This window comes from Halichoerus grypus, chromosome 15 (genome assembly GCF_964656455.1).
Source record: "Halichoerus grypus chromosome 15, mHalGry1.hap1.1, whole genome shotgun sequence".
NCBI classification, from domain to species: domain Eukaryota; kingdom Metazoa; phylum Chordata; class Mammalia; order Carnivora; family Phocidae; genus Halichoerus; species Halichoerus grypus.
Window position 1 is genome coordinate 58,229,616 of NC_135726.1, and position 134,246 is coordinate 58,363,861.

At 55.4% G+C, this 134,246-nt stretch overlaps 11 protein-coding genes and 2 long non-coding RNA genes across 32 annotated transcripts in view; 8 read left to right on the forward strand and 5 right to left on the reverse strand.

The window, feature by feature from the left end:
* Positions 1 to 9,911: 9,911 nt before the first annotated feature.
* On the reverse strand, positions 9,912 to 13,102 carry ZNF579 (zinc finger protein 579). The gene is made up of 2 exons (XM_036096818.2): positions 13,014 to 13,102; positions 9,912 to 12,009 (listed from the first exon to the last, which is right to left on the reverse strand). The coding sequence occupies exon 2, from the start codon at positions 12,005 to 12,007 to the stop codon at positions 10,322 to 10,324; it is 1,686 nt and encodes a 561-aa protein (XP_035952711.1). The 5' UTR covers positions 12,008 to 12,009; positions 13,014 to 13,102; the 3' UTR covers positions 9,912 to 10,321.
* Positions 13,103 to 19,522: 6,420 nt separating this feature from the next.
* FIZ1 (FLT3 interacting zinc finger 1) lies at positions 19,523 to 24,615 on the reverse strand. 3 transcript variants are annotated; one of them, XM_078063639.1, is made up of 3 exons: positions 24,508 to 24,615; positions 22,753 to 23,104; positions 19,523 to 21,751 (listed from the first exon to the last, which is right to left on the reverse strand). In XM_078063639.1, the coding sequence occupies exons 2-3, from the start codon at positions 23,062 to 23,064 to the stop codon at positions 20,552 to 20,554; spliced, it is 1,512 nt and encodes a 503-aa protein (XP_077919765.1). In that variant the 5' UTR covers positions 23,065 to 23,104; positions 24,508 to 24,615; the 3' UTR covers positions 19,523 to 20,551. The 3 variants fall into 3 exon arrangements, with proteins under 3 accessions (XP_077919765.1, XP_035952712.2, XP_077919764.1); XM_036096819.2 differs by having other exon boundaries at positions 23,680 to 24,615; XM_078063638.1 differs by having other exon boundaries at positions 22,753 to 24,615.
* A 419-nt stretch (positions 24,616 to 25,034) lies between these two features.
* On the forward strand, positions 25,035 to 28,095 carry ZNF524 (zinc finger protein 524). Of its 2 annotated transcripts, none has more exons than XM_078063789.1 (2): positions 25,035 to 25,051; positions 27,034 to 28,095. In XM_078063789.1, the coding sequence occupies exon 2, from the start codon at positions 27,073 to 27,075 to the stop codon at positions 27,862 to 27,864; it is 792 nt and encodes a 263-aa protein (XP_077919915.1). In that variant the 5' UTR covers positions 25,035 to 25,051; positions 27,034 to 27,072; the 3' UTR covers positions 27,865 to 28,095. The 2 variants fall into 2 exon arrangements, with proteins under 2 accessions (XP_077919915.1, XP_035952729.1); XM_036096836.2 differs by lacking the exon at positions 25,035 to 25,051 and adding an exon at positions 25,088 to 25,398.
* Positions 28,096 to 29,318: 1,223 nt separating this feature from the next.
* Positions 29,319 to 39,148, forward strand: ZNF865 (zinc finger protein 865). 2 transcript variants are annotated; one of them, XM_078063096.1, is made up of 2 exons: positions 29,319 to 29,464; positions 35,481 to 39,148. In XM_078063096.1, the coding sequence occupies exon 2, from the start codon at positions 35,508 to 35,510 to the stop codon at positions 38,685 to 38,687; it is 3,180 nt and encodes a 1,059-aa protein (XP_077919222.1). In that variant the 5' UTR covers positions 29,319 to 29,464; positions 35,481 to 35,507; the 3' UTR covers positions 38,688 to 39,148. The 2 variants fall into 2 exon arrangements, with proteins under 2 accessions (XP_077919222.1, XP_077919223.1); XM_078063097.1 differs by lacking the exon at positions 29,319 to 29,464 and adding an exon at positions 29,484 to 34,890.
* A 3,076-nt stretch (positions 39,149 to 42,224) lies between these two features.
* On the reverse strand, positions 42,225 to 44,693 carry ZNF784 (zinc finger protein 784). Its single transcript, XM_036096835.2, has 2 exons — positions 44,372 to 44,693; positions 42,225 to 43,148 (listed from the first exon to the last, which is right to left on the reverse strand). The coding sequence occupies exons 1-2, from the start codon at positions 44,447 to 44,449 to the stop codon at positions 42,282 to 42,284; spliced, it is 945 nt and encodes a 314-aa protein (XP_035952728.2). The 5' UTR covers positions 44,450 to 44,693; the 3' UTR covers positions 42,225 to 42,281.
* A 4,918-nt stretch (positions 44,694 to 49,611) lies between these two features.
* ZNF581 (zinc finger protein 581) lies at positions 49,612 to 66,450 on the forward strand. 5 transcript variants are annotated; one of them, XR_004918727.2, is made up of 3 exons: positions 49,612 to 49,751; positions 50,360 to 51,149; positions 54,123 to 55,063. XR_004918727.2 is itself a non-coding variant. In XM_036096862.2 (2 exons), exons 1-2 carry the CDS (start codon positions 51,070 to 51,072, stop codon positions 65,203 to 65,205), a joined length of 663 nt encoding a protein of 220 aa, XP_035952755.1. In that variant the 5' UTR covers positions 51,025 to 51,069; the 3' UTR covers positions 65,206 to 66,450. The 5 variants fall into 5 exon arrangements, 3 of the variants coding, with proteins under 3 accessions (XP_035952755.1, XP_035952756.1, XP_035952758.1); XR_004918725.2 differs by lacking the exon at positions 54,123 to 55,063 and adding an exon at positions 51,622 to 52,624; XM_036096862.2 differs by lacking the exons at positions 49,612 to 49,751; positions 54,123 to 55,063 and adding an exon at positions 64,623 to 66,450 and having other exon boundaries at positions 51,025 to 51,149.
* On the forward strand, positions 55,868 to 63,586 carry ZNF580 (zinc finger protein 580). 4 transcript variants are annotated; one of them, XM_078062674.1, is made up of 2 exons: positions 55,868 to 55,887; positions 62,670 to 63,586. In XM_078062674.1, the coding sequence occupies exon 2, from the start codon at positions 62,682 to 62,684 to the stop codon at positions 63,198 to 63,200; it is 519 nt and encodes a 172-aa protein (XP_077918800.1). In that variant the 5' UTR covers positions 55,868 to 55,887; positions 62,670 to 62,681; the 3' UTR covers positions 63,201 to 63,586. The 4 variants fall into 4 exon arrangements, with proteins under 4 accessions (XP_077918800.1, XP_035952770.1, XP_035952768.1 ...); XM_036096877.2 differs by lacking the exon at positions 55,868 to 55,887 and adding an exon at positions 61,449 to 61,640; XM_036096875.2 differs by lacking the exon at positions 55,868 to 55,887 and adding an exon at positions 61,773 to 61,898.
* On the reverse strand, positions 58,694 to 61,464 carry LOC118538711 (uncharacterized). The gene is made up of 2 exons (XR_013444147.1): positions 61,333 to 61,464; positions 58,694 to 60,432 (listed from the first exon to the last, which is right to left on the reverse strand). It is a non-coding gene; the product is annotated as an uncharacterized LOC118538711 (long non-coding RNA).
* Positions 66,451 to 66,601: 151 nt separating the features above from the next.
* CCDC106 (coiled-coil domain containing 106) lies at positions 66,602 to 71,265 on the forward strand. Of its 4 annotated transcripts, XM_078062673.1 has the most exons (7): positions 66,602 to 66,716; positions 67,094 to 67,439; positions 68,056 to 68,131; positions 68,279 to 68,386; positions 68,481 to 68,657; positions 69,758 to 69,970; positions 70,406 to 71,265. In XM_078062673.1, the coding sequence occupies exons 3-7, from the start codon at positions 68,101 to 68,103 to the stop codon at positions 70,720 to 70,722; spliced, it is 846 nt and encodes a 281-aa protein (XP_077918799.1). In that variant the 5' UTR covers positions 66,602 to 66,716; positions 67,094 to 67,439; positions 68,056 to 68,100; the 3' UTR covers positions 70,723 to 71,265. The 4 variants fall into 4 exon arrangements, with proteins under 4 accessions (XP_077918799.1, XP_035952719.1, XP_035952721.1 ...); XM_036096826.2 differs by having other exon boundaries at positions 66,602 to 67,443; XM_036096828.2 differs by lacking the exon at positions 68,279 to 68,386 and having other exon boundaries at positions 66,602 to 67,443.
* LOC118538672 (uncharacterized) lies at positions 71,227 to 72,717 on the reverse strand. The gene is made up of 2 exons (XR_013444146.1): positions 72,092 to 72,717; positions 71,227 to 71,360 (listed from the first exon to the last, which is right to left on the reverse strand). It is a non-coding gene; the product is annotated as an uncharacterized LOC118538672 (long non-coding RNA).
* Positions 72,718 to 72,736: 19 nt separating this feature from the next.
* U2AF2 (U2 small nuclear RNA auxiliary factor 2) lies at positions 72,737 to 90,001 on the forward strand. 3 transcript variants are annotated; one of them, XM_036096821.2, is made up of 12 exons: positions 72,738 to 72,923; positions 76,311 to 76,446; positions 77,172 to 77,216; positions 77,514 to 77,617; positions 77,946 to 78,097; positions 79,386 to 79,502; positions 79,646 to 79,784; positions 85,013 to 85,092; positions 85,175 to 85,297; positions 85,576 to 85,674; positions 85,889 to 86,137; positions 89,246 to 90,001. In XM_036096821.2, the coding sequence occupies exons 1-12, from the start codon at positions 72,875 to 72,877 to the stop codon at positions 89,378 to 89,380; spliced, it is 1,428 nt and encodes a 475-aa protein (XP_035952714.1). In that variant the 5' UTR covers positions 72,738 to 72,874; the 3' UTR covers positions 89,381 to 90,001. The 3 variants fall into 3 exon arrangements, with proteins under 3 accessions (XP_077918798.1, XP_035952714.1, XP_035952715.1); XM_036096822.2 differs by having other exon boundaries at positions 72,740 to 72,923; positions 85,576 to 85,662; XM_078062672.1 differs by lacking the exon at positions 85,576 to 85,674 and having other exon boundaries at positions 72,737 to 72,923.
* Positions 90,002 to 90,483: 482 nt separating this feature from the next.
* On the forward strand, positions 90,484 to 104,890 carry EPN1 (epsin 1). Of its 4 annotated transcripts, none has more exons than XM_036096814.2 (11): positions 90,486 to 90,757; positions 93,514 to 93,840; positions 97,727 to 97,976; positions 98,980 to 99,104; positions 99,455 to 99,529; positions 100,109 to 100,192; positions 101,551 to 101,836; positions 102,475 to 102,585; positions 102,737 to 102,820; positions 103,923 to 104,180; positions 104,280 to 104,890. In XM_036096814.2, exons 2-11 carry the CDS (start codon positions 93,613 to 93,615, stop codon positions 104,486 to 104,488), a joined length of 1,710 nt encoding a protein of 569 aa, XP_035952707.2. In that variant the 5' UTR covers positions 90,486 to 90,757; positions 93,514 to 93,612; the 3' UTR covers positions 104,489 to 104,890. The 4 variants fall into 4 exon arrangements, with proteins under 4 accessions (XP_077918797.1, XP_035952707.2, XP_035952709.2 ...); XM_036096815.2 differs by lacking the exon at positions 90,486 to 90,757 and adding an exon at positions 92,785 to 93,027; XM_078062671.1 differs by lacking the exon at positions 93,514 to 93,840 and having other exon boundaries at positions 90,484 to 90,757.
* A 20,768-nt stretch (positions 104,891 to 125,658) lies between these two features.
* NLRP9 (NLR family pyrin domain containing 9) overlaps positions 125,659 to 134,246 on the forward strand; it is a 20,895-nt gene continuing 12,307 nt past the window's right edge. Inside the window, 6 exon segments of the mRNA XM_078062646.1 lie at positions 125,659 to 125,938; positions 127,366 to 127,548; positions 127,551 to 128,324; positions 128,327 to 128,387; positions 128,389 to 128,919; positions 130,209 to 130,364. Coding sequence (XP_077918772.1) covers positions 125,659 to 125,938; positions 127,366 to 127,548; positions 127,551 to 128,324; positions 128,327 to 128,387; positions 128,389 to 128,919; positions 130,209 to 130,364 — 1,985 coding nt within the window.

Here is a 134,246-nt window from a genome sequence, read left to right on the forward strand (position 1 = left end):
TGGACCAAACGTTTCGTTTGGTTTTCTTCTTGTTTTTATTTCCTCTGTGGCCAATGCGCCCCTTGTTGCCTGCATCTAGGGCAGGCTGCTTCCCTGTCGCCCCAACAGCACACCACCGAGGGCAGATTCCACTGGGCGGGCAGAAGTTAGGAAGTGGTTGAGCACGTGGAGAAAGAGGGCCCTGGGGTTTTGCTGGGGGGCGTGTAAGCTGGTGCAGCCTCTCGGTGAGCAAGGTGGGAGACCTGAGTGAAAGCGGGACCCCCATGTCTGAGGATTCCTCTTCTGGGTGTATTTGCCCCTGAGAGATTTTCCACAGAAGGCAATCTGGATGTGCTGACTACCTTGCCCTTGTCCCTCTGTCTGCTCTCTGTCTAGGTGACCCCTTCCGACTGCATCACCTGGGCTGCATCTGGCTTCTGTTTGGGTTCGGCCAATGGGAAGCATCAGCAGGTGATCGGAAGGCGGGAGCAGTGACAGTGACCCTGACCAACTCATTTCACCTTTCTAAGTAAGCCTCAGTTTCCCCTTCTGTAAAGTGGCGGTGGGGTAGATTATAACCTCATTTATTTGTTGGACAGTTATTTGCTGTGAATCCAGTGTGTGTCAGGCAGGGTGCTGGGCGCTGGAGACACAGGGACGAGCCACACAGGCACCTTTCTGTTCTAGTGAGGGGTGGTCAGAGGCCAATTTGTAAACCAAACACATTAGCAAATGAGAAGAAAACAGGGAGGATGGTGGCTTTATCCTCACCCGAAAGATGAGTAAAGAGGCTCTGAGAAGTAATTCATCAGATGATTTAGCAAAAACAGTCTTTTTAAGCATCTACACTGTGCCAGGCGATACTCGAGGCTCTAGGAACCCAGGACACCCAGCCAAGATTTGCACCCCGGCAGACCGCACGTGTGGATAGGGATGGCGCTGTGGGTTAAATTGTGCCCCCCGCCAAAAAAGATATGCCGAACCCCCAGTACCTCAGGATGTGACCTTTTTGGAAACAGTGTCACTGCAGATGAAATTAATTAAGAGGAGGTCGTATTGGAGGAAGGTGGGTTCCTACACGATTCTCCCACAGGAAAGGGTGGAAAGATGGCCAGGGGAGGCCACCGGTGCGTGAAGATGGAGGTGGAGAAGGAAGTGAGGCGTCTACAAGGCAAAGATGGCGGACAAACCCTCAGAAGCTAGGCAGAGGCAAGGAGGGCTTCCCCTGGGGGTTTCAGAGAGAGCATGGCCCTGAGATCTTCCACTTCTAACTTCCAGAACTGTGAGATGATACTGTTGTTTGAAGCCCCCTGGCTTGTGATACTTTGTTACAGCAACCCCAGCAAACTAATACAGTGGATGGACATATTGGAAGCAATCAAAGAAACCAACTTACTTTTGACAGCCAGCACCATGAAGGAAACAAAACAGATTACAGATTGCAGGTGTTTTCTGTGGGGTGTAACAAATGATACAAACGCAGCAGCTTAGAAGAGCACCCCCTTATTAGCTCACAGTTTCTGTGAGTCAGAAGCCTACGTGTGAATGTTGGGGTTCTCTGCTTCCGGAAGACTGAGAGATTCCCATTTCCTTGCTGCTTGTTGGGCAGAATCCACTCTGTTTTCAGAGGCTGCCTGCATCCCCTGGGGCGGGGTCCTCTCCTCCTTCAAAGCTAGGAATGGAGAATCTCCCTCTTGTGGAATCCCCCTCAAGCTCCAGAAAGAGCCCTGTCCCTTTTAGGGGGGTCACCTGATTAGGCAAGGCCCACCAAAGATCCCCTCCCTAGCTTAAATCAACTGATTTGGAATCTTTTAAAAAAAATTGTATTGCAGTATAATTGACATAAAATATTATATTCGTCTCAGGTGCACAACGTAGTGATTTGACAATTGTATACCTTTCACAACGCTCACCACAAGAAGTGTAGTCACCCCCTGCCACCATACAAGACTATTACGATATTATTGAGTATCATTCCCCATGCTGTACTTTTTCATCTCTCTGACTTTCTTTTTTTTTTTTTAAAGATTTTATTTATTTATTTGAGAGAGAGAATGAGAGACAGAGAGCACGAGAGGGAAGAGGGTTAGAGGGAGAAGCAGACCCCCCGCTGAGCAGGGACCACCCCCCCCCGATGCGGGACTTGATCCCGTGACTCCAGGATCATGACCTGAGCCGAAGGCAGTCGCTTAACCAACTGAGCCACCCAGGCGCCCTCTCTGACTTTCTTTTTTAAAGATTTATTTATTTGAGAGAGAGAAGAGGGACCACATGTGCACATAAACAGGGGGAGGAGCAAAAGGGGGAGGCAGAGAGAATCTTAAGCAGACTCTGTGGTGAGTGCTCGATCCCACGACCCTGCATGACCTGAGCCGAAATCAAGAGTTGGCCACTTAACAGACTGAGCCACCCAGGCGCCCCTCATCTCTTTTTTCTTATAGCTGGAAGTTTGTTCTCTGTCTTTATGAGTCTGTTTCTGTTTTGTTTGTTTTGTTTTTTACATTCTGCATATGAGTGAAATCGTATGGTATTTATCCTTCTCTGTCTGACTCATTTCACTTAGCATGATGCCCTCTCGCTCCATCCCTGTTGTCTGACTTGGAATCCTAGTGCCGTGTGCATTTGGAATCCTAGTGCCGTGTGCAAAGTCCTTCCACAGCGGCTCCTAGATTGGCCCTGGGAGGAGGTGCATGGGCACCAGGGCAGCAGGAATCTTGGGATCCAGCTGAGAATTCTGCCTACAACAAAGGATTAATAGAGGCGGGGTGAGATAGAGAGGGCCTCGTAGAGGAGGCTTGAAGGGGCAGACAGGGGAGTCATTCCAGGCAGAGGAATTGCCCATCCAAGGCTGAGAGGAGGAAGCCCGGTGGGTGCTGGGAACCTGCAGCTAATGCGTGTGGCCTGCAGGTCCCCGAACATGGGCATGATGGTGAAGAGTAGCTACAGTTATTATCCTGATATTAGAAGCTTGGAGGTGGCCAGTCTGGAAGGACTCTCCTTCTCTCTCTCTGGCCCCCTTCTCCCAGTGACCTTGGGTGGGTCACTTCCCTCTCCGAGGCTCCATACCCGGTGCCAGCAATGCCCCCCCGACCTTGAGACAAAGAGCCGATTAGGGAGGAGGGCAGAATGTTCCGCGGTGGGAAAGGAGGGTGGCTGGGGCTCGAGCAGCTGGGTGAGTGGCAGCAAATATTTATGCAGCGCAGGTCTGTGCCAGGCACAGTGCCGTGTGTGGTGAGATAAGAGGCCAAGGAGGCGGCGGGGCTTGGCCTCTGAGGCTGAATTCCAAACCGCCCCCCAGGAGGCTGGGAGTAGGCCGTGCCCGGAGGGAGGCGTAGCTCCACCTGGTCATCGCTGGATGTCCCTTGGAGCCTCAGAGCCCCTCTGGAAAGGGAGGGTGTCCCAGCTCCTGATTCACACGCTCAGTTCCCTAGCTCATCTGGATCAAGTCTCAAATTATTCCTTCCCAGAAGCCCTCCGGGACCACGTAACTGAAGTCACAGCACCCGCCAGAAGCCCCTGCTTCTCCGTTAGCATTATTCTCTCTCTTTTTTTTTTTTTTTTAAAGATTTTATTTATTCATTTGAGACACAGAGATACAGAGAGAGAGAGCATGAGCAGGGAGAGAGGCAGAGGGAGAAGGAGAAGCAGGCTCCCCGCTGAGCCAGGAGCCCAATGTGGGGCTCGATCCCAGGACCCTGGAATCATGACCCGAGCCGAAGGCAGACGCTTAACCATCTGAGCCACCCAGGCGCCCCAGCATTATTCTCTCTTGATGGCACCTGGCTTTAAAACAGGTGGGCTTTGGGGCGCCTGGGTGGCTCAGTTGGTTAAGCTACTGCCTTCAGCTCAGGTCATGATCCTGGAGTCCCAGGATCGAGTCCCACATCGGGCTCCCTGCTCAGTGGGGAGTCTGCCTCTCCCTCTGACTCTTCCCCCTCTCATGCTCTCTCTCTCTCAAATAAATAAATAAAATCTTTTAAAAAAATAAAACAGGTGGGCTTCAATGAAATAAATAATGTTGTAGGGGACTATAATAGGCATTTACATGAGATAAATACCATCCTATGGGACTATCACCCTAAGTACAAAAGAAACATAGTTGAGTCCGTATAGATACAAATAAATGATTGCATAAATGAATAAACAGGGGGAAGGAGAGGGGACAGAAGAATCTTCAAAATTGTATCTGGATGCTTCTCCTGCCCCTCCATGCGGGCTGCACTCAGTGACTTGGGCACAGAGCGGAAAGGGGGAGGGGTCACTGTCTGCCAGGTGATGGAGGGCAGCGTCCTCAGTGGTAAGTCATGTGGATACGTGTGGGCCCCCACCCGCACCCCGAGGATGTGCTGAAAAAGGCACTTCACTGGCTTTGGGCTTTCTCCCCAGGACTCCTCAAAACTGTCAAGGTCATCAAAAACCAAGGCAAGTTTGAGAAATGATCACAAATCAGAGGAGATTGAGGAGGCAGGACACAGGCCATGTGGTATCCTGGGTAGGATCCTGGAATGGAAAAGGGGCATCAGGGGAAAATGAGCTAAATCTGAGTAGTGCAGAGCGTTTGGTTGATAGCATTCTATGGTGTTGGTTCCTTGGTTTTGACAGATGTGCCCCGGTCATATGATAACAGGAGGGAAACCTGCCTCAGGGATGCACGGGAAGTCTCTACAATTGCTGCAACTTCTCCATAAACCTAAAACTATTCTAAAAATAAAAGGCTAAAAGGTTATTTAAAAAGCAAACCATGTGGGCTTAAGAGGACTTTTGCCCCACTCCCCACCAACTGATTCTCCAAACAGAAGCCAGAGGGCATCTGTTAAACCAGGAGAGGGGTCTGTGCTATTCAGGAGTATGTGTTTCTCAAAAGTATCAATTGATAACATGTAGACTGTATGCATTTCACTGTATTTAAATGTTACCAAGGACAAGAAGCTTAAATAAATATTTGATATCTTGTTATGATATGCATGCTGAAGTGTTTAGGGGTGATGTGACCTAATAGTTGCAAATTGTTTTGAAATGAATTTCTTTAAAGATATACGGGAACTGTCTGCAATTTCCACTCAATTTTTCTGTGAATGTAAAACTGCTCAAAAAAGGGAAGTTGATTAATTTTTTATTTTTTATTTTATTTTATTTTTTTTAAAGATTTTATTTATTTATTTGACAGAGAGAGAGATACAGCGAGAGAGGGAACACAAACAGGGGGAGTGGGAGAGGGAGAAGCAGTCTTCCCGCGGAGCAGGGAGCCCGATGCAGGGCTCGATCCCAGGACCTGGAATCATGATCTGAGCTGAAGGCAGACGCTTAACGACTGAGCCACCCAGGCGCCCCTGATTAATTTTTTTAAAGATGAGTGGTGGATAGGCTGATGGATGGGTAAATGAAAAGATAGATGGATAGACAGGTTCATTATGAACAAATAGAGCAAAATGCTCACTGTAGACTCTAAGGGTTGAGGATACCCATTTAGTGTCGAATTCTTTCCATTTGCTATGTGTTTTAAAATTTTCAAATGTTGGGGCACCTGGCTGGCTCAGTCAGTGGAACATGCCACTCTTGATCTTGGGGTCCTGAGTTTGAGCCCCATGTTGGGTGTAGAGTTTACTTAAAAAAATTTTTTTTCAGGGTGCCTGGGTGGCTCAGTCAGTTAAGCGCCGGCCTTCAGCTCAGGTCAGGATCCCGGGGTCCTGGGATGGAGCACCCCCTTGGGCTTCCTGCTCAGCGGGGAGTCTGCTCCTCCTCTCCCTCTGCCCCTCCCCCTGCTTGTGCTCTCTCTCTCTCCCTCTCTCTCTCTCAAATAAATAAATCAAATCTTTAAAAAGAAGTTTTTTTTCAAATGTTAAAAGGAAAAAGGGAAGTGACATTGTGGCAGAGACTCTCTTCTCATCGCATATGGAGTGGAAATCAGAGTCCTTTCGAGTCCCTATGGGATCTGGACTCCCGAGTTCTCCCTAATCCCCTCCACCTCGCTCCCTCCTTGTCTCTCTCTCCTTCCAGTCCCAGTGGCCTCTGTGCTTCCCGAACACACCAGTCACATTCCCACCTAGAGCCTTTGCATCAGCTGTGCCCTCCCCGGGACACGTCCCCGTGCATGCATCCCCCTCCTAAGATGTTTTCTATATAGGTTACCTGCTTACTATGGTTTCCTGTCGGCCTCCTGCCAGTAGAATAGAAACCCTCTGCGGGCAGGGATTTGTGTCCATTTCATTAACCAGAGGGTGAACGGCGCCTCCGACAGTGCCCAGCACATAGTGAGGCTCAGTAAATACTTGTGGAATCAGTGTTCTGAGTTTGTCTATCTGTGTCTCCTGCCAAAGTGTAACCTGGTCTATTTGCCCTCTGATGTTTTTCCCACATCCAGAATAGTGCTTTGCACATAGCCAACAGCTCGGTAGTTTTAGGATGAAGGAAGGAAGGAAGGAAGGAAGGAAGGAAGGAAGGAAGGAAGGAAGGAAGGAAGGAAGGGAGGAATAATAGGGTAAGAATGAATCTTTGCATGAGGCTTAAGAGCACAGGCTTTAGAACCACAATGCCCTCAGACATATCCAGATCTGCTACTTACCAGCCAGGAGATCTTGGGCTTCCTTCTCCTGAAAATGGAGCCCCCATGGGGAGCCCTCACCCTCACATATCCCTGATGGGACTGTAAATGGTACAGCCACTTTGGGAAACAGTCTGGCAGTTTCTTAAAAAGTGTATCATGAGCTTCTCACAGAGCCTAACAATTCTGCTCCCGAGAATCTGCCCAAGAGAATAAAATCTGTGTCCGCAAGCATGTTCGCAGCAGCACTATTTACAACAGCCGAAGAGCGGACCCAGCCCAGAGGTCCACCAACAGATGAGTGGGTAAACGGAACGCAGTCTATCCATACAATGGAATGTTACTCAGCCATAAAAAGGGATGAAGTGCTCATAAAACTTACAACGTGGATGAGCCTTAAAGACAGCGTGTGGAGTGAAAGAAGCCAGACACGGAAGGTGACATATTGTATGATGCATTTATAGGAACTGTCCAGAAGAGGCAAATCTGTCGAGACAGAAAATACATCAGTGGTTGCCTGGAGCTGGGGGTGCGGATGGGAAGTGACTATTCGTGGGCACAAGAGATCTTTGGGGTGGACGTGTCCTAACTGAGTGCCTTTAAAATGAGTAAATTCTATGGTATGCAAATGATATCTCAAGCTGTTTAAGAGAAACAAACGCAGCCCGGGATAGCATCTATCAATTGATCTTGTTGGGAAGAGTAGGTGAGCTAATCCACACAATCCCTTTAGAAGGAGCTGTAGGCTAAGTACTCAAGAAATGTGTTTTGTGGGGCACCTGGGTGGCTCAGATGGTTGGGCGTCTGCCTTTGGCTCAGGTCATGATCTCCAGGTCCTCCAGGTCCTGGGATCTAGCCCCGCCTTGGGCTCCCTGCTCAGCGGAGAGTTTGCTTCTCCCTCTCCCTCTGCCTCTTCTCCTCCTCATGTTCTCTCTCTCTCTCTCTCCGCCCCCCCACCCCGTATCTGTCTGTCTCAAATGAATAAATAAAAATCTTTTAAAAATGTATTTTGTATGATTATGAACATGTGGTTGAGGTCATATATGTAAAATGCTCAGCACAGGGCAAGACAAGCTACAAGGTCTGATTCATGAACACCAGCAGCACTTCTTCACAATAATAGCGACCCTTTGGGTGTTTTATCATGTTTTGTGTCTGTCCCACATGTCTAGGGCTCAGTCTTCTCGTCTGCAAAACGGGAGAACTGGGCTCTATCCTTAGAGACCTTTTCTCACCCTAAGTTCTGTGTTTTGTTCTAGGAATGTTTCTCTCCGGATGCAGTGGATCCTCCAGGCAGAGTAAGCCTGCGGGGAAGGGGGCAGGTGGTGGGCAAAGCCCAGGAGGGGTGGGGCATGATGCCTTGGGGCTTGGAGACCAGGATGCAGGCAAAGAGGGGGCTAATCCTAAGCATTAGACTGGCCTGGCTAAGGGTGCGCAGGCTATGGAGTTTGTCCAGCCTGGGCTCAAATTCCACATCGCCAATTCCTAGCTATGAGATTCTGGACAAGGGACCCCCTCTCTGAGTGCTGTCTTGCCCTTAGAAAGTGATGAGGATGTTTCCTAATCCCCAGTGGGGTGGTGAGGGTTCCCTGAGATCAGTTTTACACCAGCCTGGGGAAATAATCATAACAAAGCAACAACAGCAATGACTCCCTCACCGGCGCCAACCCCTGTTTTCAGCCCTCCCCGCAAAGCACCTCATTGAATACAAAGAGCTCAATTCATGGTAGTGATTTCCAAAGTAGGACAAATGACTTAACTTTAATCCTGTTTGCTCCTTCTGTAAATTGGGCTATATAATCCCCTCCCTCAATGAGTTGAATCAATGAGATTGAGCTGAAAAGGTGTCTGGCCACGGTAGGTGCTCGCTAAATGGTGGCCCATGTTTGGATATGGTAATAGGGAGCCACTGAAGCTTCCTGAGGAGGGAGGTAGCTTTGACGTCATGAAAGCACACCCCAGCTCCCCACATCTGAGGCTGTTACGGGACCTAGTTTGTGGAAGAACCGGTCTCATTTGGAAACCCTAATTTATTTGTGCCAGTATTTGATTACTGTCCACGTCCTCTGCTGGTCTGTAAGCTCCATGAGGGCTGGTGCCCAGGTGGTCTCACTCATCACTGCCTCCCCTACATCCAGCCCTGGGTGATACAGCGATAATCAAACGGGCTAACATGGATTGAATGCCTACTACGTGCCAGGCACAGTGCCAAGGGCTCAGCCAAGGCAGGGAGGATTCTGCAAAGCTCTGGGTAGTCAGTCATCTCCCTTCCTAGACCCTCAGTCTCCATGTTCCCGGCTTGCCTCCCTCCATCCCTGCCCCTGCCTGGTGTTTTCATCACAATAGGGAGCAATCCTCCTTCCCAAAGCCTCTGTTTGTTGCCCTGGAAAACTGGGATGACCTCACCCCTCTTTTCCTGGCCTTATACGCATGAAGATACCTAAGTGGTCAATGTCATCATTATTTGCATAGGAAAGAGAGAGCCATTGAAGGCGCTGGGGGAAGGCAGGAGGTCAATAGAAGGAAAGAGAAGGGGTTTAAGGAAGATGGCTTGAACACATCTTTCCCTCTCCACTCCTTAAGACCCAAATAGATGGGTGAGGAAAAAACCATTAGAAGGTTTGCAGAAAATGACACTTTCCCTCACCCCCAATTTCTTGTGGTTTCTCAAACATGCAGCACCAAACTACCTCACGGCCTTTGTCCCTGCTCTTCCCTCCACCCAGCTCTTCATTCAGGTCAAAGGTCACCAGAGGGCCCTCCTTCCCAGCCATGCAGTGTTCTCAGTAGCCCTTATTAATACCTGGTGCTCTGTTGCAGATCGGTTTATTATCTAGGGCAGCCCTGTCCAAGAGAACTTCTTGCGGTGATGGAATGTTCTAGATCTGTGCCGTCCAACAGGGTAGCCACCAGCCACATGGAGCTATTGAACCTTGAAACCGTGTGACTGAGGAACTGAACCTTTTTAATTATTTTATTTTAAATCGATTTACTCATCCTAAATCTAAATGGAAGCAGCCATGTGCGGCTAGCAGCTAAACTGTATTGGGCAGTGCGGATCTAGAATTCTAGCTCCTCATGGCTTTCTCATCTCCAGCATCCCCAGGGCCCAGCACTGTGCCTGGCAAATGTTTGCTGAAAGAATGCATGCAGAGATTGCACAGGGGGGCCATGGGGCTCCCCAAAGATGCCTGGGCAGATGGTAACCAGTGTTGCCACACTCCCGATTCTTCTCTCGAGTTTCTTGCTGGCTGAGCACCTCCCTGCCGTTCCCTGATGTGGGAATCTGGATCCTTCCTGCTTGGAATGCAAGCTCAGAGCCTGTTGGATGAACCCCGCCTCACCCTAGACCCCCTCTGGCAGCCCCCACAGACAGCCTCACTCTCTCCTGTTTCACGAACTCACATTTATTCACAGACAGACAAAAGGACAGGGATGGACCTTTGCTCACTGGGGACCCCAAGGGTCTGGCAGTTCCAAAGAGGTGATGGTGTCCAGTGTGTATAATGGGAGACAGCCAGGCAGGGGATCCCCCCCAGTCTCCATCTCTCTGGCCAATATATTCCGCCTCCTTTTCCAAGGCGTCCTGCCTTCAGAGGCCTACTGGGGCAAGCAGTTCCTAGCCAGTCAGGGGTCCTGGGGGTGGGCGACGGGGAGGGAGGGGCGGTCCAGGGCCCCGCCTCCTTAGTGTTGAGGGCTGGAAGGGGAAGGGTGGGTAGACAGGAGGCCCTCTCCTTCGACTTCCCTCCTCCATATTGCAAACCGGGGGCCAAATGGAGGGGCCAAGAGTGGGTGTGAAGGTCAGGAGGCCAGGCCTCCCAATCCGCGCAGGTGGGCCTTGCTGTCAATCTCTTCTTCCTCCATCTCGAAGGCTGAATGGTCTTGGCTGTCGAAACAGGAGGCGCTGAGGAAGACAGGGGGAGCCGGTGGCGGCGACTGGGGTGGGGTCCCCGGGGAGGGTGGCTCTTCCTTGATGTGTGCAATGGGCAGCGGGAGCCCTTCCTCCTCCTGCCCAGCTGGCGGGGGCGGCGGGGGCGGCGGGGGCGACGGCGGGGCCTGGGCCTGGAGCGCCTGCAACGCGGCTGCCCTCTCCAGCTCAGCTCGGTGGCAGCGCTGGTGACGCAGGAGGCTGTAGGCGCGCGAGAAGCGGCGCGGGCAGCGCGGACACGGGTGCGGGGCCGGGCCCCCTGCGTGCACCTGCGCGTGGCGGGCCAGGTCGGCCAGCCGCTTGAACTCCCTCTGGCAGCGCACGCACTGGAAGGGGCGCGCCCCTGAGTGGGTCACCCCGTGCTGCCGCAGGTGCGCGCGGCGCCGGAAACCTTTGCCGCACTCGGGGCACCAGAAGCGGGGCTCCCCCGCGGGGGGCCGGGCCGGGGTGGCGTCCCCTCCGTTCTGCCCGCCTTCTCCCCCCTCGGAGGCGCTCCCGCACTCTGCCCCCTCGCCGCCCTCGGGCCCCTTCCCTGAGTTCCGTCCACCCGAGGCCTTGTCGTCCTTCCTGCCCGCCGGGGGCAGCGGGGCCAGGAGGCTGAGCGCGCCGTGCACGCGCCGGTGCTGACGGAGGTAGGAGGCGAGGCGGAAGGCCAGGCCGCAGTCCGGGCACACGAAGGGGCGGTCGGTGGAGTGGACCAGCCGGTGGCGGGACAGCGACCAGGGCCTGGCGAAGGCCTTGAGGCAGATGGAGCACTGGTGGCGCTTGGGCCGGGGCGGGGGGCCCCCTTCACCCTCCTGTTCTCCCTCGGGGCGCAGACAGGGGTGCGCTTTGAGCTCGCCCTTGGTGGCGAAGGCTTCGCGACAGCGGAGGCACAGGAGCGTCCAGTCGGCCTGGAGCAGGACCTGCTTCTCCTCCTGCCGTCCGGCCGCCCGCGCCAACTCCGCCCTCAGCTCCGCCGCCCCCGCCTCGGCCTCCTCCTCCTCCGACTCCCGGGGTTCGGCGCTCGGGGGGGCCGCCAGCGCGGCCGGCTCCGCCGCCGGCCACGTCTCGGGCCACGCGGCCTCCTCCTCAGCGGCCCCAGCTGCGGCGGTGGTGGGCTGCTCCGCACCGGCGTCCTGGGAGCCCCAGCTGGACTCGGCTGCCTCCTTGGCCGCCCTCTCGATGGCCAGCTCGACCTCGCCGCCTGCGTGCTCCTGGGCCAGGTGGCGCCGGAGCTGGGCGGGCTCCGGGAAGGTGCGGGGGCAGGCCGCGCAGCGCAGTGGGGGTTGGGGCCCGTGGCCTCGCAGGTGGCGGGAGAGGTGGGCGGGCCGGCGGAAGGCCTTGGGGCACAGGGGGCAGGCGTGGGGTCGGAGGCCTGAGTGGCTCAGCCGGTGCCGGGACAGGTAGTAGGGGAAGCGGAAGAGGCGGCCACAGGTCGGGCAGGGCAGGGGCGCCCGAGGGGCTCCAGCGCCCCCCCTGCCACGGCCCCGGCCCCTACCACGGCCTCGGCCACGGCCCCGGCCCCGGCCACGGTGAGGTGGGCTGCCCTGGGCGGGTGGAGGGGGCTGCGGATCCATGCCTGTAAGGAGAAAGGGGAGACAAGGAGACATTGGGGGGGGCGCATGGGGTGGGTCAGATAAAGGGAGATGTGTGGAGTGAGGCAGAGAAGCAGAGACACAGAGAGATGGAGATTCAGTGATGGTCAGATGTTTAGCCAGGCAAAGGAGAGAGCCAGCAAGACAGAAAGACAGAGCAGAGACCCGGGGACAGACAGAGAGCAGGAGAAGCGGTAAAGACAGGATGGTGGGAGCCAGCAGGAGAGAGAGATGGGGACTCCCAGCAGAGACAGAGATGGAGAGAAAACAAAGAGATTTCGGGAGAGATGGTGCAAACACAGAGATCAGAAGAGCCACAGCAGGATGGAGGTAGGGAGAGACAGAGAGACAGAGAGAGGGGACAAGCCAGAGATACAGACAGAAGAGGAGACAGGGAGTCAGCCTAACTGCTTTTTCTCCAGGGGGCCCGCTGGAGCATGTTGGGAGGGGCTGGGATCCAGCCTGTGGTGCCCGAGTGGAGCGGGTACAATTCAACATTGGGAGGCCCCGGAAATGCAGTGTGGGTGCCCAGACCAGGGTCTGGGAGAGGCCAGGGGTAGGAGGGCTCAGATTCTTGGGCAGGGGGGGAGGCTGGGGCCCTGGACTCCTGGGACCGAGAGAGGTGGGAGCTGGGGTTTGGAACCCCAGGTTTGGGAGGTGACTCGGATCCACTCCTGTAAGTGGGGGGTATGGATTCCTGGGTCCTAGTGGCAGGGAGGATTGGGGGAGGGGGGGCTGGGGGCTCAGCTGCCCGAATTCTCCAGGGAGGAGGCGGCTGAGGGCCCAGCCCCTGGACGCCTGCCCCCCACCAAGGCTGCTGGGGTCCGGAGCCCTAGGTCCCCACGGGGGTCTGAGCTCCCCACCAGGCCCAGCTTGCGGTTTTCCCACAGGCGTGATCAGCAGAATTGGGGCCGCGGGTCGTGGCCTTGCCGATTTCCGAGCCCGGGCCCTGGGGCTCGGCCCTGATCGCTGGGCGCCTGGTTCTTACCTCCGCCTCCTTCGCTCCTTTCTTCCTTCCCCGCGGCCGGCCAAACGCGGACGGTGGTGGCGGGGAGGGAGGGAGGGCCTGAGCGTGGTGGGGGGTGGAGGAGGCTGGGCTCAGTGTCACCGCCTAAGCCTTCCCCCCGGAAACCCAGCCTCTCTACCGAGCCCAAAAGAGGAAAGACTGGCTGCAAGGCCGGAAGCGGGAGGACGAGGGGACCCAGAGGGGCGGGGAGGGCGGGCGGCTTGGATTCCTGGGTCCTGCACGGGGAGGGGGCTGGGGGCCTGGGAGGCTGGACGCAGCTCCCCTCCCCACCTCAGCAGACACACATATTCATTCATTCCTTCAACAAATACACATTTATCAGGTCCTGTCTGTGCCAGGCACTGTGTTGGGCGAGGGGATGCCGGGGAGGGAGGTGAATGAGGCAGTGGCAGAGGCCCCAAGGAAAGTAGGGGCGCTCTGGACTAGAACCCCACTCCAGCCTTCACTTGGCTGTCTGAGCAAGCGACTGTCCCTTCTCCTAGCCTCAGTGCCCCCCCCCTTATAACAAGCCCTGCGTATATGCATTCGCTCTTAAGAGAACAACATGTACTAAGCACCTACTGTGCTCCTGAGTCCTGCATATATTTTGCTATATATATATTCACTGGATCCTAAGCTACCGATATTTACTGAGCACCTACTGTGGGCTACCTCTGTCCTTGGTGCTGGAGCTACCATTGGCCCCTGTCTGCAGGAAGCTCACCGTCAGATGGAGGGGGCAGTCAGACACAGATCCAATCGCCTTCCTGGAAAATGTGCTCTAACGCAGGAAAGAGGATTTGGTGGGAAGACAGAGAACAGAGAAGGCACTGAGCTGATCTCCCACTGGGGTGAGAGCAATCCTCAAGGTCTTCCAGGAGGCAACAGTGTTTCAGCTGAAACCTGCAGGATGAAAGCCAAGGGTTAGAGATGAGAAGGATGAGTCAAGGGAAATGAGAGAGAAATGCACCTCAACACATCTCAAATGCCCCATGCTGAGCAGGAAAGACTTGTTGCAGAGGTATGCCTGCAGCCTGTCGCTGTTTAAGGTGAAGTACACGCTGAACGTTGTCCACAAGAGTGTGGGAAACAGGACCTTTTTGTACATGGCTGGGGCAAGTGAAATTTGGAACAGGCTTAACACGTGAGCAATTCCAGGAACTAATCTGTCAGATCTGTTCAGAAACATGCAAAACGACATCTGTACCAGGTGAATCAGTGCAGTATCGCACACCACTGAAGAAGACTGGAAATGAGCTAAATGCCCATCCGTAGGGGATTCGAGTGGCGTCATGATTGACCTGCCCAGTGGATGCTATGTATCAAAAAAAAAAAAAAAAAAAAGATGAAGAAATTTGCTGTGTAAAAATATGGAAACACTCCAAGTGATAATGTGAAGTGAAGGGGGGCAGGCAGAAAGGAAGGTGGAAAACAGCCTGGCACCTGTTCTATCTGTGCTTATCAGTGGGTTGTGTCTGGAAGAAGAGGAAACTAGCAACATTGTCTAACTCCCAGAACTGAAACTTACTGCACTCTATCCTTTTGTACTTCTTGAATTTGAAGCCATGTGAATGTGTTCCATACTCAAAAAAGTAAAGGAACAAGAAATAAAATCGGGGGTGGGGTAATAAAAATAAATAAAACGAAAATAATAGCTTAGTCTTGTAAGTGCTTTACAAATGCAAACCCATTTGTTTCTCCTTACCTTATGGAGTGGGTCACATTATTCTCCCATTTTAAAGAGCAGTAAAGTGAGGTACTAAAACATTTCAAAGCTAGTGAGTCTCAGTGAGTCTTTGCATTTCACAAAGAGATGGGAGAAAAGACAGAGGTGAAGAGCATGACTTTTAAAAGCGCCTGGTCAATAGTACGACTTTGAGTGAAAGTCTAAAAATATCCATGGAAACAATAAGCACCAAATTCGTGGTAGGAGTTACCTTGTAGCAGGGAGAAGCAATCAGATCCCGGAGGGGCCTATGGAGAGTGAGGTATACCTCTAACGTTTCAAATATGATAGACAGTATATGGGGGTGTGTGTGGCCATCCCACTATCTAGTTTCAGAACTTTTTCATCTCCCCCAACAGAAATCTAGATCCATTAAACTGTCACTCTGCATTTCCTTCTCCTCCCAGCCCCTGGCAACCAATAACCAGCTTTGTCTCTATGGCTTTGCTTACTGCAGGCATTTCATATCAGTTGAGTCATACAATACGTAATCTTTTATGACCAGCTTCTTTCACTTAGCATGTTTTCGAGATTCATCTATGTTGTGGAATGTGTCAGTACATTATTCCTTTTACTGGTTGAATAATATTCCACCATATAGGTATACTGCATTTTGTCCATTCATCTGTTCATGGATATTTGGGTTGTTGCTACCTTTTGGCTATTGGGAATAGTACTGTTATGAACGTTCGCGTATAAGTTTTTGTTTGCACGGTTGTTTTCAATTCTTCTGAGTCTATACCTGGCCGGGGCGGGTGGGGGGGTGTTATTATCTATATTTTAAAGGCTTAACATTTTTTTCCAAAAAAGGAAGAAAGGAAGGAAGGAAGGAAGGAAGGAAGGAAGGAAGAAAGATTCAGGAATGGAAGAGGGAGGAGCATATTGCGGGGTGGGGAGGGAGATCTTGTCTTGGGGGAGACTCCAGGCCTTGGATTGGGACATCAAAGGCAGCAGTGTGGTGGAGAGAGGCCGGGAGCTGCACGAGCCACTGTGTCCGGCCTCTTAGTCCAGGCTGAATGCTGGACACATTCCTAGGGCACTGAGAAGCCATTGAAAAGGTTTTAAGCAGGAAAGTCACACGATCCGATTAATGTTTTAGAGAAATTCCTGTGGGACCCGCGTGGAGGCCCGGCCGAATGCAGGGGAGACCAAGGCTGGGAGCAGGGAGGAGGCGGGGCGCGGGCCCAGGTGAGAGAGGGGGCCTAGGCACTGCCGGCCCCGGCGGGGCAGCAGGTTCCCGGGCAGGGGGCGGGCCCTAGCCTGATTGGCTCAGGACTGCACTCACGGGTGCCAGTCCCCCTGCAACTGCCTCCTCATTGGTTCTCCTGCCTCCAGCGCCCCTACCGCGCGGCCAGAAATCACATCCTGTCAACGTCCCGTGGCTTCCCTGCCCTCCTCCCGTGTTCCTCACCCCCTGCCTGGAAGTCTCGACAGGTCTGGCCCCTGGAGCCTCCCTCAGCTGTTTGCCACCTCTCTCCTGCTTCACTCCGCGCCAGCTACACCACCTTCTTTGCTCTTTGTGGACTCAGGGCCTTTGAACGTGCTGTTCCCCCTGCCTGGAATGCCCTCCCCTGGATTTCCAAAGAGTGTCCCTTACTCCCCCTCATTTCTTCCAGACGTCCTCAGAGACACCTCTCCTGTCCACCCTAGCTAAAACAGCCCTCCCGTCACCTTGTAGTCCTCACTGTGCCTTAATTTTCAAACTGTCCTTATCGCAAACAAGCAGTAGGCTACTCGTGGATTATCCACTGATCGCCTATCTCCCCTCCCCTCGAATATAAACTCGCTGAGGGCAGGGGTCGGCTTTGCCCGTTTGCTTAACCGCTCACCCGTCAGCGCCCAGCGGCGCCCAGAAAAGTGGATGAGGAGTGAGTGAGGAGGAGTGAGGCTGGGGCTTCAGGAGAGGGTGACTGCCCCGAAGGGAGAAGACAGGTGGTGGGACATGCGGAGCTCAGCTGAGCGGGCAGGTGGCTGGCTCGACTGGTCAGCTGGAGAGTCAGCTCCTGCAGCGGACACGTGAGCGTCGTCAGCTTCAGCCCCGTAACGGGCGCTCGGGAGAGGCTGAGATCGCCCCCGGAGTATAATCCTTCCCACCCCTTCTGAGCCTCAATTAGCACATCTATAAGATGGGGCCACAGTGAGACTGAGTTACGTACGAGGTCCAGCCTTGCGCCAGGCCCTTGGGAGGCCCGCAGGAAATGGGTGAGTCCCTGTCGCTATTGTCTCAGAAGAGAAAAGATTGGGTTGGAGGTGAGGTGGGCGGAGCCTCAGCCTCCAGAGGTCCCTATTCATTAATCCCTAGCCTGCGGCCATCTCCATGACAACCCTGGCTCGCGTCCAGACCCTCAGTGCTCCAGCAGAGCAGGTCTCGAAGTGGATGGGTCTTGTCCCTGGGGCGGTGCCTGAATCTAAGGGGGCGGGTCTTGTTTCTCCAAGACGGTTTTTTTTTTTTTTTTTTTTTTTTTTTGGTTTTTGGTTTTTGGTTTTTGCCCCAGGGGATGAGTCTTGTTCCTGGTTCCTGGGTGGGAGAGCGGAGAGGAAGTATCTCTAAGGTTGAGCGTCCCCAGGAGCTGACCTGGAGCCTTCAGATGGGCAACTGTGGATCTCCAGGCAAAAATGTCTTCTTGTTTTCTGTCCCCCCAAATATGTCTCCCTCCTCTAAATTTTTTTCCTTGTGAAATATAAGACGCATAGACTAAAAGGGCACGATACCGATGCACAGTTAACAAATAATTATCAATAGATCACCAGATTAAGAAATGGGATGTTAGCAGCCGCCCCAGAGTCCATAGGTTTGGCAAGTCCCATTCCAAGCTTAACACATCCAACCCCACTGTTGTGAGTTTTATGGGAGAAGGTTTTCTTGCTTTTCCAGATGGTTCACTACCCACAATACATCCTAAACGATATTATAGTTTAGTTTTGCTTGCTTTTGAACGTTAAGTAAATGGAATCATACTCTATGTATTTGACTTCGTGTGTTGGGCTTCTTTGTAACTTTTCATTCATGTAATTGTGTGTATCTGCACTCCGGTATTTCACTGCTGTATAGTATCCCATAGCATAATATACCACCGTTTATTTATCCGCTGCATTGTTGACGGATGTCTTAGTCTGTTCCAGCTGCTGTAACAAAATACCACAGACTGGGTGGCTTATAAACAACAGAAATTTATTGCTCACAGTTCTCTGGAGGCCGGAAGTCCAAGATCAAGGCACCAGCATGCTTGTCTTCTTGGGGAGGCCCTCTTTTGGGTTTATGGCCAGTGCTTCTTGCTGTGTCCTCGCAGGGTAGGAAGGGCTGGGGATCTCTCTGGAGCCTTTTAAATGAGGGCACTGGTCCCTTGCATGAAGACTCCACCCTCATGACTTAAGCACCTCCTAAAAGCTCCATCTCCACATACCGTCACATTGGGCTTTAGGATTTCAACACAGAGATTTCGATGGGAGCACAAGCATTCAGACCATAGCAATGACGTATCAGTTGTTCTAGCAGTGGGATCACTGTATCACAGGATACACACATCTTCAGCCTTATTAGTGCACGCCAATCTCCCAGGCATCTTAAATTTAAGAAGTTCAAAATGGAATTCTTGGTCCCTCTAAGCCCATACCCAAACTCGTTCTTCCCCTTTTCTGGCCTTAACACAAACTGCCACCACCCAACCAGTCCCTCCTGATTCCTCCCTTTCAGTTACACACACACACACACACACACACACACTCACATTCCACCTACAGAATTCATCTCGAATCCACCCGTTTTTCTCCACCATTCTGGTCTAGGCCCCTACGCATCTCTCGTGCTGGACTGCAGTTCCTTCTCCACTCAGCAGTCAGAGGGAACTTTGTGAAGTGCAAGAGTGGCCACATCCCTCCACGTTAAAATCTTGGCGTGCAATTACCTGGAGAGCACAAACGCCTGTCTTGGCCCACCAGGCTCTGTGGGACCTGACCCCTCAACCTCCCTTCATCCCTCTCTCCTCCGTGCCCACCCGGCTCGCTGGTCTCTCGTCACCCTTCGGGTTTCAGATCGAATGCCGCCTCTGTAGAGACGTCCACGGGACACCTGCACTGAGATGGCATTGTCACGGGGTCACTCACGTTCTTAACACCTTTCCTCCCCTCCTTCAGCATGCTCAGAACCACCTGAAATTACTTCCATTTCTTTACTTTCGTCCACCCCACTGCTCAAACACTAAAAGATAAGCCCCACGAGGAGTTCTTTTTTTCTTCACTGTTGGATCCCCAGAGAGGCTTACAATGCCTGGCACAGAGCAGCACTCAGGACAGGAATGTAATCTAGTGCCTAGGAGAAAAGAGGAATGGTTGACTCCTTCCCTGATGGGTGAATCCTATCCTTGGCGTTGGATACAGTGTCTAATGTATGTATCTGGTCACCTGGAGGCAGAGTCTAAGATACAGGGTCTCTTCTTAGGGGTAGAACTTTTCTTTAAGGAGACAGTTTGGTTTGTAGGGGGCATGTCTTGTGGGATTGATGGTGTATAAAGGGCGTGTCTGGTTCTATGGGGCACATACAGTCCATTGGAGGTGGATCTTGCGTTTAAGGGACAGGGTTCCACTGAGATGAAACTTAAACCATTTTTTATTTTAATGGTCGTGTACTATCTAAGGGACTCAACATTTGCCAGGAGGGAGGAAAGATTTGCCAGGCGGGAGCTTCTATTTAGGGAGCTCATCCTAAATCAGGGAGGGAGAAATACCCTACCTCTCTGGAACCAAGGATCAGAAAATGAGACAGCAGTGACTGACAGGACGAGGTTTATTGGGGTCCTGGAGACATTAGGGAGTGGGATGAGGGGCAAGGTCGAGGCTCACAGGGGGGAAGCCCCTAGCCAAACCCCCTTCCCCTTGGGGTTGAGAGGAACACAGAGACAGACAAACCAACAGAGATGGAAAGACAGGTGCTACAGCAGAGTGGGAGGAAAACCCCAATGTCCACCACCTCCCACTCAGATGAGTTCACAGGATGGGGAATGATGTGGACTGGCCCACACTCTAGAGGAAGGGAGGAGTGTCTGCTGTATTCGCCTAAGGAGGGTGGGCACAGGCCACAATCTGGACCAGCCCATTCCAGTGGACAGGGGTGTGTATCTGATTCAGTTCATTCTACTGGGCAGGAGGGATTTCAAACCAGCCTATTCTAGTGTTTGGGATGGGAAAGATCATTAGGATGGATCCATTCTGCAGTAGGGGAGGGAGACCTAATTGGGGAGGGGGGTTGAGGGCAGAGGGCATCTACCCTGGTCCTCTTTCAGCATAAGGAATGAAATGGGGTCGGGGTGGGGGGGAAGGCAGATTCCGGCTATATCCATTTTCGGGGGGGCACCAGTGACTGGTGGGTAGCATTCGGGTGGATCCAGGGAAACTCGGGGACATGGTCCCCCACATTCTCCAGATCAAGGTCGTTGGGAATGATGGCTCTTGGGGAGAGGGGCAGTCTTCCTTTGGGGGAAGGACGCCCATCTTTTATTACTAGGGTCTTCAAGATGAGAAGTACTTGTAGAGACCCATTTCTCATTGCTAGGTCCCCACAGCTTGGGGAGGCTTGTTGATTTGGGGGTGCTCAGGAATCTCTTCCTAGATCCTGGACCCCGGAGCTGAGGAGTCCCTCCATTTACTTGCTGCCCCCAGCTCAGGGGCCTGTGTGGGTGTCTGGTGGCCCGCTATCTGCAGCCGGGGTCCCCTGACGGCAGGACCCGGGGATCTGGCCCCCGGCCCTGAGTGCAGCCCCTGGGGAGGGGCGGCGGGGCGCAGGCGCAGCCTGGCGGCGTCAGTCCATGCCCCGGTGCAGCTTCAGGTGCCGCGAGAGGTTGCTGAGCGTGATGAAGCCCTTGCCACAGATGTGGCAGGGGAAGGGCCTCTCGGTGCCATGCAGCAGCCGGTGGCGCTTGAGGTAGCACTCGTGGCGGAAGAACTTGCCGCACTCGAGGCACGGGAACGGCTTCTCGCCCGTGTGCACCAGCACGTGGCGCTCCAGGTCACGCGGCGAGCGGAACAGCTTCTCGCACTCGGAGCAGCCGAAGATCTTCTTGCCCCGGCCGGAGCCGGACGCGGCCTCGCCGGACGCGGGCTCCCCCTCCGGGGCCACGGGGGCCGTCTCCGCTCCGCCGCCCTCGCCGTGGCTGGCCCGCCGGTGCTCCTCCAGGGCCGCCAGCGCCGCGTACAGGGCCCCGCAGTGGCCGCAGCCGTACGTGGCGGGGCCCGAGTGGGCCTCCAGGTGGCTGGCCAGCGCCGCGGCCGACGCGAAGAAGGTCCCGCAGTCGCACTGGTACAGGGTGTCTTCCGACGCCTCGGCCGCGGCCGCCGGCGCGGGGGCCTCCCCGCCGCCTTCGGGGAGCAGCCCCGCCAGCTCGGGCACGCTGCCCCCAGCGTGGCCCAGGAGCAGCCCGCCGTCCCAGGCCGCTTGGGCGTTGCCCGCCTCTGCAGCGCCGCCGCCGTCGCTGGCCGCCTCGGGCCCAGCGCCGGCCCCCGGGGCCCAGGCCTGCACCGGGGGCGCGCCCGGGCCCTGCAGGTCGTGCGTCAGCTTGTGCCGCTCCAGCAGCGCGGGGGCGTTGAAGTCGCGCTCGCAGCGCGGGCACTTGAAGGGCTTCACATCTGTGTGCGCCGCCCAGTGGGCCGCCAGCTCGCGGCCGTGGTCAAAGCGCCGCGCGCACGCTCCGCACGCGAAGGGGGGCAGCGAGGCGGCGGCGGCGGCGGCCGCCTCTGCCAGCCCCCAGCTGCCTGGGCCTGCCCCGGCCCCCTCTGGGCCCTCTCCGCCACCGGCCCCCGCCCCCCCGCACACCGAGCAGGGCCCCACATTGCAGCAGACGGAGCAGGGTGCGCTCAGGGCCGGCAGGCCTGGGCCGGGTTGCAGCGGGGACGGGAGCACCCCACGGTGCTGGCGCTTGAGGTGGCGGCCCAGGCTGGAGCGCGAGGAGAAGCGGAGCTCACAGACCAGGCAGCAGTAGGGCTTCTCACCAGTGTGGACGACCTGGGAGGGAGGGAGGGAGGGAGGGAGGGAGAGCGTAGCATCAGGGCTGAGGGTCTAGCGCGCAGGTCAGTTTCCTGGACTCCCAGAAGGGTGCGGCCCAAGCTCCCTGCAGCTTCTACAAAGCCCCATCTAGCTTCAACCCTCTCACTTGACTTCTCTAATTTGGGTCATGTTGGCATTCTTTCAGTCCCTTCATTTTCAGGACCTTTGCACGTGCTGTTCCTTAAAGCTGGAAGACTCTTCCTCCCATTCTTCCAGACTAACTCTTAACTCATTTCAACAAGCCCACCTAGGAGATTGGGACTCCCTGGGAGAGTGGCCAAGTACTAGGGCTCTGAGCACTAACAAAACTGGGTTCAAATCCCAGCTCTGCTTTCCACTCTCAGTGACAAACGGACAAGTAAACATCATCTCTGGGACTCTGCTTTTCTCCTCTGTACATAAGCACAATAAGACATGCCACTTCACAGGGTTCTTGTAATGATAGGATAAAATCATCACTAAAGGACAACTCAATTACTAGAAATTAGGATTATTGTTGACAAACTTTCCAATGTCCTACTGATGTCCTTTACGGCAGCAGATGTTGGGGAAAGGTGAAGAGGAGCTTTTATAATCCCCAGGGGTGGGAGGTGGCTTTTCAAGGTACATGTCCAAACTTCTAGAGCAAAAACTGTCCAACAGAACTTTCTGCAATGATGGAAATGTTCTCTATCTGCCACTGACCAGTGTGGCAGCCACCAGCGACATGTGGCTCTTGGGCACTTGAAATGTGGCCAGTGTACCGTGCAAGACTGTGCCTTACAGATATTGGCCTTTGTCTGGGAGTAGCAGAGACAGATTTTGAGCGACGAGTCCTTTCGACTGGTAGTGCCTGCCTGGAGAACTGTAAGGCTAAATGAGAAAACACAGTGCTCTCTGCTGCCCAGCGTGAAGCCCTGTGGCTCCAAGGGTGTGTCCAGCCCAGAGAGGCCAGTCTGGGTCCAGCCTGCGGAACTCACCTGGTGGTGCAGCAGGCCGGTGGAGTCTCGGAACCCTTTAGGGCAGGCAGAGCAGCGGTAGGGCCGCTCGCCGGTGTGTGAACGCAGGTGGTTGGCCAGGTTGAAGCTGTGTTTGAAGCCCTTGCCACAGCGTGGACACGCGTGGGGTTTGAGTGCAGTGTGCCGGGCGAAGTGGCGCCGAAGGTCCGAGCGGTAGCGGAAGCTCTTGCCGCATTCACTGCAGTGAAATGGGACCCGGGGAGCAGCAGCGGGAGGTGCTGGGGCCGGGGCCGGGGCAGGGACCGGGGACACTGGCAGCGGGGCATCATCCATGATGGCGTGGTGCGAGGGCAGTAGCAAATGGAGGCTCTCTCTGGAGCAGGGAGGAGACATGGGAGGGCAGGTGGAGTCAGCTTCCCATGAGCCCTCTCCATCAGGCTCCCTGGACTCACACACCTACCATCTGTTCCCTGGAAGCCCTTCCCTCTTCCCTCCAAGCCACACCCACCGTTCTGTAAGCCCCTCCCACTCTCCTACAAACCCTTCTCCCACTCATCTGCCGATCTTCCTAATCAGTGCCAGGTCACTTCAACCCTACTGGACGGTTTTTAAGCCTCTCCCCTTCTTTTACAATGGACTCCCCACTCCTCTCTAAACCCCGCCCACCCTCAATCAAGTCCGACCTAGTCCTCCCAAAGTCCCCACACTGTTCCCGAAGCGTCTTGTATTCCTTGACAAGACCCTTCTGAAAGGCCCTCCCACTCTTCTTCAAGAGTGAAAATCATCTTCAGATAAAGATTCACATTCCTAGGGAATGAGAGGACAAAGATTTGGGGCCAAGTGCACTTGAGTCAACCTTCCAGGGCGACCAGAACCAGTCCCGGAACCTCCAGTGAAACCAACTGAAACTCTGTCCATCTGCAAAATAGGGAGAAGGGGAGTACCTACCTCATGGAGTGGAGGTGAGGATTAGGCAAAACTGGGGCAATGTGCACTGCGCGCTTCCTTAGGCAGGGCACAGCAAGGGCTCAACAGGTAAGCTGTTCTGACTACTACTATCCGCTAGGCTCCTCTGAGTTCCCTAAGTCCCACCATCTCTTCTCCGCTAAGGTCTGCCTCCAAAACACCACTCAGTTTTTCCTTGAAACCTAGCCTGGAAGGAAGCCCGGTCCTTTGCAAGACCCTCCCCTCAACCTCTCGTTCTCAGCCTTCCTCTGGGAGCCCCTCCCTACCTCTGTTAAGTAGCTGCACTTACGTTATGAAGACTTACTATTTCCACTAAGACTAGCCAAGTTGCACACCTCAATCCCATCACCTCACCGTGCCTACTCCTAGACCAGCTACTCCTCTTCTACTCCAAGCTGCGCCCACCTTCGCCCTGAGCCCCATTTCCCCACTCAGCCCCAGGTAAGTCCCTTCCATCCTTCAAGTCCAGGCCATTTCCATTCTAAGCCACGCCCACACGGGAAGCTCCTCCCTGCGATTGCTCCGCCTCTGCCACCACGAAGCCCCGCCTCCTTCCCACCCAGTCGCCTGCAGGGCTGCCCCCCCCACCTCCCCAGTCGGCTCTGGGACCGAGGCCCCGAGTACCGGCCTTTTGTGCCCCTCCCCCCTGTCCCTAAAAGGTGCGGCCCGGGGCGCCCGGGGCAGGAGCAGGTCAGGCGGGACCCGCAGCCGGGCGAGTCCACCTCGCTCTTTCGGAGCGGGGGTTCTGGAGCCCTGGGGCGGCCCCAGGAAGCCGGGAAAGTCAGTCGGCTTTTCTCTTTAATTACTTACACCTCCCTCTGGGCGCCGACATTTTGGGCAGCGGGGGCAGCGTCACTTCCACCCGGGGGCCCCTCGACTTCCGCCTCGGCTCCCTTCTCCCCCACACTCCTCCTTTCTCCCGCCCCCTTGGCTTCCCCCTCCTCACCGCCCGCCCTTCTCCCTGTTTCCCGTCCCATCCCCTAGCACTGGAGGTTGGAGAAGCCAGGATGGCGCCATCTTTGATGAGGGCAGGCTAGGGGCGGGGCCTAGGGTGACTCCCGGCGCCATACAGACTAAGGGCAACAAGCTCCCCGCGCGGCCTCTTTCCCCTCCGTGCCTGCCCTGACGGGTGTTAACATAAATCAGGGCAGATTTGATTCCCGTTTCGCAGCCTCAGGCTCCTTCTGGTAGAGGTGCACCAGGATAAAAGAAAATTTGAAGTTCGGCCACTGTGGTAGAGCTAGGAGGAAAGAGCATGTTCCATCTTGTCAGCCCTCCAGGGCGCTTTGAAGCCTATCGGGCGCCATGTTAATTACGGGAACAAGCGGCCATTTTCCCGCTCCTCATCCTTGCGGTACCTGTCTTTGATTGGGTCACCCTACTGGGTGCTTTGTGGGAGGAAAGACATTTCTACGTGGTTGGGAATGTATTGGTGGGGTTATTTCCCGTTCGGGGCCAGTAAGGGCGACGGGCGCGCAGGCGCCTGTTCTCTGCGAGTACGTGACCGGTCCTTAGGACCCAGCGCGTCCTCTTTGTTCCCGGCGGGCACGGGCCCGACGGAGAAGGGGGGGGCGGGAGGGGGCGGGGCCGTCCCCGCGCGCGCCGCCGAGGGGCAGGGCCCCCGGCCCCCGCCCCTTCCCACGCGCCGGCCCGTCGCCCCCGCGCGCGCACACTCGCGAGCCCAGGCGACATGCAAATGAGGTACCCGAGAGGCGGGGGTCCGGGCGGGGAGAGGGGAGCGGAGGGAGGGGAGGCCCGGGGCCGCGCGCTCCTGGAGCGCGCCCCCACACCTGCTTCTGCGCCCGCGCCCGCCGCAGCGCGCGCGCCGACCTCGCGCCCCGCGGAGTCGGCCCGGGCGCGCGCGCGCAGACCCCCTTCCTGGCGGCCCTCGCCGTCTGCGGCCCGCGCGCCGCTCATTGGCCGCCGCCCCCGCAGGGCCCGCCCCGCGCGCTTGGGCCGGCGGGCGCGCGCCTGCACGGGGGTGGCAGAGGGGCAAGGGGGAGGGCACCGTTCCAGAGCCCCGGGTTCTAGTCCAGGCCTTCCCACCGGAGCGAACCTTGTGATCGTGGAAAAGCGGTGGCCCCTCTCTGGCCTTCAGCCTATATGCCTGTTCCAGGGGGGTTCAGTGGCACCTGCAGCCCCAGCTATTAACTGAACATCTCCTTTCCTCCCTCTCCCCTTCATGACACTTTAGTCTCGTGGTCGCAGGCTCTGGTGATAGAGCTGGTGGTTCTGCTGGTGGTGGTGGTGGTGGTGATGATGGTAGTTTATCGAGTGCTTACAGTTGCCAACCGACAACACTGCTATATCCATTTTACAGAAGTGGAAACTGGCCCAGAGAAGCAAAGTCACTTGTTAATTAGCGGCAGAGCTGGAGTCTAACCCAGGTGTAAGGGGCTCCATAATGTCCCCTTGTCTCCTTGGGTCCATGTCTTCTCACTCCCTGGACCGTTGGTGTCCTTGAGGTCTGGTTCGAGTCTTGGTCCTGCAACTTACTGGCAGAGAGGGCTTGGGCAACTGACTTGGCTTTCCCGTGCCTCCGTTTCCCCAGTTGCAAAGTGGGGGTGATGTACCATTATTCAGAGGGTTGGTGTGAAGCTTAGCCACTCACCAGGATAACATGGGCTGCTATCTCCTAGGCATTTCTGTGCACTGAGCACTTTATGTGTATTATCCTCATGACATGTCTGAGTGAATAGGTGGGACTATTCATCCTATTTTGCAAAAGGCTTAACTGAGGCTCAGAGAAGTGAGCACTTTGCTCCAGACCACACAGAGAGTGAGCGACAGGCCCCGGAACTGAACCCAGAACTCTGACTTGGGAGCCCAGACTCTTAACAGTTCTGGCACATTTCTTCATCCATGACTCGGAGCCAAACATCACCTGGGACCGGTCCCTTTCTTCTTCTAGTCCTGAACTCCCACTCCTCCCACTCTGCCAATCAGAAGCGGCACAAAACATTTCTGGGCCTCCATGGCTCGGGTTTGATGGGCTCTTTATTTTGAGGATCAAAATACTGGCCCAGACCCTTAGTTGGACTCTATCCTATCCTCCCATGAAGATTTTTCTTCATTTTGGTTCAAGTTGACCCTGAACTTCTAGGAGAGGGGTTAGGGAGGCTTAGGGGACACCTGTGTGGCTCAGGGCAGTGTCTGTTTACCAACTGGTACAGAATTGCCTTGCTGTCTTACCCACCAGCGTGGCTATAACTGTCCAGTGAATGTCCGGCCGTGCCCAGGTGAAGAGACTCAGACCCAGGGATGGGCGAGGTGTTGGGGGACAAGGGATGCTCCAGACCCTCCCTGCACTGACGGCTGCCCCCTCTCTCCTCTTAGCCCGGCTCCAGTGCCCAGACCCAAGCCCCCCACTGCTCAATGGACACCCCCAGCCCAGACCCGTTGCCTTCGCCTTTGCCCGGGGAGGAAGAGAAACCTCTGGCCTTATCTCCTTCTGTACCCCGGGGCCGCCGAGGCCGGCGTCCCGGGGGGGCCACCTCCTCGAATCGGACGCTCAAGGCCACCCTCCCTCGCAAGCGGGGCCGCCCCCCCAAGTCAGGGCAGGAGCCCCCGCTGGCACAAGGGGTGACAGCCCCTGTGGGCAGCGGCGGTGGCAGCGACCTCCTGCTGATCGATGATCAGGGTGTGCCATATACGGTCTCTGAGGGGTCAGCGGCAGGTTTGCCTGAGGGCTCTGGCCCTAAGAAGGCCCCGCACTTCTGCCCGGTGTGCCTGCGGGCCTTCCCCTACCTCTCCGACCTGGAACGCCACAGCATCTCGCACTCAGAGCTGAAGCCGCATGAGTGCAAGGATTGCGGCAAGACGTTCAAGCGGTCCAGCCACCTGCGGCGGCACTGCAACATCCATGCCGGCCTTCGGCCCTTCCGCTGCCCACTGTGCCCTCGCCGCTTCCGCGAGGCGGGCGAGCTGGCCCACCACCACCGTGTCCACTCCGGGGAGCGCCCTTACCAGTGCCCTGTCTGCCGGCTGCGCTTCACGGAGGCCAACACGCTCCGGCGCCATGCCAAACGCAAGCACCCCGAGGCCATGGGGGTACCCCTGTGTTCCCCGGACCCAGGGCCTGAACCACCGTGGGACGACGAGGGCATTCCGGCTACGGCGGGGGCCCAGGAGGAGGTGGAGGAGCCGGAGGGGAAAGAGCGGGCTTGACCCACACCCTGGGCCAGCGCTCCCCGGGTCAGGTGTAGAGCTGGGAATTCAGCTGGTGCTGAGCCTGGGCAGGAAAGCGGGGACACCCTTATACCTGGTGGTCTTCCCGTTGTGGGAGGGGGTCGAGGGTGAGGGCCTAAATTCCTGGGTCCTGCTGCCTTCTGCCACCCTCCCCCGGACTGACAGGCCCCTGGGGGCAGGGGCCTTGGAAATAAATCTCTGCCTCCTGGCTTCTGTGTGTATTCAGTGACGGTACCAGGGCTGGCCCTTCCTTCAAATGTTCTCCCGTCCCTATGCCACCCTGATGGGCGTGCATGGAATTTGGGAGAACCCCATGTCATGTGCCTTGTTATAACGCTTGGCGCTGAAGGCTGGCTTGGAGGAAGGCTTTGCCCCTTCTCTCATCCCCAGCCAGACCTCAAAGGACTCCCTGTAAATATCCGCTCTGAGTAAAACATTGACCCTCTGTGCAAACGTGACTTTAGGTCCCCATCCCCCGTTCCAGCCAGATTCTTGGAAATTCTGCACCCACTACTTTGCCCCATCTCTTTGTCCTGACACTGTGAGGAAATACTGAGTTGAGGGTGGTGAGCAGAACCCAGAACTTTGGTAAGGCTTAGGTAGGTAAGAGGTGTGGCCAGGAGGGGGCGTGGCCAAGGAAGCAGGGGGCGGGGTCGGGACTGGGGTGAGGCTGTATGTGAGGATTATAGGCGGGGCTTAGGGGAAGGGGCTGAGAACAAGGGTGGGGCTTGAATTGGTTGGGTTGGCAGGCAGAAGGTGGGAGCGGTTTAGAAGGAATGAGTAGGGTTCATCTGAGAGGAGAGGTTTCAAGGGTGAACTGCAGGAGAGCAAAGTGTTAGGACAGGCGGGAGCTAAGAGGTGGGCATGACTGTTATTCAGGCCAAAGGGAGCGAAGGGGGTACCTAAGAAGGGAGTAAGGAAAGGAAACCCCCGAGACCGAGGGGCTCAGTAACGCAGGGGGCTTGGTGCAGCCTAAAGACCTCTGAGAGGCCCGGTGGAGAAGAAAGAGCTGCGGCTGTGGGCGGGGCTGAGGAGGGAGAGGTGGAGTTCTTGGGGACTCGGAGGTCGGGAAGAACAGGAGAAACATCTTGGGTGCTGGGGCGAGGAGGATGGATTTTTTTTGAGACAATGGGCGGGGCTTAAGCAATTAAGCCAGAAAATGGGCGTGATTCCGAGCGGGGCCGGGGCTTAAATGCAAGATTTACGCGAGGGGCGTGTTTTAACCGGATGTCCGGAGCGTGTGGGCGGTGCCCTAGGAGGCGGGCGCTCAGGGCGCAGGCGCACGTTGCTCGGCTCGGCTACCGGAAGCGGCCTAGGCTTCCCCGTCCGCGTCTCCGAGCCAGTGCGCAGGCGCAGTTCCTCTTCCCGGTCGCCGCCACCGCCCCCTCTTTCCGCTCCTCCACGCCGGCGCCTCGGAGACGGGCGCGACTTCCGTTTCCGGGCGGGCGGGCAGGCGGGCGGCGCGGGGCTGCCGGGGAGGGGGAGGGGGCGGCACTTCCGGTCGGGCCCTCGGGTCTCCCCGGAGCGGCGGCGCCTCCTCCGCCTCCTCGGCCTCCTCCCGGCGGAGACCCCTGCGCCGGTGAGTGACGGGGCGCGTGGCCCGGGGGCCCGGGGGCAACGGGGGCGGGGGGTCCCGCCCTGGCCCGCTCTGGTCCCCACAACGTCCCCGTCAGTGTCTCTCCCGCCGGGCCCTCGCCGGGGGTCCCCAGTCACTGCTCGCTCATGAGACCTCTCCGGACATCTGCCCCATTAACGCCCCCGTGCAGGACGGCTGCCAGAGCGCCCTCGTTAGTGGCGATCCGTTAAACTGCTGCCAGGGCCCCCCACTAATGCTTTCTCGGAGGATCGCTTGTGCATAATCCCCCGTCATTGCTTCCTCCAGGACAGCCCCCGAGATGCCACCAGCATTGCCCTCCCTCATGGAGGGCAGCTGCCCGCGAGCCCTCCATTAGTCCTGCCTGGAGGCTGCCTCCAGAGTGTCGCCTTAGTGCTGTGCTGCAGGACTGCCCCTCTTATCTCTGTGCACACACAGCAGCCCCCAGACGTCCTACACGCCCCGCCCGCCTCCTCCTGGTGTAAAAATACTTCTGTGCTGGTCCGCAGCCCAGAATGCCTTTTTGTCCTTCTGCACCCCCCCCACCCGCCGTGGTTCTCGGGAATACCCCTTTCCACCGCCCCTCGACCCCCCTATAGAACAGCTCCCTCTAGAGTTCTGCTCTCACACCCACATCCTCTCCCCCTTCAGGTAGAAATCGCTGCCTGTTTAGCTCCAGGCTCCAATGAAATACTTGTGCCCCGCCTCCCTCCCCTCCCCCACCGGGAGCAGCCCCTGTCTTCAGTCCTTCCGCAGAACAGTGCCCCACCGTGAGGCTGTCCCTCAGGCTGCACCTCTTTCCCTGGCCCTAAGCCCTCTCCGCCTGCCACCTCTCACCCAGCTCCATTTCATCTTCCTGCACACCCCAGAGGAGACCCCCAGCCTCACTATGGCCTGACCTCTTCTCTTCCCTAGGCATGCATGCATGCCTTCATTCATTCATTCATTCAGTGTTCTAAGTACAGGGCATACACAGGTGAAGGAGAGAGATACACCCAGTCTTTCATTTTGTGGGTTTTACAGTCTAGTTGAGGAGAGAGTTCAAAAACAAGTGACTAGGAGAAATGCTGCTTTCTGGGTTCTCCCAGAGCCTGATGGGCTGCTTCAGAGATGAATCCTGAATTAGCAGAGGTAACTTAGCCATGTAAAGATATGGGTGGACTGTTTCAGGCAGAGAGAATAGCAAGTGCAAAGGCCCTGAGGTGGCCATGATCATGGTGAGTGGACGAGCACCAGGGGAGGCCAGTGAGGTTGGGGCAGAGAAATTGAAGAGAAGAAAAAGGGGACAGAGAATTTGATCTCATAGGGCCTCGGGGGTAAGGGTGTTGTGATCAAATATCTGGCCTTTGTCAGCTCTACCAAGCCCAAAATGTTCTTCATTTGTTCATTCATTCATTTGTTCAACAAGTGTTTGATGAGGACCTGTTGCACGCTAGGGATGCAGTAGAGAACAGAATAGACAAAACCCCCTGCCCTCGTGGAGTGCCTATGCTAGTTCATGGGACAATTAAAAAACAAAATACCCTGTGTGAAGAAAATACAGCAGGATCAGGGTATAGTTACAAGGGAGAAGGCAAGAAGGCCTCCTTCAAAAGATTCCCAGTGTCATCGTGTTGCTCCAAAACACCACACACCGAAAAGTTACAGCTGTGTGCGAACCTCATCCCTCCTGGACAACCGTGGCCACGCGGGGGCTGCTCTTACTAGCTCCCCCCAAGAGTGAAGTGGTTAAGAGGGTGAGTCCTGCATTCCTCCAGTGTTCACATCTCTGAACAGACCACTCCCTCTTTTCCTAGCCCCATTCATTCACTGATTTCACATATATTTTCAGAGACAGGCACTGTTCTGGGTTCTGGGATAGAACAGTGAACAGAACAGATAAAAACCCTTGCCTGTATGGAACCTCCCTTCTTGAGGGGGAGGCCGGCAACAAGACAAGCAGAATATGTGGTTTATTAGGTGATGCTGACAGGGAAGGACAGAAATGAAGCAGGCTGGGAAGAGCAGGAATGTTGGTCTGGATGATGGGTTACAGTGGTCATAGAGAGCGTCGCCGAGGAGAGAGCGTTTGAGCAGAGACATGAAGGAGGTGAGGGGGAGAGAGAAGTGTATAGATAACAATCAGAGCATTCCAGGCAGAAGCAATAGCCCATGCAAGGGCCCTGGGGCAGGAATGTTGGCACATTGGAGGAGCAGCCCGGTGGCCGTGGAGGCTGTGCAGGTCATCATAAAGACTTTGACTTTAAGTGAGATGGGTGTCACTGCAGGGTTTGAGCAGAGGAGGGACATGGTTTGGCCTTAGTCGTCCTGTCTATTAAATGAGAATAATAGCAGTGCTTATCTTATGAACCTGTTACGAAGTTTGATTGAGACAAGCCACATGAGGCACTTAGTAACTGTGCTTATTAGTGTTCAGTAAATGCTGGTGGCTAGCTCTAGGGCCAGGTGGCACGGAAGCGGGGTGAAGTATATTTCTAGTATAAGGCGGAGTGGGGCCTTCCTTATTTTGGAGAGCGAATATTGAAGGACAGCATGCCGTCGTGAGTAACGCACTGTGGAGCCCCACTGCCCTCCTTCAATTCCTTGCTCCACTACAGCCTGTTACTGGTGTGACCCCGGGAGATTAGTTGATCTCTCTAGCCCTCAGTCTCTTCGTCTGTAAAACAGAGTTAATAACGGTAACCATCCTCTTGAGTTAACAGGAAGACTTGTTGAGTCAACACACGTAAAGGGTTTAGAAGAGCACTTGGCCTGAAGAAAGCACTTCATGTTACGTGTTACTCTGTGTCACTGTTACAGTTATTAACAGACTAGACTTTCATCACAAGTCAACTCTGGTGCAACAGAATGGCCCACCTGTCCTGGTATCGGAGAGACCTGGAATCCAATACCTGCTTTCCCCTTTACTGGTTACGTGACCTTGGGGAAATGACCCCCCCCTCAGTTTCCCCAGTTATGAAGCGGGACCAATAGCAGTGCAGGACCACTGTGAGGCATCGGGGTGATGCCACAGCTCAGACCAGTTGAACAATAAACATGGCTGTTAGGATTATGACTCCTGCCCTGGGGAGGGCCTCCCCCCATCATGCCACTGTCCACACGAAACCCTCCCATGACATGTCTGTCCTTAGAAAGACACTAATTTAAGGCTTGGAAAGAGGAAAGGCCTCCTGTTTCCTTGTGGAAATGCTGTGAGCCTGATCAGTTCTGCCCCCCAGTACTACTCCCTGCTCCTCAGGGCAGCAGCTCTTCAGCATTCTCCTACTCGCCCTTGGGTCAGTCGCTCCTTGTAACATCACTGCCCTTCAAATTCCCTTTTCTGGGGACCCCCTCCCCCATGTCAATTCCATCTCTGCTAAATGTCCCCCTCCCTCCCTCAGGGAGTTCTGGATAGCTCAGTCTCATCCCTTTGCTCATTCAACAAATATTTATCAGTGTAGGCTATCAGTTTACCTCTGAGCCCTACTTTAGCTGCATCTTCACTAAGTTTCGGTAGGTTGTGATTTCACTTTTATTCATCTGGGGTTCCTTGAGATTTCTTCATGGACCCACTGGCGATTTCAGAGTGTGTGTTTAATTCCCACATACCAGCAAATCCTTACCAAGCAACCACACTGTCCTGGGTGCTGTGCTCGGTGCTGGGGGGGCCGCAGCGGCAAACAAGACAGGCCAAATCCCCATCCTCTTAGGTAAACACATGGTGAAGGAAATACATGCAGCAAATCATGGCAGTGACTGAAAATGGTGAAAAATGCAGCAAGACGAGGGGTTAGGGAGGACAGGGTGGGCATGACATCTGAGCAGAGACCCGAAGCAGGCACAGGACGGAGGCTTGACGTCGGAGAACATTCTCACCACATCACTGCTGCACCGTTCGAGACGGTGACCCCCTTCCCCTCCCACCCAGCCCCTGGCATGACCCCCCATAACCTAGAGAACACCCCCAAATAAGGCTCCTGCCCCCACAGTTCCACCCCACCTTTGTCCACCTTAGAGAGCAACCTGGTAAAACAACCCTGTGCGGGGAGGGGTGGGCTGAGCCGCAGGCTTGCTCTGTGACCTTGGGCAAGTCACTTGACTTCTCTGTGCTTTTGTTTTGTCAAATGGGGATAATAGTAGTTCCTATGTCATAGTCTCATAGATTTGTGGGGATTGAGTTAACGTATGTAATGGGCTTGGAACACATCAGGCCTGTAGGAAATGCCCAGGCAAATTGTTGTTATTAATATGTACTCTGACAGAGGTGAGCCGGGGCGGTGGCTTCTTCCCTAAGACACTCGCCTCCCAGCCCCCTCCATTCTACCATGTGCTTCTTTCTGCCCACCCGGCCCACTCTAGCCTGGTCTTCCAGATTTAGGTGTCACCCACAGGCTTCCACTACCACTCCAGCCATGCCTTTGTTCCTTCTGGAGATCAGATGAACTAGAGGGGGTGTGAAGGGCATGGGATGTTGAATCTCATCCAAGGACACCCAGAGCTAGAGACTAAAAATAGCGGCCTCTTGGCGAGGGGAGTGGAGGGGACACCTTTCACCTGTGGGGGGGAGAGAGCCAGCTGGATGGATGGGGGCTGATGGGCCCTGGCCTTGGTAGTCACCACTGACCCCTTCTGTGGGCTGGGCATAGAGCCAGACCCCCAGGGGCCAGGGATTATGGCCAAGAAGCATGCCACACCTCGGGGGCTCTTCTCTCTACTGGCTCTGCACCGACTTGGTGGGGGCATTTCCACAGCCCCCTGGGTGGTTCAGGTTCAAAAATTAATTGTAGGAGCTGAGCTTCAGGTGGGAGTAGGGGGTCCAGACATGGACAGCTGCCATCTGGAATGAAAAGTACTGTAAAGGAGGGGTGCCCAGAGGATGACTGCCATGGCAGGGGTGAGGACAGGAACTGCAGTCCCTGGGCAGCTGCTCGCTGGTCGGGCTCCTCCCAGGTGTGTGATGACCTGAAGGTACGGATGGTTCTGGGGACTGAAAGCTCTGCCAGTAAGTATTTCCTTACGTCCTAGGTGAGCTCCCTTGAGTCCCCTGCAGCCTAGGGGCCGCCCCCTTTTAGAAATGGAGAAAGTGTGGATCGGGAAGGAGATGGGACTTGAACCCAGGTCTGCCCAGGTGCAGGGCGCACACATATTTTCTACTGTGTCAGGCTGCCTTCCCTCTCAGTGCCTGTCCTTCTGCCGTAACTTGTTTCTTCCAGGCAAACACATTCTGTTTCCCACCTTGTAGTAAAAGAACACCTCCCCCCAACACTGATTTCATTCCCATTGTCTTGGTTTGTCCTGACTCTTTGTCGCCACCAGCGAGAGCGGTATCCATAGAATACCTTCCACTTTACCAGTGCATGCGAAGTGCCCGAAGCATCCGCCCGGAGGCCTTACGTGCTGTGCTTATTGGATCCTCACATCAGCCTTGGGAAGTAGGGATGTGCTTTGTCACCTCTTATTTGTAGATGAGGAAAGCCAAGCACAGAGAGGTTCGGGCACTTGCCTGGGGTCACACAGCTAAAATGTGGTGGGGCTCAGAGTCTATCTGGCATTCTGGCTCTAGAGTCCACCCTCTTTTATTATCATTTTACAGAGGCAAAACCTGAAGGGATTGAGAACAGGGCTCGTGTGTGTGTGTTTTGGAGAGGAGGGTAGGGCGCAGTGCCGATGCCCAAGAGTTTGCCAGGGGACTGTGACCAGAGGCCAGGATGCTGGGAGAATGAGATTGGGGGTGGGGAACCGAGGGTCTGCAGGCAGCACTGGGGAAGGGGTCTGGGGGATGGGTAGAGAGGATGTGTGAAGACCCCAGAAACAATGGGGAAAATGGAAGGGATGGGAGAGGAGGAGCAAAGAAGGTGGCCGGCGGCAGAGAAGTCTGCCTATGGGGTGGAGGGACAGGGCAGGAGAGGAGCAAGGCTGGAAGATGGAGTGTGGCCCCGGCACTTGGACACGTCCTCCAACGCGCACAGCTCCCGAGCCGGCGCCTGGTCCTCTTTGCTCAGCCCCATCCTCTTCTCCGCAGGGTCTCCCGTCGCCCACCCCGCCCGAGATGGAGGCAAACGCAGCAGGCAGCGCGGCCGGGGGTGGTGGGGGCAGCGGCATAGGGGGCGAGGACGGGGTTCACTTCCAGAGCTACCCCTTCGACTTTCTGGAGTTCCTCAACCACCAGCGCTTTGAGCCCATGGAACTCTATGGGGAGCACGCCAAGGCGGTGGCCGCGCTGCCCTGCGCCCCCGGGCCGCCGCCCCAGCCCCCACCCCAGCCTCCTCCGCCCCAGTACGACTACCCGCCCCAGTCCACCTTCAAACCCAAGGCGGAGGCGCCGTCCTCGTCGTCGTCCTCGTCGTCGTCCTCGTCGTCGTCCTCTTCATCCTCTTCCTCCCAGGCCAAGAAGCCCGACCCGCCCCTGCCGCCCGCCTTCGGCCCCCCCCCACCCCCCCTATTTGATGCGGCCTTCCCCGCCCCGCAGTGGGGCATCGTCGACCTCTCTGGACACCAGCACCTTTTTGGGAACCTGAAACGCGGAGGGCCCGCATCCGGGCCGGGGGTGACGCCGGGGCTGGCGTCCCCCACTGGGACCCCGGGGCCGCTTCCCGCCCCCTCCCAGACCCCGCCCGGACCTGCCGCGGGGGCAGCCTGCGACCCAAGCAAGGACGACAAGGGCTACTTCCGCAGGCTGAAGTACCTGATGGAGCGGCGCTTCCCCTGCGGCGTGTGCCAGAAGTCCTTCAAGCAGTCCTCGCACCTGGTCCAGCACATGCTGGTGCACTCGGGGGAGCGGCCGTACGAGTGTGGCGTCTGCGGCCGCACCTACAACCACGTGTCCAGCCTCATCCGCCACCGCCGCTGCCACAAGGACGTGCCGCCCGCCGCCGGGGGCCCGCCGCAGCCAGGGGCGCCGCTCCCGCCGCTGGGCCTGCCCGCGCCCGCGGCCGGCGCGCCCCCCGCCGCTGCCCCCACCCCCGTGTCCTCCGGCCCCCCCGCCCCGCCCTCCGCTGCCGCCGGAGCTGCCACCGTGGCCGCCACGGCCGCGGAAGGCAGCGGTGCCCCCGCCGGGGTGGGCGTCCCCCCTCCCGCGGCGGGGGGCGGCGAGGGCCCGTTTGCCTGCCCGCTCTGCTGGAAGGTCTTCAAGAAGCCCAGCCACCTGCACCAGCACCAGATCATCCACACCGGCGAGAAGCCCTTCTCCTGCTCCGTGTGCGGCAAGAGCTTCAACCGCAGGGAGAGCCTCAAGCGGCACGTGAAGACGCACTCGGCGGACCTCCTGCGCCTGCCGTGCGGCGTCTGCGGGAAGGCCTTCCGCGACGCCGCCTACCTGCTCAAGCACCAGGCGGCGCACGCGGGCGCGGGCGCGGCGGGGCCCCGGCCGGTGTACCCCTGCGACCTGTGTGGCAAGTCCTACTCTGCACCCCAGAGCCTGCTCCGGCACAAGGCCGCGCACGCCCCACCCGCCGCCCCCGACGCGCCCAAGGACGTGGGGGCCTCGGTCCCGCAGCCCCCGCCCGCCTTCCCTGCGGGCCCCTACCTCCTGCCCCCCGACCCTCCGGCCACAGAGAGCGAGAAGGCCGCGGCGGCCGCGGCGGCAGTGGTCTACGGCGCCGTGCCCGTCCCGCTGCTGGGGGCCCACCCGCTGCTGCTTGGCGGGGCCGGGACCAGCGGGGCCGGGGGCTCCAGCGCCAGCGTCCCCGGAAAGACATTCTGCTGTGGCATCTGCGGGCGGGGCTTCGGGCGGCGCGAGACTCTGAAGCGCCACGAGCGCATCCACACCGGCGAGAAGCCGCACCAGTGTCCCGTGTGCGGGAAGCGCTTCCGGGAGTCCTTCCACCTGAGCAAGCACCACGTGGTGCACACCCGCGAGCGGCCCTACAAGTGTGAGCTCTGCGGCAAAGTCTTTGGCTACCCGCAGAGCCTCACCCGCCACCGCCAGGTGCACCGGCTCCAGCTGCCCTGCGCCCTGGCCGGGGCTGCCGGCCTCCCGGCCACCCAGGGCGCGCCAGGGGCCTGTGGGCCGGGCGCCTCGGCCACTTCTGCGGGGGCCGCGGATGCACTGAGCTACGCCTGCTCGGACTGCGGCGAGCACTTCCCCGATCTCTTCCACGTGATGAGCCACAAGGAGGCTCACATGGCGGAGAAGCCCTACGGCTGTGATGCGTGCGGCAAGACCTTCGGCTTCATCGAGAATCTCATGTGGCACAAGCTAGTCCACCAGGCGGCCCCTGAGCGCCTGCTCCCGCCCGCACCCGGCGGCCCCCAGACCCAGGATGGCTCCAGCAGCGCCGACGCGGCCAGTGTGCTGGACAACGGGTTGGCGGGAGAGGTGGGGGCGGCTGTGGCAGCCCTGGCAGGGGTGTCCGGGGGTGATGACGCCAGCGGGGCGGCGGTGGCTGGGGGCGGTGGGGGTGCCAGTTCAGGTCCGGAGCGTTTCAGCTGTGCCACGTGTGGCCAGAGCTTCAAGCATTTCCTGGGCCTGGTGACTCACAAGTATGTGCACCTGGTGCGGCGGACCCTCGGCTGTGGCCTCTGTGGCCAGAGCTTCGCTGGTGCCTACGACCTGCTCCTGCACCGCCGCAGCCACCGGCAGAAACGGGGCTTCCGCTGCCCGGTGTGCGGCAAGCGCTTCTGGGAGGCGGCCCTGCTGATGCGCCACCAGCGCTGCCACACCGAGCAGCGGCCCTACCGGTGCGGCGTGTGCGGTCGAGGCTTCCTGCGCTCCTGGTACCTGCGGCAGCACCGCGTGGTGCACACCGGCGAGCGCGCCTTCAAGTGCGGCGTGTGCGCCAAGCGCTTCGCGCAGTCCTCCAGCCTGGCGGAGCACCGGCGGCTGCACGCCGTGGCCCGGCCCCAGCGCTGCGGCGCCTGCGGCAAGACCTTCCGCTACCGCTCCAACCTGCTGGAGCACCAGCGGCTGCACCTGGGGGAGCGCGCCTACCGCTGCGAGCACTGCGGCAAGGGCTTCTTCTACCTGAGCTCCGTGCTGCGCCACCAGCGCGCCCACGAGCCGCCGCGGCCCGAGCTCCGCTGCCCGGCCTGCCTCAAGGCCTTCAAGGACCCCGGCTACTTCCGTAAGCACCTGGCGGCCCACCAGGGCGGCCGGCCCTTCCGCTGCTCCTCCTGCGGCGAGGGCTTCGCCAACACCTATGGCCTCAAGAAACACCGCCTGGCTCATAAAGCCGAGGGTCTCGGGGGTCCTGGGCCGGGGGCGGGCACCTTGGCGGGAAAGGACGCCTGACCAGGAGGGGCAGCCCCGTGCGCACTCACCCGTCCCCAGTTGCTGATCAGACTCTTACCCCTCCTCGCTGTTGCCCCAGCCATCCTTCAGGACTCCAGACAGACTAGTCTCCTTTAAGGCCCATGCCCTACAGACTCAAGACTGGATCACTCCCATCCCGGACCTCTCTGGTCCTCCTCTCATCCTGCCAGCCACTGAACTTGATCCTCCGTCCAGCCCCGTTTTGTAACCTTCATCAGCGCCCCCCCACCCCCGCAGCATTCTGTCCCCCAATAAGCTTTTGTGGAGGATGTGGGTCTGAACTGCCCCTCCCCATTCCTTTGGGACCTGGCTGGAAAGTGGAGTATAAGCGGAGTTGGGAGGGCACAAGGGGACTGGGTGCTCTTTTGGATTGTGGGGTGGGGGCGGGGTGGCAGACGCGGCTTGTACAGAGCAGAGAATAATAAATCTTACCACAGGGCCGCTGGAGTCCTTTCTTGCATCCCAGGGAGAGGGGATTAAGTGCTGACAAAGAGAAAGTTGAGAACTTTTGTTTCCCAGGGATTTGGATTCCCCAGCACCCTCTGCCTCGTTCTCATGTTTTCTGCTTTGCCTCATTCAGCTGGTAATTGCTGAGGATTTACCATATCCAAGTTGTAGTCTGCACCTTGAGCAAAGGGAGATGAACAAGACAGGTAAGTTTCTGTTCTCGGAAACTGACAGTGTACCCGGACTCCTTCCCCTTCAAAGATGTTTTCGGCATTTGTTTGCTTGGCCAGCATTTCCTGAAGCCCCTTGTCTGCCGGGTCCTTCACTGGACACTGTGGAAACACGAATTGGACATGCTCCTTGCCCTCGAGTAAGGTGGAAGAGATCCCCTGTTAAGCCATTGCCGTGTCCCAGCGTTGTACGGACCCATGTTTCTTACAGCCTCACCCATCATGCCTGTCCCTCCAGGATAATTTGGAGGAGCTTCAAAAGCCCTTCCAACAGCCCTCATTTCCATTGTTGCAACAGCGAGCCATGTGCCCTTCCAACGTACGTTCGGTTCTCCCATCTGTCAGAAGAGGAGGCTGAGGTCCTGGGAGAAGAAAGAAGCTCCAAGGACACCTAGCAAGTCCATGGTAGAACTGGGACTGCAGGCCCAGGGTGCCTCAATACCGAAACCTGAAGACCAAGCTGGTTCAGGGACACTGCTTGGGCAGGTCCAGTTGGACCCACACGAGGGCAGCAACCTAGTGTGGCCAACGTATGCCCGTGCTGAAGATCCAGCATGAGACGCACCCGGCGCCAGTGCCCCGGGGGCACCACCATGAAAGTACGTGGAATGATCACTGGGGGCTGAGAGCATGGAGGAGTCACCTTATCAGACTGGGGGCTGGTCAAGCTTCCTGGAGGAGAAAGTGATGCCCGAACAATAACAAAAGCCACAGAGGCTTGCCAGGTAATGAGCGCAAAGAATTCTAGGTGGAGGGTTTAGTGTGTCTAACCAGACCCAGCTATTCCAGAGAATCTTAAAAGATGAGTATGGCGGGAGAGGTTGGGGTATGGGAGGCTGCATCCTGAAGGGCTTTGGATTCCAAATAGTGAAGCTTAGATGATGTGGTGGGCTAGAGGCTGGAAGCTGGCAGCTGCTGGACACAAGCCGCTGACACCCTTTGTTTAGCTCATGCATTAAAAAAAATAATAAAGTTTGACTTAGTTGCCAACATTTGAAAATCAGAAGATTTTGCACAATGAACTAATGCAACTTCTGAAAAATTTGCAAGATTTAGCAACCCAGCCTGCCCTCTCCCAGAGCTGGGTAACCACCGCCCTCTTCAAACAGAGCACACACTCTCCGATCTGCCACCAACTCCTGCCCTGCCTCGAAGCTCAGCACTGAGCACAAGTGTCAGTTGCCATGTGTCACTGGTGCTGGTGCTTTCCCCTTGCATCCAGCCACCTCCCTCATTTATTTACACAGCCACCCCGCTCCTATAGGCGTTTATGCTTGTGATCCTTTCTCAAAGCCACAAGGAGCAGTGGGTCCATGAGGCTGTAGTATGGAGACGAGACGGTGCTGCTGGGTAGGTATCCAAATGTGGGGCCGCTGTTGGCTTGGCCCACAAGAGTAGTGATGATGAAAAGTGTTCAGATTTCAAAGATATTTAGCTGGCTCAACAGCAGGAAAGGGATGAGGACAGGGATTAGATGAGTGCACGAGGGGTGAAGGCTTCAGGAACCCACCCAGCTTCTAGCTTGGGTGCTGAGCCAGTGATAGGAAACAGGCATTTCTTTGGAGGAAACGGAATGAGTTCTGCTGGTGTTCTGACCTAAGGGATATCTCGTGGGAGGTGTTGGGTGAACAGGAAGGTGTGCAAGTCTAGGGCTCTCCCTCCTTGATAGGCATACTGATCACAGGAGTCCCTTCCTTTTGCCAAACTTCCCTGACATCCACTGCCACAGCTGAAACACGTATCACTGAATAGAGATCTAAAAATGAGGAAACGGTTTTGGAGAGAGATATGCTGCAATTCACTGCTCATGGCAAGACCACTGTGTGGGCCCTCTGCCCCCACCCCCAAACACAAGACTGACATAGATAAACCCTTCAGAAAGTCCTTTAATAGGAGAACTGGAGGTTCCCCCCTCCAGCTCCCCGGTCCTCCTCACGCCCCCACCATAGTGACTCAGTTCTTCCCACACCCACTGTACACAGGCCAGCCCACCATGCTGCCATCTCCCAGCCCTTCCTTGGGGTAGCCTTGGGTCAGGCATTAAGCTGTTTGCTTCAAATTGGGCGTGGAGGAAATCAGAGAAACCTGAGACTACTTTGTAGCCCTGGGGGCCATGGGCTCTGAACCTAAAGCCTTATGAGAGGGATATTAGGTGGCTGTTTGCTGTCCGGATTTTTTTGTTGCTTCGGAGTCGGTGGGTTAAGGAGGGGACCACCATGGGAGCGGGAGCAGCTCTTGGAGTCAAGATCTTTATGGCCAGGCTTACATCCTTGAAGCTTGAGAGCTCTTGGCTAGGACGTGGGGACCCTCTGGCTTCAAGGTGATGGGATCCCAGAGTCTCTTTATGGAGGACCTGGTGGGCGTCTTCTGCCTGAGGGTGGGTAGGCATCCCAGGTTCAGTGCAATCCAGTGAGGTAGGAAAAGATTCCATCCTGGCCCACCCTAGGCCCCAAGATAGTCCACGGTTCTGCACATGAAGGGCTAGCCCAGAGACACCAGGGCAGACCCTGGTTCTGCCCCTTCCATTCAACCCTGGCTCCCCCTATGTAGTGCCCAGGCTCTGCTGGGACAAACTGTGTCTCGCACGAGGACAACCCAACGAGCAGGCAGATTGGGCAGTGAAATCCAGCCCATGTTCCTCACATTTAACCGAGCATCCACAGGGTGGTGTCTGTGCCTTTCTGAGTCTCAGGGAGGTGCTGTATGGGTTTGTGGGTGTCCCAAAACGGGTTCTGTGTTCTCCCGCACTAGCTGCTCATGGCCATCTCTGTTAGCTCTGGTCACCTCTCCCCCAGTCTCCCCTCTCCTGCCTCCTTTTCCCACCCACCCCCTCCCCTGCGATCTGCCTCCTACTCCCTGTCCCGTGTTAATGCTCCCACGGCCCTGCTCTCCCAGCCTACTGGTCGACCTCCACCTTCACCTTGGCCACCTCCCCTTGCCCTTCTTCCAGACTGTTTCCTGGCCCCTCGGGCCCTGAGGCCAGCTGGCTGCCAGAGTCCCCCGGCCCTGGCCCGTGGAAGTGGGTGCGCTGGTGCTTGCGGAAGTTAGAGGAGTTGTTGAAAGTGCGATCGCACAGGGCGCAGCGGAAGGGGCGCTCCCCGGTGTGGATGCGCGCGTGGCCACTCAGCACCGAGGACTGCGTGAAGCCCTTGCCGCAGATGCCGCAGTGGTAGGGCCGCTCGCCCGTGTGCACCCGCTCGTGGTCGCGCATGTCTGAGGAGCGGCGGAACGGCTTGGCGCAGAACCTGCAGGCGAAAGGCTTCCCCACCGCCGCGCCCGCCGCCGCCGCCGCCATCACCACCTCCGACCTCTCCTGCGGCACCCCGGGCCTCTGTTCCCGAGCTGCTGCCGCCTCCGGAGGCCTCCGAGAGGGCCCTGGCTCCACCCCGTGTCGGTGCTGGTGCCGCAGGAGAGGCGCCAGGGCCCTGAAGGCCCGGGGGCACAGGGGGCAGCGGTAGGGCCGCTCCCCCGTGTGCAGGCTGTAGTGCGCGCGGAGGCTGGCGGGGCCCGGACAGCTGTGGCCACACACATGACACCGGCTGGGGTCCCCACCCTGCCCGCCGCCCTCCGCCCCCGCCAGGTGGCCATGTTCGTGGAATAGCAGCTCAGAGACCAGCCGGAAGGCAGCTGGGCACAAGGCACAGTGGAGGGAACCTGGCTCCGGGGGCTCGGGCACCAGCGTGGTGTCTGTCACCTTCACCACCTGGATCTCGATGAGGTCACTCGGGGGTGTGGCGGGGCGGCCATCATCTGGCACCAGGACCTGGGGGGGGGCGGGGAGAAAAAACCAGGAGCCTGTGGACCCTTCCTCAGGGCCTCCCCAACACGCCCCCACTTATTAAAACATCCATCTCCTTTGTAGCATACTGGGCCCTTCAATTTCCAGATCCTGCTCTCCACCCTCCAGGATTCTGCAGTATCCCTATCAAGACTCCTGTCCCAACCGCATCACGGATCCAGCCACTTCTCTCCTCTACCCCAGTTAAAAGCCAATTATTTCTTGGCCTGACAACTGAAAAAGCCTCCTGAGCAGAACCCCTGTTTCTATGTCTGCTACCTCCCCAAAGCAGCCTGAATGGCCTTTTGAAAATGGAAATGAGATAGTCATTTTCCCACTCAAAACCCTCCCATGGCTTCAACTGCATTTAATATCCAAAGCCGTCATCATAATACCCATCATGATCTGGCTCCGGCTGGTCTCCGACCCCAGCGTAAATATAAGCTGGCACACAGCTGACTTCTCTCATCTAAATTTAGCTCCCCTGCACCCCCGCTCTATCAGCTCACTCTTTATTTCCTTTACAGCATGCAGCACAATAAGTATCCTTTATTGTCTCTCTCCTCTAGACTGTGAGCTCGAAGGGAATACAATCCTCACCTGTTTTGTTCACCTCTCTATATACTGAGCCTAAGTAGGAGCTCAGGAAATGTTTGTTGTTACTCTCCAGTCCTGAGTGGGGAAAGCTCCTAAGTCACCTGGAGCAGTCATTCCTCCCCCCAAAATCCTCCCTCAGGCATTCGAGACACGTCACTCGGACTCTTGCAGAATCATTACCCCACTCCAACGTGGGTGCCCCGACGTGTCTACCCCGACGTGGGTACCCGCATTTGTCTTTCAGGGTCACCTTCCCAACCTTCCACCCAAGTCCAATAGCCCCAGAATTTCTGAGGCCCCGCCCCTCGGAAAATCCCGCCCCCTAGTTCCACAAACTCAATCTCTGAGACCTCTCCCTGGACTCATCCCCCTCCCAGATGTTCCACCCAACCCCCTCCTCTGGCCCCGCCCCGCCAGGGCCCCGCCCTCCACTCTCATAGGCTCCTCCTTAGGCCACGCCCCTCGCGCACCCCGAGAAGCACCGCCTCCAGACCCGGAGCCCTAAATACCTCCCCCGCCCAGCCTTCATAGGCCCCGCCCCGGCCCCGCCCCCTGCCCTGAGACCTCCCCCCGCCTCGAGTCCCCGGCCGAGGCCCCTTCCCCGCCCGCACCAGGTCCGGCGTCTCCGGGGATCGCGGCTCCGGGGCCGCTGAGCTCGGACTCGGGGGCTCCGGGCGCGCGGCGGCCATCTTGTGCCCAGGCCCCGCCCCCAGGCCCGTGGTCGCTGTGGGAGGGGGCGGGGCTCGGACCGTCGTCAGAGGCGCCGCGCAGGCGCACACTGGCGGGTAGGGGGCGTGGCTCTGCGAAGGCCGCGCCCCGCCCACCCGGGGGGAGTGCCGCGTCCCTTCTGACCACCTGTCAGCGACCCCGAGGGCCCTGGGAGTTTGCAAACACCCACAGGTCGGTGCGACGTCTGGAAACGCACATGGGCGACCGTGGAGAAGTCGCCACACCGCTCTGGGCCACGTACACATAGTCTTCTCTATAAAACTGGAGAGGTGTTGTGAAAACTCGATGAGAAAAGAGATACGGGACACCTTTGAACATCCTTAGGTTTTCTGGGGACGCCATGGTAGGTGATGCTTAAACACTACCATCGTTCCTAAATGAGCTGTTTCTCCCCCTTCTGGGGGACATGATAACATTGCACTTTCCTTTGAATTTGGTCGTGGCCCCGGTGGGTTTCCTTGGCCAGTGGACCGTCAGAGACAGCAGGTGCATCACCTTCAGCTCGCGGCGAGAGCCTGCGGGCCCTTCGCCAGGATCCCCCCTGCCCATCCGTGCTTGGCATCGGCTGGTTGCCATCAGCCCGAGTTCCAGAGCGTCTACAGTGAACAGAGCCTGGTGCTGGACCTCCTGAGATGCAGCGTTTGTGTAGCATACAAAAAAACGTTTTATTTTGTTAAGCCACTGAGCCATTGTGGTGGTTCCTACTACAGGCGTAAGCTATTGCATCTTAACTGATACACATACGGAGCCTTTTATTTGCATTTATTTTATTATAAAGTATATAAATGAGTATTCAGTAATATAAACTGCCCATACTCAGTAATAAACTTAAAATACACAACATTACAGATACAATCTAAGTTGTGTACCCCTCCCCCATTCTCCCACCCTCCCCTGAGGTTAGATTTTGTATTTTCTGTTTATCATTCCCAGGCATGTCTTCCTTATTTTCCTACACATACGAAATATGATATTGTTCTGTGTGCTTTAAATTTTTTCTAATAAGGGGCGCCTGGGTGGCTCAATCATTTAAGTGTCTGCCTTCGGTTCAGGTCATGATCCAGGGTCTTGGGATCGAGCCCTGCGTTGTTCTCCCTGCTCAACGGGGAGTTGGCTTCTCCCTCTCCCTCTTCCCTTCCCCCCTGCTCATGCTCTCTCTCTCAAGTAAATAAATAAAATCTTTAAAAAAATAATTTTTTTTCTAATAAATTAGGAGTGCCTGGTTGGCTCAGTCGGAAGACCGTGTAACATCTGATCTCGGGCTTGTGAGTTCAAGTCCCACATTGGGTGTGGAGATTATTATTATTATTATTATTTTAAGATTTTATTTATTTGACAGAGAGAGACACAGCGAGAGAGGGAACACAAGCAGGGGGAGTGGGAGAGGGAGAAGCAGGCTTCCCACTGAGTAGGGAGCCTGATGCAGGGCTCGATCCCAGGACCCTGGGATCATGACCTGAGCCGAAGGCAGACGCTTAACAACTGAGCCACCCAGGCGCCCCGGGTGTACAGATTATTAAAAAATAAATCAACTTAAAAATTTTTCTAATAAATGATACAATTTCAGTCTAATGTTCTCTTTTTTCTCCTCCCCTCTTTACATTTGTATACATCAATACATGTAGTCTAGTTACTGCTGATGTCAATGCTGGTGTGATATCCCACTGATGATAATGTCCCATTACATGTTTTCATTCTCCTATTGTTGGACATTGGGTTGGTTCCAAATTTTTATTATTACAAACAATACTGCCATGAGTATTCTTGCTCATGTCTCCTTGAACCCCAAAGAGAGCTTTTTCTATATTATATCACTGGAAGTTGAATTGCTGGATCAAAGTTTATTAACATCTTCAACTCCCATCTTTATTATTCAGTTGCTTTTCTAGTAACTCCACCACTTACTACCTGGGGGCTCTTGGGTAAATTATTTCTTTAAATATTTATTTATTTATTTTAGAGAGTAGGGGGAGGGGCAGAGGGAGAAGGAGAGAGAGAAACTTTAGCAAACTCCACGTTCAGCACTGAGTCTGTTGCAGGGCTCGATGACACTACCCTGAGATCATGACCTGAGCCAAAATTCAGAGTTGGATGCTCAACAGACTGAGCCACCCACACGCCCCTCTTGAGTAAATTATTTAACCACTCAGTGTCTCCAGTGCTTTCATGGGCCCTGGCATTTCTGCCTTCATGGGCCCCTTCATTTCAACAAATATATTTAAAATTATATTTTATGACTGTGTTGGTATAAAGATGAACATAAGCTAGGCTGGATTACATTCTTTTTTCTTCTGGTTTCAAAATTAAAATATTTTTCGTGGATAGGACGCCTGGGTGGCTCAGTGGGTTGGGCGACTGCCTTCGGCTCAGGTCATGATCCTGGAGTCCCGGGATCGAGTCCCACTTCGGGCTCTCTGCTCAGCAGGGAGTCTGCTTCTCCCTCTGACCCTCCCCCCTCTCATGCTCTCTGTATCTCATTCTCTGTCTCAAATAAATAAATAAAATCTTTAAAAAAAAAATTTTTCGTGGGCTCCTAAAAGTGTCATGAGCCCTAGGCACTGTATGTACCTGCTGTGTCTAATGAGAAAGGTGGCCCTCTGTTTCTCATTTGTAAAGCAAAAATAATAGTACTTACTTAACAGGGTTAAGTGTTAGGTGCTATGATGATTCAATGAGCCATTATCTGTAAAGTGTAATGTAGGAACTATATATTAGCTATAATTATTATTGACTTACACATCCACCAGCATTGAATGGGAGCTCCTGTTGCTTAAAGTCTTTATTAATATTTGATAGTCAGACTTAAATCTTTGCCAATCCGATGGGTGTGACATGGTTTTTCATTGAGATTCCTTCTATTAAATGAGATAATTCACGATACTGCATCTAGCACAGAGCTCATCCTCTGTTCTCCTTTCTTGTGGGCTGGGTCTGTTTCATCTCTGCATCCTCAGAAGGCCTCAGTGAACGTTTGGTGAGTGAACGAACAAATTAATGAATGGATGAGTAGCTAAATTAATGGAGATATAGAAGAATTTGGGTATCAGAGCTAGAGACAACTATTTGTGGAGGAGACCATAGTTCAGTGGAGTGACCATAAACTTTCAAGCCAGACAAAACTGGGTTCAGAGCCATCTATCCACTTGCTATGCAACTTTGGGCAAGATGTGCCTTCTCAGTATCCAGCTGTCATGCACAAAGTGGGCAGCGCCATGCTGCTTGGGTGGGATTGTATTGAGAACACCACAGATGGAAAATGCTACAGGTCTAGTGCAATTCCTGGAAGTAACTGGTGCTCAATAGCTGTGGGTCCCTTGCCTTTTCCCCTGTTTGCCTGAGTCCTTCATGGCCTGGTACTACATTAATTGCATGTAGTACTCTATTGCATGATCTGATGCTAGAAGTCTGGTATGTGGAGCCACTATAAAATGGCAGAAAGAGTCCCGGGCTTGGAATCAGAAGATGTGGGGTCTAGTCTTGCTTCCTTCTGTCCCTCCTGTGAGCACATCACTTCTCCTTGCTGGGCTGGATCCCCTGCTTTTTAAATGAATTGGCTGTTAGGGTTACCATATGACCCAGAAATTCCACTCCTAGGGATGTACCCAAAGAAATGAAAATATTTGTTCACACAAAAATTTGTAAACAAATGCTTATAGCACCATTATTCATAATAGCCAAAGGTGGAAACAACCCAAATGTCCATCAATTCATGACTGGGTAAAAAAAAAAAAAAAGTAATATATATATTACGTGGATATATATGGATATATATTATCCATAAGATAATTATTTTTTATTCCACAAAAAGGAATGAAGTGCTGATACATGCTACAACATGAATGAATCTTGAAAACATTATGCTCAGTGAGAGAAGCCAGACACAAAAACCCACATATTTTATTATTCCATTCATACAAGCTATCCAGAACAGGGAAATTTACAGAGACAGAAAGTAGAGGGACGCCTGGGTGGCTCATTCGGTTAAGCATCATCTTTCGGCTCAGGTTATGATCCCAGGGTCCTGGGATTTAGTCCCACATCGGGCTCCTTGCTCAGCGGGGAGCCTGCTTCTCCCTCTGCCTGCCGCTCCCCCTGCTTGTGCTCTCTCTCTCTCCCGGACAAATAAATAAAATCTTAAAAAAAAAAAGAAAAAGAAAAAGAAAGTAGATTTGTGGTTCCTTAAGGGCCAGAGGATGGGTGGACTGGGGTTGAGGGAATAGAGGAGTGATAGCTAGAGAGTACAAGATTTATTTTTGAAGTGATTAAAATGTTCTAAAATTGTGCTGATGGCTGCACATATCTGCAAATATACTAAAAACCACTGAATCATCAGTTAAATGGGTAAATTATATGGTATGTGAGTTATATCTCAATGAAGCTGCTAAAAAAAAAAAAGAATTAGCTGAACATGATCTTTTAGGATCAAACTGTAGATGACATTTAAACATAAGCCTGTAAGGTAGGTCTATGGATGTTCACTATGCAATTCTTCCATCTTTTCTCTATGGTTGTAAATTTCCATAATATAACATGGAGTTGAGGGAGCCTCTAGATAATATTTATTTATTGTTTTTTATTTATTTAAGTAATCTCTACACCCAATGTGGGGCTTGAACTCATGACCTCGAGATCAAGAGTTGCATGGTCTTCCCACTGAGCCAGGCAGGTGTCCCTTGAGCCTGTGGATGATTTTTAAAATCTGATTTTTAGGGGCACCTGGGTGGCTCAGTCAGTTAAGCATCTGCCTTTGGCTCAGGTCATGATCCCAGGGTCCTGGGATCGAGCCCCGCATCGGGCTCCTTGCTCAGTGGGGGGCTTGCTTCTCCCTCTCCGTCTGCCCCGCTTGTGCTCTCTCTCAGATAAATAAATAAAATCTAAAGAATAAATAAATAAATAAATAAATAGACAGACAGACAGACAGACAACAATGAAACACGAGGCAGGAACCTCCTCTGGACACCGTGATCTTTCTGGGATCCCGGTTCCTCGGGGGCGGGGCCGAGCGGAAAGCGGACCCTTCCTCTCCGGGCCTCGCGTTTCCGGCCGGAGCCTTTTCCAGGAGGGCCTGCGCGGCGCACCGTCTTTCCAGGGTCTCTCCCTGGAGGTCGCGGTTCTTCCTTGCCCGGGCTTTCCGTACGAGCGCTCTCCCGGTGGGCGCCACTTCCGCCCAGCCGGACCAGAGAGGCCGCCCCAGCTCGGCTCGGAGCGGCGCGAGAGGCCGAAGGCCGGGATTGCGTTACTCCGAGAAAGAGCCGACACCGTGTGAGCGGCGGGGGTGGGGGTGGGGGTGGAAACCATAGAGAGGGTGGCGGCGGCTAGAGCAGCCAGGCTGGGAGGGAAACGAGAGGACGCGTGTGTGTACAAGGGCGGCAGGGAAGACCATAGAGAGGCCGGCGGAGGCTGGAAGGGCCGTGGTGGGCGGGGCGGAAGACAGGGGGTGTAGGGAAGGGGCTCGGCCTCCGAAGGCGCCGTAAAGCTGCGACCCGACCGACTCTCGGCTGCAGGGATGTTGGTGCTTTATCGGTGCCCGCGTGCCCTTGAGCAGTGAACTCCCTCTCTGAGCCTCAGTCTTCTTCCCTGCAAAACGGGAATGGTTGTGTGTTACCTCGCGGGGTGACTGAATAAAAGCAGGTGTGAAGGCGCCGAGCGGAATAACGCCTTTGCACGGACCCCGGACGGCGCGCGGGCTGCTGCTGGTGGTATTCTCCGGGGTGAATTCCTCTCTGCAGCGCTGAGATTCTCCAGGGCATTGCAGTCTGCCCATGGAGCACGAACAGCGAGAACTTAGGGTTCCCTGTGCATCGCTCTTGCCATCTCGATGTGCACCACCGCTTGCTCGGACCTCATTCTTTCTCATGCTTGCATTTCAGCACCAGGCCCCTCCCTCGTCCCTCGGCTTCCACCGGCCGCCAACACAGGCCTTTCTGAAGCTTTCCTCCAGAAAGCATCCTCTGACTCCTGCCGACCTCCAGGTTCTCCCCAGGCTTCTCGCTTGCTGACCTCAGGCCACTAGTTTCAGAGGAATCCCAAAGCCCTCACATGGTAGAGTCCCTGCCTAGCTCAAAACCCTCCCAAGACGGTGCAGCTTATAGTCCAAGTGCCTGGGGCTAGGACCTGTTGATGTCTCCAGCCAGTGACCCTGCCTGCGTGCTTTATGCGTTGTCACTCTGAAGGACAAGTAGTTCTCCAGGCTTGTTCAGTCCTGGCTGAGTAATAGTGCGTGGAATGGATACACCACATAGGATTCATCCACTTCTCAAACACCGGTGGACATCGGGTTTCTCTCCACGTTTTCGCTCTTACGAATAATGCTGCTCTGAACGTTCATGCCTAAGGTTTTGTATCAACGTGCGTTTTCAGTTTTGTTGAGTATCTACCTGCAAATGGAATTGCTGGGTCACATGGTAAATTTTCATCTTTAACGTTTTGAGGAGACACACCATTTTTTTATTCCCACCAGCAATGTCTGAGGGTTCCAGTTTTCCCTGCATCCTCGTCAAGCTCTGGTGTGTCTTTGGGTTCACCCAACGGCCTTTTCCTTCAGGTCCTGCAGCACCTCCCACTTGGACTTGAACTACGCATGACCTCTGGAAGCACCCACCTCATCCATCCAGCTTCTTTTTCTTGCCCTTTGTACCACAGCTGCTTCCTAGATTCTTGGTAAGTGCGTTAAGTTGGGGGATGTAGATGGGACAGTGTCTGAACATATTCACTATCAGAGACTCAGGTGCTAGGATGAAGACTGTGTGTATGTGCCTGATTTGCTGTTTGCACAGACTGAATGCTTATGGCTCCCCCCTCCCCACATTCATATGTTGGAACCTAATCCCCAATGTGTTGGTATTAGGAGACGGGGCCTTTGGGAATTGATTAGGTCATGAGGGTGGAGGCTTCATGAATGGGTTTAGTGCTCTTATAAAAGAGACTCCAGAGACTTCCTCGCCCCTTCCATGTGAGGAGAGTGCTGTCTGTGAATTTGGACACTGAATCTGCCGGCATCTTGACCATAGCCTTCCCAGCCTCCCAAACTGTGAGAGGTACATTTCTCCCACCCCGGATCTGGTGTTCTCTGACGGCAGTCCAGTGGACTGGGAATGTTGTGTAACGTGAGCACGTTGTGCGGCTTTTCCAGACCTTGGTTTCTTCAGCCTGCCAAGCCTCCTCCATGGCCATCGAGAGAGATCCCTCCACTTAAAAATGGGCCAGATGTTTCAGAACAGAAGCTATTAAAGTGGCCGGTGAACACAGGCAGATGTGCTCAGCATCACTGGGCATCAGGAAGGTATGAAATGAGATACACTTCCCACCCGCCAGGCTGAGAGTAAAGACTTTCAGGATCAAGTGTTGGGGAGGGTGTGAAGCGGCTGGAACCTACGTACACTGCTGACGGTATGCAAATTGCTGCAGCCACTTAGAAGACCATTAATACACACTAAGGCTAAGCGGACACGTACCCCAGGTCCCAGCACTTCCATTCCCAGATGCACACTCATAAGAAGTGTGTCGTTATATCCACCAAATGACATGTGTGAGAATACTCCTAGTAGCCTTGTTCATAATAGACCAAAACTCAAAACAAATGTCCGTCAGCAGTTAGAAAGAAAAGAGAAGGAAATTGTGGGATAGCCATACAACGGAACCTACACAGCAATGGGAAAAAACAAACAAACAAATGAACTGTTGAAAACAACAGCATGGCTGACATACGTTGAGTGAAAGAAGTCAGGCGTGAAAAAGTACTTTAAAAAAATATAACTATATTTTTATGAGGTTTAAAAGCAAGCCAGAGTAGTCTTTGGAGTTGAAATCAGAAAACGTGGTTACCCTTCCTCGGGGTTAATGACCGACTAGAAGCATTCGGGGGAGCTCTCTGGGGTGCTGTTATATTGCTCTGTATATATGTAAAAATTCACTGGTCTGTTACTTTGTGTAATTTACATCTTATATAAAAAAAACCCGGAACAATGGTGGCCTCTATACGACAAATGGGGAAACTGAGTCACCAAGGGAGAATGGTGTCACACAATGCTTCTCAGATTCACCTGGAGAGACTTTGGGGTCTGAGCGTTCGGAGACTATATTGGAACCCTGTCATTTCTAAGCTGCTTCATTAAAATCTGAAGTTTGCTACAAAATCCTGATGGAATGCTTAATCCTTCCAGAGAATTAGCATGGAGTCTGGCTTCAGCCTTCCGGTTTTTCCTTGGCAGCACGCTCAGCCAGCGTGTAGGTGGCCAGCCAGACCGACCACTCTGCTGGAGGATCCACCCGTCTGCCTCACACTCGGGACTCCTTCCCCGAGGCAGCTCTCTTTTCAGCCTTTCTAGTTTCGCCCCTTAACTTTCAGGGGCCACAGAACAGTTTCCCTAAAATGAACATAATGGGCTGAGAAACTGTCGAGTCCCAGCTCTGGTTGCCGTCCTGGCTCTGGTGTCCACCTGTGTGGCCGACATTTCACTGAGCCTCTCTGGGCTTCACTTGTCTCCGAAAAACGGTAGGGCTGAGTTTGAGACACTAAAGGACCTTCTCCTTTGAAATCCCTGTCTCCCCTACGTAAGATTCTTTAGTGATGCTTTGGGTCTCCTGATGGTCATCTCCGCCCCCCCCCCCCCAGGTGCTTAGGTGGGGTGACAGTTCAATATTTTGGTCTTTGTCGCCCCCACGAGGCCCAGAGGAGAGCTCTTTGCTGCAGCAGGTGTCCGATAAAAATAAGATTTGTCACCTCTGAAGGGAAGGAAGGCACAGACTACTTCGGTCTGGTTTGTTCACTCTTTCATCCCCGGAAGATGCCACGAAGGAGATGCTTAACAAGTATTTGTTGAAGGAGTGAAGGAATGAGATTCGGCTCAGTGGAACAAAAGGCTCTTGGAACCATTCCTTTGATGGCGTGTGTTTACGCCCGGAAGCCTTTCACGCGAACGCCCCCCCCTTCCTTTCCGGTCGGAGTGGCTGGCCCCGTTAGGGCTCCCAGGAGATCCAGACCCGCACGGACAGTAGGCCGTGTCCGGAGTGGGGATCCGGAAGCGTCAGGACCCTGCTCCGAGAGGGAGGGCTCTGCAGAGAGTCTGGGGCGAGGCTCCGGTGGGCATCCAGGGGGATGGGAGGGAGCGAGGGTCGGACGACCGTCGGGGACACGGACGGGGCAGACACCGGCGCGGCCGTGGGGACGGAGGGCGGGGGTGGGACGCCGGTCGTCAGAAGGGAGGCACCTCTGAGAGGTGCAGATGCTCGTTTGGAGCGCGGGGAGTCCCAGGAGGGAGGGAGGAGTGCATCCTCCCCGCGGGGCGTTTGGAAGACAAGAGGGAGGCCAGCATCGTAAAGGAAAGTGCGGGGGTTGTGCGGATTCCAGGGAGTGTAAGAGGACCGCAGTGCACACCAGGAGGAATGGGTTGATAGATGCTAGAGGCCCGTGTGAACCCTGGGAGCATGGAGCAGCGGTAAAGTCAACAAGTCCAGCGTGTGGCACAGGGGCCATGGAAACCACCCCTGCCCCTTGTCCAGACTGGGGGGGGGGTGGTTAAGGAGTAGAGAGTGGAGGATGACATGGGTATGCTGAGATTGGGGGGTGCAGGGAGGGCCTTTGGTCACCACAGCTCTCCCTGCTTTCACTTAAGGCAGGTTTTTCTCCTTGAGCTGCTCGTCTGGATTCAAGGATGCCCATGGCTTTGTTTTCATCAGTGGAGGCTTCTCCTATCCCCAGCGAATACCCTTCCGCTGAGTTTGCCCCTCCTCCTCTCTTTGGGCCTTCAGGCTCATTTCCTGCCCTGGGTCAAGGCCAGACCTGCTCAGTGCCCAGAGGGACATACCATACACCTACAGACCCACGATGGGAGTGGAGAAGCCTGATGACAGCCTGCAAGACAAGGGAGCTTCGTCCCCCCCGGTTTACAGCTGTCCTAAGTGCCTGCAGGTCTTCCAGAATGCTTTCTGTCCCAAGGCACATGGCCTGTCCCACTTGGATGTCCAGCACGGCATCTTTGAGGCTCGTGCCAAGGCTTCAGGCAATCCAGCCAACCCCGCGGGCTTCCTGTAGGTGTTGCTCAGCACATCCTGGCGCATTAGGGCAAACTGAGTCTCTTACTGATATGGACACAAAGCTGATGCGTTTAGCGAACAGTGTGCTGGGAACGTTTCCCCAGCTCTCCAGTGTGGAGCTTGGCTCTGGCATGTGGACAGGCGGCATCCGTTTCTGGGCTGTTGTATCCCAGCCTGAATGATCTCCAACCTCGAGGTGCACTGCAGGCCTACGGGTGGCGGGGAAATCGGGAGGAAGTAATGAAAAAGATGCCCTCACCTCCTAAGGGGATTAATGATCTTTTCCCCTTGAGCCTCCCCCAAGAGGCAGGGACCTTGGGTTTAAACTCTGCACGGGGTGGGATTTATGACTGGGGAGTTCACTCTCTGGCTTCAGTCCTCCCTGTGTAACCCAGGAACGAATTCTCTCCTCCCTGTCAGCACCAGATGGCAATGATTTGCCAAACCTGCTAAGGCATCTAGCTTCCTGCCTTGTTCTTGTTTCTTCCTCTGCATTTTAAAACTGGGAAAGTCGTGGGACGCATCCCAAACCAGGCCAAGTCGGTCACCTGTTCTGTCCTCACTTGGGCCCCCGTGCTCCAGTGGTCACTTACTTACTGGCTGTGGTGGGGTGCTCTGCACATGTCCTACTGTGGCTGTAGGAGGCAGCTCAGGTTGATGCAGAGGGAGAGGGGCCGACTCCCACCGGGCCGTGCATGCGCCTGCAGAGCTGTGTGAGCACGCTCTCCCTCAGCCGGCGTGGGTCTCACATTTGGGATTCTGGCCCTGAGTGTGCGGTCCCTGCAGAAAGACCTCCGCGCGTTCCAGCAGCCCCAGCCAGCGCTGGCTGACCTCCCTGGGGTGGGCTGCTGCTGCCGACCTCTCGGCAGCCGGCCCAGCAGATCCCGCTGGATTCCTCAGGGAGGGGCCTCCTGGCCGGCTGTGGAGTTGGAGGCCAAGGGTTCAGCTGTGCTCTGGATCTGGGGATCAGTTCCCTCCAGGACTGCAGCCCACGGAGGGACTGGCGGCGCGGTTCCTGGCCCTGGGCCCCTGACCGCCTGTCTCTGGCCTCGGATTCACCACCGGCACTCTGTCTTCCTGCCCTGTGATGTATTACGTGTCAAGGCCGGGGTTTCCTCTGCTGTCGCAGGGCGGGAATCGTCCGGCCCTCTGGCTTTGCTGTGTGGCCACAGAGGAATGGCCAGCCCCTTCTGATTTTGGTTGCGGTCTGTCCCCTGCGACGCCGGAACCGTTGTTTGGGGGTGTTCGTTTCCCGTCGGGGCGGGTTTCCGGGGCGGCGTCCGGCCACAGTGGCGTCAGGGCCGAGCGCGGGGCTGCGCGGGGCGGCCCGTGGAGGTGACCGCACGGCGCTGGGCGCCCCGAGGTAGGCCTGCCCCGGCCCTTCCTGCCTAGGTCCCCGTCCAGGTCCCGGCCCCTCGGCTGCCCCGCCTGCCCCGGCGCACCCCTGGCGGCCGCGGACCCTTCCCGGCGGCCGGGGTGCACATGCGCAGGGAGGAGGCCCACGGGCCGGACCCCAGCCGCCCCCCCGACCCTAGCCTGTCCGCAAGAGGATCCCAGCTTTCCCCCGCTCCGGGGGCTTCGCTGGCCCGCAGTGATCCGGGAGCTCCCAGTGATCCGGGCCCGCGAGAGGAGCCCAGCACCCCCCTCCCCGGGGGGCTTTACTGTCCCCCAGTGAGCCGGGCCTGCAAGAGGAGCCCAGGCCCCCCCCCCCCGGGGCTTCGCTGGCCCCCAGTGATCCGGGAGCTCCCAGTGATCCGGGCCTGCAAGAGGAGCCCAGCAACCCCCCCCGGGGGGCCTCGCTGGCCCCCAATGATTCAGGCCCGCAAGAGGAGCCCAGTCCCCCCCTCCCCGGGGCTTCGCTGGCCCCAAGTGATCCAGGAGCTCCCAGTGATCCGGGCCCGCAAGAGGAGCCCAGCCCCCCCCCCCCCCCCGGGGCTTCGCTGGCCCCCAGTGATCCGGGAGCCCCCAGTGATCCGGGAGCTCCCAGTGATCCGGCAGCTCCCAGTGATCTGGGCCCGCAAGAGGAGCCCAGCAACCCCCCCCGGGGGGCTTCGCTGGCCCCCAATGATCCAGGCCCGCAAGAGGAGCCCAGCCCCCCCCTTCCCGGGGCTTCGCTGGCCCCAAGTGATCCAGGAGCTCCCAGTGATCCGGGCCTGCAAGAGGAGCCCAGCACCCCCCCCCGGGGGGGGCTTCCCTGGCCCCCAATGATCTGGGCCTGCAAGAGGAGCCTGGCCCCCCCCATCCCCGGGGCTTCGCTGGCCCCCACTGATCCGGGAGCTCCCAGTGATCTGGGCCCACAAGAGGAGCCCAGCACCCCCCCATCTCAACCCCCCGCTGGCCCCCAGTGATCCCGGCCCACGAGAGCGGCGCGCACCCGGGAGCCACGGCATCACCCACTCAGAGTGTGTGGAGCCTGCAAGCGCTGCAGTGAGGCCGCGCTTCGTTGGTGCACTGGCCCGGCTGGGTGGCCCCCGCCGGCCAGCTCTGTCCTGGAGTCCGAAGGATGCCCAGCGCCTGACCCAGCACGTGCAGGCTGAAGGGAACTTGCTGGATGGCGGAGAGGCCACGGAGACTCCATAGAATCTCCTGTTTTGGGTACAGATGGCAGAGGCCCTGCTCTTACTTGCTGTGTGACCGGAGCCTCCGTCTCCCTGGTCCGGAAGAGGGAATGGCTTGGGGTACCCAGCCAACTCTGGTCCGGGGTGAGAGGTGGGAGCTCTTGTTGGATCCCTGGCTGCCGCAGCTGCTTTCCATAGCCCGGGATGGACGGCTGTGCCATTCTGTAACTCCGTTCCCACCTGTAGGTGGATGGAAGGGTACCTGAGGACCGCAGCTGAGCCACGAGTGTGCGGTGCCGCCCACAGGCAGCACGTACTGCTTCCTTCCTTACTTTCCCCAACTCACGGGGCTTCTACGACAGGCTCTAACCAATGTGAGTTTTGATTCTTAAGTTGTTGGGGTGGAGGTGAAACCCAAACTTTGTGGGAACGTTTCCTTTGTGGGTGTGAGTTGTTGGCGAGAGCTTTCTTAGGCACACCTCCCTCTGCTTGGGAGCTTGGAGCCCTCAGGAACTCACTGATGCATCCACTTACCGAAGAGGGTAGGATGGCTGAGCCAAGGCTTGGAGGAGTGAGTGGGAGCGGGAGGTGTGGCATTGTTAGGATCCCGCCCAATGGAGCAGTGCGGGCTTGGGCCACACGAGGGACTTGGGGTGTGGGACTGAGTGGCCCCAACGGCAGGGGGCTTGGAGACTGAGAACCCCTGCGAGGGAGGTTTGGGGAGACCTGGGATGGGGTGCAGAGAGGAGGGCAGGAAGCCTGGCGAGTGGATTACTAAGACCCAGGTTGACCCAGACGCACAGGCTTGGCAATCACTTCGTTCCCCAAAGGGGAGAAGGGCTTGTTGCATGGGAATGCAAGGTCGTGTGGAGTGAACGGTGGGCGTTGAGAGGAGAGTGGTCCAGAACAGTTCCTGACGGAGGCAGGCTCGGGCTGCAGGCTGTGGAGGGAAGCGAGGGTGCTGGAGCGGGGGGACCCTGGCTTTGATACTGTCCCTGCAGCTCGGGCTGCAGGCTGGGGAGCGGATGCAAGCCTCTCGCCCTCCCTGAGGCTCAGGGGAGTGCCTGCCTCACTGGCTTACTGAGAGGCTGTGTGAACTGAAGGCTGGGGACATGAGTAATCGGTCACAGATGAAGCTGGAGAGATTGCTGAGGGCCACGGGGTGGGAATACCAGACGGCCAGCGTGAGCAGAGGCACAGTGATCCAAAATCTCACATGTGGCCGACTGGTTAGGGTGGCTGGGACAGACGATGAGAGGCCTGGCGTGCCAGGCTGAGCCGGGGGAGGATCCTTCAGGAGCTGGTGAGTGGGGCATACAGGAGGCGCATAGCCAGCCTGAAAACACAGGAGCCTTTGCACCTAGAGCCATGTAAGTTCAAGGTCTCGTCAGGGGCTGCAAGGTGCTGTGTGAGGTGAGGGGTGCGGTCTGGCTCTGGGGAGCTGAGGAAGGGGGGCGGGGGAGAATGAGGACATCCAAGGTTCTGGACTCGAGTGAATGCGGGGGCTTCATCATGATCATGTCCCAGGAGAGAAGCAGGGGTTTTTATGGGGGGGGGGGGTAGAGAATGCTTCACTTTTGGATTGGGTGATTGAAAACATTCATTCATTCATTCATTCATTCACTCATTTATTCAACCAAAATTGAATGGAGCCCCTACCCCCCGCCAAGATCTTGGCTAGGTTCTGAGATACAATGTCAACCAAGACAGAACTCTCTGCCTTTGTGGAGTGGGAAAGGCAGACAGGAGAAGAGTAAATTGATAAATAAGCCAGGCCACCACGGACTGCCCTATGGGATGTTGAAAGAGAGAGAACAGAATGAGGAGGCAGAGCAGGGTGTCACCTGCTTGACCTCAAACACAGTCAGCAAAGCTTCAGTGATGAAATACTGTCCGAGCGGAGACCTGAGTGGTCAGAAAGGGTCCATCCTGCTGAGGGGCTAAAGGCAATACTCCAGAGAGAGGGAAGAGCAAACAGAGGCCCTGGAGGATGGGAGAAGTTGGGGGGCAGCACTGTGCTCGATGGGTTTCTGGGCTTTATTCTAAGTGCAGTGCGGAGGGTTTTAAGTCCGGACATGACATGATTCCGTGGGTTTAAAAAAAAATACATCGCTGCAATATCGCCATAAAGAGAAAGTACTGGAGGAGGCAGAGGGTGGGGGTGGGAGGCTGTCCCTGGAAGCAGGGGGCAGACCGTGGTTTGCACAGCGGTTGCCCGGGGCAGGTTGGGGGGAAGTGTGAGGTGGTCACCAGCTCCGGCTGAAGCTGGTGCTGTCCTGAGGAGGTGTGACCCCAGGCCAATCACATGATCTCTCCCAGCTTCAGTTACCTCATCCATAAAAGGGATCGTCATGACCCCTACCTCGAAGGTCTGCTCTGAGGATGCAATACGCTTAGCAATGCAGCTCTCATGGATGCAGGTAGTTATACGGTTCTGAAACACAAGAAAGGGATCTAGGAAGACTCATTGGGTAGTTGTGTGGACTAGAATCTGTGTTGCCCTGGGGGACACTTGGAATGTCTGCTGTCACAAGGGGGCGGTGGGGATGAGAGGGCATCTACAGGCATCTGGACGATACCCTACAATGTAGAGGACAGCCATCCCCCACACCAAAGAATGATCCAGCTCCAAAATATCAGTAGTGCCGGAGCTGAGAAACCCTGGTGTAGACAGACGGTGTAGTTGCCCTGTAAAGGAGGCATGTCCTCTGTTCACCAGTCCCCCTTCTCCCTACTGCCTGGTGAGGACAGTGCTGTCTCATAGCAACAGAATGTGAGCCACACTAAAAAAAAAAAAGGGTGAACGAGGTGACATCAATTTTAGTAAGATGCCTTACTTAACCCAGTATATCCAAAGCATTACCATTTCAAAATGTAATCAATATAAAAGTCATTCATGAAAAAGTCGTTACTCTTTTCTTGTAAAACTAAGTCTTCAGAATCCGTGGGGCGTCTTGCATTTACAGCATATCTCAGTTCAGACCAGACACATGTCAAGAACCGAGGGGCCACACGTGGCTGTTCTGGGCAGCACAATTCTAGAGGATCTTTAATTTTAGCCCAATTCCACAGATGTTAGGGAGGTTTCTGGAAGGTTTTCGGAAGAATGCTTTCTCAGCTCCAGCTTATTGCCACATCTAGAAATTGTTTTCCAGCTGTGTCTGGGATTTTGAATTTGTGTATTGTCTGGCTTCTTAAATATTGCCCAGTGAAACACTGAAATGTAGCATATGGTCCCAACCAGATACAACTCTGAGTCCTTTCTGGCCTGCGGGCCTCCAGGTTGAGGGTGGTGGGAGCTGTCCCAAACCACAGGCAGCCACTAGCCACGTGTGGCCATTTAGATTTACCTTAAGAGAAACAGCATTTAAAATTCAGGTCCTCAGGCCGCAGTAGCCACACTGGGCTGGTCACCGCAGACAGTTCTTTCTGGTAGCTCAGTGGGATGCAGCTCTGGCCGCCCCCCGCCTCCGCCGGGGCCTGGGGCTGCGCGCCACAGTAACGCCCTTTCTCTCCCTGCGCTCTGCGCTCCCGCCGCCCCCACCCGCGAGCTGCTGCCGCCCCCTCTCCGGCCGGTCCGGGCGGCGCGCTCCCCGCCACGCCATTCCCTGCTCTTTGACTGTTCCGGGCGTGGCTGCGAGATGCGCAGCGGGCGCCCAAGTGCGGCTCCCCGTGTAGCTGCCGCGCCGCTGCGCGTCGCACCTGCAGCCCGGCCTTCGAGCGCCCCAGCCACCCGGCGCGGCCTGTGGGTGGACCCACTTGCACCGAGCACTGCCTTGGTTTCCCCCTGCGCACCGCGCTCTGTGCCGGGCACCATCGAGGCGCGGCCGCCGCGCCTCCTCTGGCCGCAACTTCCCATCAGCCCGACGCGAAGAGCCACCCTTCCCACCTCCACATCCAGCAACGTCTGGCCTTCTGTGGGCCTCGGTCTCCCCGTGCGCCCAGTGGGGAACGCCACAGCGCCCCATCTCTGGGACGGGGGACGCCTGGCCTTCTGTGGGCCTTGGTTTCCCCGAGTGCCCGGCCGACAACCATCCCCGCTCCCGCCCTCTGCACTGCCGAGCAGGGGGAGCAGGCGGAGCAGGCGGGACGGTCCAGCCTCAACTGCACAAACCTGGGCGCGCCCCTTCCGTGAGGAGCGTCCGGCAAACACGGACCGCCTAGCCCGTTTATTAATGGATGTGTGTCGCGGCGCCCAGACAGCTCCTGTCGGGAGCGGAGGGGAGCGGGAGCGGGGGCAGGGCTCTCACCGTGCAGCCGGCGCCCGCGCCCTCCGCCCGCACCGCCGGGGCTCAAGGGAAGCGGACCGTGGGAGCGGCCCGCTCCGGGACAGCGGAACCTTCGTTGCGGCGTGAGCGTTTCCGGACGGTGCCCTTTTCCAGCGACGCCGCCGCCCCTCGCGCCCCCGCGCCCGCGCCCCCCGCGCCCGCGTCCCCGGCGCCGCCGGCCCGGAGCTCCCGGAAGTCTCGGTCCCGCCGCCGCCGGCACTCGCGAGGGGAAGCCCGGGCCGCCCGGGACCTCGGCCCGCTCCTCCGGTCCCGAGAGGCCGCCGCATCGGGTACGGGGGCCGGGACGGAGGGAGGAGCCTGGCTCCGGGACGGCGCGAGACCGGGCCGGGCTGGGGGAGGGGCGGGCGCCGCGGGGGTGGGGTGGGGTGGGGGTGGGGCCCGGCGCGGTGGGAGCCGGGCGGGGGACGGGCCGGAGGGGGAGAGGGGCCCTGAGGGTGCAGCGAGAAGGGGGACGGGGGGACCCCGGGCGCTGGGGTTGCAGAAGGAGGCGGCACACGGGAGCTGGCTGGAGGGATGGAGAAACAGAGGTGCCAGATGCACAGAGGGGAGGGAGGGGGCTCCGGGGCCCGGAGCGGCTGACGGGGAGCGGGACGAGGCCCCTGAGGGGCACAGACAGAAGGAAGAAGGATGTCGGTGACTTGAGTCTAGGGGCGGGGGAGACGGGGCACCCCTGGGGGGCATTTAGCTGGTAGCAGGGCCCGGTGTGCGCTGCGCAGAAGCAGCAGCTGAGGCGTCCCAGGGATGTGTGCGTGAAATCCAGACAATGGGTCCGCTAGGCGAGGGGGAGGGTGAGACGTGGAGATGTTAAGTGCAGGGTCGGAATAGGGGAGCCCGGAGTGAAAACTGGCGTTCCGAGGGCGTACCCAGAAGGGAATCCGAGCGAGGCCACGATGTGTGCAGAGATGGGGCGGCCTCCCAGGGAACGAGGCTGCTGTGCTGGCCCCGGGGGGAGAGGGTGCCACCCGCGCTGGGCCTGGGAAGCCGAGGAAGCGAGCGACCCGTTAGGAACAAGCTGTACAGGGAGGAACCAGACTTGCCGACTGGCAGGCTGTGGGGGAGTTGGGGGATAGGAAAGGCGCAGGATGGGGACCTCCGGCCTGGCCTGGGGCTGAGAGGGAGCCGCGGGAGGAAAGGCAGGCAGGGGGTGTCCTGGGAGCGGCGCCGCCTGGCCTCGAGGCGGTTTCTCTTTTGCAGGAGAGGTGGGTCAGTGGTACAGAGAGCCCAACGAGCAGTGGTAATGGGGACACTCTCCCCCAGGAAGTCGCGATTTTAATTTCTCCCCCCTCCACTGCTCGCAGCTGACACCCCAGATGCTGCTGCTGCCGCCTCGGCCACCCCACCCTCGGTCCTCCTCTCCAGAGGCCATGGACCCACCGCCCCCCAAGGCTCCCCCTTTCCCCAAGACGGAAGGCCCTTCCTCCACTCCATCCTCGGCGGCAGGGCCCCGGCCCCCGCGGCTGGGCCGCCACCTGCTCATCGACGCCAACGGGGTGCCCTACACATACACGGTGCAGCTGGAGGAGGAGCCCCGGGGCCCGCCCCAGCGCGAGGCAGCGCCGGGAGAACCCGGGCCGCGCAAGGGCTACAGCTGCCCGGAGTGCGCTCGCGTCTTTGCCAGCCCTCTGCGGCTGCAGAGCCACCGCGTGTCGCACTCGGACCTCAAGCCCTTCACGTGCGGCGCCTGCGGCAAGGCCTTCAAGCGCTCCAGCCACCTGTCGCGACACCGCGCCACGCACCGCGCGCGCGCAGGCCCGCCGCACACCTGCCCGCTGTGCCCACGCCGCTTCCAGGACGCCGCGGAGCTGGCGCAGCACGTGCGCCTGCACTGAGTTCCAGACCCTCGGGGCCTCGCGAGCCACACAGCGTCCCTCCCACGCGCGCTCCCAGCCTGACCCGGGGCCTCCGTTTCTCCACCCGCCCAAAGGGAGAAACGCCAGCCCTTCCTCACCTTCCTTCTAGCTGTGTGATGTAGACCAAGCCGTTGCCCCTCCCTGGGCCTGGGAGCCAGTCTCGGAGCTGGGTTCGGCCCGGCTGTGCTGCGCGAGCCTTTGCAGGTGACAACGTCTCCGAGCCTTGGTCTTCTGCTCCGAAGTGGTGAACGGTTGTGTGCGCGGAAGATTTGACAAAAGAGCACGGCGCGGTCTGGCTCGTTTCTGTATCTCCCCCTTTCCACCCACAGCCCTCACCCCTTACTCAATAAACATTCCGCACTCCACTTCAGGGCTTTGATTTGCGTGTGTGTGTGTTGGGGTGCGCAGCGGGCTGGGAGGGGGCAGCCAGGACCGTGAGCACCTGGGAACCTTCCTCTCGGCGTGTGTTTCTGGCCGGATCCGTTTCCCGAAGGCCCGGGCGCCCCGCCCCCACCTTCCTCCCCGGACCCTCTTCTCCGCGCCCCGGTCCGCTCTCCTGTTACCGGTGCCACCAGCTCCCGGGGGACACCCAGAGGCGCTCGTCCCGCCACCACCTGCGAGCACGGGGGTAGCCCGGGGCCGTTCCGGAGTCGCCCGGACCCGAGAGGCTGCTGCACCGGGTACGGGGGCCGGGAGGCGGGAGGGAGCGGGGAGCGGGCCGCGAGAGGGGCGGGGCCGGGAGCGGGTACCTGTGCGCCGGGCGGGGAGGGGCCGCTGTGGGGGCTCGGGAGGGCACCGCCCAGAACTCGCGGGGCCGACGCCCTAGAGCGCTAGGACCCAGAAAGAACTTGGGGAGGGTGAGCTGGATGGGCGTGGACGAGAGGGAACCTGGAGGTAGCCGGGCTAGGAGGGGGGCGCAGGGCTGTTCAGGGAGGTTGTTGGATGGAGGGTCAGGACCTGCGGGTCTTAACGTGGCAGCCCGTTGGAGAAGGCTCGGGCAAACATGGAAGGGGTAGACCAGGCTTCTGGGTGGAGTAATAGGATGGGGCGACACCCAGACCCGGGTCAGGGGCGTGGAGAGCCGAGAGAGAGACCTGCAGGTCTAGGGGGTGGGGCCTGGAGAGGCCCTGCGGGTGGCCAGAGTAGAGGGGCGCCCAGGCACCTGAGGAGGGTGCGAAGGAGGAGGATAGAGCGGGGTCCCGGGTGCGCCTGTGCTTACAGTGGGTGATGGAACGGGGGGCAGGGGAAGGACCCTAGAAGCTTTACAGAAGGCCACAGAGTCCGGGGACGGAGGCTGGGGGATGCACAGGTCGTGGGCAGCGTACACGGAGGGTAAGGAACAGAGCTCGTGCAGCCAGCTTCCCTCCTTTACCTAACCTCACCCTCTCTCCCGTCCACCAGGCCTCAGCCACCCCTCCGGATGCTGGTGCTGCCCTCCGCAGAGGCCATGGAGGCCCCGCCCTCTCGGACAGGCAGGTCTCCCGAACCCGGACCTTCCTCCTCCACAGGACCTCCCCAGACTTCCTCGTCTCCGAGGCCCAACCACTACCTGCTTATTGACACCCAGGGCATCCCATACACCGTGCTGGTGGACCAGGAGTCTCAGAGAGAGCCTGGGGCAGACGGGGCATCAGCTCAGAAAAAGTGCTACAGCTGCCCTGTGTGCTCCCGGGTCTTCGAGTACATGTCCTACCTGCAGCGACACAGCATCACCCACTCGGAGGTGAAGCCCTTCGAGTGTGACACCTGTGGGAAGGCATTCAAGCGGGCCAGCCACCTGGCTCGGCACCACTCCATCCACCGGGCTGGCGGTGGGCGACCCCATGGCTGTCCGCTCTGCCCTCGCCGCTTCCGTGAGGCCGGTGAGCTGGCCCAGCACAGCCGGGTCCACTCGGGAGAGCGCCCATTTCAGTGCCCCCACTGCCCACGCCGATTTATGGAGCAGAACACGCTGCAAAAGCATACTCGGTGGAAGCATCCATGAGCCAGGCTGCGGGGTACCCCAGGTGCCATGGGGTTCTGGGGGGAGCCTGGACTCCTGTCGCCCTCGGACACCAGGCCAGTGCCGAAGGCTGGGTTGCAGCCCTGGACGCAGACACACCTCCTGCAAAGGCCAAGCCCTGCCTGAAGGGGGAGCTCATGAGTAGCCTTCGTGTCTTGGAGATAAGCCGGAGACAAGACGTTCACATTCACAGAGTGGAGCCCTCCAGCTTTCGGCTGAGCCCTGACTGGAGGTGTGGGGGAGAGTGCTATGGGTGGAAATTCTCCAGCCTGAAAAATGGGGTTGGGAGCCATCAAGAATCTGCACCAGCTTCCCGAGGCCTCCATGTTGATGCTGGGGGACGGGGCCCCTGACCTGCCTCCCAGCCCCCAGCCAGGGCCTGAGACTGGACACCCAATAAACACCTTTCCCATTTTGAGCACTTGAGATTTGTTTTTGGGGACAGCGGCTTGGCCAGCCTGCTGCCCAACAGGGAGATTCAGCAAGTGCCTGGCCCACCTCTTTTTGGGCAGAAGAACAAATCAGCCATTTCTTCTCCCCAGAGAGGGAAAGAGCTTCCCACTGTCTGACCTCAAATAACAGGAACAGCGCCCTGATCTTGAGCTTAGACTATGGCCAGGTGTTGCGCTGAACACCTTGCATGGGTCATACCTGTGCAAAATGCTTGGCTTGCCTGGCATGGGATGGGAAGGTTGGCCTTCCGCACTGGGGTGCACTGGGGTCAATCCTAGCGTGGCTCCTCACAAGGTGCATCATCTAGGCAGAGTGTTTTTAAACCCACCCCCTCCCCTCCCCCTTTTAAAGATAGGATCTATTGTACGATACATTTTATTAGGCAACCCAGTATACGTTACACAAAATATATGTGAAACAAAACTTTAACAATACTGAATCTCTGCCATGTGCAGTCCACTTTTTCTTCCTCCTGCCAATTCTGTTCTATTATATTGAATTCCCATGAACCTGTAGTTTGCAAAACACCAATCTAGGGCAGGTACCTCCCCCTGGACGTTTTTGACCCAGCCTGCAGTTTGTCTGTAATGTGAAGCAGGTAGGAGAGGAGGGTGGCCACAGCTTTCTAAGTGGTGCAGACATTTAAATTCTCCTTCTGCAAGGTTAAAGCCCTACTCTCGTAGGGCTGGCAAAAATCCCAGTAGCAACTGGTGACTGGGGGGAGAGGCAGGGAGCTGAGCCGGAAGCTGAATAAACATCTGCCTTCTTAATGAATTTTCCTTGCGCGTTTGTTTTGTGCCAGGCACTGTGCTGGGCCCCATTTCTTCTTCCGACCTCTTTTTGGGTGGAAGAACAAATTAGCCATCTCCACTCCCCAGAGAGGGAAAGAGCCTCCCACTGTCTGACCTCAAATACCACTGCCAGCGCCCTGACCTTGAGCCTAGACTATGGCCAGACGCTGGGCTGAGCGTTTTGCCTGCACCATATCAGTACATCCTCACAAGGAACCTAAAAGGGACCATAACTTCCCCACTTTACAGGTGAGTAAACTGAGGCGGGGTTGGGGGAGAAGGAGCGGCCAAGATTGGGTCTTAAGGCTCCCAAGCTAGCTCCTAACCGCTACCACAGGAGTGGTGCCGGTGGTGTTCCGGGCCCCTATGTTCAAGGAGGGTAACTCGAACCCCTCCGCCCTCCCACGGTCCTAGGAACCGTGCGTGCGGTCTGGTGGTGCTGGTGATGTGCGTACTGTGGGAGATGAAGGAGCGGGTTGCGCGGGTCCGTGGGGCCAGTTCCTGGGGTACCGTTGAAAAAGATTCTCCCTGTGCTTCAACTTGTCTGGCTGTCTCCTTCTCTCTCCCGGGCCCGACTCGGTGTGTCGCCACCCACCCCGGGGACCCCGGAGCCGCCTGCTCTCCAGGAATTGGGAGTTTCTCGACGTTCCCTGCCCGGGCTTCACGGAGGGCGGGGTAGTACGGCAAGGGGCCGTCGCGCAAGTGCAGCCCGCGCCTCCGCCGCAAACGGCAGGCCTCACCTGGGGCCGGAGGGTCCCGGAGGAGCGCACCGACCGGCGGACCGGGAAGTACCGACGTCCCTGCCCGCTCCCACCGGCCCGCCACCCCGCCCGAGACTCGCCGCCTCTGCCGCCCAGCCCGCCCGCGGCGGGTGGGCGCTTCCCTCCACTCCCCGCGATACTTTGCAGACGCTCCCCGGCGCCGGGCATGGGCGCCGCCGCTGTCGGTCCCCTGGCCGGATTCCGCGCGCGGGTGGGTGAGCGCGGGGCTCTGGCCCCTCCGACCCCGGGAACCTGTGGGCGGGGGGTGGTGGCCGCATCTGCACCCGCAGCCTAGTGCGTCTCTCGCTGGGACCCCTGGCCCACATCGCTCCCCCTCCCACCCGGGGGACAAAGGGCGGGGGCGGGGGCGCATCCCCACGCGTGACCTTCCCCCCGCACTGCGCACGCGCCCCGCCCCCTCCACCACGGGGGAGGGGCTCTGCTCGCCCACACGAGTGCCGGGGAGGGCCTGCGTGTGGGCTGGACCCCCACCCTACGCCTGGAAGTTGGGGCACGGTCCCCTCCCCCCCTGCACCTCTCGCTTCTTTTGGCCCCGAGGTGACCCGTGATGAGGGTCCGCCCTATCCAGGCCAGGATGTCTCGGCTCTGTGCCCCGCGGGGAACCCGCTCCTCCTCCTCTCAGTAGCTCAGGGTCTGGCCCGCAGCCCCCTCGTTTTCTAGGAGCCCAGGAGTTTGAAACCCCAGGTGTCCTCCCTCAGACCCAGGAGTCCCGGCCCTCAGCATCATCCCCCCACCCCTAGTGCTAAAGAGTTGGGTCCCACCTCCCCTGGGGGGTCCCTCCATCTGTGGCTGCCCTTTCTGTCCAGTGCCTCTGAGGCGCTAAGCTGCCTGGGTCCACTGGAGGCCGCGCCATGAATGACCGAAACAGCCGGAGGAGGACACGTGAGGAAGCTGGGACCCTGCCCCACCCTTGGTCCCACCACCGCCCTGCCCATCCCTGCCCTTTCCTCCCCAGGGCTGCTGTGGTTGGGGGCTGGTCTGAGGTGCCTGGGGCCTTCCCTGGGGTGACCCCTGGCCTCTCCCCTCCAGTGAAGAAAGACGATGAGGCCTTCGAGATCTCCATCCCCTTCGATGAGACGCCCCACCTAGACCCACAGATCTTTTACAGTCTGAGCCCCTCTCGGGGAAACTTCGAGGGTGAGCTGGGGGGAAGGTTCGGAGGGACCCCAGTCAGCTGGGGTGCAGGGCCCTTGAGGCCTGGGGTGTGACCAAGGCTCCCCGGTGTCCCTAGAGCCTCCGGAGGCCGCATCCCCGACCGTGGCCCTGATGAATGGTGTCAGGGCCCAGCTGCACATGGCCCTGGAGAGAAACTCATGGTTGCAGAAGCGCATCGAGGACCTGGAGGAGGAGAGGGACTTCTTGCGGTGTCAGCTAGACAAGTTTATCTCCTCTGCCCGCATAGATGCAGGTGAGGTGCCTGAGGGGCTAGTCCCTCGTCTCACTCCTGGGCCCTGACACAGCTCTGGCCCTTCTCTGGGATACGGGACCCTTCTCATCTACTCTCATCCTTTGGTGGCCCAGTGGGGCTCTCTCCCTACTCCCGAGGCCGTCTCTGGGACCCCAAGCTCGGCTTCCTTCCTGCTTGACTCCTGCCACTGCTGATGGGCAGAATCCTGTGGCCATCCCCTGCCAGGGATAGTCAGGGCTTTCCTTTTCCAAATCTTTACACTCTGTTTTGGAGAGTCCAACTTCTGCTTTCCTCCACATGATGTTCAGCCCCTGGCTGGCTCCTCCCCAGGACCCTGTAATCCCCTGTGATTCAACTGACAGCCTGGGCAGGGGGTGTGTTTTTTCAACATCTGTGTTATTGGGGACCCCTGTGCTCTGGAACTACCTGTGGCCTGGGTTGCTGGGACCTCCCATTGTCTCCCCATGCTGATGGGAACCTACCTAGGATGGTTGGGCCCAGGGTCTTCTGGACTTTCTCAGTGAGAATCCCAACATTGGACCTCCCCCCAGCCCACCTTCTGTCCAGGTGAAGGCGGGCGCCTGACTTTCCCAGCCCACTAGACCTCAGAGCCTGGGATTTCTCTCAGGGTCTGAGTCCCTCACCCCAACCAAGGCCTTGCTTGCTTCCTGGATTTTTAGAGTCTACTCTTCTGGAGGTCCCACTGAGTTCCCAGAAGCCCCCTTCTCCACTGGGGGAGCCTATAGTAACAGACTCTCTGAGGTGTCTGGTCCTGTCTTGCTTCTCTCAGCCCTTCCCCCCAGATTTCTTGCCATAAAGTTTAGAAGTCAGAAGAGCATGAACCCATGCCCCACCTGTGATCTCTGCCCCCAAATCCAACCAAGTACACTGTATTCAGCCATCTTGGTGAGGACTACAATGTCTATACTGCATTTTCTGTTGGTCTCCTTGGGGGCTCCAGCCCTGGTTGAGGCCCCCCTCTCCTGGGGACCTGTGTGATGTGGCATCTGTCCCCATCTTACAGCCAGCCTCTCGCCTCCTTCTCCCTCCTGTTCTGGAAGTTCACGTGTACGGGTCTCTCTTTCTCTGTGTCTCTCCAGAGGACCACTGCCGGGTGAAGCCTGGGCCCAGGCGGGTTGAGGGGGATGGCCGGGGTGGGGCTGGGGGTGAGGCCTCAGACCCCGAGTCAGCGGCCTCCTCGATCAGCGGAGCGTCTGAAGAAGGCAGTACCATGGAGAGGAAGAGGCAGAAGCAGAAGGGAGGTGCTGGCCGGAGGCGCTTTGGGAAGCCCAAGGCCCGGGAGAGGCAGCGGGGTGAGCAAGGCGCACGCAGGGGGTGGGAGCTCAAGGGGTCTGGGCTGGGGGCTTGCTGTGACCTTCGAGGAGGCCCTCCCTTCTCCCCTAGCCTGGGTGTCTGTCCCAGCCTCCACCCTCAGCAGCCTTGCCGTCTGGGGTCTCTATCTGAGCCTCAGGCTCCTCGTCAGTAACAAGGGGAGTGGGTGAGGCTCAGCTGGGCTGGGAACTCCCCCTCCTCTCTGGGCCTGCCTTCTCTGATTTTTCCACTTGTTTCACTCTGTGTCCATGTCTCCCACCACCTCTTGACTCCTCACCCTCCTGTCCTCTGGATTTCCATGTCGTTCTCCTGGCTTCTCCGGTATGGGGCTCCCTGTCTGTCCTGGCCCCATCTCTGCCTCCCGTGTCCATCTCTGTTCCTCATGTCTCTGTTTCTGCCCCGCCCTGGCCCTGCAGTGAAGGATGCAGACGGCGTCCTCTGCCGCTACAAGAAGATCCTGGGCACCTTCCAGAAGCTGAAGAGCATGTCTCGGGCCTTTGAGCACCACCGAGTAGATCGCAACACGGTGGCGCTGACCACGCCCATCGCGGAGCTGCTCATCGTGGCCCCGGAGAAGCTGGCGGAGGTCGGCGAGTTCGACCCCTCTAAGGAGCGTCTGCTCGAGTACTCGCGCCGCTGCTTCCTGGCCCTGGATGACGAGACCCTCAAGAAGGTGCAGGCCCTCAAGAAGAGCAAGCTGCTGCTTCCCATCACCTACCGCTTCAAGCGGTGATCCTGCCCCACCTGGCCCAGGACGCGCCCGTCGGCCCCCACTTCCCTTCCTCCTGTGCCCCTCCTGGCACCGGGCGAGCGTGTGCATGAGTGGTGTGCTCCTCCAGAGGGCCTGGGGTGTTTCTGCGTGTGCCTCTCCTGCTCCTGCAGATCCCCACTCCCACCCCGGGTCCCTTGTATATAGATCTGGTCCCCTCCTTGCCTCTCACGGTCCTAACACCCTCCCCTTCTTCTGCATTCCCTGGGGAGGGGCGTCCACATAGCCAGGCTCCCCAGAACTACCGCCCAGGGGTCGGTTTCTGCCCTTTCCCAAATACTGGCACCCCTCCCACGCGAGCTGCACCGTCCTGCCCTCACCGGCCCTCCCTCCTGGGGACACTGCGAGACTCTGCGGGGCCAGGCACTGTACATACCCCGTCTCTACCCCCAGCCCCAACGACAGGCTGGCCTACTCTGCCAGGAGCTCCCCACCCGCCTTCCGGACGAGAAAGAATTATTCAGAGAATTTAAATTAAAGAGAGACGATAAAATTTGGGATAAACTAGGCCCGGCCTCTTCTTGGGGTGTCCGTTGCCGCGGAGACAGTGACGGGGGCACCGGGGAGCTCCACGGAGCGGGCGGTCAGGCAGGGAGCCGGAGCTTGGGGAGACAGGGTGTAATTAGCACTCCCGGCGGCAGGGGCGGCGGGAGCAGCAGCTGTGCCCCAGGGAACTCGAAGGGGCAGAGCTCCGGGAGAGAGGTGTTAACGCTGCCCGCGGGGCTAGCTCGACTAGAGGCGGGGCGGCAGGAGACGGGACTCGATGACCGCGAGCGGAAGCGGCCGCCGCGAGGGGGGCGAAACACGTCTGGGCGGAGGCTTCCACGCCCGCCCGCTAGGAGGCGGTACTGCCGGATTACTGGTCTTCCGGAAGTGCCCTCTACGTCGCCTGCTGCGCCTGCGCTGCGGGAGGGGCGCGAGCGCGCTTACGCGGTTGCTACAGCAACCAGGAGACGGCGGATGTGCTTAACGGTCTGCAATTCAGTACCTTTCCCGGAGTAAGGGAAAGTCTCGCGCACGCGTGCTGGGGCCTCTGGAACGCGCTCGCCTCCCGCACGGTGGGAAACCTCGCTTCAGACCGACCTCTACGCAGGCGCAGAAGCCGATCTAGCCCCCCCTTTCTCTTCCACTCGGCGCAGGCGCACAAAGCCGCGCTGGCAACCTCCGCAGCGGCCGCGCGCACCCTTCACCCCGCTGCCTGCTTTTGTCTCGCGCAACCTTCTTAGGCCCTCCGCGAGATCGGCCCTTCTTTCTCTCCGCTCTCCCCACCCGGAGAGCCAGGTGCAGAGAGCCGGGACCCCGCCCTTTCTCTGTATCCCTTCTCCTGACCAACCTCGTCTCTGTCCTCCCTCCCTTTTCGGTTCCCGAAGCCGGAAGGAGCCGAAGCGCCGACGGAAAAAACCGAAGCTGTCCCCGTGAGTAAGGTCTTCCCGAAGCGGTGGCGGAAGGAGCCGAAGTTCTCCGGCTGGGGAGGAGTGAGTGCACTGTCCGGAAAGAGCCGAAGCTTGGCATCGGGTTTAATCCTCTGGGTGGTTCCGAGAGCCAGCGCTGGAAACCTTCGGAAAGCGCAGAAGTCCGGGACGGTTAGGATTATCGGAAGTAGCCGATTGCTTGGATAGGGCCGGCGGCGAAGAGCGGGCAGAATCTGCGGGAGCAGCCAGAGACTGGGGCGGTTTGAATTGTCGGAAGAAGCCGAACCCTTGGGGGGGGCTGGGCGCAGAGGAACGCGCGGACCTACGGAAACACCCGAACGTTGAAGAGCTAGTTTCCGAAAAGTTACGATTGCTTGGGAAGCCGGTGAAATCCTCGCTTCGGGTGTTTTCGGAAGCAGCCGAAGCCGCCGCTCCCGATTCCTTCTACGGTCGGGAAATAGCGGACGCTATTTGGAGCCAGGCTCTGGGGGGAGGGGCGCCTCGCGGGCGGGAGGGCGGGGAGAGGGGCGGAGCCGGGGCGGGGCGGGGCGGGCGGCCGGGGCTTGATTAGGTAGGAGGCGGCGGAGCGCCGGCGGCGGCCGGAAGTAGCCGAAGCGAGCGGCGGAAGTAGCCGAAGCGGCCGGAGCGGGCGGGCGGCAAGGCGAGGCCAGAGCTGCACAGGGCCCTTACGCGGCCGCCTCAGCATGTCGGACTTCGACGAGTTCGAGCGGCAGCTCAACGAGAATAAGCAAGGTGAGGGCGCCGGGGGCGCGGGGCGGCGGGCAGGGCGGCTCCTGGCCTCTCTCCGTGCCCCCCGCCATTTTCCCCCTCTCTTCCCCCTCCTTTCAGGGCAGCGCGGCGCCCCCCCACCGCTCCGCGGCGCGCGCCTCGCTCACGTGACCACCCGGCGTGCCGCCGCGCGCGGGAGGGGAGGGGAGGGGGCGGCGGGCGCGGGTCCCGGACGCATGCGCGGCGCGCTCCATTCTGCGCCCCACGTGGTGCGCGGCGGAGGCGGCGCGGACTCGCGGGCTGGGCGGGTGTTCCCTCGCGGACTCCGCACCACTTGTCCACTTTTTCCTTTTTAATTAATCTGAAAGGAGGGTTTTGTGTATCAGGTCCCGTAATGCTTCCTTTCTTTCCCACTGTCCCGGCACTTCCGCTTCCGGCCGGGCCCGCGGCCCGGGTCTCCACGCCCCCTTTGTTCCAAAATGGCGGTTGCGAGCCCCCTTCACGTGGGCGCCGGTCGGGGGGGGGGGGCTCCCGGCCCGGGGCAGCGAGCGTGCCGCGGTGTCCCTCGTGGGAGAGGACACGCGTGCGTCCTTGTGACGCGGGAGTTGGGGCAGCCCGACGCCCGCAGCGTGGAGTGTTGGCCGCTCGTCCGGTCCCGGCGTCGGGGCGCGTAGACGCGGCCCCAGCACTGCGCGGGCAGGAGGAAGCCGAGGCTCGGGGCGGGCGGAAGCACGTTGCCCCAAGCTGGGGCCGAGGGGCGTGGGGGCTGCGGCGTGTCAGGAGGACAGGCGGTGGACGCTGCGGGGATCCGTGGGAGACGGAGAGCGGCCCCGGCGGGGGAGAGGCCCTCCTCCTGAGCGCCCGTGCAGCCGGGCGCGCCTGGCTTCAAACACCTGCTCTGTTGCGTTTGTAGGATTTCGGTGTCCGTGTCTCCCGCTCGTGGAGTGGTTCTTGTTGTGTCACCGCGTTCGCGGAATCGAGGAGGAGGATCGTAATGATAGACGAAGCTGAGCGCTGGCCAAGTGCTGGGCGCTTTGCTCCGCTCTTTGCAGTTTTTCTGCGTGCCTCCTCGTAAGAGCCGTGTGAGGCTGAAAGGGCTTTCTTCCTTTTGCAGAGGAGGAAACCGGCTCGGAAAGTTCTGGCACTTGTCTGGATCTCAGCTGGAAAGAGGCAGAGCTGAGATCCCGTAGGGCCACACGTAGAAAACGTGTGTGGCGTGGGCCTTGGTACACACTAAGCGCCTAAGAAGCGATATGTCTTTTATTTTGGAATTATCGTTAGTGTGGTGCCCACTGCCAAGTGGAGAGGCACGTCTTCGTTCAGCTGGCATTCTCGCACGTCCTCACACGCCTGGGATACACGGGACCTTTGTTTCAGGGGAGGTTTGGCTGTGTTCGCGTGCTTGCACAGCGTTAGCGAGCAGGAGAGCTGAAACCCACCCTGAGTCTGGCTGGTGCGAGGCCAGGTTCTCCTGGGCCAGGCTGCCAGGTGGGCTGATTGAGCTCCCCCTCAAGGCGCTTGCACGTGAGTCGTCTGGCTTCTCCCTGGCGCTGGGAGGCCCGGCGCTCAGCCCTGGCCTGAACTTCTGGGTTGGTGGAGCTGTCCCACAATGCGGCCACAGCATTTTGAGCGACCAAAGTTCGTTTTCTGTTTTTGTCTGGGATCTGTGTGTGTCGGGAGGCTGGGAGCTCTGTCCACGTGTTGCGCTGCCTGTGTTCTCTCTGGGGGCCGGCCTCTGAGCTTCAGCCCGTGGCTGGGGCACGTGTGTCCCCGGAGAACCAACTTTCTTGTCTGGTGGCAGGCACCCAGCAGGCAGCGCTGCTTCCTCTGTGTTGGTTCCTCTGCCTGCTTGTCTGTTTCAGAGCCTGAGCCTCGGGAGGTTCCTGGGGCTGCAGCCAGAGGCCCAGAGCCCCAGGCCCCAGCTGCTCTGTCCACTGCCATGCTTGTCTGCTTACTACTTCACTTCGTCTCGAGTCCCTGACTTGTCTTCTGTTTTCTTGGTTGGTAGAGATAGTAATGTTGTTAACTAGCGGTCCTAGGCAGATCCTTAAGTGTTCTGCCTGTCCTGAGTTAGGGAGTGTGCCCGGGTGCCTACCTGTACTTGCTAACGTTACAGGGTTCATCTTCAGGCTTCACTGTGTTTTTGTTTTTTCCGTGGGCAAGTTACGTGACCTCCTGTGCCTTAGTTTCCCTCTCTGTTGTTTGAGTGGGTAGAAAGGTTTTTTTCTGCGCAGTGAGGATTGAGGGCAAGTGGGGCTACTGAGTACAGATGGGTTTTAGGAGCATTCTTGTGTCTCCTCTGTTTTTTTCCCTTTCTGAGGTGCGTGTTTTTCTGTTTTAGTGGTTCTGGAATTGAGATTTATTTATGGGAAGTTCATGGTTAAAGTCTCAGAAAACGAGATAAAGTAGAACCCATGAGGCTGAAGTCCACTTTAACACCCTGTCCTTACTGCCTCTTCCTGCTTCTGTCCATGGACATGGGGTAGTGGAGGAGTCGGGGGTGTTTGAACTAAAGACTAAGGAAATGCACTGTGACGTGGTGCTGGTGGTTTGCTCTGCACTTCCTTCCCAGGGCGAGAGGTCTGTTGAGCAGAGGTTTCTGTGGTTTTACGGGCAAGGCTGTGCTCCGTTCCTAGTCGCCACCCTCAAGGCCATAGAGGGGGTTGAGGGAGCCAACTGGGGGCTTGAGCCCAGTCACTAGCTTTGAGGGAGTGTGGGCAGGATGGGGTGGTTTGGGATGCCAGCCTGCGAGGGGTAGTGGGCAGGGCACGCTCCTCCCCTACCTCCTGAGGCAGGCCAGGTAGTTCCCTGTTTTAGCCCACATTCAGAAAGGGGCACCTCCCTAGAGGAGGGCATCTTGCATTCTTCACCTGGTTGGGCAGGGACTGTCGGGTGTCCTGGCTTCCTGGGGATATCAGATCCTGCCTGGCACCTGACCCTGGGGCCTGATGGTGGGGCTGTGGGTACCAGCTGGTTGAGGAGGTCTTTCCTGAGGGGTCGCCAGTTTCCTTCATTCAGGAAAACATCATTGGGTCTCTTGATTCCCCAGCCTCTAGCCCTGCCCCTCTCAGGGACGACCCTGGGGTCAGGCCCCTCAGCCCTCGAGGGGGACCAGGAGCCAGCCTCCTCTGTCTTCTCTGGCTCCCCAGCTCCTCCTGAGCATCCTCAGGTATCTTACACCCCGGGGGCATTTCCAGGTCCTGTCCCCTCAGGTAACCGGCTCCCGTCCCCTTGGTCCCCCAGGGTCCCTGGACTCGCCTGTGGACCCAGGAAGCCTGTTATCTCCCCTCCTCCATTGAGTCCCTTCCCCTTGGGGGTGGCCTCCCTGGGGCTCGGGGCATAGCTACCAGAGTGGGTGGGCTGGGCCGTGTCCTCCCTCAGCTCATTCTCCTTCCCCTCGCCCTGGCTCAGAGCGAGACAAGGAGAACCGGCACCGGAAGCGCAGCCACAGCCGCTCTCGAAGCCGGGACCGCAAGCGCCGGAGCCGGAGTCGGGACCGGCGTAACCGGGACCAGCGGAGCGCCTCCCGGGACAGGCGACGACGAAGGTACCAGGGCTTGGGGACTCCTGGCTGGGCACAGGTGGGAACCGGGTATCGGTGCACTTGGATCTTGTGTGCTTCTCTCTGTGTATCGGGGGGGGGGGGGGGTCTGCTCTTTGTCTGTCTTAAGTTTTTTTTGTTTGTTTGTTTGTTTTTTTACCCTGTTCCTGGAGTTTTCTTCAGTTTCTGGTGGGTTGGTGGGGGCAGTAGGTTGTTTATCTTGGAGTTGAGTCTGGAGTCAGGGCATTCGACTCTCTTCTTTTGTGAGGCCCATCCTAGTCTCTGTTTCTTAGGGCTGGTTTCTTTTTCTCTCCATTGTCTGTGGTTCTCTATGGGATTGTCTTTTGGGGTCTGTGCTTTGTTTCCTGGGAAGAGGGGCTTTTTGAAGTGGGGCAGCATCTCCTATTCCTGACTGCTTTCTGCTCTTCTAATGCTGCTTCTCTCTGTAGACTGCCCTCTCTGTTTTCTGTTCCCTTAGGTGAGGAAGGGTGGGGTAGGTTGAAGTTCTCCTGCCTCCTTCCATCTCAGTTTCTCCAAGTAGAAAGTGGTCTGTGTGGCCTTTTCTGCCTTCCTCAGTTCCTCTTTCCTGGGTGGGGGGTTTGGGGGGAATGGCAGGGCCGAGGGGGCCTGCCCCCAGCCCTGGGGCTCTGTGCCCTTGGGGAGGTGTGGCGTGTGGGGAAGACAAGGGTCCCCAGTCACCCTTCCCCATACCTTTCCCTCCCACCCCCCAGCAAACCTTTGACCAGAGGCGCTAAAGAGGAGCACGGTGGATTGATGTGAGCTTCTCTTCCTGCCCCTTCCACCCTGATGTCCACTCCCTTTGCCCCCCCACCCCCGCCCCCGCGCGCCCTGCCCTGTCCTCGTCCAGCCCTAGCCCAAGCACTGGGGAAGAGCGTCCATTTGCCTTGAAACCAGCACCCTCCCGCAGGCCTGGGTGCGACCCTGACCCAGATCCTCTCCCTCCTGGAGAGCGCTGCACTCCTGGTGGGGAGCTGAGGGGAGCCTGGGGTGCTCGCAGGCCCACCTTTGGGCAGACTGAGGTTGTCCTGCCCTGCTCTCCCCCCCCCCCCCAGTCGTTCCCCCCGCCATGAGAAGAAGAAGAAGGTCCGTAAATACTGGGACGTACCACCGCCTGGCTTTGAGCACATCACCCCCATGCAGTACAAGGCCATGCAAGGTGGGCTGTAGTGCTGCTTCGTTAGCTGATGAACTGAGCGTGCTGGGGGGTTGAGGGAGCAGACTCTGATCTGGCGGAGGGGTAGGTGGTGGTGTGGGGTGGCAGGATGAGGTTTGTGTCCCGGGCTTCCTGGTTTCTGCCTTTCCGACCGCCACAGAGGAGATGCTGCAAGACTCCTTGGCGGAGTGGGGTTGAACCTCATTGGGCTGGTCCATGGGAAGCTGCCCTCCCGTGGCACTCCGGGTGTGCAGTGGGTGATCCCCGAACCGGGGGGGGGGTGTAGAGGATTGCCCTGTTGTGGTCTAATCCTGTTCTGCTCTTCTTGAAGCTGCGGGTCAGATTCCAGCCACCGCCCTTCTCCCCACCATGACCCCTGACGGCCTGGCTGTGACCCCGACGCCGGTGCCCGTGGTCGGGAGCCAGATGACCAGACAGGCCCGGCGCCTCTACGTGGGCAACATCCCCTTTGGCATCACTGAGGTACTGCCCGCCCCCTGCCTTTTCCCTGCCCCTACCCTCTCCCCAGTTCCCCCCACCCATTCCTCCCCTTCCCTCCCTTCCCTCCCCTAACCTGCACGGGTCAGACTCTGCTCCTGCAAGGCCCCCCGGCCCCCTCCCAGACGGACCGATGGAGTTGAGCCAGCCAGGGGCCGGGCTGGGGGTGGCCCTCTCCCTCCCTCCTCTTCCCCTCTCCCGTCTCCCTTCTCCCAACCTCCTCCAACAACCCAGGGATCAAGCGCACACATAACGAACCTACGAAAATCCATGAATCCGTATCGAGAGAGACAGAGAGGGAGACTCGCACGCGCGCGCACGCACGCTGACACGCACTCACACACAGATACACAGACGCACGCTCCCCTCAGATTTCTCTGACACACCGCTGGTTCTCTGCCGCCTGTTCCCCATCCTTTCCCCACGTCCCTCCCGTGGTCGCTGCTCTTTTGTTTTTGATGGCCCTGACCTCCCCAACCTTCCCCACCGCTCCTCTCCCCTCCCCTCTCCCCAACCCCTTCCCGTGGCACCCCGAGAATCCCGAGATCAAAGAGTTGTTTCCATTTCTCTTTAAAGTGAAATATTGTGGGGCTGAGATCCCTCGTAGCAACAAAAAGTTTGCTACCGTCGTCGAAGGCAAGTAAGGTCCATTCTGACTTTCTCAACCTGCACTTTGCTACGTTTGATAAAGCAGCCCCCGGACTCCAGGGCCAGATCCCGCCACATCACTCTTTTCTCCTCCCCTCCCGCCCACCCTCCCTCACCCCACCCTCCTTCCCTCCACCCTCCCTGTACCTTTGCTCCTTTTTCTCTCTGACTTGGTGCTCTCTATTCTTGCTTGCTTTTTCTTTGCTGCTTTCCTACCACTTTTCTCTTGTTGCCATTGGATGCTTTTTTTTTCACGTTCCATCTCCTTGTTTTCTATTTGATGCTCTTTCTTGTTTTCCCGTTGTCACTGTTTCCATGCATTTTTCTTGGATGACGTCTCTTCTCTGGTTGGGGTCCCTGTGGCCCTCCCCACACTCTTGGCCTCTGGCTGTCTCTCGCTACTGCCTTCTTCCCTCCCTGTTTTCTCTCATTTTCTCTTGCCTTTGTTCCTACTATTGATCTCTGTGTCCCCGTCCCTATTCCACTGTTCCCTCCCTTCTTCCACCCTTCCCTACCCCCTCCCTTCCCCTTACCCCCAAACCCCTCTGTGTCTCCCTCTCTCACCCTCCCCTCCTCTCTCCACCTCCCTTCCCCCGCCCCTCCCTGTCTCCTATTCCCTCTGCAGGAGGCCATGATGGACTTCTTCAACGCCCAGATGCGCCTTGGGGGGCTGACCCAGGCCCCCGGCAACCCCGTCTTGGCTGTGCAGATAAACCAGGACAAGAACTTTGCCTTCCTGGAGGTGAGCCGGGTGCACGGTGGGGTCAGGAAATCGTGCCTTCCTCCTGGCGGCAGCACCCCTGCAGCAGCCCTTGTTTGCCTAGGGCCCTTCTGCAGGCCGTTGTCCGCTGGGCTCCCTGACCCTCGCCACCCCTTCTTTTTCAGTTCCGCTCAGTGGATGAGACCACCCAGGCCATGGCCTTCGATGGCATCATCTTCCAGGGCCAGTCGCTGAAGATCCGCAGGCCTCACGACTACCAGCCTCTGCCTGGCATGTCAGAGAATCCCTCTGTCTACGTGCCTGGTGAGTGGGGCCTAGTTCCTCCCTTCCGTCTCCGGCCTAGCTGGAGACACGTGGGAAATGGTGTGAGTGCTTCTCGTTCATTTCCCCAGACCTTTGGAGCTGGGCGTTCTCCCCGCTTGAGTTTGCACTCCTTCAACTGTGGGATGTGTTGAGGGAGGTGAAGGGCTTGCAGCCTGGCTGTCATTCTCGTTCTGGGACCTTGGTGGTCAGTGTGAGCACAAGCAGGTAGGCTCCCCATGTGGGGATGGCAGCTGGATATTCCCTCATTTTTTTGGCCTCGGTGTTTCTCTTGACTCGTGTGCTTTGGACCGTTCCCCACAGCTATGTTCAGTAGTATTCTGGGTCAGCGGAGAGTATAGCCGATCTGGGGTCGGCAAGCTTTTCTTGTGGAGGATTAGATAGTAAACATCTTTGGGTTTGTGGGCCATACCGTCTGGGTCACAGTTGTTGTGTTGTGACGTGGCAGCCTGCACACTAAGTGAATGGGCACGGCCTTGTCGTTTACGGATGTTGACTTTCCTGTTTCGTATACTACCCCATGTTGTGCAATAACCTCTGAAAACCCTTGCGGGCTTTACGGAAACAGACAGCAGGCCTCAGTCGAGCTGCAGGCTGGTTGCCGTGTCCTGTGGTGAGCGTAAGTGAGGATTTGCGTCTCTGTGAGGCCCTGTTGCGGTGCCGGGAGCAAAGTGGGCTTGGAGGAGCCCGTGCTGTAGTGGAGCTGGGGGTCCTGGGTCTCAGGCCCTGGAATTCTTCCAGGAAAGGTGGGTGAGCCCTGGTGCTCTGGGCATGGGGGGAGAAAGTAGTAGAAGGTGGGATTCCTTTACTTCTACTGAGAAGTAGAAGGCTGAGGTTTCGCCCTGAGGATACATTTTAGAAACCGAGTCCACTCTTGGCAAAGCAGGGTACTTGGAGTCCCAGAGAGAGTGGTACCTCACCACTGGGGGCTGGTTCCCTGGCTTGTCCAGTGTTTTCCACCATAATAATTGGGTAGGTTCGGTGGATCTCTTGAATTCTTTCAATGCCTGAGGTGTTCTACGTACTGACCTGCTCTAAGCACACAGCCTGATGACTTTCTATGTGGGCACGCATCTGTGGGACCATGTCCCAGGTGAAGCCGTGGTACTTTGTTTTGTGCAAAGCAAACCTTTTGAAGATTTTATTTATTTATTTTATTTTTTATTTTTTTAAAGATTTTATTTATTTATTTGACAGAGACACAGCGAGAGAGGGAACACAAGCAGGGGGAGTGGGAGAGGGAGAAGCAGGCTTCCCGCCGAGCAGGGAGCCCGATGTGGGGCTCGATCCCAGGACCCTGGGATCATGACCTGACCCGAAGGCAGACGCTTAACGACTGAGCCAGCCAGGCGCCCTTATTTATTTTTTTAAAGATTTTATTTATTTACATGACAGAGACACAGTGAGAGAGGGAACAGAAACAGGGGGAGTGGGAGAGGGAGAAGCAGGCTTTCTGCCAAGCAGGGAGCCCGATGTGGGGCTCAATCCCAGGACCCTGAGATCATGACCTGAGCCGAAGGCAGACGCTTAACACCTGAGCCACCCAGGCGCCCCAAGATTTTATTTATTTTAGAGTGCGTGGGAAGGGGGGTTGAGGGGGGGAGAAAGCCTGGAGCAGTCTGATGCCGGCTCAGTCCCACGACCGCAAGATCATGACCTGAGCCAAAACCAAGAGTCGGGCACCTAACTGATTAGGCCACCCAGGCACCCCTTTGTTAAGTAAATTTAGTGTGCTTTAAGTCATTTTTAATAATGTAAGGAGCCTACCTGTTTGCTGAAGCTTACTATGTCAGGTAGTGTCCCAAGTGGACTCTGTGCATCATGTTAATTTTATGACCGCCTGTAGTACAAGGTCAGCGAGGGACAGCTACAGGGCCACACGTGGCTTACTGTCTTCTTTTTTTTTTTTTCCTAAGTAGGCTCCACGTCCAACATGGGGCTCGAACTCACGTCCTTAAGAGGCACGTGCTCTACCGACTGAGCCAGCCAGGCGCCCCCTGCACGTTTTTTAAATAAAGATTAATTAGTACAGAGTCCAGCCCACTGATTGTCTATAGTCTGTTTTGTGGAGCAGTGGCCAATTTGAGTGACGGAGACCCTGTGGGTCACAAAGAAAACGTTTGCCACTCAGCCCTTTAGTGAGCAGTTTGACAACCACCATTGTGGATACTGGGATCCCATTTCACTCAGGAGGAAAGCAAGGCAAGGGCACGATTAGTGGTCTCCCTGGGAACGGAGACCTCATAGATCCAGGGACAGCTGCTTTGGAGTCTTCCTGGAGTCATGGGCCCCTTTCTAGAGGTGGCTGTTGGTGTGATGAAGCCGCTGAAAAATCACTTACCGCTCTCCTCACTTGGGGATTTGCCCACCCAGAGAGGGCTGAGGGTCTGCAATACCAGGGCCTGGGCGGGCATGCTCAGCTCTGGGAGTGTGGCGGGAAGTGGCAGGAAGTGGGATTCTGCCTGCAGGTTAAGGATCCTCCGGTTGGCTTTTCTCCAATTCAGAGTAAAACTTAGGTTTTGATCTTCATTTTCCATTAAAAAAAAAAAAAGGGCGCCTGGGTGGCTCAGTTGGTTAAGCGACTGCCTTCAGCTCAGGTCATGATCCTGGAGTCCCTGGATCAAGTCCCACATCGGGCTCCCTGCTCAGCAGGCAGTCTGCTTCTTCCTCTGACCCTCCTCCCTGTCATGCTCTCTGTCTCTCATTGTCTCTCTCGCAAATAAATAAAATCTTAAAAAAAAAATTAAAAAAAAAAGTTATATAAGGAGGTTAAAAGGGAAAAGCATGTAATAAAATTCAGACATTTTTGGTTGGACGAGGAACAATTCAGGAACCTGGAAGACGACTTCCTGACCTTGATGGAAGCGCGTTGACCTAAAACTAAACACGCATCACCTGGAGTTGTGAAACCTTAAATTCATTCCCACTGAAGTCAGGCCTAGCTATTTAGGACTGATGGTGGGATCCTGGCCCTCCTTTTAAGACAAGAGGGAAAGGGGGGCAGGGGAAGAATAAGGAGAGCTAGAGCTGTTTTGGAGGCAGGAAAGCAGAATAGCCATTCAGTGTGTGAATTCAGCTAGCCCTGAGCACCCGCCCACTGCCATGCCAGGCTCCCTGCTCAGTGCAGGGCCGAGTCCCAATAATCTTCCTCAGCAGGCTCCCGGCAGTGGGACCTCACCCCCATGCACCCACTCCCTCAGCAGAGTTCTTGGCCAGGCCCAGTGGTGAGTGCACGGTAGGAGGAAGGGGTATTCCAGGTACAAGAAAAGATTGCTCAGCTGTTGGGGGTCCAGCATGGCCTTCAGAGACGAGGTGAGGCCTTGGAATTGAGGATGAGAGGTATGTGCCAGGTGGCCCTTCTGAGACAGTAGATGCATGGTCAGGGAGGAGCCTGCCCGTCGTGTTGGGAGAGGAGGTTGCCCAGGGTTGATGTTTGGGCACTGGGACTGATTTGTATCACCCCTTTCTGTTTGTGTGACCTCGTGTGGGTTGTCGTCCCCTGCTTCAGAACCATCGTGCACCCAGGGTCTGCAGTCACTGTGGCTCTGACTTCTCCCTGGTACTGGCCTGGCTTCAGGCCCCATTTTAGGGGCATACTCCTTGGGGGTTGTTCTCATTCTCTGTTGTAGGTGTGACTGTTCTTGTTTCATAGATGAGAACACTGAGGCCCAGGGGAGCCTTACTTGGTGCTGCACCCCAGATTTGAACCCAGGGATCCCGACCCTGGTGCCCTCAGCACTATGTACTTCCCTGGGGTGCACGGCACAGCAGGTCTCAGCCTCGGCCCGCTGGCTGAGGTTCATCTGGCTCTGCTACTCCCCTACTGGGGTGACAAACCTCTGCCCCTGTCCTCGTCTGCCATCGGTCAGAGCGATAGTGCCTTAGCTTGCTGAGAACCACCTGTGGTCACAGGTGATAGGGACCCCAGAGATCTCTCTTTCTGCCTGAATGAATCCAGGGTAGAACTTCCTTTTTCTGCGTTAGTTTATCTTGTCTTACTATGGATAGGGCTTTGGAGAGCACGGAGGCAGTAGATTTAAGTTTACCTGCAGTGCCTGGCCTGTGGCCTCTGCTTATCCTACTTTGGACATGTTGGATCTCCATGCGCACTCCCATGGCCCCACCCTGATGGGGCTCAGCTCTGGTTGTTGAAGTAGCTGGAGTGGTGGTAGTAGAGGATGCACCCTTTTTTGGGTCCAGTGACTCCATATCTGATGCTTTCTCCCATTTTGTATCTCACCTGCCCTTCCTAGGTCAGGAGGAGGTGGGGAGGGGCCACTTGGTGTGGACTGCAGAGGCGGGCCAGGCCATGCTGCCATTGGTAGTGGGCTCCGACCTTGGAAAGTCTGGAACTGGTCAGGCTGGGTGGGTGGTGTTTCCCTTAACACTGAGCCCCAGCAGCGAGCTGGGGCTCTGGGTAGCTCACAGCTCACAGGAAGCCTCCAGGAATTGAATGGCGCACTTTTGAAGTGAGTGGGACCAATGGGCTGAGCCCCCTGGCAGGCACTTATCTCTGAATCCAGAGTTGAGTGGAGACAGCACCATGGGGGTGGACACGTAGTGGTCATTAAACCCACTCAGCGGACATGAGTCCCCTGTGACGTCCCTGCTGGCCTCTGCGGTCAGGGTGCTGAGTGAACTGGGCCTGTCTCTGCCCTCACGGACCCGGAGCAGCAGGCCTCTCCGATTTCACACACAATAGAACAGAGAGGGAGTTGCTGAGCTTTTGTAGTTGGGAAAAATACAGGACCACAGAGAAAAGGGCCAAGAGTCTCAACGGGATACCTGATGTAAATATCAGGTGGTAGGAAAGGGCTTGGAGTTGTGGTCTGACGGAGGGAGGGGGTAGGTGTGTCATCCTGATACCTCACGAGTAGGGCGAGAGCCAACATGACCTGCCGTGATGGGCAGGTTTGGGTGTGAGCTTGTGTCTTTGTGGCCCCCGAGCGGGGGACCTTTGCTGCCGTGCCACGCTGCTGTTATGGCGTGTTCCGAGGAAAGCTGCTAGTGTGAGTCTCAGAGTCTCAGGCGGGTTTGGGAGACAGTGGTTGCTGGGCCTCCGTGGCTAGAGTGGGTGGGTGGATGGCGGATCGCCACCCTGTTGTTGCCGTGGCAGACATAACGGGCCTGTCCCTGTGCCCTCACCCCAGGGCTCTGGGTAAACACCTTGTGCTGGAAACCAAAGCCTGTCTACTCCCCTTTTTCCCCAGGAGTTGTGTCCACCGTAGTCCCGGACTCTGCCCACAAGCTGTTCATCGGGGGCTTACCCAATTACCTGAATGATGACCAGGTAGACCCCTTGCCTCCTCCTGGCTTCTCCCCTCCCAGTCTTTGCCCAAACCAGCCCTGACGGAGTTGCGGCCCCGCCGCAGGTAAAAGAGCTGCTGACATCGTTCGGGCCTCTCAAGGCCTTCAACCTGGTCAAGGACAGTGCCACAGGGCTCTCCAAGGGCTACGCCTTCTGTGAGTACGTGGACATCAACGTTACAGACCAGGTGAGCCCCGGGTCCCTGGCGCTGCTGCACCCACCCCTGCCTCTCACCCTGCTGTGTCCACACTGAGGTCTCCCCCGCCTCGGGAGGGGTGGGAGGAGGCCGGCCTGCAGCAGGGCCCGTGTGGGGGACTGGCCCCCTCTCCCTCGGTTCCAGCTCTTTCCAAGCTCTCCCCCACCAATGCCCGGCTCTCGGGTATTGGGGCTTGGGGGGAGGTGTCAGTCTCCTGGCTCCTGACCCGCACCTCTTCGCTGCGCCCCCCCCCAATCCTCCATACACAGGCCATCGCAGGGCTGAATGGGATGCAGCTGGGGGATAAGAAACTGCTCGTTCAGAGGGCAAGTGTGGGAGCCAAGAATGCCACGCTGGTGAGCCCCCCGGCACGTCATCTTCCATTGGCTAGAGGGACACGGGGGGGTGGGGCTGGGTGGGAATGGGAGTAGGTCCCTGTAAGCTCTGGCCCTGGCTTTCCTGGGCTGCGCTGACAGTGGACACCTGGGCCTTCAGGGGCAGGGTGTGTTTTTTACTGGGTAGGTCTCTGGGGGTGCTGTGTGGCCCTAGCCGTGACGGCCCCCCCCACTCTTTTCCCCACAGAGCACCATCAACCAGACCCCTGTGACCCTGCAAGTGCCGGGCCTCATGAGCTCCCAGGTGCAGATGGGTGGCCACCCGACTGAGGTCCTGTGCCTCATGAACATGGTGCTGCCCGAGGAGCTACTGGACGATGAGGAGTACGAGGAGATTGTGGAGGATGTGCGGGATGAGTGCAGCAAGTATGGGCTTGTCAAGTCCATTGAGATCCCCCGGCCTGTGGACGGCGTTGAGGTGCCCGGCTGCGGAAAGGTGTGCGTGTGTGCATGCGCCCCTCCCCCCCAATACATGCGTGTACACCACTGCTGTGACCCAGATGGGTTGGGGGGCCCCCTGGAGCGTGGCCCTGCAACTGTGCTTCACAGCTTGGCTCTGTCATGTGACCTTACGCAAGTGGTTTGGTTTTGTCTGTGCAGTGGGGAGAAAAGTGCTAAAAACAGTCACAACAGCAGCAAACCCACTTGTATCTCCTGCCTGCCAGGTACTCACTAAGCTTACCTGTGCGACCCCAAACTCCACGGCAGCTCTCTGGGCCCTTCCTCAGAGGATTCAGGCCACATGGTCAGATTTCCAATTCTTGTGCTCCTGATTTCCCAGCCCACTGAGTCATGTCACTTCTGGCACTGTGCCAGGTGTCAGCACTTTGAACCCTTCGTGGGGCACAGGAGGGGGAGTGACTTAGGTTCATCTAACCACTCACCTAGTGATTCAGGCCTTTAAGCAGGGCAGGTCCTGGGGCCAGCCTTGTCAAAGACACCATGTGAGCTGCCTCAGGTAGCAGCTGGGAAGGGAGTAGAATAGCTCTGGATGCTTTTCTTAGGAAGGTCGAGAGGTGGCATTAAGTAGGCCCAAGTGACACCAGGTTATCCCAGCAGGCAGGTGGGGTCCTGAGCATGGAGCCCAGTGAGCGTAGATCCCTCTGGTGTTCAGAGCCTGGTGTGTTTGGGGACAGTGACAAAGCTCGTGTAGCCTAAGCAGAGAGCAGTGGGAGATGAGGTCTGAGGTTGGGAGCTGGGGCCCAGTGTGGCAGATCTTGCTGGCCTCTGTGGGTCTTAGAAGAATGTTGGGTGTTCCCTGGAGTGAGAAGAAAGCCTTTGAAAGGTCTGGAGTGTGGTCTGTTACCTGGCACATAGAGTTCCTCCTAATCAGGTAAGCTTGGTCGGGGGTTATAGAGCAGGTGGTTATTACTCCAGCCCTGCAGAGCTGGGTTCTGCAGGCCGGGAACATGGAGCAGGCAGAAGTGATGGTGGTACTCTCTCTGGAGCTTTGAGAACTAACAGCTTGTGGTCAGCTGGTTGGAAGATGGTGACCTGATTGAAAGTAGCGGCAGGAGGATGGAGCGAAGTCCGTGGATTTGAGAGACACATGACCTGTAAACACCCAGATCCTGGTGGTTGATTGGGGTGTGCTGGAGGGGGAAGAGGAGTCAGGTAAGCTGCCCAGACTCCTGGCTTTGGTGACTGGGTAGAGATGGCAGGTGAGAAGCAAGGGAGAGGAGCAGGTTTCGGGGTGGGGGTCGGTGTTGGGGAACAGTGTTGGCAGGCAGTTTGAGGTCCTGAGACACCTCAGCAGAGCTGTGTTCCAGGCATGAGGTCTGATAGAAACTTAGGCGTCATGAACATACTGATCCCTGTTTTGGTGTCAGCTGGATGAGCTTGCCCAGGGAGCAGTGGAATGAGTGTCGGGCCAAGGGACAGGGCTGGGGGTGGTGGTGGGGGGGATGGGCAGCATTTCCTTTCTCCCTACCCCCTGTTCTCCTGCCCAGTCCTCACTGGTGTGGGGTGGTGGAAGCACCCGCTCCTGGCGTGTCCGTTGCACTCAGTGCCGTCATGGGTGTTGGGACGGAGCCTGGCTCCTGAGAGGCCGAGTCAGTATTTGTGGGAAGGATGAATGGAAGACCTGCCTGGTGTCTGGGATCATCTTAGTTTTTAAAACTTGGTCATTCTTTTCAAACATACATCAAAGTACAGGTATTGTAGTGACATCCTACGGTAGGTCAGTTCAGTTCTGTTGTGGAATATATGTATTCTAGTGCCCCGTCACCCAGCTTCAAATTATCCATAGCTTGTCATTCTTAATATCTGTATTTAGCTTCCCAATTTTTTCCTGAAATAATTTAAAGCATATCTCCTATATTTTATCTGCAATAAGTATATTTCTCTAATAACTGAGCTACAAATATTTGGAGCCTGGTAGGTAAGTCTTGCTTTGAGGTCTGTGCCGTGCTCTTTTGGATGTGTAACCCCATTCCCGGCCTCCACCCAGTAGATGGGGGCTCCTGCACGGTGACACTACACCCCCTCCTCTGGACAGCCAGAAACATCTCCAGACATGGCAAAATGTTGCTTGGGGACACATTTGTGCTGGTTGAGAACTACTGCTCTAAACTTTTTTTTTTTTTTAAAGATTTTATTTATTTATTTGAGAGAGAGAGAGAAAGAGAGCATGAGGGGCGGAGGGTCAGAGGGAGAAGCAGACTCCCCGCCGAGCAGGGAGCCTGATGTGGGACTCGATCCAGGGACTCCAGGATCATGACCTGAGCCGAAGGCAGTCGCTTAACCAACTGAGCCACCCAGGCGCCCTGCTCTAAACTTTTTAACAGATAACTTCTAAACCATCGTAATGAAACCACAGTACCATTATTACATTAACAGAATTACCCTTAGGATTAACTTAAATTTGTGTTGATTTCCCTGTCCCACATGTCTTTTTATACTTGGTTTTAAGTATCCAAAAAAGGATTCTTGCAATTTTATTTAGAACTTTCTTAGAACTTAACAGTTGCACGTACTGCTCTTTATTTTTTTTGCAAGCCATTTTGTTGAAGCAACAGGGTATCTGTCTTAAAGAATTCCCATGTTGTGAATACGGTTGGTATTATCCCCCCCCCCCCCATAAACTGCTGGTTCAAACAAGAGAAACTTGTCTAGATCAGGGTTTGTTTTGGTTTGGTTTGGTTTGGTTTTTTTGAGTCATTCCAGGTTTGAATCCTAATCTCTCTTATCTGTGTTCTGGGGAGAACATGGCCCTTGGGGAACGCCCAGCAGGGGTTGTGGTACAGGGAGACCACTGAACACAGGTGCTTCTCTTTCCTTGGGGAGCTGCTGCTGTCCCATGTGGCTCTTGGCTCCACTCACTCTCCCACGCCTCCACATGGCTCTGCTCTGTGCACTCTTGTTCTTCGATCCTGGGGTTCTGGAGGACATTTGGGTAAATGCTCCCGACCTGCAGCAAGGCCCTCTCCCTCCTCTTTCTGATTTCTGGGTTTTGGGCAGATCTGGCTGGTGGCTGTGGCTGAGCCAGTTTGTCCTCCGAGGCTGAGGCCACCTTGCCTTCACAACCTGTCTCTTACTCCTGCAGATCTTCGTGGAGTTCACCTCTGTGTTCGACTGCCAGAAAGCCATGCAGGGCCTGACGGGTCGCAAGTTCGCCAACAGAGTGGTTGTCACAAAATACTGTGACCCCGACTCTTACCACCGCCGGGACTTCTGGTAGAGGTGGAGGGGGAGGGTGGGGGCAGGGTGGCTGGGGGCTTCTCCCCCTCCCGCCCCCCCTCTTTTCCCCCTCTGAAGAAGATGGGCAGAGGAGTGACAGCCGAATGACAGCCGGCAGCAACTGGAATGGCAGCAATTGGGGTGGGGTGGGGGTTGGGGTGGGGAGGGCAATGGGGAAGTGCGCGCACAGGCCCACACAGACACATGCACCCACAGACACAGAGGGAAGGGGTCGGGGTGGGGAGGGGGTGCACAGCAGGGCGGGGTAGGACCCCCATAGCCCCTCCCCAGGACAGCCTCGCCTCTCCTCCCTTCTACCCTCCCCCTCCCTTTCCCCACCGTAGAAACATAGTGTGTTTATATTTTATGGCCAAACTATTTTGAATTTTGTTGTCCGCCCCGGTGCCCTGCCTTCTCCCTTTCCAGGACCACAGCTCCCGTCCTCCTGGCCTCTGGTCCTCCCCCCGGTGCCCTCCCCGGTTTCTTACGTAGTTGACTCTCTCCTCTCTAGTCTCCCTGACCTGCGCCCCAGCCCCGTGGCCCCGTCCCTCTCCTCTCTGTGGCAGTTTCATATTTGCTAAGACGAATTTGCTCATTAAACATTTTGTTGTATTTTACTTTACGGAGCTGCTCTGTGTCCGGTGTGTGTAAGCCCCGCCCCCACGCCGGTCCCCCGTTTCCCCGCCGCCTCTGACCTCTGGCCCGGACGCCCTTGGCCCGCCCTCCGGGGCACACCCCGCCAGCGTGGCCGTCTGCTCGGCTCGGGCGGGGGCGTGGCTGCGCGGAGACCGCCGCGCCGGACGGGCCCGCACGGAGAGGGGAGGGGGCGGGCGGCCGTTCCCCCCACCCCGGGAGGACGGGGAACCCCGAGCGCCGCTCGGGCTGGCGACCACGCGGGCTCTTCCCCGCCTCCTTCGGCCGCGCTTGCCGGCCCGCCCGTCTGAGGCCTGCGCTTCGCCGTGCTTGTCCGTCGGGACCTCACGGCGGCGCCCGGCCGTTTTGCTCGCGCGCCGGAAATGACGCTGCAGGGCGGGCGGGGCTGCGGAAGCGGCGACTACGCAGGCTCCCTGCGGGAGGGTCGCCGGGTGCGGCGCGGAAGGCGGGGCGCGCCGCCACTTCCGCTTCCGGTCCGTCGCCTCCTTCGGTTGCTTCCCGTCCGCTCGGCGGCTCCCCTCCCCCGCCGGGCTCTCTGCGCCCCTCCCGGGCGCCGGGGCGGCGGGGCCGTCGGCGTGCGGCCCATCCGTGCGTCCGCGCGTGCGCCCGAGTGCGCCTCCGCGTCTGCCGCCCGCGGCCAGGCGCGCGCCCCGCGACACCGAGGCCGAGCGGGGGCAGGGGTCTGCCCGCCATGACCCCCCGGAGCCCGGCGTGAGGGGCCGAGGTGAGCGCGGGCCGGGGGCGCGGCGGGCCGGGGCGCTCGGGCGTCCGTCGCGTGTGGCCCCTCGGCTCAGCCCCGCGGCCTTTGTGTGTGTGTGTGGCCGGCCGGCATTGGGCGCCTGCCGGCCTGCGCCCGGGCCTCGGTGCTGCCGGTGTCGGTGTCTGCCGGGGTCCGTGCGCCTGCCTGTGTCCGGCGTCGGCGCGCGGTGGTCGGGGTGACGGCGGTGCCCCTCTTCCTCTGTCTCCCGTCGGGCTCCCGCGTCTGCAGTTCCCGGGGACCCTGGGCACCGCTCTCCCCCCCGTTTCTCATTCATTGCCGTCCCCGCGAGCCCGGGGCCCCCCGCGCGCGTGCGTGGCTTGGTTGGCCTGGGACGTGCCCCCTCCCGCAGGGCTTTGGGTCTCTGGTGCGGGGGTCTGGGGTCCGGCTCTGCAGTCGGGCCCACTGCTTGCCGGCCGGTAGTGTTCCTCGGGTGACTTCTCAGGTCGGGGCTGTGCGTGTGTATGGAGGTGGTCCTGGTGAAGCGCCCAGCGCCGTCTGGCCCTGCAGTCCACTGCTGGGAGCTCCGGATTCCATTATTGCTCCCAGATTTCCCGTTCCGCACCAAGTGTGTTCTGTCAGTCCTTTGAACACTCCTCGGAGAATTTTGCCCCATCGTTGCTCTTTGTTTAACCTAGTACTTCTGCTGGAATTCGTTTATTTTGAAAAACTTGGTGCCATTCTAAGCAATCCCGGAAATTTTAGCTTGGATGCCCTATTGACTTTTTTTTCTAACGCGCTTTCGTACAGTTCCACAGCGTTAAAGCAGGGCATCTTCTGATACCACCCTTTTGGAAAAATGCTCTTTGCCTCTGATGATAAGGGGCGGGCAGCTTTATTGAGCTACTATCTGTGGGGCAGGGTGCCAAGCACTCTATGTACCCATCTTATTTAATCACCAAGCCTGCCAGGTAGGAATTCTTTCCTTCAGGTCAGAGTCTTGCAAACTGAATCTCAAGGAGGTTGCCCTGTTGGTAGCTCCTGGCCAGGATTTGGGCCCAGGTTTCATGTGTTCTGTATTCTTAGTTTTTTTCTGCAAATTTGTAGCGTCAGGTTGTTGTCTATTCGTTCAGGGTCTCAGTCTTTGCTCTTGGTCGTCTGCCTCACTGTCTACCGAGTTTCTGTCTCTGTCTCCTGTGACTTCTGCTCACCGTGTCTCTGGGTAGCTTCTCTCTCTCCCGTCATGTGTCTCGTTCCCGTCCCTCTGTGTCCTCTGTGTCGGTCCCATCAGCTCTTCATCTCAGTGTGTCTGGCTGGCCTGCTCGGCCCCCTGACCGTGTCTTTCTGGCTGTTCACGTGTGCCTTCAAGAGCCTGGCTCTCCAGCCTGAGTTCAGAGCTGGGGCCAGCTGCCTGTCCCAGGACTTAGGTAGGTTGTGGGAGGGCTCGTTGGCGTGGATGTGGACTGTGGTGGTCAGAGTTGGCTCTGGAGCCAGGCCCGGGGAGTGGCTCTTCCTGTGCCTCAGTTTCCTCCGCTGTGAGGTGCTATGAATCATGGAGTTGGGAGGATTAATTGAGTCACTGTGTGTAAAGCTTGGGGAAGAATGCCCGGCACAGGGTAAGGGCCGTGTCGCTGTGAGCATCACCGTCTGCCTGGTTCCCGTCCTTTTGTTTCTTCCCATCGCCTTTTCTCAGCACAAGTTAGTTTAAAAGTGGAGTTTTGGCGTCCAGGCGGCCACAGGTGGAGTCTGTGCTGCTGTGCTCGGTGCGTGACCTTGGCTGAATTGTCCAGCTTCCACGAGCCCCTGCCTTCCCATCAGAGCGCTGCTGATGGTGTTGGATGAGATAATGGGCATCTCTTGGTCAGCGAGCACCTGGCATGCGGCTGGGACCCCGGCAGCGGCTGTGCTCGCCCTTATCTCTCCTTCCCTGAGCCTCCAGCTCCCCCACCCTTGGGACGCCTTGTCCCCCTGGCATTGCCCGCCTCCTGCCTGCCTCTCTGTTCCCTTTATGGTCTCCTTGTGTGTCCTTGTTTCTGCCTCAGATTCTGCCTGGTCCACTCCTGCTCCAGAGGTCTTTCCTGCCTTCCCTCCTTCTCTTCCTTCCAGCGGTTTATTGAATGGCTCTTCTGGGGCAGCTGCTCTGATGGGAAAATTCATGTCCATACAGACATGGTTTCTGTCCCCATGGGGCTCGTGGGTCGGCCTTAGCCACAGAGTCAAGACAGACGAGTATATAATCACGAGGATGCCTCAGTCTACCCGTGGGGCCCCTGGGGAACAGTGACCACGGTGTTTGGGTGTGTAAAATCTGGGAAGCTTAAACAGTTCTCAGGGTGAGTGGGCGTGATCTGGGTGGTGAGGGAGAGGAAGAGCAGGGTGACCATCTCATGACCGCCCATGTTCATAGTGCATTTCCCACGCACCGGGTTCTCTCAGCTCCCTGGGTTACAGAACGAAACCCCACTTTTTAGGGGGAAAACTGAGGTGCAGGATTTCCTGGCCCACCCAGGGCAACAGGGTAGGACGTGCTGCACTGAGGTGCTGCTGGCCTGTGATGCCTCACTGCACACTCTGCCTGCCTGCCTCACTGAGCAGGGCCCCCAAGCAGGAAGGAGCTGGGCATATTTGAGGAACTGAAAGATGGACTGGGTGACTAAGATGGGGGCTAATGAGGACCAGAGCCTTCTAGGCCCCAGGGGCAGTGGGGAACCCCACGAGGGTGTGGGTTCAGGCTGGGCAGCCCCAGGTCCCGCTTGTATTTCCAAAGGGCCTTTCCTTCTCAGATGCGGTGACCCACCAGCTCCTGCCGCTGTCGTCTTCCTCGAGTCACTCCATCTCGCCACACCCCGGGGGGCCCAGCACCCTCGCCACCACCCGCCACCATGTCGACCTCGTCGCTGCGGCGCCAGATGAAGAACATAGTCCACAACTACTCAGAGGCCGAGATCAAGGTCCGAGAAGCCACGAGCAACGACCCCTGGGGCCCGTCCAGTTCCCTAATGTCTGAGATCGCTGACCTAACCTACAATGTCGTCGCCTTCTCCGAGATCATGAGCATGATCTGGAAGCGGCTCAATGACCATGGCAAGAACTGGAGGCACGTCTACAAGGTCAGTGCCCGGGCCTGTAGCGGGCCCTCACGTGCACACGACTGCGTGGGTGGGCGCAGGGCTCAGGTGGGGCTGCCACCGGGCCCACCTTCCCCGTGTTGCGGAGGAGCTGGGGTTCTAGGTCTTTATGTGCGGTCTCTCTGCCTTCGTCCCTCTTCTCATTTAATGAAGGTAACAGACGTGAGGGTTTGAGAATGTTGAGCCTTAGGACTTCAAATTCTTTTTGAAAACATAGTGCATTCGTCCACATAGAAGGCCGAAGCGGGTGCCCAGTGTTCGTCCCTCTGTGTGCCTGGAGCCCAGTTTCCTCTCAGAGGCAGCTGGTGTCCCCAGCGTTTGTGTTCTCCTTCAGGTGTGTGTGGACGTCCACAGGCACCAGGGAGTTCTGGGAGCCGTGGGGCTGTCTGGTTTGTTGTCATAGGCGATTATCAGAACTCAGAGCTGCATGTGAAAACTGGTGCATTTTATCATGTGTAAACTACCCCCAGTTTTAAAAAGGAAAAACGATCTTAGAGATCGTTTTTTGTCAAAATATGGATTTGTCACCTTTTTTCCTTCTTTCCTTTGTTCTTTACATCCTTTTCTCTGCTCTTCCTTCCTTTCCTTTTTTAACAATTGCTGGTTACCTGGTGTTGAATTTTTAAGTGGTCTGTGGTGTTTTGCTTTTGTTAACAAGACTGCCACGGGTAGCCTTGTATATTTGTCATTCTCTGGAACTGGAATTTCTGGGTCAAGGGGCACATGCACGTGTCATTTGGAGAAACGTGGACAGAATGCTCTCCACAGGAATCCTTTTACTGGTCCCTAGTGATGTGTGCACGTGTCCTCATCTAGTGACCAGACAAGACTACAGGCTGTGGTCAAGGGGAACGTGTCTTTGGGCAACACTCAGCGAGCAGTTTTTCCATTTTCTGGCCTGGGTCCTGGTATCCTCCCCTGGGGTCAAGAAGTGGCAGTGGGCACAGGCTGGGGCAGATGGCCAGGTCCCATTCCTGGCAGTGAGGCTCAGACCAGCCTGTGGACCTCCTTCTGTGTGAGCTGGAGCGAGGTTCAGCCGTGTTGGCGAGTCCTCTTGCTGCCGTTTCTTCAGTGAACGTTGGTGGAGGGCCTGCTCTATGTGTGGCCGTGGACGAGGCGGATGAAGCTCCTGGCCCCATGGACTCCAGCTGGGGCCTGTCCCGGCCGGGCTCTCCGTCCCTCACCGGCACGGTAGCTCCCTCATTTCCCTTGGGCCTGGAAATGCTCTGGCTCGTTTTCACGCCCATCCCGACAAACCCGGGTTGGGTTCTCATTCCCGTGGACTCTGTGCTGGGTCAGTTATGTTGCTGTTTGTTGTGAAGGACTGGGTGGCGTTTGTCTAGCTGAGAATCAGGGAAAGGGTGAGGGGTATGGGTGAGCCTTCGTGTGGAGGCGAAGGGAGAAGCTTGGTGGGGCTCATGGACCGTATGCGGGGGGAGGTGAGTCCTGAGGAGCCCTGACTGCAGCTGGAGACACGCAGCTGTGGGCACAGAATCCCTGAGACGTACTTTCCTGTTCCTACTTTTTAGGTGGGGACGTGGAGGCATGAGGAGGCTCGGGGCTGCCCAGAGGGCAGGGGGAAAGGAGTCCCGGAGCCTGTTCTGACTCGGCTGTCACGTCTCTGCTCTGAGGAAACAGGGTCTCAAGTTTTATTTCTTTTTTTAAAGATTTTATTTATTTGACAGAGAGACACAGCGAGAGAGGGAACACAAGCAGGGGGAGTGGGGGAGGGAGAAGCAGGCTTGCCGCTGAGCAGGGAGCCCGATGTGGGACTCGATCCCAGGACCCTGGGATCATGACCTGAGCCGAAGGCAGACGCTTAATGACTGAGCCACCCTGGCGCCCCTCAAGTTTTATTTTTTAAACCAGAGGTCAACACACAACGGCCCACGGGTCGAATCTGGCCTGCCGCCCGTGTTTGTAAAGCCTGTGGGTGCGGCCAGGCCTGTGCGTGTGCAGCTGCCTCCCCTCTGAGGCACAGAGCTGAGTGGTCAGCACAGGGGCCGTGTGGCCCGAAAAGCTGGGTTACTGATCACCTGGGCCCTTCAGAGGAAGTTTGCTGGTCCCTGTTTTAGACGCTCGTATGCTGATCCGTCCGCCATCCGTGAGCAGGCGGTTTTGAAAATTAACAGGGACTGTTGAGTCGTCCTGTTGCTTGCTTTTGAGAAAACGTTCCCATTTGCCATTGCGGTACCCGTCGTGAGCGTGCGACCTGGCAGCTCTCACACGTGCACACACCTGTGAGGCCAGCACCCAGATGGAGATGGAGGGTGTCCCCGTCCCCCCGGCCTGCTCACACACCCCTCCCCCAGAAGCATCCTGCCCTGTCTCCTGTCTGCCAGGCTGGTTCTAGAACTTTCCATGGGCTCATGCACATGGTGCTCTGTGTCCGCTGCATCTGGGAGGTTTCTTTAGTTCCCTTGCTGCGTGTGCTGCTTCCATCCCATGAGCACGCTGTGCATCCTCCGTGTGCGTTTGACCCTTGACGGGTGTTCGGGTTATTTCCGGGTTCCCTGTCTCTCTAACCGCGCTCACTGCCAAGCTCTCCAGAGCCCTGGAAACGGGTTCTTCCAATTTGTTGGGTGCGAGTCCCATCCCGGACGGAGGCAAGACCACCTGTTTGTGTCACGTAGGGTGACTGACCTGCGGGAGGCCTGTGTCGTGTGTGCGGCTGTGGTGGTCCCAGCAGAGCCGGCCCAGGGTGCGCCGAGCCTGCCTGCCCCCCATGCCCGGCGCGGTCTGCTGCTTTCTTTCTGCCGTGATGCCGAAATGCCTCGAGGGCTGGTTAAAGACTCACCTCTGATTACTGTTCACACACCTTCGGGCAGCTGGCCAGGTCCAGGTCCGGCTCCCGTGGACGGTGGGGAGTTACTCGTGACCCACAGCGGGGTCCCCGGCACATCTCACAGCTGCTGAGCCAGCTCAGCCCCAATGGCGGGGCCTCCCTCTGTTGCTCGGCTGTGCTCTGGGCGGCTGTCGGGCTCCGTGTGCCCCGGGCCCCCTGCACACTCTGAGGTGCACTGTTGTCTGAGGACTGGCACTTTTTGCTCCCGTTTAACTTTGCCTTGTCGGGAAGAGAATTTGTCCTCCGCCCTGGAATGCCGCAGCTGTCGCGGGGTGTCCCGCTGCCCTGCAGAGAGCGGGGCCTGAGCACACCCTGCAGCTTGGCGCCTCCCTCCCTCCTGCCGATTCGGGGCGGGGGGGAGTCGCCTCCTCGTCATCCTGAGTTGTGAAGTCTTCAGCAGGAAGGGTGATGCTTTCCAGACTCTCGGACGGTAGAGAAAGCGGTGTGCGGGCCCCTGTCCTGGGCTGCTCTGGGCGATAAACAAGCGTGTCTTTGTGGCTGTGCTGCTTTGGGTTTTCCTCTTAGAGAAGTCGAGCGGGGTCTGCACCCCTGTGGGAAGTCCAGGTGAGGCTGCAGGGACGCGCCTGCCGTTCCCGTCTTCCTACCAGACACGTGTAGACGCCGTGCCGCACAGGTCGCCCTCGGGAAGCGTGCAGTGCCGGGGCATCGAGCGTGTTCCCGGGCGGCGCGGCTTTCACTGCCGCCTACGTCCAGAGCGTTTTTGTCACCCTGAACACAAACCCCATATCCGTTAAGGATCCCCCAGCTCCTGGCGGCCGTGAACCCCTTCCTCTGTGGATGGGCCTGGCGAGGACGCTCCGTGTGAGCACAGCCTGCGCCGCGCGCTCTTTGGAGTCTGGCTGCTTTCACGCAGCGCCGCGTCTTCGGGGTCGTCCCGGCAGGTGGCCGCGCGTGGCTGTGCTCTGTTCTTTCTCGCGGCTGTGTGGGGTCCGCCGTGTGGGTTGGTGCTGGGACGGGGATCCCGGCGGCCGTGTGAGTGACCGGCGTGCCCCCGCCCCGAAGGCCATGACGCTGATGGAGTACCTCATCAAGACCGGCTCGGAGCGCGTGTCACAGCAGTGCAAGGAGAACATGTACGCCGTGCAGACGCTGAAGGACTTCCAGTACGTGGACCGTGACGGCAAGGACCAGGGCGTGAACGTGCGCGAGAAGGCCAAACAGCTGGTGGCCCTGCTGCGTGACGAGGACCGGCTGCGGGAGGAGCGCGCCCACGCGCTCAAGACCAAGGAGAAGCTGGCGCAGACCGCCACTGGTGAGGCCGCCGCCCCCAGGAGGTCCCTCCCGGCCTACCCGCCCCTTCTTCTCCAAGCCCCTGGTGGCCTCCTTGCTGGGCGCCCCATGCCCAGCCGCCGAGCCCTCTCGCTCCCTCTCCTGCCCGGCCAGGTGGGCCGGGGTTCCAGATTCAGGCCCTCCCCTCCCATGACGGTCCTCCCCTGTCCCGTCCCCCTCACTGTAGGACCCGAGAGCCGAGAACTATTCTGTTCATGCAGAAATGTTGACCAAGAGCCACCTCAGGGCCCGGGGGTGCCCCTGCCCGCAGCCTGGGCCCTGGAGCTGCCAGCTGGGTTCGCCCACGGGCCCGCCTGAGGGCACTCAGTGCCTGAGACCAAGAGCACGGGACTTGGCGGGGGCTGCCGAGGGTTGGAGGTTCGGGACGGCTCTCTGGGGGGGCCGCGCATGCCGGTACGAGAGCAGGCCAGCGGGGAGGAGCAGGCGGGCTGCTCCCCCCAGCTCAGCTGGTCCTCTGCCTGCGTTAGGCCCCCGCGCCCTGTCCGTCCCTCCTTCCAGATGGTCATCCCCCTTCCCATTCTCTGCCTCCCTTCCTTCACTGCTGCCCCTCACCCCTTGCGTCAGCCACAGCCAGGAAGAGGTTGGGGGCTGAGGATGCGGGCGCAGCTGTTCCCCGAACGCCCAGCTGGTCCTACAGTTCTCCACCAGCCCTGGAAATGCAGGCCGCTGGACGTGCTGGGAGCTTTGTGGGAGCCGGGATGAAGGACCTGTGTGTCCCCCACCCGCCCCGGGCTCTGGGCCAGGCCCCAGGCGTGCAGTGTGGGAATCTGGGTCGTGCGCTCCGAGGCTCCCAGACTTCCTCCCTCTCTCCTGGCGGGCTCTTGCTCTCGGGCCAGCAGGGCTTCTGGGGGCGGGACAGACCCGGCTCACAGGCCACCCCTACCCCCAGTGGAGGCCCGCCGTCCGGGCTGCGGGGCCCCCTTCCCCTTCTGCACCGGGGTCTCAGCTGATTCTCCCCACGGCAGCCTCCTCAGCAGCGGTGGGCTCTGGGCCCCCGCCCGAGGCGGAGCAGGCGTGGCCACAGAGCAGCGGGGAGGAGGAGTTGCAGCTGCAGCTGGCCCTGGCCATGAGCAAGGAGGAGGCCGACCAGGTGCCGGGCGGGCTGGGGGGGCGCAGCAGGGGTTTGCCTTTGGTTCTGCCATCCCATCTCCATCCTTCGCCCCGCAGCTCCTGAGGGCTGCTGCTCGCTCTTCCCCCCGCCCTGCCTCTCTGGTCTGTCCGCTGCTCCCTCTGCTCGCCCTCTGACCTCGTCCTGAGAATTCTTGTTTTTTTTGCGCGGATGCTCGTCTCTCTCTTCTGTCTGTGAGCTGTCCGTGGCTCTCTCCGTCCCTGGCTCCCCTCCGTTGCTCTGTGTGTGTGTGTCTTTCCTCTTCTCCCTCCTTCCTTCTCTCCCCCCATCTCGTGTCCCGCCCCGGCCCCTTCACGCTCTCTCTCCCCCAGCCCCCGTCCTGCGGCCCCGAGGACGACGTCCAGCTCCAGCTGGCCCTTAGTTTGAGCCGAGAGGAGCACGACAAGGTCAGAGCAGCCTCCCTACCCTCCGTAGGGTTCCCCTCAGACCCTCCTCAGGTCCCCGCTTCCTTGCCCCTCCTTGCCCCCCCACCAGCCCCCTCCCTAGCTTACACACCTTCTGCCGAAGCATTTCCAGCTGGGAGACCTGTGTCAGACGGATTCTCAGACGGGTGCGGTCTCAGCACGTGAAGCAGATGCCTCGTAGCTGCTCCGGGTGGCGAGGGAGCCCTTCCCTCGCCCTCCGGCACAGCCCAGGGCTTGGTTGCCTCCACCCAGCACAGCAGACGCCACAGACTCAGGCATCTGGCGGGAGGGCCCGTCCTCCCCGGGGCCCCATGCTTCCCAAGCCTGTCGGAGCCGTGCCGGGCCAGGCCCACCTCCCGCACACCACCCCTGTGTCCCCATCCCCTAGACCGCACGTTGTTCCCCGTCCCCCCTCCCCACACATTGTCCACATCCCATTTTAATTTTGTCACTTTTGTCTGGGTGGGAGAGGGTCGTTGGGGGCCGTGCAGTTGGGCGGGGGGCAGCCCTGCCGCTCACATTCTGACCCTCCCTTGCCACCTGCTTCCGTGACCCGAACAGGAAGAGCGGATCCGCCGTGGGGATGACCTGAGGCTGCAGATGGCCATAGAGGAGAGCAGGAGGGAGACCGGCGGCCAGGAGGAGGTGAGCACGGGCAGGCCGCCCCGCTCTCCATGCGCTCCGGGGCCTCGGGCAGGGCACCAGGCGGCGGCTGCTGCAGGTAACTGTCTTCTCACGGAGGTGCATGGAGACCTGGAGACCGGAAGGCACTTGGTCAGTGCCCGGAGCACAGAGCGCTCTAGGTGTGAGCTCCGTCTGTCCCTGCCGTGGGAGACTCCGCTGCTGCTGGTCAGTTCTTGTCACTGAGCAGCCTGATCGTGCGAGAAGGGGATGGCGTAGAGCTCCTGCACGCTCACGTTGTCTGGGGCACCTCCTCAGTGTCCGCCCACACCCCGGACTCCGAGGGTCGGTGGGTGAGCGAGACCAGTCTGGTCCCCAACCTTCTGGGCCTCCAGTCCCCCCGGTGGAGACAGATGACGTTTGGTGGTGTTTCAGTTTCTGCCGCTTCAACCCTTTTCTTGGCTCTGAGGGTGGACGGGTTTCCTCCTCATGTCAGGGCCACGGTCACTCACGTGGCTGGGGCATCCAAGCTGGCCTCTTGTGTGGCCTCACACCGGGCGCTGTGAGTGTCCTGAGCGTCTTCATAGTGCGGTCGGCCTCCACAGGGGGGTGGGTCATGGGGCTAGCTCCGATCAGAGGGTGTAGACACCCTCCGGATGGGCATGGGGCAGCTCTTGGTGGAAAACCCTGCTCACGCCGGCTTCGGCCAAAGGGTCTCCCGATGCCTGACAGCTCAGAGTGTCGGTCCCAGCACCTGCTGCTTTTGTCCTGTGGGGACGGGAGATGTGCACCTTTGCATCCAGAGACACCAGGGGCTCTGGTTGGCTCGATTCACCCCCAGGACAAGGGGAGGTTGTATGCACACGCGTGTATGCTCGTCACGTGAGGCACGGAGCGTGCAGTGATGTGGGACGGGTGCTGGGCCTCAGCCAGGACCGTTCAGGGGGGCCTGTGATGACCTGAGACTCAGGGTGGGTGCCCCCGGGCAGACCTCCCAGAGTGCGTGGGAAGTGCACAGGCAGGGCTGGGAGGGGCGGCTTTGGGCTTTGGCCTCTGTTCTCGTTCCGGGTGGGAACTGGGGAGTGAATGGAGGGATGGGGGCAGGACCAGGTGGGACTCTTGGATTTGGTGCTGGGCTGGGTTGGGCTGGGGTGGTGGGGGAGCGGATAGAGCGGGGGCGGGGTGGGAATGGGAGGTGGGGAGGCTGCCTCTTCCTGTCTCACGGCCCCTGGCTGTCCCTCTGTGGCGGTGGGTCTTCACCCCAACGCCTCGGCTCTCTCCTCTCTCTTGTTCTGCGGCCATCTCTCGTCCAGGTTCTCTTCCCAGTCCGCTGGCCTGGCCTGCTCGGACCTCATATGCTTTCTCTCCTTTGCTTCCTGCAGTCATCCCTCATGGATCTTGCTGATGTCTTCACGGCCCCGGCTCCACCGCCAGCCTCGGACCCCTGGGGGGGCCCAGCGCCCATGAGCGCCCCCACCTCGGACCCTTGGGGGGGTGCCCCTGTCCCTCCAGCTGCTGATCCCTGGGGTGGTCCAGCCCCTACACCAGCCTCTGGGGACCCTTGGAGGCCAGCTGCCCCTGCGGGGCCCCCGGTTGACCCTTGGGGTGGGACCCAGGCCCCTGCAGCTGGAGAGGGGCCCACGCCTGACCCATGGGGGAGCTCTGATGGTGAGTGCTGGCTGCCTGCTTGCTCCAGCCTCCACATCCAGTGTGCAGTGCGGGGCACACCCTGGGGACAGGGCTACATATAGTCAAGTGGGTGACAGGCAGCTGGGGGGTCAGATAAGACAGCCCAGAGGAGGGTGGGTGAGGGAGCCTTGAAGGACAGTGGGAAGGGCACCAGGGGGTGTCGGGCTGTGGAGAGGCTGCCAGGGTGGAGTCAGGGTGGGGTGTCTGGTGAGGCTGGGTACAGGCAGGCTGGGAAGGGGCCACATACCCCGTGGGGACTTCAGGGAGCTCTGGGGGCTTCGGGGTGGGGGTTGGGCACACCTAGGTGAGGCACACACCCAAGGCCCCTTACCCAGCTGGCGAGCTTCTTGGGGGCTTTCCAGAGGCCTCAAGGCTGAGGAGGGCTTTGCCAGGAAGGGACAGGTGGGCAAAGGCCCAGCAGCGGTGTACCGTGGGTAGATCGTGGGCACCAGGCGGGAAGGGCTGGCTGGGGCTGCGCCCACCTGAAGCCTCTGGGATGTCCAGCTGCATCCCAGGACGTCCGGGGTGGGGGGGGCTTCTGGGAGGGAGTGGGCCTACATTCGTAGATGACAAATCCTCCAACCACCAGCCTCTCACATGCCTCCTTCCTCACCCAGGTGGGGCCCCAGTTGGCGGACCCCCTGCCTCTGATCCCTGGGCTCCAGCCCCGGCCTTCTCAGACCCCTGGGGAGGGTCACCTGCCAAGCCCAGCACCAACGGCACTGCAGGTACTGGGGGGGCTCTGGGGTCAGGCTGCGGGGGCCTGAGAGAGAGTGTGTGTGCCGGTGAGCGTGAGGTGTCTGCTCTCGGGTGCTGGGGCAGGGGGAGTGGGGGGCTGGTCCCCTCGACCAGCTGAGCCGACATCCTGGGCCCCTACAGCAGTGGGGTTTGACACGGAGCCTGATGAGTTTTCCGATTTTGACCGACTGCGCACAGCCCTGCCAACCTCCGGGAGCAGCACGGGTGAGCCGCCCCGCCCCCGCCATGCCCCCCCCCCGCCCTGCCTGTGCCCCAGCCCCCTGCCCGCAGGCTCCTTGGCAGGTGGGCTTCTGAGTGAGGGGTTAAGCAGGGTGGATTGCAGCTCCCCATGGGCCATGGTTTTATTAAAGCTTGTTGGTTTATCTTAGAAAAGAAAGCTTTAACTTTGTTTCGAGTAATTTTATACTTAGAGAAAAGTTGCAAGAATAGTACAAACAGTTCTCTTTCTGGGGTGCCCCGTATAGTGATCTCTGAGTTCTCTGTCCCCTGGAACGTTTCTCTGTGTGTTTCTGAGGGCCCGGCCGGCCGTACCTGCGTAACCAGCAGTGCGGTGACTGCAAGGGGCCTCTGGCGAGTGTCCCCTTCTTGGCCTGCCCACGGCTGCCTCGGGGCCCAGCGCATCTTTCCCACCAGGCGTCCCATCCATGGGGCACCTCGCCTTTGGGTGTCCTGGCTCCTGCGTTCCCTCCTCCTGGCCAGAGTCCAGGCTGGCTCTGTCCTCGGTAGGAGACCCGTCCCTGCGAGCTGTCCGGAGGGCACGGGAGCCTCTCTTCCCACAGCAGTGGCGGTGCCCTCGTTCCCTTTCCTTGTTCATCTTTGAGTGACGTGGGCCCGCAGGAGGACGTGGGACTGGTGGGGCACCAGCGGTCCCCTCCCGTCCCCCCAGGCCCGCCTTGGTTACTGTGCAGTCTGTAGTGGGCGTTCCTCTGGGCCTCTTCTCTCTCTGCAGCGATTTGTGCATCTCCCGACGTCAGATAGGATTCCTGGATCTCTTTTTTTAAGGAAATCAGGTCAAGCTGACAGACGTCATCCAGGCTGCTGGGCTCCTGGGTGCCTGCCATTGTCTGTCCACCATGAAGTTTCTGCTTGGGACTATGGGACCGGTGGGGTTTTTGTGGGGCTGTGGGAGCACCCCTCAAGTACTCTTGTCCCTTGGTGGCTCTCCCCAGCACTCTGCCCTGGAGGCCGTGCGCTGCTGTTCTTGGGCCCGTGTCCCTCCCTGGGCTCTGCCTCTCAGTACCACGGCCTCCCTGTTTGAGGCCCCCACTGTCCATCTTGCCCTGACCCCCTCTCTGGCTTCTTCTAGGGGAGCTGGAGCTGCTCGCCGGAGAGGTGCCCGCCCACAGTCCTGGGGCGTTTGACATGAGTGGGGTCGGGGGCTCTCTGGCTGAGGCCGTGGGGAGCCCCCCACCCGCAGTTGCCCCAACACCACCACCACCCACACGGAAGACACCGGAGTCATTCCTGGGGCCTAATGCAGCTCTCGTCGACCTGGACTCGCTGGTGAGCCGGCCGGGCCCCACGCCGCCAGGAGCCAAGGCCTCCAACCCCTTCCTGCCAAGTGGTGAGTGTGGGCCTCCCAGGCCGGTCCTGCCTGCTGACCTCCTCCCCAGGCAGACCCCTGACTCTGCTCTGCGTGTCTGTTCTCCTTTCTGTCCTGTAGGAGCCCCGACCACCGGCCCCTCCATCACCAACCCCTTCCAGCCCGCACCCCCTGCGACGCTCACGCTGAACCAGCTCCGGCTTAGCCCTGTGCCCCCAGTCCCTGGAGCACCACCAACATACATCTCTCCCCTTGGTGGGGGCCCTGGCCTGCCCCCCATGATGCCCCCAGGCCCCCCGGCTCCCAACACTAACCCCTTCCTCCTATAATCCAGGAGGGAGGGGGATTTGGCCTGGCCTGGCTTCCCCCATTTCTGCTCCCTGGGAGACCAGTGTTGTGAGTGCATGTGAAGCGGGGGACCCCCCGCCCCCACCCCAGCACCCTCTCCCTCCTGGGGCCCACTCACACTACACCCTCTTCCATGTCCCCCCACCCCACCTCCCTGGAGAGAAACTGGACATGGGGGATGGGGAGGGGTGCTGGCCAGAGGAGGACCCCTTTCCTGTGGCATTAGAAAGGGGAGGGATAGCTGGGGGTCCCCCCATCCATCCCCCTCCCTCCCAACTGGCCCCTCAATCAGTGTTTGAGCCTCCTCGTCCCCATGCACACCCCTTGGTGAATCCTTGGTGATAATTTTGGCGACTTCGGGAATAAATGGCAATTCTCATGGGTGTGGCTCCCCCAAGTTCCCATCCGTGATTCATAGGACCCCTCACCTGGGGGACCAGGGCTCCAACCTGGTTGCCTCTTCTCAGAAGCCTTTCTGTTCTGGGGGCAGGTGGGGGCTGTGTGGGTGTAGGAGGGGTGGTGCAGCCCACTTAGGGCTGGAGAGCTGATGGGGTTGTTGGAGGGGGTCGGGGTCGTCCAGGGCTCGGTAAGCTGCCGCGCTGTGTCCCACCGGATGTGACCCCCACCGGACGTGACCCCCACCGCACACACATCCCCCGTCCGGCCAGCGGTCCTGAGAAACCGGAGTCCGCTTCTGCTGGAGCCCAGGCCCCCCCGGTGCCACCCATTTGCTGGGCCTGTGTTCTTCCTCCGCTGACCCGCCCCCGCTGGATCCCTCTCCCACGGCGATGAGGGCTGAGCGTCTCTCCCCAAGGAGGTGGCCCACTTGAGAGGCTGGCTTGTGAGCCCCGAACAGCCATGGGGACGGGGGGCTGAGACAGATGGCAGAGGAGGAGTGAGCTCAGGAGAAGGGCGGTGGGACTTCTGTCCCTGCTGTCCAGTGGGGGGGTGAGGGCAGGCTGACAGGCTCCCTCCTGCAGATGACCGGGGGGACTGTAGGGGTGGATGGAGGGGAGAGCGGCAGCCTCCCCATCCAGAGAAGGGAGTGCCTGGGGCGCTGGAAGCTGGCCGGGAGTGTTTCTGGGGCTGACCCTGGAGAACGTGGCGCCGTTGCCGGGGTCGGGGGGCCGCACACGGGGCCGAGGCAGCACGGCGCCCCATCGTGCTCTCCTGGAAGGCTGTGGCGGTCTGCGTGTCCGTCCTTGGCACACACGAGAAGCACGGCCAAGCCCCGCAGCAGCGCGGTCACACACGCAGCTAGCGGCACAACTTGGGGGGTTTTCGGAATCAGCTGTCGGGCCTGCTCCTCTTCCGTCCTTCGGCGTGAGTACACCTGAGCTCCAAAGACCTTGTGTCCCCGCACTCGTGCATCTGTCCGGAATATGCTAGCGCCTTCTCAGTAGAGCCCCCCTTAGTCCTGATCGCCTGCGCTTGTGACCCGTCCCACCTGAACGCTGAAGGAGCGCAGCCGGATATCCAAGCTGTGCCTGCCTCAGTGGTTCTCTCGGCGCTCCGCCGAGCTGCCCCGGCGGCCGCAGTGGGTGCTTGTGGGCTTCCGGTGCGTGTGTCTGCGGGGGCTGAGGGCCGGAGGGGACAGGATGGCCCAGGGCTTGTCTGGGGGAGCGCCTGGGTCTGTGACCGGCGCGTGGCACTGGAGACGGAGGTCCTGCGCTGTGCTCCCAGCGCGCACCCCGCCCGCGCTCCCCTGCTCCCCGGCGCCTCAGTGCGTGTGCTCGCGCGGCCCACTGCTCCAGCCTTCCGCGCGCGTTCCGTCTCTCCACCTGTCTCAGCCAGCCCCTGCCTCTGCCTCACCTTCCCTCGAGAACTCGGTCTGCCCCTCTGTGCAGAATCCTCTCCTCCTGCTTGGGCCCCGTGCTGCGCCGCCCTGCGCGTTGCACCCCATGCCCCTTCCGCGCTCCCGGTGTGCGCACACCCTGCGCTGGGCTGTGAACCCGCCGGCAGTCAGTGCATGACGCCCCGACGCGGGTGGGCCAGCCAGGGCCTGGCCGCCTGCTGCTTTTTGTAAATAAAGTTTTATTGGAACACGGCCCCTTGTTTTCATATTGTCTATGGCAGCTTCCATCTACAAAGGCAGCAGGAAGTAGATACGGCAGACACCACACGGCCCGTGAGCCGAATGTATTTACTACCCGACTAAGAAGAGTTAGCTCCCTGCAACTCCTTGTCTTGGTGTCTGCAGGCCTGTCATGCCCCTGCCCCTGAGACAGCCACACACTCCCCAGGGGCACTGTCTTTGCCATCCTTCACTTCCTATTATTTCTCTGTTGTCATTCTGCTTTTAGGGCTAATTCTTTTTCATCACTCATGTATTTTAGTTTGCATATTTGTAATTTCAGAGGGCTCCATTTAACGATTGCTCCTTACAATGCACATTTTATGGACGTTTTCAAGCACACAACTCGACGACAGTGTCATAATCTGCCTCCCAATCCCTTGAATGCCCGCGGGACTTGACGGTGAGTGTTCCTGGCTGGTCCTCCTCATCCGCAGCACCCTGGGAGCCCCCTCTGAGAACTGCACCGAGGCAGTCCCTTCTGCTGCTCGGGGACCTGCAAGCGTTTGCTCTCCGGGGGGATGACCCACCGTGGCAGAAGTGCTCCTGTTACCTAGGAAGGTTCTCACTGACTGTCTCCATGATCGGACAGATTGACCACATACAGAAGTTAAGCATGGTCCTTATTGGAAAGGGCTGGGTCCCATGCACATTCCCCCTGCCGGGGTGGCACACACAGTCCCCCCTGCAATGACACGCCCACCAGCCGCTAGAGAACCCCCCTGGGCTGACAGCCACCAGCTCACTCCCTTTACCCCACGGCCTGCAGGCACAGTGATGAGGGGCAGCTAGAGGGTGCCAGGCTGCAATCCCCCTTCAGTGGAAGCCACCCCCGATTGCCCTGCCTGCCTTCTTCCTATATTTCAAATGCTGTGCACCTGAAAGGAATGTGTGCATTTCAGCCGTTGAGGGAAACTGAATACATACGCACACATATTTACTGTTTCTGTAGGTTTTGCTTACATAGTACCTAGAAAATCAATCTGTTCGGTCACATCCATGTTTTTATTTAGTTTATAATCTCCATCACACACGAAGTTAATACTGCGGAAAATAAATACATTTGGAAATTGATCTGAAAATCCAGAACCCATTCACTGGAACAGAAATATGAAAAGTCCCAAAGAGAATGACTGTGGCGATACTTTATGTTTGAAAGGCACTGCTCCCTTGTGTAATTAGTGTTCGTGTTCGCCAGCTGTTCCATGCTTTTCTGCTGCCTGCTGCGCCGTCCACGTAACAAGCAGGAAAGGTCCCAGCTGTGGCTCTGAGCACACGGGGATTCTCTAGAAACTTTGTTCTGTATCAGAGCCCACTGGAGCTGGACTCATCACAGGACAGATTCTCAGGAAGCCTTGACCATCCGTGATGGGATCTGAAAGAGCAAAAAACGGACGCAGTGTCTCCACAGCAGGAATTTCAGTGAAGGTGAAAATATGGGATCCATCGCTAATGTGATAAAAGGAAAGGGTGCCAAAATTCATGTACAGGAAAATCCCTAGTCGGTGTAACCGGGGGCTCCCCGAGAGAACAGTCACAGGCATGGTGCTGGCTTGGAAGAGCTCTCCTTTTCTCAAGCCCACTGTCCAGAAGCCAAGTTCTGCGGACAGTAGAATTGGCCCTTGTCGATCAGCAGAGTCTCTGCAAACACCCACATCCCATTCCTTGCTCGTCCCCACGTCCACCTCCCAGTAGTGGCGGCCAGAGGGGAACCGAGGGGAGCCCAGGACACACAGGGCATAGTTGAATCTCTCGGCTCGGGCTCTCTGGTTCTGTTTGGAATACCCACAGTGGACACTCCTCGGGTCCTCAGAAACGATGAGGTAGTGGTTGGAGTCAACATCCAGGGTCACCTCCACTGTGGAGGGAAAACAAGCCAATCAGCAAACACACGTGCTCGATGCACTCTGCACGTCTGCTGCAAAGGCCCCAGTGTCTCGCCCGCCTTCACGTCTTCACCCTGTGCTTCCTCCCTGATCAGAATTTCCCTGGCCCCTGATGTGGTCGAATGTAGAGAGAGAATGATTATAATCAGAACTAGTCCCTCTGACCCCTACTAGGTGTTTTCTTCACATTGTTCTCTATTTGATTTTTTTTTTTTTTAAGATTTTATTTATTTGACAGACACAGCGAGAGAGGGAACACAAGCAGGGGGAGAGGGAGAGGGAGAAGCATAAGCCTGCTTCGTCTCCCTTGACCTGAGCCGAAGGCAGACGCTTAACGACTGAGCCACCCAGGCACCCCTCTAACTATTTGATTAAAGATGCTTCTTCCTTTGGCACAGATCATACATGAAGAGACCATGACTGTTGTTTGTTCTCAAAATTATTATGCAAACCACATATTCCATTGACGTACAGTCACCAAATGAATATGTGAATGATGGCAACTTAATCTTAGAACATTAAATATGGAAGTTTTTCACGTCTTCTTGCCAATTACCTTCTTCCTTTACTGCTGTTAACAGGCAAACGCATCCCAGACCTTTGATTCCTGGGGTTGCAAACACACAAAGAAGTAAGGCTGGGGGTCCTGAGAGGAGCTGGGTGACAGTCCAGGCAGAGGAAGGGGCTCCGTGGACAGGAGTGGGGATGTGCTGGGGTCTGGCAGCAACTTAGATGCAGGGCATGGCTCAGAGGGGTGGGGAGATTCCATCCCATGGGGACTGTGTGTGCTGCCTACATCTGCGGCCCCTGAGCAGGAGGCTTCCTAAGGGGACCATGCGGACGGAGCCAACACAGCCCGGAAACAAACCCTCTGGACCAAAGACCAGCTGTTTCACTTGGCGTCCTGACATACAGCTGTTTGGAAGATGCTCAGACTGTCTCACCATCACAGGGGACTTGACCAGACTTGTCATGTTTCTGGGACAGGGCTCGCCATCCCAAATTCGAGGTGCATGGAGCTACACTCAGAACACAAAGCCACCCCTGTCCTTCACAAAGACACTGGGGACCACAGTGCCCACCACAGCACACTGCTCACACCCCATTCACACCAAGGGCCACACCACTCCTCAGGACCCATCGTAGGAGAGCCGGGACAGAGCCAGAAGGAGCAAGGACTCGACCCCGCTCCAGGGAGCCTGGGAGGTCCCGCCTGGCATCCTGGCTTGAGCCGGTGAGAAGTGCTGGGGAACTGGGAGAACTCACCCTAACTCGGAGTTGTGAGAGAGTCAGGCATGATTCCTCTTAGGTGCAGGTCTGGGACGGAAGCTTATTTTCTTACAGATGGTTCTAATCTATACTTCTAGGTAAGAACAGCTGTGGCTTGCAAAGATAAACATTTCAGCTCATGCCCTTGTGTGTGGAGAGTTGTAGGCAAGTTGCGTTTTCCAGGGCTCTTTAGGGGTCGGGGGCAGGCCCTATCTTGGAACTTGCGCATCTTCGGGTTCATCTGCAGAACGGCTGTCAGCTGGGGCTCCAACTCCTTGATCCTCGAAACCAGCCTCCCAAGATGGGTACCGGGCCTGAGGTCCTTCTTCTGAGACCATGGAGCAGGAGGGGCACAAGAGACCCTCCCCTCGGGGCTCCTTCCGCAGGAATCGGTGCAGCGGAGGCAGCCGACGAAGCCACGCTGCAGGTAAGGGGCATCTCCAGGTGAGTCAGGCACACCGGACATCTGCTTCTTTCTTTAAGTGTCCGGCCGTGGCCACTGTGTGGGGAAGATGCGCAGAGGGGACTTCGCGAGAGCCGGACGGGGATCAGGCCTCGGGCCGCTTTCACCCGGGCGCGGGGTCACGAAGGCAGGGCGTGCAGACAGGACTCGCGGCTCCTGATACTCAGAATGCTGGTTGGCACAAGGACCCCACCCATCCGCCCGACTGTGTTCCCCGGGCTGTGCCTTTCCTCCCCGGGACTCCCTCCGTCACTGCAGGCCCGCACCTCCCGCCCCCTGCACCCGTTTTGCCCATCCCCCACCCCCCCTCTGGCAACCACCTGTTTGTTCTCCGTATTTGCAGGTGTCTGTAGACGTTTGAGAAATACAAAGGACACCTGTGAGGTTGGACTCACCTCAGCCCTGCTCTGGCCCCAGGTCTTCCCCAGCAGTTCTGAGCGAGATCCCCCAGGAGGGCATTTTATTAGGCATGCTTCCCCGCCCACAGCCTCCCTAATCCCGCAGCCTCCCTAATCCAGTCAGAATCGGATTTCGTGCTGCCCGTCAGTGGGACTTTTCTCGCACGTTAGAGAAGTACTTGTATCTCGAAGGTGTTATTTTTCACTATGTTGCCATAAAATCATTCTAGATTAGATGTGGAATATTCCCTCTGCTGGTGATAAGAATTGGAAGCAGGGTTACAATTTTTTAAAAAATGTGTCATCGTTGTTAATCTTTGTACACAAATGAGGCCAGTTTCAAATAGTTTTGATCATGTCAGTGAAACCCCCCATTTTGAGCCAGAAAATTGGTTAAGCCTACTGAGAAGTCTCTCCTAAAATCCCACTTACTAGACCACAGTCTCTTCTTCAAAAGTGTTTCTCCGCAAACGTGAGGACCCTTGCTTACAAGTTCGGAAAGCAAAGCCCAAAACTGATCCCTGATGACAAGTCAGCCACTGGAGGTCCCGTTTTATGTTAGTTACAGAATCAAAGTTTAAAGATGTTTCACAGTATTAGTGTTTTCCTTCCATCACAACATAGATGAGAGGAGATAAGACACGAGGAGACATTTCTTTTCAAACATGGGCAAAACCTGTTCCTTGTGGCATCAGAGGACTCATTGGGGATCTCGGATTAAGGGGCAGGATGAAAAATTGGGGACGGTGGGGTGTGGCAGGGCTTTAGACGGTGCCTAAGTGATTATGTTCAATATCGTTCATTTCATCATTTCCACGGCAATCCCTTGTTGGCACTTGCTGGAGATCCTTACCCCATGTCATCCCAAGCAGAGGCGTGGGGCCGGCCGACATTTCCCACCCGTGCTTTCCCACCTCCCCGAGTTCTAAACCCGAGCCTCGTCACCGTTGTCCCTCCTGGGCCCGAGCCTGAAGGGCGTCCCGTGTAGACAGGGGCAAGGCCTCTGTGTCTGCTCTTCATTTTCTCACAAGATACTTGACATAATGGTGTTTTTTTTCTTAGACTTGTAGGGAAAAAAGAAATCTCTGTAATTCTAGTTTGTGGTCGAGTGGTTGGTTTGGGAAATGGGGATTGGGCAGCACCAAGGGAACCCCAAAGTCCCAACAGTTCAAAAGTGATTCTGTCTCGTGTATCTGGTGTTGCTTCCTTCCTTTGTTCTAAAACATTAACTAAGTAGTTAACTATCGTGAAGCAGGGTCCGTGTTAACGTGAGCCATTAACTCAGTCCTAGTTCCAGAGTCGGGAAAGATTTCTGTGGGAAAGTTTTATCAAGTAGAGAAAGACATAGAATAAACCAGGTTAAGTGAAAAGGGGCCATGTGGGCCACGGGGTCTGCCCATTTGTGAAAGTACTTCTGTTCTCCCCACAGTGGATAGGAGCCTGCATGGGGCACAGACAACACTCCCCTCATCATTTCGGGTGACCCGAGGAGTGTGCCATGTGGGCGTATCAACCAGATGCCAAAAAAGCATGCCGAAGAGCTCAGTTTTGCACTCTGTACCCTGGGTTCACCTCGGGACGCCATTGGGAGGTGGACATGGGAACCAGCCACAAGTGGGATCGTGGCATTTGTAAAGAATTTATTTCCCCCATGGGGAAGTCAGAATGTCTTCAGGATTTGGATTCTGGGCTATGAATGGGAGTGTCCACCACAGGGGCCCCACACGGCACCTGGTGAGGCTTCTCCTTTAGAAATCATTCTCTTATTTCAACATTAGCAATGGCTCTCTTACCTTCCCCTTTACCAAAACTTCTGGTCCTGAGGTAATGCAGGTCCAAGCTGATTGAGGAATAATATATTTGCTAAGTAATCACGTTCTACTATGGTCCAAAGTAGGGTGAAATGGAATTCGGCTGTACATTATCCCCTTGTATGAGATCGAGTCCTCCCCCTGGTATTATAGCTAATGAATGACTAGAAAAAAAATCCCTTATTGTCATCTGACTTTGTTGCACATTTAAAGTAAAAAATGTAAGTGTGTAAAAAATCATTTAAAATATTTTTGAGGGGCGCCTGGGTGGTTCAGTCAGTTAATCGTCTGCCTTCAGCTGAGGTCATGATCTCCAGGTACTGGGATTGAGTCCCACATCGGACTCCCTGCTCAGGGGGGAGCCTGCTTCTCCCTCTGTCCCTCCCCCCGCTTGTGCTCTCTGTCTCTCACAAATAAATAAAATCTTTAAAATATTTTTGAAATTCATGAAGATGAAAGAGTCATAACGACAGCTCAGAAATATAAATATAAAATACATATATTTTCCCAGTGTAAGTTGAGGTTTGGTTTTTGTTAGATATTTTCCTACTTATTTTGTCCTTGATTCTCCATATATGAAAAGCCCGGGAAAGATTTGCTTTGTGAGTCACAGCTCTTGCACTTCTAACCACCTCTGATAAATGAAGTAATTATAAAACCTGATTCGGGTCAGCTCACACCCGTCCCCCAGGTGGCCCCCTTGTGCTTTCCTGTTCTGACGGAGGCTTCCCGCCTCCATCCTACTTTCTGAAACACCCTCCAGAGGTCCAGGACTCATCTGATACCAGGACTGCTCCGTTTAGCAGACGTTTATGTCCCCTGGTGCCTCGGGACATCTTGACTATCCGCTCTTCACAAGACTATTTAAAATCACCACGGTTTAAATTCACAGGTACATAATGACCCACCCTTCCTTCTGCCTGGAAATATTTAAGCATGTTCGATCTGGCGAAACTCCAATGAAGGCACGGCCGCCTGATTGTTCCTTCCTAGCAGAACCTTTCCTCTGGTCCCATGACAGTCATTCCTCCACCTTGAGCTGCCTGCACAGTTGTGAACCTTCCTAGAATCGGGCTCTGCAGAGCTGTGTTGTTCTTCATGTTCCTTATTGAGACGGCCGCTCTGGAAAGCCAACACCCTCGCCTTTGTTGCTGACATTAAATCACAGAGTATCCGGCACATCACCGCAGTGGAATGAAGGACAACCTAAGAAGTTAATGGCTGGCACCGTGATCTAATCATATATACTTGATTTACTCACTTAATCTTTCAATGATTAAGTTTAAATTTTAAAGTCAATCTGGTCTCTTTTTCATGTTTCTTCCCCCCACCCCTGGATTTTTATCATCTAAACAAAAATCTCTCATCCCATGGAGGTCATCCAAAACAAAAATTACATCATAATGAACAGATATTTCTCCAAAGAAGACATACAAATGGCCAACAGACTCATGAAAAAGTGCTCAACATCACTGGGCATCAGGGGAATTTCCCATGATACATACAAATCAAACCCACAATGAGATACCACCTCACACCGGTCAGAATGGCTAAAATTAACAAGTCAGGAAACGACAGATGTTGCGAGGATGTGGAGAAAGGGGAACCCTCCTACACTGTTGGTGGGAATGCAAGCTGGTGCAGTCGCTCTGGAAAACGGTATGGATGTTCCTCAAGACGTTAAAAATAGAGCTACCCTATGACCCAGCAATTGCACTCCTGGGTATTTACCCCAAAGACACAGATGTAGTGAAAAGAAGGGCCATATGCACCCCAAAGTTCATAGCAGCAATGTTCACAATAGCCAAACTGTGTAAGGAGCCAAGATGCCCTTCAACAGATGAATGGATAAAGATGTGGTTCATATATACAATGGAATATTATTCAGCCATCAAAAAACCCGAAATCTTGCCATTTGCAATGATGTGGATAGAACTAGAGAGTCTTATGCTGAAGAAAATAAGTCAATCAGAGAAAGATAATTATGATTTCACTCATATGTAGAATTTAAGAAACAAGACAGAGGATCATAGGGGAAGGGAGGGAAAAATAAAGCAAGATGAAATCAGAGAGGGAGACAAAACATAAGAGGTTTAATCATAGGAAACAAACAGGGTTGCTGGAGGGGCGGGGATGGGGGATGGGGTAACCAGGTGATGGGCATTAAGGAGGGCACGTGATGTGATGAGCACTGGGTGTTGTATGCAACTGATGAAATTCTACCTACTAAATTCTACCTCTGAAACTAATAATACACTACATGTTAATTAATTGAATTTAAATAAAAAACATTCTGGAAAAAAATTACATCATAATGGACTATAGAAAATGACTTTCTATTTCTTCCCAGCTTTATTGAGATATAAAGGACATGTAAGGTTGTGTAAGTGTAAAGTACCGCGTGTTGATTTAATACATTATATTTTGCAACATGATTACCGCGAGTGTTAGCTGATACCTCCCTCCCGTCACATAATTATCATTTCTTTTTGGTGTTGAGAACATAAGATTTCCTCTCTTCGCAACTTTCAAGTATATAATACAGTATTAAGAAAAATTGCTTTTTGAATCATACATAGAAGCATGGGAAATTCCTCTGAGTTTTGGTAAGGCATGGTGAAAAGGAAATATTAAGAGTACATGCAAATTGGGGCGCCTGGGTGGCTCAGTCGTTAAGCGTCTGCCTTCAGCTCAGGTCATGATCCCAGGGTCCTGGGATCGAGCCCCGCATCGGGCTCCCTGCTCGGCGGGAAGTCTGCTTCTCCCTCTCCCACTCCCCCTGCTTGTGATCCTGCTCTCACTATCTCTCTCTCTGTCAAATAGATAAATAAAAAAATCTTTTAAAAAAAAGAGTACATGCAAATTATTTGTGATACATGTCTCGGGTGTAGAGATTACATTTCACGTGAAGAAAAAGAAGGAGAGCTTTGAAAAATAGATTCAGGGTTGACACAAATGGAACATAGTATAGGGTCACTGGAGGATAAGGATAAAGCAACAGGTTCCTGAATGACAGGCTGAACCCCAGGAGAACCGAGACCCTATTATTTTACTCTGGGTTGAATCTCAGTGTTCTGTAAGGCGCTTATTGCCATTGAGCTTTATTCTTTATTTTAATGCCTCATTTTTCTTCTCATATAAATAATAATTGTTTCTTTGCAAAAGTTTCCAAACCCGAGATAAGCAAATAAAAGAAAATATGAAATGTATAAATAAAATATCAAACAGAAAAAAAATGGTCACAGTGGAATATCATTTCAGTCTATTACAAATACATGGGTTTTAGAATTTTGGAAAGTCAAAAATAGCATGAAAATATATGTGCTATGTTAGGATCCATAAACAACAACAAATTTTTTTTTTAAAGATTTTATTTATTTATCTGAGAGAATGGGAGACAGACAGCATGAGAGGGGGAGGATCAGAGGGAGAAGCAGACTCCCCGCTGAGCAGGGAGCCCAATGTGGGACTCCATCCCCGGACTCCAGGATCATGACCTGAGCCGAAGGCAGTTGCTTAACCAACTGAGCCACCCAGGCGCCCACAACAACAAATTTTTAAAAAATATTTATTTATTTGAGAGAGGGTGAGCATGAGTGAGAGAGAGAGCAGGAGTGGAGTGGCAGAGAGAGAAGCAGGCTACCCGTTGAGCAGGGAGCCAGACGTGGGGCTCGATCCCAGAACCCCAGGATCATGACCTAGGCTGAAGGCAGACACTTAACCAACTGAGCCACCCAGGTGCCTCGCAACAACAAATTTCTGTAATTAAGAGTAGTATATTTGATTTTCCTCTTTATTTTTATTTTTTTATTATGTTCATTTAGCCAGCATATAGTACATCATAAGTTTTTTTTTTTTTAAAGATTTTATTTATTCGACAGATAGAGAGCACAAGTAGGCAGAGTGGCAGGCAGAGGGAGAGGGAGAAGCAGGCCCTTTGCTGAGCAGGGAGCCGGATGTGGTGCTTGATCCCAGGACCCCAGGATCATGACCTGAGCCGAAGGCAGACGCTTAACCAACTGAGCCACCCAGGCGCCCACATCATAAGTTTTTGATGTAGCGTTCAATGATTCATTAGTTGCGTGTAATGCCAAGTGCTCATCCCAACACCCGGTCACCCCATCCCCCCACCCGCCTCCCTTCTGTAACCCTTAGTTTGTTTCCCAGAGTCCAGAGTCTCTCATGGTTTGTCTCCCTCTCTGATTTCTTCCCATTCAGTTTTCCCTCCCTTCTCCTGTGGTCCTCCGTGCTATTCCTTATGTTCCACATATGAGTGAAACCATATGATAATTGTCTTTCTCTGCTTGACTTATTTCACTTAGCATAATCCCCTCCATCATCTTCATCATCACCATCATCACCATCTTTATCACCATCATCACCTTCATTACCTTCATCATCATCACCATCTCCATTTTTACGGGGGTGGGGGAAATACAGTGAAGTTAAGACACTTGCCCATGGCCACAAAGATAGCTTGGAATAGAGCCTAGGTGACTGAGTATGGCAGGTCGAGCGCTTAACCACTTTTAACCTTCTATGTCAGATCCTGTGGCAGCTACCAGGGAATGCCACACACAAAGAAAGAAAGAAGAAAGAAGAAAGAAAGAAAGAAGAGAAGAGAAGAGAAAGGAAAGGAAAGGAAATCAAGACAACTCAGTGCTCTAATGTGAGCTGTGGCCCAGCTAAGAATGGTTTAGAAAGTCAGCATGAGGTCAGAATTTTGGTGGAGAGTGTCTGGGTTAACCAATAATCAATATCGTGGAGGCAAAAGATCCACTGAGTCTCTTAGCTCAGTGTCAGCCGACAAAACTAAGGTGTACCTGCACACTGATCCAAGACAGACCTCTTTAAGCCCTGCTGGGATCAATGCTGCCTGAGAGGCACCACAGTGGAAAGGTTGAAATTTGGGCTGACAAAGTAGGAATGGTTTCACCTCTAGCCTCCACCCTGATGTCCTCAGGTATCTTTGAGAAGGGGAGTAATAACACTACTTATTTCAGGGGGCTGAAGAAAATCAGATGTTGCATTAAATGCCCTTAGCTATAGGGCCTTTACATTAATAGCGTCCAATTAACGTCAGAGACAGTGGGGACAATTATGACAGCTAATAGCACTGATGGTGATTAGAATAAAGATGAGGCAGGATTTGCACAAGATTTAGTGATGAGGATAAAGGGGCGTCAGTAGACACCTGTGCTGGAATATTAGCCTTAAAAAAGGCCATCCTGCCGCGTGCAACAATATGGCTGCATCTGGAGGACATTATGCATAAACCCGCCACAGAAGGACAAATACTGCATGACTCCACTTGAATGGAGTATCTCAAAAAGTCAAGCTCGCAGAAGCAGAATAGAATGGTGGTGGCCAAGAGCTGGGGGCAGGGGGAAATATGGCGTGATCTTTCAACGGGTATAAACTTGGTTATGCAAGACGAATGAGTTCTAGAGATGTGCCATATACAATATTGTGTCTACAGTTAACAATACTGTACTGCACACTGAAGACTTTGTTAAGCCTACAGATGTGTTCTTATCACAATAAAAAAAAGACATTTGTAAAGGGGCACCTGGGTGGCTCAGTCGTTAAGCATCTGCCTTCGGCTCAGGTCATAATCCCTGGGTCCTGGGATCGAGCCCCACATCGGGCTCCCTGCTCGGCGGGAAGCCTGCTTCTCCCTCTCCCACTCCCCCTGCTTGTGTTCCCTCTCTCACTGTGTCTCTCTCTGTCAAATAAATAAAATCTTAAAAAAAAAAAAGACATTTGTAAAATCTAACTTCTGCCTTTTGCATCCAGAGCGAGTTATTTGAAAATACTCATCAATTTCCTCCTATATAAATGCTCCATTCTAGGTGCTCTATGGAAGTTTGAGAAATTGCCCAAGACAGCTTCCCTTGGGAAGTTTATGGTATCTTCGATGGCAGAAGTCAGATATCCAGATCATGAGCAGAGTGGTTCCTGTTACCAGTTTCCACATTATCCCTCATTGGTAGAGGGAGAAGACTGCCCACAGAAGCCCAAGTGGTTCTATCACATAGGAAGATGCAGCTGGTAGCATCATGGGAATACCCATCAGTTGGTAGCTCTCAGCAATCCCTGAAGGAAGATCATTCACACCTGAGGTGCAGAGAACATGCCTAAGTGGTTTCACATCACCTCCGGAGTTTAGTCAATCAAGAGTCATGCCAGCCAATGGGAAGGGAGAGATTCTATGGCCAATCAAAGGTCAAGCACAGCCTTTTAGTGTTAGTTTCCACAGCTGTTGTTTGATGGGGACCAGCTGGGAGGACCAGGGGCCAGATTGGGTGAGGAAGTCTTCTCACTGACTTTCTTTCTTCTTCATTTTTCTCCTTCAACACTTACTGTAGGTTTAGCATGCATAAAGAACAAGGTAGAGGGGTACCAGAAATGATCAAATCTTGCCCCTTTGATTCCACAAGGATGTACTAACATGAAAAGCATTTAAACTTGCAGATTGTGTATCCCAACTCTAAATTAGGTGAGAGAACAGAGTCTTCCTCCTGAAACAGGCTCCCTGTTTTCCTCAAATGTAATCGGAGACATGGAGAATTAGAGGACCTCACGTATCAGAGAATAAAGGAGAAAGGGTGAACACATCAGACGCCCAAGAGCTGTTTCTCAGACTCAGTTGGTCTATCGGTTCTGATTGTGAGATGCACGTAACCAGGGGAGACAAATGAAAAACAGAATTTTGGCAATGGGGAAATTATGAAAGAGGAAAGGCAAGCAGCAGGCAAATCGGAGACTTAAGTCTGAGACCTGTTGCTATGGTAATTCGGTTGATTGGCTTTGAACTAATCTTTCACTACCCAGAAGTTCTAGGATGCCCTGACCTTACGTTCAATGACACGTAAGTAACTTTGTTGGTGACATTTGCTTTGTATGGACATCATATCAGAGTGGGAGTGAGCTAGGTGGTGTAATTTGTGAGGAACATGGCAGGTTGTGCCAGGGACTGTGGTGGCCACAACAACCAAAGATAATGGGTGGTGGAGCCTAAGTCTGCCTGACTAGGTCTGCGAGGTGTTAGGGAGTGTCTGTGAGGATGTCCTGGGGCTGACTAAGCGGCCAGTATCTGAAAGGGCTTCAGGGAACACTGTATCTTCAAGGGGAAGGTTTCAGCTAGAAAAGGGAGAAAGGAATGTTTAGAGAAAAGATTTAGGACACATGAGGGTTTCCTTTTAAAATTGTGGTAAAATATCCACAAAACAAAATTGACTATTTTAACCATTTTTTAAGGGCACAGTTTCACGGTATTAAGTTCATTCACATTGCTGTGCAACCATCACCACCATCCATCTCCAGAACTTTCTCATCCCTGCAACTGAGACCACACCCACTTAGTTTATATGCCCCCACCCCAGGACTCTCTATTCCACCTACTGTCCCTATGAATTTGAGACTCTAGGGGTCTAACGTAAGTTGAACCACAAGATATTTGTCCTTTTGTGTCTGTCTCATTTCACTGAGCATGATGTTTCCAAAGCTCATCCATGCTCTAACATGTGTCAAAATTCCTTTTTATGGCTGAATAATATTCCATGGCATGTATATAGCACATTTTGTTTATCTATTTATTTGTTATAGAACATTTGGGTTTTTTTCATGGATGAAAATTTGGGTTGTTTCCACCTCTGGGCTGTTGAGAATAATACTGCTCTAGCCATTGATGTACGACTTAAAATTAAAAATTTTTAATATACAAATAAAACATCTTATTTGTCCTTTGTACTACAGTAAGAAAGCATACCCCTCCAAATAAGAGGAAAACCCAAATATGCTTTAATGTTCTCTCCCCACTCTTTACTTTCATCTTCTAGAATAAGATCATCTGTGAGTTTAATATCCGTTCATTTTTTCCATTATTGAAATTGGATTAGACTCTACTAAGTATGGGCAGGATTGTGCAGCAAAGAAACTCTCATAGGATGCTAGTGGTAATGTAAATTATTATATTTACAAAGGGAAATTTTTGGGCATTATGTTGTAAACATGATGGTCCGTATATGCTGTGACCCAAAATTACAAACCGAGAGAAATGTGTGCTTATTTGCACCAAGGTGCACATGAAAGTTTGTTCGTAGAAGCATCATTTATGTTACTAAAAAACCCCAGAAAAACATATAAATGCCAACCAACTGCAGCATTAATAAACAGTGGAATACTGACGGGGGACTACTATACAAACAATCCAAATGAACCACTTACATCTACATGGGTGAATCTCACAAATATAATGGCAAGCAAAGGAGACCAGATAGAAAGGAATTTATTGTTCCATTCACCAAAAATAATCATATGACACCAAGCTACCTTGTTTGGAATACGTATTTGTTTTAAAATTATAAAACACAACTCCTAAAAATAAATATGAAAATAGTGGTGATCTCTTGGAAGAGGTTATAAAGCAAGGGCCACATAAGATGTGATTTCTTTTTTTTTTTTAAAGATTTTTATTATTTATTTATTTGACAGAGAGAGACACAGCAAGAGAGGGAACACAAGCAGGGAGAGTGGAGAGGGAGAAGCAGGCTTCCCGCGGAGCAGGGAGCCCGATGCGGGGCTCGATCCCAGGACCCTGGGATCATGACCTGAGCCGCAGGCAGACGCTTAATGACTGAGCCACCCAGGTGCCCCAAGATGTGATTTCTTGATCTGGTTGTGGTTACACTGGATTTCCTGGAAATTCAAAAACTAGGCGTGTGCTTTATGTGCTTTTTTATTTATGATGTTTTATGCCTACAAACTTAAACAGAAGTTACTCTTATCATTTTTGCTTTTTTGTTCTCCACTATTTGTATTCCATATGAACTTAAAAAAAACCCAACTTTTATTGTATGGGATTATAAGTCATAATTGGAAAATTCTTCCTATATCCAGGTTGCAAGAGAATTCACATTTTTTTTTAATACTTGTAGGTTTTCACTTTTTACATTTAGATTACTGATCCATGTGTAGTTTATTCCTGAATAGGGGGTGAGGTTTGAAATTTCACGTTAGCTCTTTCTAGCTGGCTAACAAATTGTGTCTGAACTATTTGTCAAAAAGTCCGCCTTTGCACTTGTGGTTTGAAATGCATGCTTTATCAGTTACTAAATGTCCACATGTGATTGGTTTATTTCTGTAGTTTATTCTTTATTCCACTGATCTGTTTGTCTCGTCATTTGTGAGTACCACTATGATTTAATTGCAGGTGCATTAAGAGTATGTTTTAATATCTACCCCCTGTTTTTTCTTTCAGTGTCGTCTTCATTATTTTGAGTGTTTTAAAATTTTCCTCATATGGATTTGTACATATCTTGTTAAACTTATTCCTAAGTATTTTATTTTCTCCGTTGTTACTATAAATGGGATTTTCTCTACCCTAAATTCTCTGACTGGGCATTGTCTATATGATAGCTAATAATTTCTGTGTGTCAATTGTACATCCTGATACTTAGTGAATTAAAATTTTCTTATTTGAGGGGCGCCTGGGTGGCTCAGTCGTTAAGCGTCTGCCTTCGGCTCAGGTCTTGATCTCAGCATCCTGGGATTGAGCCCCGCATTGGGCTCCCTGCTCCACGGGAAGCCTGCTTCTCCCTCTCCCACTCCTCCTGCTTGATTTCCTGCTCTCTCTCTCTCTCTGTCAAATAAATAAAATCTTAAAAAAAAAAAAAGAATTTATAAAATTTTCTTATTTGAGATGTAATTGATGTTTGACATTGTATTAGTTTTAGGTGTACAACATAACGACTTGATATATTTGTATCTATTTGTATATATTGTGAAATGATCACCACATTAAGTCTAGTTAGCACCCATCACCACACATAGTTATAACATTTTTTTTCTTGCCTTGAGAACTTTTTTTTCTTTCAAAGTAAGCTCTATACCCGATGTGAGAGGCTGGAACCCACGACCCTGAGATCAAGAGTCGCATGCTCTACCAACTGAGCCAGCTAGGCGCCCCACGATGAGATCTTTTAAAGATCTACTTTTTTAGCACTTTAGTGAGTTTTTTTATAATATGAATTTTATCATTGAATCTCTGGGGTTTTCCAGGTCTACTCTTATGTCATCTGCAAAGAGAGATGATTTTATTTCTTTTCAAAACTTGGTGTTTCCAATCGGTGTCTCTTACCTATTTGCTTCTACAGACCAGTGTCGAGGGGTAGTAGCCATGGCGGGCATCCTGGCCACCCTCACCTTTGTTCCTGGTCGTAGCAGAAGTGCCCCTGGTATCTTCCCAACTTCTTGATTAATGTTTTATTTTTATTTTTTATTTTTTTATATGTTCAATTAGTCAACGTATAGTACATCATTAGTTTTTGATGTAGTGTTCAACGATTCATCAGTTGCGTATAACACCCAGTGCTCATCACAACACGTGCCCTCCTTAATAATGTTTTATTTTGTTTGAGTATATCCTCTGCTTGTTCAGAGGAGAATTTTGGATGGTAAAACCACGAATTTCTTCATGCCCGAAATGGTTGACTTTTATGCTTGAAGGGAAGATGTCACTTGGTAGAGAAGGCTTGATCAATAACTGTCTAAATCCTTGGCAGAGTTCTTCTGTTTACTCTTCACTTATAGTCAGTGTTGTCATTAAAGGTCCTCACAAACTAATTCCTAACCTCGTGTAGACAAAAAATGATATTCAGAGCATTGTTTGGGAATGTGCGTGTCGTGGTTATTAAAAATTAAATTGTTAAATAATTTGAATATCACCCCTTCTTGGTAGGAAATGACTTACATTTCTGGGAGTTTAGATCTGCATCATCTGGAATGATAGCTGATGACTAAACATCTAGAATGTGTCCCATAAGACTGAGGAACTGAACTTTTAATTTTAATTAATGCAAATTTTAACTTTAAAACTGATACTCTATTCAGTTTTCATTTTCTTTTTTTTCTTTTTTCCTTTTTCTTCCTTGTTCTTTTTCACTAATCACATTGTTTTCATTTTCTAAACTTTTTAAAAGTTTGCTTGCTTGCTTGTTTGTTTGTTTGTTTGTTTATGTAATCTCTACACCCAATGTGGGGCTTGAACTCATGACCCCGAGATCAAAAGTTGCCTGGTCCTCCAACTAAGCCAGCCAGGCACACCCCCGCCATTCAGTTTCTAGAAAGCTTATGTGTGTATGAGACAGCTTGGGTAGGAAAATTTACCTTTCTTTTGCATATTTTATGAAATCTAGATAGAGATCAAGTATTTCCAATGGCAATTTAGATATTCAATGGATTTTAAAGAGTATTAAAAAAACAGGTAAAATATTTCATTGATTTTTTTCTTATAATAAAATATTTTAATGAAGTATTTGAAACAATTTAAAGCATCTTTTCGTTGATTTTTAAAAAAGATTTTATTTATTTGACACAGAGAGAGAGCACAAGCAGGGGGAGCAGCAGAGGGAAAGGTAGAAGAAGCAGGCTTCCTGCGGAGCAGGGAGCCCGATGTGGGGCTCAGTCCCAGGACCCTGGGATCATGACTTGAGCTGAAGGCAGATGCTTAACTGACTGAGCCACCCGGGCGCCCCTGATTTTTTTGAAATATTGTTTACAGGGGTGCATGGCTGGCTCAGTTGGAAGAGCATCCGACTTTGATCTTGGGGTTGTGAGTTCGAGCCCCACATTGGGGGTAGACATTGCTTAATAAATAAAACTTAAAAAATATTGTTTATACGTTGAATTGATATTTTAGATAGACTAGGTTAAATAGTATTAAAACGAATTATCCCTGTTTGTGGGAGAATTTTAATGAATCTACTCAAAAATTTAAAATTACAAGCAAGGTTCACATTATATTGCAATTGGGCAGTACTCATCTAGACTCTAGATTTTTCTTCTTTATCTTTGAAATTGAAGTTCATATGATGTAATATTTTATTTTCCCCTTAACACTTGGCAAAATCTTTTATCCTAAAGATGCAAATCTGTATTTCAGATAGATCTGCAGAGATTTCTTCCATGAATTCTTTCTTTCTTGCTGTTCCCTCTGTTCTTTTTGTTTTTGTTTCTTTTCTTTGGAACTTCAATAAGATGGATGTTGGGATTTCTGGAGTTATTAACAGTATCTAAACATTTCATCCTTTCTCTTTGTGCTGAGTGCTGTTTGAAATGTACTTCTTTGCCCATCATTGAGATGGCTGTCCAGAGTTTCTTCTTTCTGTCCAGGAGCACAGTACATAAGCTGGAGTGACTTGGGATTCATTTTTCCTGCTCTTATTTTGAAATTTGGATTTTTTTCCCCCTTAGTCACAGCTCCCTGTTTCCTATCTTTTTTTTTTTTTTAAAGATTTTATTTATTTATTTGACAGAGAGAGACACAGCGAGAGGGGAACACAAGCAGGGGGAGTGGGAGAGGGAGAAGCAGGCTTCCCGCCGAGCAGGGAGCCCGATGCGGGGCTCGATCCCAGTACCCTGGGATCATGACCTGAGCCGAAGGCAGACGCTTAACGACTGAGCCACCCAGGCGCACCCCTGTTTCCTATCTTGCAGGGATTCAGCAAAACCTTGATGCCCCCAAAGACATAGCTTTAGGTTTTTGATATATTTTTTAAAGATTTTATTTATTTATTTGAGAGAGCTCAAGTGAGTCTGAGTGGGGGGAGGGGCAGAGGGAGAAGCAGACTCCCCACTGAACAGGGAGCCCAATGCAGGACCCTGAGATCATGACCTGAGCTGAAGGCAAACGCTTAACCCACTGAGCCACCCAGGCGTCCCAGGTTTTTGAAATTTTAAAGTCTTCATAACTTAGTGAAGCCAGGTCAGAAACTGTTCTCCTTTAAGGAATGTTCAGTAAACATGACCTTTTGAATTTTAGATAGAAGCTCCCACAATGACACCAAGTCAACAGCTTTTCTCAGAAGCGTCCCCAGAGATACACGCAGTGGTGAGCACTAGGACAGAACTATTCTAACTCCTCCTTCCATGGCCCACTGATAAACTTCAATGCTTTATTATGGTTTTAGGTAATTACACTTCTCCCTGCCACCTGGTTTAGTGTAAACTACATTTTTAGTTGCTAGCACTGAATTCATGTGTACGGCCGTGGAAAAAGAGGAAGGATGAAGTGAAGCTGGCCAGATATGTTTTAAGCAGGAAATGCAGGATACCAATAATTCTAAACCACTACCAACTGCTGAGATTTATCTCTGTAATCACATCATTCTCCCTCAGGTACTACTTATTCCTTGTTTTTGAAGATTTTTTTCCTCTGGAGATTTCCAAGCTCACAATCCCAGGACAAGATGACTGAATCCCTTTTTTCGGACTTTGGCTTGCTGTGGTACCTGGAGGAGCTCAGAAAGGAAGAGTTCTGGAAATTTAAGGCGCTCCTCAAACAAGAGCCTCTGCAACTTGACCTCAAGCCAATCCCGTGGACTGAGTTAAAGAAGCCTTCAAGAGAAGATCTAGCGAAGTTGTTGGACAAGCATTACCGAGGAAAGTGGGCATGGGAGGTGACCCTGAACCTATTTCTACAGATCGATCGGTGTGACCTCTGGACAAAGGCTCAGGAGGAGATCAGAAGTAAGTGTAGGGTGAAGGGGCAGTGACCTACGGAGGAAGGTTGGTCTGCTGGGAGCTTGTAAGAATGAAGGTGATGTTATTGAGTTAGTGGCCATCCTCCATCAATTGAGAATGTGTTGTGGGTTGAGGAAGGCTTGGAGGTCATGGAGGAATTGCAAGCCAACTCTGGGCATACATGGGCTAGTGATGGACTGTGGATGGGTAGTGTCCTGCTCATCTAAGGGGTGTCTCCCCATTTTTAGGCAGTTCCTAAGCAGCAAGCCACTGTTAGGTCAGCTTGCCACATGTCCATAAGTTTGGTCTGAAAGGACATAATGAGCCCAGATGGATTTAGAAGGTTCATTGCTCACCCACAACAGGAACATGAGATTCATGCTCATGTCCATTCCTCTCATCCCTTGAATCTCTCAGCAGGGGGCTATGGAGGTGAGCTCAGGCAGATCTGTGTCATAGGAACCTAGAGAGTCAGAGATCCTGATCTTAGGTGATGGCTGCTGACAGCCCTGTCCCCTGCCCTCCAGAGACAGATACTAGCTTTGTTACCCTAGCATGTCTCCAGAGAGTGAGAGACATCTCTGAATTTCTCCAGAGGGGAAAGAAAGACCTGTTTTTAGAAACAAATCTTCCTTTGCCCCAGAGAGAGGAAGGACCATTGGTACATCCCAAGAATGTTTTCTAGTCATACATCCCTGAACAAAACCATTAGTGCCCTTTGCTTGGAAGGCATGCAGAAATTCCTCATCTAGTGTGGCATATATTTCTCCGGTGCAGGGTATGATCCTTGTCCACTTTTGTAATTTTGTTGACCTCCCATAATGTGGTGCCTTGAACATGGAAGGTACATCATAAGGGCGGGTTGAATGCATGATGGTTCAGGGGTTGGTTTCTGAAATTAACCTGTGATCAGCATGGTGGAACAGAAATCGCTTATTGTCTCAAGTCAGACAGATGTGGGACAGACACCTGACCCTGATATGTATTCACTAGTGCAAATTAATCAAGTGATATATTCTCCCAACACTTTTTTGGTAAAGTGGGAGTAGAATGAGTCTTGATGGGTTATTGACATGGAAGACATGGTATCGGTAGGGACATTCTCAACCCTGGTTCCCGGCGGACACTCAGTAAATGATATAGTGCTTGTGGATTCTTTACTGGGGAGATGCGACCACCCCCCTTCTGGTTTGGAATGGAATTCACACTATGTAGCCTATAACTCTGAGACAGGCTTCCAGTTTTGCTCAAGTGCTTCCATGGACATGATTTTAGATAAATTATGGTCCTAACAAAAACTAAGTTAATGAGCCTGGTCATCCGTGGACATGCAGTAGTCTTTACATATGTGCACAAGTAAATCTCTAAGGGTCATTCTGAGTGTCAACGAGTGCACTTTTTAATTGTCTTGTATTTTCTCCCTGTGAACTCAGATAAACCCAACCCATACAGAAATCACATGAAGGAAAAATTCCATCTCCTATGGGAAAAGGAAACCTGCCTTCTGGTTCCCAATGATTTCTACAAAGAAATCACAAAGTGTGAGTATGAAAAGCTGCATGCTGCGTGTAGCGCCAGCCAGGCAGGAGAGCCTTCACCGACTGTGGTCTTGCGAGGTCAGAGGGAATCAGAAAAACAACACTTTCGAGAAAAGCGATGCTGGAATGGGCAGAGGGGAACCTATGGAAGGACAGATTCACATTTATCTTCTTCCTCAATGGCTGTGAAATGAACGCTATGACCAAGACCAGCTTCGTGGAGCTCATCTCCAGGGACTGGCCTCAGTCTTCAGAGCCAGATGAGGACATCTTCTCTCAGCTGGAGAGGATCCTGTTCATCATGGATAGCTTTGAGGAACTGAAATTTGACTTGGAGCAAATGACTCAGTTGTGCGATGACCAGAGACAGCGACAGCCAATGGAGATTATCCTGAGCAGTTTGCTGCAGAAAAAAATGCTTCCAGAGTCTTCTCTGCTTATTGCATTGGGAATAGTGGGCATGAGAAAAAATTTCTTGTTGCAGTGTCCAAAATACATAACCCTCTCAGGATTCTCTGAACATGAAAAGAAGCTGTATTTCTACCATTTCTTCTGCGAGAGGAGTAAAGCCCTGAAAGCCTTCAGTTTTGTGAGGGGCAATATGCCGCTGTTTCTCTTCTGTCATAATTCCCTTGTATGCTGGCGGGTCTGTACTTGTATGAAATGGCTGCTGGAGAGAGGAGAAGACCTTGACATTGTGTCTGAAAGCACCACTTCTTTGTATGCATCCTTTTTTATTAGCGTATTCAAATCAAGAAATGAGAACTGTCCACCGAAGCAGAGCAGAGCCCGACCGCAAGGCCTGTGTTCCTTGGCTGCAGAGGGAATATGGACTCGCATGTTTGTGTTTTGCCATGGGACCTCAGGAGGAATGGGGTATCTGAGTCCGATGCCTTGATGTGGATGGGCATGAGACTCTTCAAGGGATGGCGAATGCTTTCCCTTCATACATGTGTGCCTCCAACAGTTTTGTGCCTCCATGTTCTATCTGCTCAAAGAACCCAAGGACAATCCTAACCCGGCCATTGGAAGTGTGACCCAGCTTGTGACAGCAAGCACGAGTCAGGTCCAAGGCCACTTGTCCCAGATGATAACATTCTTGTTTGCATTTTCAACTGAAAAAATAACCAACATGCTGGAGACATCCTTTGGTTTTCTCCTGGCCAAAGAGATAAAGCAGGAAATAACCCGATGCCTTAAAAGTTTAAGTCAGCATAACTCTGATCAGGAGGTAGTGAATTTCCAGGAATTGTTCAGCAGTTTGTTTGAGATCCATGAAAAAGAGTTTGTAGCACAAGTGATGGATTTCTTTGAGGAAGTTAGTATTTATATTGGTAACACAGAAGACTTGGTGATATCTGCATTCTGCCTAAAACTTTGCCAAAATTTGCAGAAACTTCACCTGTGTATAGAAAATGTCTTCTCAGATGACTCTGGATCCAGCACAAAGTGAGTCCATCTATAATCTCTCCCACCCCCCATGCCACACACGCCATACTTGTTGCTTGTTTCAGGTCCCAGTGGATACTTCATGGATCCTTATACTTAAAAAAACCCCCCAAAAACCCATGGCTTTTGTAACCAGAGAGACTGCTTTGAGTTCTGGCTCTGGCATTTGCTAGCTGTGTCACCATGAACAGTAACTTCTTAAGTTTTTCTATCTGTATAAAGAAGCGTGACACTTTACCTACTTGGTGGGGCCAGTATGAGGTTGAAAGGTAAGCAGCTTTTATTGTTGCCATGACTATGCTTCCCCCCCTCCCCCCATAGCATTTGAGCATATCTATCAGGAAGGGACTCTTGGAAGCTTGTGAGGGTTTCCTTGGGCTTCTCCTCTTTGCTGGTCTAACCTGTGTCTTTTCACCAGCTGGTTCAGATTACCAACTCACACTTCAGTTCTGATAGTCTATTAATAAATTATTTTTACTCCTCCAAAAAAAAAATATATATCACCTTTCACGGTCACACTTTTGGTTTTTAGTTTTTTAAATTGAGGTATAATTGACACATAACATTATACGAGTTTCAGGTGCACAACATCATGATTCAGTATTTGTATATGTTGCAAAATGATCACCACGATATGTCTAGTTAACAGCCGTCACCACACATAGTTACACAATTTTTTTTTTCTTGTGATGAGAACTTTTTTTAAAGTAAACTCTATACCTCACGTGGGGCTCGAACTCATGACCCCAAGATCAAGAGTTACATGCTCTTCTGACTGAGTCAGCCAGGTGCCCCATGATAAGAACTTTTAAGATCTGCTCTCTTAGCAACTTTCAGATATGTAGTACAGTATTATTACCTACAGTCACCAGGCTGGACATTACATCCCCAAGGCTTTATTTTATACCTGTATGTTCTTATTTTTGGATATAGTTCTCCATTTCACTGGTGGATCACCAAATACCAACCTTCATTTACACCACAACTAAGCATTGTTACCTAACGGAGGAAGAAGTATAGACTGAATACGGTTGAGTAGCTTGTCCAGAGTCACACAGCTAATAAGTGGTTCAGATGGGGTTTGATCCCAATTGCTCTGGCATCAGGGTCCATTTCCTTCACCACTAGGCCATATGGACTCAGTGTACCTGGCTGCCCCTCTCCTTGTTCAGGCACGGGTGTCCATGCGTCAGCTTTGAGGGGCCCTGAAAATGGCGTTTTGCTTGTTTTGTGAATGTGTTGAGTTGCTTTGAGCCATTGGAGAGTCACAGTCTTTGTCCTCCCCGTAGTCTCAGTAAGAAGCTCTCCTTTTGGCGAGACCTTTGCTCTGTGTTCACCACCAACAAGAACTTCCAGATGTTAGATTTGGACAACTGTAATTTCAGTGCAGCCTCCCTGGCGATTCTCTGTAAGGCTCTGGCTCAGCCTGTTTGTAAACTCCAGAAGTTCATGTAAGTTGGATGTTAACCGTTCCTTAAATAACTGAGTTTCATTCTTTCTACTCTGGCTTTTTTGGAAAGGCCAATGTGTAAGCACAGAGCTACAATCCAATGTCTCAAGAAAAGTTTTGGAGCACTTGCCCTGATACCAATGTTATATTGAGCAAGAAGAAACTGTTGGCAAATGGGGGGGGGGACTTCAGAACCAAACATTGTCAAGGGGCTCAGTCCCCAGTCACCACAGGTCAGTTTCTAAGCACTAATGGGGAAGTGCTTGGTTTTCTGCGCCAGAGAGCACTCCCCTTCTCAGCGCACCAGCTCACTTGCGTGTAGGCTGTTAGTAGAAAGCTACAAGTTCACGTTGGCACAAAGAAAGTGTAAGTTTTTAAAGCAGAGTATGCATTTCAGTGACATCAGTCTTTTGTTTGGATTACATGACCATGTGTGTTTTGGTTTGGGGGTACGTTTGGGAGTTTTTCTCTAACAGATGTTTTATTTATTTATTTATTTAAAGATTTTATTTATTTATTTGACAGAGAGACACAGCGAGAGAGGGAACACAAGCAGGGGGAGTGGGAGAGGGAGAAGCAGGCTTCCCGTGGAGTAGGGAGCTTGATGCCGGGCTCGATCCCAGGACCCTGGGATCATGACCTGAGCCACCCAGGTGCCCCGACTCTAGCAGATGTTTTAAATGTAGTGGTTGGAGAGCCGCAGAGGGAATTTGGTGACACTTGCTGGGATGTTGATGGGTGAATAGATGTTTCCCAGGTAACGAAGGGACCAATGGGAAAATAGCCTTAAGTTCATGAAGGAGAAAAATAGTAAGAATAGACATAGAGACTAGGCAGCATTTATAAAACAGCTCTTTAGCACAGAGCTGGCCGCTTTAGGCACATTCCTTATCTGTATTGTTTCCTTTTAATCCTCAAACGGTCTCACTGTCACCTTAATACAGATCACACACAGAAGCCCAGAGGAGCACACAGCTACTCCCTGGTACTTTGGATATCTGGGTTTGCTTGGGTCATGTTCTTCTCTTCACCCCCAGAACTTTATCTCTTTCAGCTTAAATGTAACTCCTCCTTCAGCTCAAAGCTCACTTCCTTTTTTTTAAAGATTTATTTCCTTATTTGAGAGAGTGGGGGGGAGGGGCTGAGGGAGGGAGCATCTCAAGCAGACTCCCTGCTGAGCAGGGAGCCCAAAAGTGGGGCTCGGTCCCAGGACCCTGGGATTATGACCTGAGCCGAAATCAAGAGTTGGCCACTTAACCTACTGGGCCACTCAGGTGCCCCAAAGCTCACTTCTTCGTGGAAGATTTTCTATGCTCCCAAAGCACTTTTTATATGTCTTTTTTTGGTCATAGTTATCACACATCTAATTATTGGTTGCTGTCTTTGTGCAGAAGAGTTAATAGAGTAGGTCTGAGACTGTTGTCCTTAGAAAGGCCTGCTTACTAGGTTGGCTCTTGGCTGGCGTGTTGGAACTTGGGTTTTGGGGAGAATTCCCACCACCCTAATTGATAAGAAGGGCTCACTGTTCCCATACTGTGTAAACAATGTGGTTTATGCTGAAGACTTGTTTTCCTTCTGTGAGTCTGAGATTTTGGCTCGTGCTGGGCAGTGGGTGCCTCTGTGACCATCCCGATAAACACCCTGGGTGCTGAGTCTCCAACAAGCATCCCTGGTAGATGACTTTTCACACGCATTGTCACAGTGTGTTGCTGGGGGAATTTAGCACGTCCAATGGCAACTCCATTGGCAAAGACCCTTGGAAGCTTGCGCCTAGTTTCCTCTGGATTTTGCCCTTGTGCCTTTTTCCTTTGCGGATTTTGCTTTCTGTCTTTGTACTGTAATCAATCATAGCCATGAGTGCAACTATATGCCAAGTCCTGTGGGTCCTAGCAGGTCACTGAAGCCAGGGGAGGTCTTGGGGACAGTGTTTCTGTGTTGAGTACACCACCATGATGGGAGAGGTGATACCTCTTTGTCCTCATATCTCCACCAGCTAGCAAAACACAGAGCTTTGTAGGGGCTCATTAAATATCTGTTGAATGAATGAATGGATCCCTGTATTATGAAAATGGGTTCTTTATTTCAGATAAGGAAACTGACTCAGAAATGAACTGGTAAAGACCCCACACAGAGTAAAATGTGGGTCATTGAACTTTTGTTTTCTTCTGGGAAATGTGTTAAAGATAAAGTAGGGGACTGGTGTGCTCATAAATGGGCTTTTAGCATATGAGTTTTAGTGCCAGATATGAGGAATAGTATAGCAAGGGAGAGGTTGTGAGTGGGCTCGAAAGTGAGCGGTCTGTCGGTGAATTAATTAATTAATTAATTAATTAATTTTATTGGTGAATTTAGATGCGGTCAATGTGATGACCACATGGAGAAGATGAGTAATTCGAGACATCCAGGTGAAGGCATGAATTAAATTGTGCATGTCTTCCCTCAGGTTGCAAAATGAGGAAGAGAGTTTCTCTTCACAGTGTACATGGAAACCAGTCATTGGTATTATACCTAAAGTTCTTTAGCTTTAGCTTTAATATCACTGGATTCATTTTTAAGTGGTCAAACAAGATAGAGATGATGAGTTTGGCCATTTGTCCTCCCAAATATCTAGCCATATGTCTTGGAATCAAGAAATAGTATTCCTTCTCTTTCTTCTCCTATACATGCGATTTTAAAACAGTGTAATTGAGGGAAGCCTGGGTGGCTCAGTCTGTTAAGTATCTGCCTTTGGCTTAGGTCCTGGTCACAGGGTCCTGGGATCGAGCCCCACATCGGGCTCCCTCTGTCCCTCCCCTCTGCTTGTGCTCTCTCTCTCTCTCTCAAATAAATAAATAGAAATCTTAAAAAAACACAAAAACAGTGTAATTGCTAGGATGAATAAAGAATGGGGAGCCTGGCTCATTCCCTGAACTTCAAATCCAATCTCTGTCCAGGCATGGGGTTTGAGGAATGTGGGAAGTAATTGTATTTGGGAACAGACCAATCTGTCTGTGATTCCTTGGGCCATAACCCCTCTGTGAGCCAGGGAATCCATCCCTTTCTCTCAGTCTCTGCAGCTGCCACCTGACCTCCAGAAACCAGCACCACTCACCTGGGATGGTCACTCCAATCACCTCTGCCTCAGGGTCTTGGATCCTGTTTTGTCTTCCATCAATGTGTGTTTTCTTTCTTCCATATACAAGCCAGAGCAATCTTAAAAAATAACATACACCTTAAAATCCTTTCCCTGATTTCCCATAACTAGGAAAAAAAAATTCTACTGGGCGTGAAGAGAAGAGCATGGCCATGTGGTCTGATCCCTTCCTTCCCCCTCGTTTATTCTCCACATCAGGCTGTGGCCCGAGGACAGTAACTCTCTTTCAAGCCCTTGACCAAGCTCATTTCTGCTTTGGAAACTTTGTTCTGGCTCTCCTCGTTTCTGGACAGTCTTTCTCTAGACTTCCGCTTGGCAAGCGCTTCCAAATGATTTCTCTGACCATCACTCCCCCAAACTGAGCAACCCCCACCCCAGTCACTCCATAACTGCATCCTGTGGCTCTTGTCATGAAATTGTGTCTTCCCCTTTGTCTTGCATCTCTCCTGAGTATGGGATGATAAGTTCTGTGAGTCCTGGTCCTGGACCATCCCATTCACAGCTATACCCTCCACACACCTTGGCCCACGGTTGGAAGGTCAGGATTTGCTGGATGAAGAGAGGGCACAGGTAGTTTGTGGTGGTTGCATAGTTTAAGGATCATCCTTTAAAGCAGAAGATCTTGTGTCAATAAGTATCTGTATCTTTCTCTGGGAATGCCTTTAGAGTGTGGGCCTTTCTTCTGTTACTTACCCACCTCCCATCTTACACCAATGCTACCTCTCATGTAGGTATCACAAAACA

Coding starts and splice junctions, on each gene's coding strand:
- CCDC106 (XM_036096826.2), top strand. CDS start 68,101: ATGAATGACCGAAACAGCCGGAGGAGGACAC. Junction 68,387..68,480: donor CTCTCGGGGAAACTTCGAGG/GTGAGCTGGGGG, acceptor CGGTGTCCCTAG/AGCCTCCGGAGGCCGCATCC. Junction 69,971..70,405: donor GGCCCGGGAGAGGCAGCGGG/GTGAGCAAGGCG, acceptor CTGGCCCTGCAG/TGAAGGATGCAGACGGCGTC.
- ZNF581 (XM_036096862.2), top strand. CDS start 51,070: ATGACCTCTGGAAGCACCCACCTCATCCATCCAGCTTCTTTTTCTTGC. Junction 51,150..64,622: donor AGCTGCTTCCTAGATTCTTG/GTAAGTGCGTTA, acceptor CCCGTCCACCAG/GCCTCAGCCACCCCTCCGGA.
- ZNF784 (XM_036096835.2), bottom strand. CDS start 44,449: ATGGCCGCCGCGCGCCCGGAGCCCCCGAGTCCGAGCTCAGCGGCCCCG. Junction 43,149..44,371: donor CCCCGGAGACGCCGGACCTG/GTGCGGGCGGGG, acceptor GCCCCCCCCCAG/GTCCTGGTGCCAGATGATGG.
- ZNF580 (XM_078062674.1), top strand. CDS start 62,682: ATGCTGCTGCTGCCGCCTCGGCCACCCCACCCTCGGTCCTCCTCTCCA.
- U2AF2 (XM_036096821.2), top strand. CDS start 72,875: ATGTCGGACTTCGACGAGTTCGAGCGGCAGCTCAACGAGAATAAGCAA. Junction 79,503..79,645: donor AGAACTTTGCCTTCCTGGAG/GTGAGCCGGGTG, acceptor CTTCTTTTTCAG/TTCCGCTCAGTGGATGAGAC. Junction 85,298..85,575: donor ACATCAACGTTACAGACCAG/GTGAGCCCCGGG, acceptor CTCCATACACAG/GCCATCGCAGGGCTGAATGG.
- FIZ1 (XM_078063638.1), bottom strand. CDS start 23,124: ATGTCTCCTCCCTGCTCCAGAGAGAGCCTCCATTTGCTACTGCCCTCG. Junction 21,752..22,752: donor CCGGCCTGCTGCACCACCAG/GTGAGTTCCGCA, acceptor CCTCCCTCCCAG/GTCGTCCACACTGGTGAGAA.
- ZNF579 (XM_036096818.2), bottom strand. CDS start 12,007: ATGGATCCGCAGCCCCCTCCACCCGCCCAGGGCAGCCCACCTCACCGT.
- ZNF524 (XM_078063789.1), top strand. CDS start 27,073: ATGGACACCCCCAGCCCAGACCCGTTGCCTTCGCCTTTGCCCGGGGAG.
- EPN1 (XM_036096814.2), top strand. CDS start 93,613: ATGTCGACCTCGTCGCTGCGGCGCCAGATGAAGAACATAGTCCACAAC. Junction 102,586..102,736: donor CAGCACCAACGGCACTGCAG/GTACTGGGGGGG, acceptor GGGCCCCTACAG/CAGTGGGGTTTGACACGGAG. Junction 102,821..103,922: donor AACCTCCGGGAGCAGCACGG/GTGAGCCGCCCC, acceptor GGCTTCTTCTAG/GGGAGCTGGAGCTGCTCGCC.
- ZNF865 (XM_078063097.1), top strand. CDS start 34,816: ATGCGAAGTGCCCGAAGCATCCGCCCGGAGGCCTTACGTGCTGTGCTT. Junction 34,891..35,480: donor CCTCACATCAGCCTTGGGAA/GTAGGGATGTGC, acceptor TCTTCTCCGCAG/GGTCTCCCGTCGCCCACCCC.